Source organism: Mytilus trossulus, chromosome 9, assembly GCF_036588685.1.
Source record: "Mytilus trossulus isolate FHL-02 chromosome 9, PNRI_Mtr1.1.1.hap1, whole genome shotgun sequence".
Lineage (NCBI taxonomy): Eukaryota > Metazoa > Mollusca > Bivalvia > Mytilida > Mytilidae > Mytilus > Mytilus trossulus.
In genome coordinates this window covers 76,237,895-76,373,945 of record NC_086381.1, presented here as the reverse complement: position 1 = coordinate 76,373,945, position 136,051 = coordinate 76,237,895, and the positions used below count along the sequence as shown (strand labels likewise).

At 33.1% G+C, this 136,051-nt stretch overlaps 1 protein-coding gene across 1 annotated transcript; it reads right to left on the bottom strand.

The window, feature by feature from the left end:
* Positions 1 to 66,812: 66,812 nt before the first annotated feature.
* Positions 66,813 to 125,003, bottom strand: LOC134684947 (uncharacterized). The gene is made up of 18 exons (XM_063544268.1): positions 124,986 to 125,003; positions 124,357 to 124,443; positions 120,866 to 120,964; positions 120,134 to 120,235; positions 119,236 to 119,340; positions 118,499 to 118,597; positions 117,231 to 117,332; positions 110,351 to 110,440; positions 107,954 to 107,978; positions 96,055 to 96,285; positions 93,475 to 94,026; positions 92,854 to 92,960; positions 90,066 to 90,519; positions 81,013 to 81,791; positions 78,736 to 78,766; positions 73,587 to 73,858; positions 71,348 to 71,375; positions 66,813 to 69,267 (listed from the first exon to the last, which is right to left on the bottom strand). The coding sequence occupies exons 1-18, from the start codon at positions 125,001 to 125,003 to the stop codon at positions 68,885 to 68,887; spliced, it is 3,564 nt and encodes a 1,187-aa protein (XP_063400338.1). The 3' UTR covers positions 66,813 to 68,884.
* Between the last annotated feature and the right edge of the window lie 11,048 nt (positions 125,004 to 136,051).

Below are 136,051 nucleotides of genomic sequence, written 5' to 3'. Positions count from 1 at the left end.
TTAGACAAACACTATATCAGAGGGTGTGGAAGGGGTATACAGAATAAAAAATAATGGACATAAAATAAAGAAAAGAGTAAAATGGACCCAAAAAAAAAGAGAATAGCCAATAATGAGGTGCTAAAATATAATGAATAACTGCACAATTTCAAGAATTGGACAAAACTATACTGATTACAGACAAGAACAATTTTCCGTCAGAATACAGTTATCAAGTTTTTGCAGAATAGCCATTATGTTCAAAGATGATGCATAACGAGAGAAACCATTAAATAATGCAGAAATGAACCTGGACTCCAATCAACACCCACATATAATGACACCGCTAAACAAATCAAAAACTTCACATTTACTTGACCTGGTTTTAGCACGGGCAAGTAAATTCTAAGGTCTCTATAACAACAGTAAAAAAACATGTCACAAAACAAGGAAACTTTCCATGTAATAAAAAATGTAACTTTCCGCTGTCACAGAAATATATAAGTCAACCCTGTCACATACATCATTTTGTAAATGCACCACGTCACAAACATAGGACGCTACTCTGTAAAAAAAAAACTCTGTAAATTTACCGTGTCACAGAAATATGTAACTGTCCGCTGTCACAGAAATATATAGGTCAACCCTGTCACATACATCATTTTGTAAATGCACCATGTCACAAATATGGGCAGTTACTCTGTACCAAAAAAAAATGAAATTTACCCGGTCACAGAAATATGTAACTTTAAATTTACTCCGTCACTGAAAAAACAGTAAAAAAACATGTCACAAAACAAGGAAACTTTCCATGTAATAAAAAATGTAACTTTCCGCTGTCACTGAAATATATAACTCAACCCTGTCAAAAAGATATGTTACTTCAAATTTACTCCTTCACTGAAATATATAACTCAATCCTGTAACAGAAATGTGTAAATGAACCATATCACAAACATATGTACATGTATCTACTTTGTAAAAAACACCTGTAGATTTACCCGGTATTTGACCCCCCCCCCCTTTTTTTCCATGACAAAAAAAATCAAATCCGCCTCAATTTCCTCCCCCTAGTTTTCATGTTACAAATGACCAGTCCCTTAGTAGTTATTTACAAAAAATTGTCTACACATAATCAATAAGGTACTTGTCTTCTGACTAGTATAGTTGGAAATGATTGGTGAAAGGTTGGTGCCGACTGTGACCACATTACATTTTTTCTTTCTCGTTTTATCAGATGAAGACACATTTGTCAGCCTCTCGATACATGTTTAATTTTAGGGATATGGATGCTAGAGATTAAAAGGTGTGTACAGATGTAGACATTTGTCAGCCTCTCTATACATGTTAAACTTTAGAGATATAGATGCTAGAGAGTAAAAGGTGTGCAAAAGTACCTAATTAAATTGCGAAATTAAATGACAAAACACATCAAAACGAGTGGACAACACCTGTCATATTCCTGACATGAAACAGGCATTTTTGAAATGTACAAAATGGTTGAATAACCTGTTTTTATAGCGCTAAACCTCTCACTTGTATGACAGTCGCATCAAATTCCGTTATTTTTAAAACGATGCGTGAGCAAAACAGACATAATAGGTAATATAGTCAAAATATGGATACAGCTGTCAGCACTGTGTTACAGTCTCAAAACAAACAATCATTTACAAAAAAGGAACAAATAGCATCTATCAAATTAAAAAAAAAACATTCATTGCTTTGCGTGTCTGACATCAGAAAATGTAAACGTCACATAGGAAGAAATTTTTCGTTCAATGCATACTAAAGAAAAATATATATTATAATTTCACATTTGTAATGATGGTATACAGGGTTCAAAAAGGTTATGTTAAAAGAAATTTCAGAAACAGACCGAGATTTAAAATTCTAAGGAAGTTCTTTAGAATTTTAAAGAATCCACAAATGGTTTATCCAATAACGCGAGTGAAATAACTTTGCCGTTTGTCGTTCAAAGTATTTTCAAATTTATAATAGAACAGTAACATAATGACGAGATCTTTTAAAGTAAAGAGTCACATTATAAGAACCAAAGAAACACAACAAGTCGCATTTACAATTAGATGACAGAAAAACAGCTCTTGGCTACTGACTATATACACACACTTACTAACTGACGGGCAATACATACAATTGGAGACCGACATAAGATGGGTATTAATGCGCAAATGATTTGACAGTGTCAGATTATCAGGTAGGTAAGTGAACAAAGGCCTGATATAAACAATTAACATCATCAAAACTCATTTTATTTTACTTCTTGCAGACTGAATATTATGTCTGAATCTTAATCTTGTACAGTGTTGATTATCATACACCTGTGACTTAAGTTTAGTCAGCAACCCTTATATTGTTTTAATTGAAAATTTAATTAAGAATAAACGAAGCAAACACAAAAAAGTATTATCAAAACTATGGGAGTTTCCAAGGTTTGCTTAATTAAAGCAATCATCGGTTTTTGTACAGTTTCTACGACAAGATGCATTTTATTTATGTTATATTAAAAAAAAACCATCTCAAAATGATTTATATCTTTTAAAAGATTTAGACCTTTTACAAAGTAGTAAACATGTATTTAGCCCATGAGGTACGAAATGGTAGATAGTCCATAGTGTACGAAATGATTTTTATCGTGGGTACTAAATGGCAGAGGTACCTCATGGTCAAAGTACGAAAGGACTTGCTACCTGAACATGCAGGAGCATAACTTATCAACTGAGATTATTACACACCATACTACGGGGAAGATGGTATGTTACTGGTGCAAAATTTGAAATTGATAATTTGGGAAGTTGAAATCACCCCGGGTGTCATATATTTTAGTGTGAGATCGTCCTTTTGTGTCAATAATGCAGAAAAGATCAAGATATGAAGCAGTACTTGTAATATCAGTAGTACCCTACATTTCAAGTTCACTAGGATACACAAGGTGTAAGTACTGACATGACTAGGTATAATACACGAGATGTAAGTACTGACATGACTAGGTAGGATACACGAGGTGTAAGTAGTGACATGACTAGGTAGGATACACGAGATGTTAGTACTGACATGACTAGGTAGGATACACGAGATGTAAGTACTGACATGACTAGGTAGGATACACGAGATGTAAATACTGACATGACTTGGTAGGATACACTAGTTGTAAGTACTGACATGACTAGGTAGGATACACGAGATGTAAGTACTGACATAACTAGGTAGGATACAAGAGGTGTAAGTACTGACATGACTAGGTAGAATACACGAGATGTAAGTACTGACATGACTAGGTAGGATCCACGAGATGTAAGTACTGACATGACTAGGTAGGATACACGAGATGTAAGTACTGACATGACTAGGTAGGATACACGAGGTGTTAGTACTGACATGACTAGGTAGGATACACGAGATGTAAGTACTGACATGACTAGGTAGGATACACGAGATGTAAGTAATGACATGACTAGGAAGGATACACGAGATATAAGTATTGACATGACTAGGTAGGATACACGAGATGTAAGTACTGACATGACTAGGTAGGATACACGAAATGTAAGTACTGACATGACTAGGTAGGATACACGAGGTGTAAGTACTGACATGACTAGGTAGGACACACGAGATGTAAGTACTGACATGACTAGGTATAATACACGAGATGTAAGTACTGACATGACTAGGTAGGATACACGAGGTGTAAGTACTGACATGACTAGGTAGGATACACGAGATGTAAGTACTGACATGACGAGGTATGATACACGAGATGTAAGTACTGACATGACTAGGTAGGATACACGAGATGTAAGTAGTGACATGACTAGGTAGGATACACGAGATGTAAGTACTGACATGACTAGGAAGGATACACGAGATGTAAATACTGACATGACTTGGTAGGATACACGAGTTGTAAGTACTGACATGACTAGGTAGGATACACGAGATGTAAGTACTGACATGACTAGGTAGGATACACGAGATGTAAATACTGACATGACTTGGTAGGATACACTAGGTGTAAGTACTGACATGACTAGGTAGGATACACAAGATGTAAGTACTGACATGACTAGGTAGGATACACGAGATGTAAGTAGTGACATGTGGGTTATTAAGTGATAGGACATTATCAATATTAGAAAATGCCTGTACCAAGTCAGGAATATGACAGTTGTTATCCATTCATTTGATGTGTTTGGAGTTTTGATTTTGTCTTTTGATTTTGGACTTTCCTTCTTTAATTTTCCTCGGAGTTCAGTATTTTTGTGTTTTTACTTTCTATCAACATGATCAATATATCTGAAAAAAAAATAAAGAATTTCGCAAGGTGCTTTCGTTTTGTCTTTTAGAAGGGTCTGAAGGAATAATGCTCCATACGAATAAAAACATTAATCGACAATCAGGGGTGCAAAATTATAACCCATTGGATAATATGTTAACATATCAGTCCTCTAAAGTCAACAACTATATTGTCGATCAAAAAGTTAATCTTTTTGATAATATCATTTGCAGTGTATACTAACACACATGAAAACAATTAATGATTCAGACAGAAAGGAAAATCATGTATTCCAAGCTCACTATAGCATCCTTCACATATGAATTTGTGTTGATACATTATAAAACCTTTCATTTACAACTTCTGAACGTCAAAGTTACAAAAAAGACTGTCTAGTTACTATAGAATTGATCACACACACACACACACACCAACACACACACACACTCATTTTATTTAGCGTAGTTCTGATTAAAAAAGATAAATGACTCTTTGTTATATTGTATTCAAAGGAAGTAGAAAGATATAGATAGATATTTTTATTTTAAAGTACATCTTGTTACATACACATTAAACACAATAAATTACAATTTTAAACATGTATATCTATACCAACCAGCCTTTAGAGGCTTAGTATGCACTATCATTAATGTACGAAAAAGGATATGAACAAATTTTAAATCCATTATTTGCCTAGTATATCAGAGTATCGGAAGAATATCGGATGAAATGTTCTAAAGTTCGACAATAAGCATAACTGGAGATGTGAAGTATACGTCATTTGGGCAGACACATAACGACTGTTATATACCTCTATTTAGTATTTCTGGTTATCGGAAATAAAGGACATAATTGAGCCAGTTTATTGTATTTTACGGGACTGTCTACCTTTTTTATGCTTATCAATAGCGAACAGTTAGTGTCGTCTGTCACCCATGTGTTTGATAAAATGGCTGTAGAATAAAATTTATATATCGATATTCAAATGCGTGATTTCAATCTTATTAGTCCCCCAAAGACAACAAAAAGGATTGAGGCCCAAGACAACTTTAGTAAAGTATTACATCATTATGCAGTCTTTTCTAACAGACATATGGTTTTCAATGTGTCAAAGGATTGAGGTCCACGACAACAGTAGTAAAGTATTACAGCATTATACAGTCTTTACTAACAGACATAGGGTGTTCAATGTGTCAAAAGATTGAGGTTCACGACAACAGTAGTAAGGTATTACAGCATTATACAGTCTTTACTAACAGACATATGGTGTTCAATGTGTCAAAAGATTGAGGTCCACGACAACAGTAGTAAAGTATTACAGCATTATACAGTCTTTACTAGCAGACATATGGTGTTCAATGTGTCAAAGGATTGAGGCCCACGACAACAGTATTAAAGTATTACAGCATAATACAGTCTTTACTAGCAGACATATGGTATTCAATGTGTCAAAGGATTGAGGCCCACGACAACAGTAGTAAAGTATTACAGCATTATACAGTCTTTACTAACAGACATATGGTTTTCAATTTGTCAAAGGATTGAGGCCCACGACAACAGTAGTAAAGTATTACAGCATTACACAGTCTTTACTAACAGACATATGGTTTTCAATTTGTCAAAGGATTGAGGCCCACGACAACAGCATTAAAGTATTACAGCATTATACAGTCTTTACTAGCAGACATATGGTTTTCAATGTGTCAAAGGATTGAGGTCCACGACAACAGTAGTAAAGTATTACAGAATTATACAGTCTTTTCTAACAGACATATGGTGTTCAATGTGTCAAAGGATTGAGACCAACACCAACAGTAGTAAAGTATTACAGCATTATACAGTCCTTACTTACAGACATATGGTTTTCAGTGTGTCAAAGGATTGAGGCCCACGACAACAGTAGTAAAGTATTACAGCATTATACAGTCTTTTCTAACAGACATATGGTGTTCAATGTGTAAAAGGATTGAGGCCCACGACAACAGTAGTAAAGTATTACAGCATTATACAGTCTTTACTTCCAGACATATGGTTTTCAATGTGTCAAAGGATTGAGGCCCACGACAACAGTAGTAAAGTATTACAGCATTAAACAGTCTTTACTTACAGACATATGGTTTTCAGTGTGTCAAAGGATTGAGGCCCACGACAACAGTAGTAAAGTATTACAGCATTATACAGTCTTTTCTAACAGACATATGGTGTTCAATGTGTCAAAGGATTGAGGCCAACACCAACAGTAGTAAAGTATTACAGCATTATACAGTCTTTACTTACAGACATATGGTTTTCAGTGTGTCAAAGGATTGAGGCCCACGACAACAGTAGTAAAGTATTACAGCATTATACAGTCTTTTCTAACAGACATATGGTGTTCAATGTGTCAAAAGATTGAGGTCCACGACAACAGTAGTAAAGTATTACAGCATTACAACGACATTACTAACAGACATATGGTGTTCAATGTGTCAAAGGATTGAGGCCCACGACAACAGTAGTAAAGTATTACAGCTTTATACAGTCTTTACTAACAGACATATGGTTTTCAATGTGTCAAAGGATTGAGGCCCACGACAACAGTAGTAAAGTATTACAGCATTATACAGTCTTTACTTACAGACATATGGTGTTCAATGTGTCAAAGGATTGAGGCCCGCGACAACAGTAGTAAAGTATTACAACCTTATACAGTCTTTACTAACAGACATATTGTTATCAATGTGTCAAAGGATTGAGGCCCACGACAACAGTAGTAAAGTATTACAGCATTATACAGTCTTTTCTAACAGACATATGGTGTTCAATGTGTCAAAAGATTGAGGTCCACGACAACAGTAGTAAAGTATTACAGCATTATACAGTCTTTACTAGCAGACATATGGTTTTCAATGTGTCAAAGGATTGAGGTCCACGACAACAGTAGTAAAGTATTACAGCATTATACAGTCTTTTCTAACAGACATATGGTGTTAAATGTGTCAAAAGATTGAGGTCCAGGACAACAGTAGTAAAGTATTACAGCATTATACAGTCTTTACTAGCAGACATATGGTTTTCAATGTGTCAAAGGATTGAGGCCCACGACAACAGTGGTAAAGTATTACAGCCTTATACAGTCTTTATTAACAGACATATGGTTTTCAATGTGTCAAAGGATTGAGGCCCACGACAACAGTAGTAAAGTATTACAGCCTTATACAGTCTTTACTAACAGACATATGGTTTTCAATGTGTCAAAGGATTGAGGCCCACGACAACAGTAGTAAAGTATTACAGCATTATACAGTCTTTACTAACAGACATATGGTGTTCAATGTGTCAAAGGATTGAGGCCCGCGACAACAGTAGTAAAGTATAACAACCTTATACAGTCTTTACTAACAGACATATTGTTATCAATGTGTCAAAGGATTGAGGCCCACGACAACAGTAGTAAAGTATTACAGCATTATACAGTCTTTTCTAACAGACATATGGTGTTCAATGTGTCAAAAGATTGAGGTCCACGACAACAGTAGTAAAGTATTACAGCATTATACAGTCTTAACTAGCAGACATATGGTTTTCAATGTGTCAAAGGATTGAGGTCCACGACAACAGTAGTAAAGTATTACAGCATTATACAGTCTTTTCTAACAGACATATGGTTTTCAATGTGTCAAAGGATTGAGGCCCACGACAACAGTAGTAAAGTATTACAGCCTTATACAGTCTTTACTAACAGACATACGGTTTTCAATGTGTCAAAGGATTGAGGTCCACGACAACAGTAGTAAAGTATTACATCATTATACAGTCTTTTCTAACAGACATATGGTTTTCTATGTGTCAAAGGATTGAGGTCCACGACAACAGTAGTAAAGTATTACAGCATTATACAGTCTTTTCTAACAGACATATGGTGTTCAATGTGTCAAAGGATTGAGGCCAACACCAACAGTAGTAAAGTATTACAGCATTATACAGTCTTTACTTACAGACATATGGTTTTCAGTGTGTCAAAGGATTGAGGCCCACGACAACAGTAGTACAGTATTACAGCATTATACAGTCTTTACTAACAGACATATGGTTTTCAATGTGTCAAAGGATTGAGGTCCACGACAACAGTAGTAAAGTATTACAGCATTATACAGTCTTTTCTAACAGACATATGGTGTTCAATGTGTCAAAGGATTGAGGCCAACACCAACAGTAGTAAAGTATTACAGCATTATACAGTCTTTACTTACAGACATATGGTTTTCAGTGTGTCAAAGGATTGAGGCCCACGACAACAGTAGTAAAGTATTACAGCATTATACAGTCTTTTCTAACAGACATATGGTGTTCAATGTGTCAAAAGATTGAGGTCCACGTCAACAGTAGTAAAGTATTACAGCATTATACAGTCTTTACTAGCAGACATATGGTTTTCAATGTGTCAAAGGATTGAGGTCCACGACAACAGTAGTAAAGTATTACAGCATTATACAGTCTTTTCTAACAGACATATGGTTTTCAATGTGTCAAAGGATTGAGGCCCACGACAACAGTAGTAAAGTATTACAGCCTTATACAGTCTTTACTAACAGACATACGGTTTTCAATGTGTCAAAGGATTGAGGTCCACGACAACAGTAGTAAAGTATTAAATCATTATACAGTCTTTTCTAACAGACTTATGGTTTTCAATGTGTCAAAGGATTGAGGTCCACGACAACAGTAGTAAAGTATTACAGCATTATACAGTCTTTTCTAACAGACATATGGTGTTCAATGTGTCAAAGGATTGAGGCCAACACCAACAGTAGTAAAGTATTACAGCATTATACAGTCTTTACTTACAGACATATGGTTTTCAGTGTGTCAAAGGATTGAGGCCCACGACAACAGTAGTACAGTATTACAGCATTATACAGTCTTTACTAACAGACATATGGTTTTCAATGTGTCAAAGGATTGAGGTCCACGACAACAGTAGTAAAGTATTACAGCATTATACAGTCTTTTCTAACAGACATATGGTGTTCAATGGGTCAACGGATTGAGGCCAACACCAACAGTAGTAAAGTATTACAGCATTATACAGTCTTTACTTACAGACATATGGTTTTCAGTGTGTCAAAGGATTGAGGCCCACGACAACAGTAGTAAAGTATTACAGCATTACACAGTCTTTTCTAACAGACATATGGTGTTCAATGTGTCAAAGGATTGAGGCCCACGACAACAGTAGTAAAGTATTACAGCATTATACATTCTTTACTAACAGACATATGGTGTTCAATGTGTCAAAAGATTGAGGTCCACGACAACAGTAGTAAAGTATTACAACATTATACAGTCTTTACTAACAGACATATGGTGTTCAATACGTCAAAGGATTAAGGCCCACGACAACAGTAGTAAAGTATTACAGCATTATACAGTCTGTACTAACAGACATATGGTGTTCAATGTGTCAAAAGATTGAGGTCCACAACAACAGTAGTAAAGTATTACAGCATTATACAGTCTTTACTAACAGACATATGGTGTTCAATGTGTCAAAAGATTGAGGTCCACGATAACAGTAGTAAAGTATTACAGCATTATACATTCTTTACTAACAGACATATGGTGTTCAATGTGTCAAAAGATTGAGGTCCACGACAACAGTAGTAAAGTATTACAGCATTACACAGTCTTTTCTAACAGACATATGGTATTCAATGTGTCAAAGGATTGAGGCCCACGACAACAGTAGTAAAGTATTACAGCATTATACAGTCTTTACTAACAGACATATGGTGTTCAATGTGTCAAAGGATTGAGGCCCGCGACAACAGTAGTAAAGTATAACAACCTTATACAGTCTTTACTAACAGACATATTGTTATCAATGTGTCAAAGGATTGAGGCCCACGACAACAGTAGTAAAGTATTACAGCATTATACAGTCTTTTCTAACAGACATATGGTGTTCAATGTGTCAAAAGATTGAGGTCCACGACAACAGTAGTAAAGTATTACAGCATTATACAGTCTTTACTAGCAGACATATGGTGTTCAATGTGTCAAAGGATTGAGGCCCACGACAACAGTATTAAAGTATTACAGCATAATACAGTCTTTACTAGCAGACATATGGTATTCAATGTGTCAAAGGATTGAGGCCCACGACAACAGTAGTAAAGTATTACAGCATTATACAGTCTTTACTAACAGACATATGGTTTTCAATTTGTCAAAGGATTGAGGCCCACGACAACAGTAGTAAAGTATTACAGCATTACACAGTCTTTACTAACAGACATATGGTTTTCAATTTGTCAAAGGATTGATGCCCACGACAACAGTATTAAAGTATTACAGCATTATACAGTCTTTACTAGCAGACATATGGTTTTCAATGTGTCAAAGGATTGAGGTCCACGACAACAGTAGTAAAGTATTACAGAATTATACAGTCTTTTCTAACAGACATATGGTGTTCAATGTGTCAAAGGATTGAGACCAACACCAACAGTAGTAAAGTATTACAGCATTATACAGTCCTTACTTACAGACATATGGTTTTCAGTGTGTCAAAGGATTGAGGCCCACGACAACAGTAGTAAAGTATTACAGCATTATACAGTCTTTTCTAACAGACATATGGTGTTCAATGTGTCAAAAGATTGAGGTCCACGACAACAGTAGTAAAGTATTACAGCATTACACCGACATTACTAACAGACATATGGTGTTCAATGTGTCAAAGGATTGAGGCCCACGACAACAGTAGTAAAGTATTACAGCCTTATACAGTCTTTACTAACAGACATATGGTTTTCAATGTGTCAAAGGATTGAGGCCCACGACAACAGTAGTAAAGTATTACAGCATTATACAGTCTTTACTAACAGACATATGGTGTTCAATGTGTCAAAGGATTGAGGCCCGCGACAACAGTAGTAAAGTATTACAACCTTATACAGTCTTTACTAACAGACATATTGTTATCAATGTGTCAAAGGATTGAGGCCCACGACAACAGTAGTAATGTATTACAGCATTATACAGTCTTTTCTAACAGACATATGGTGTTCAATGTGTCAAAAGATTGAGGTCCACGACAACAGTAGTAAAGTATTACAGCATTATACAGTCTTTACTAGCAGACATATGGTTTTCAATGTGTCAAAGGATTGAGGTCCACGACAACAGTAGTAAAGTATTACAGCATTATACAGTCTTTTCTAACAGACATATGGTGTTCAATGTGTCAAAAGATTGAGGTCCAGGACAACAGTAGTAAAGTATTACACCATTATACAGTCTTTTCTAACAGACATATGGTGTTCAATGTGTCAAAAGATTGAGGTCCAGGACAACAGTAGTAAAGTATTACAGCATTATACAGTCTTTACTAGCAGACATATGGTTTTCAATGTGTCAAAGGATTGAGGCCCACGACAACAGTGGTAAAGTATTACAGCCTTATACAGTCTTTATTAACAGACATATGGTTTTCAATGTGTCAAAGGATTGAGGCCCACGACAACAGTAGTAAAGTATTACAGCATTATACAGTCTTTACTAACAGACACATGGTTTTCAATGTGTCAAAGGATTGAGGCCCACGACAACAGTAGTAAAGTATTACAGCCTTATACAGTCTTTACTAACAGACATATGGTTTTCAATGTGTCAAAGGATGGAGGCCCACGACAACAGTAGTAAAGTATTACAGCATTATACAGTCTTTACTAACAGACATATGGTGTTCAATGTGTCAAAGGATTGAGGCCCGCGACAACAGTAGTAAAGTATAACAACCTTATACAGTCTTTACTAACAGACATATTGTTATCAATGTGTCAAAGGATTGAGGCCCACGACAACAGTAGTAAAGTATTACAGCATTATACAGTCTTTTCTAACAGACATATGGTTTTCAATGTGTCAAAAGATTGAGGTCCACGACAACAGTAGTAAAGTATTACATCATTATACAGTCTTTTCTAACAGACATATGGTTTTCAATGTGTCAAAGGATTGAGGTCCACGACAACAGTAGTAAAGTATTACAGCATTATACAGTCTTTTCTAACAGACATATGGTGTTCAATGTGTCAAAGGATTGAGGCCAACACCAACAGTAGTAAAGTATTACAGCATTATACAGTCTGTACTTACAGACATATGGTTTTCAGTGTGTCAAAGGATTGAGGCCCACGACAACAGTAGTACAGTATTACAGCATTATACAGTCTTTACTAACAGACATTTGGTTTTCAATGTGTCAAAGGATTGAGGTCCACGACAACAGTAGTAAAGTATTACAGCATTATACAGTCTTTTCTAACAGACATATGGTGTTCAATGTGTCAAAGGATTGAGGCCAACACCAACAGTAGTAAAGCATTACAGCATTATACAGTCTTTACTTACAGACATATGGTTTTCAGTGTGTCAAAGGATTGAGGCCCACGACAACAGTAGTAAAGTATTACAGCATTACACAGTCTTTTCTAACAGACATATGGTGTTCAATGTGTCAAAGGATTGAGGCCCACGACAACAGTAGTAAAGTATTACAGCATTATACATTCTTTACTAACAGACATATGGTGTTCAATGTGTCAAAAAATTGAGGTCCACGACAACAGTAGTAAAGTATTACAACATTATACAGTCTTTACTAACAGACATATGGTGTTCAATATGTCAAAGGATTAAGGCCCACGACAACAGTAGTAAAGTATTACAGCATTATACAGTCTGTACTAACAGACATATGGTGTTCAATGTGTCAAAAGATTGAGGTCCACAACAACAGTAGTAAAGTATTACAGCATTATACAGTCTTTACTAACAGACATATGGTGTTCAATGTGTCAAAAGATTGAGGTCCACGACAACAGTAGTACAGTATTACAACATTATACAGTCTTTACTAACAGACATATGGTGTTCAATATGTCAAAGGATTAAGGCCCACGACAACAGTAGTAAAGTATTACAGCATTATACATTCTTTACTAACAGACATATGGTGTTCAATGTGTCAAAAGATTGAGGTCCAGGACAACAGTAGTAAAGTATTACAACATTATACAGTCTTTACTAACAGACATATGGTGTTCAATATGTCAAAGGATTAAGGCCCACGACATCAGTAGTAAAGTATCACAGCATTATACAGTCTGTACTAACAGACATATGGTGTTCAATGTGTCAAAAGATTGAGGTCCACGACAACAGTAGTACAGTATTACAACATTATACAGTCTTTACTAACAGACATATGGTGTTCAATATGTCAAAGGATTAAGGCCCACGACAACAGTAGTAAAGTATTACAGCATTATACAGTCTGTACTAACAGACATATGGTGTTCAATGTGTCAAAAGATTGAGGTCAACAACAACAGTAGTAAAGTATTACAGCATTATACAGTCTTTACTAACAGACATATGGTGTTCAATGTGTCAAAAGATTGAGGCCCACGACAACAGTAGTAAAGTATTACAGCATTATACAGTCTTTATTAACAGACATATGGTGTTCAATGTGTCAAAGGATTAAGGCCCACGACAACAGTAGTAAAGTATTACAGCATTATACATTCTTTACTAACAGACATATGGTGTTCAATGTGTCAAAAGATTGAGGTCCACGACAACAGTAGTAAAGTATTACAGCATTATACAGTCTTTTCTAACAGACATAGGGTTTTCAATGTGTCACAGGATTGAGGCCCACGACAACAGTAGTAAAGTATTACAGCATTATACAGTCTTTTCTAACAGACATAGGGTTTTCAATGTGTCACAGGATTGAGGCCCACGACAACAGTAGTAAAGTATTACAGCATTATACAGTCTTTTCTAACAGACATAGGGTATTCAATGTGTCAAAGGATTGAGGCCCACGACAACAGTAGTAAAGTATTACAACATTATACAGTCTTTACTAACAGACATATGGTGTTCAATGTGTCAAAGGATTGAGGCCCGCGACAACAGTAGTAAAGTATAACAACCTTATACAGTCTTTACTAACAGACATATTGTTATCAATGTGTCAAAGGATTGAGGCCCACGACAACAGTAGTAAAGTATTACAGCATTATACAGTCTTTTCTAACAGACATATGGTGTTCAATGTGTCAAAAGATTGAGGTCCACGACAACAGTAGTAAAGTATTACAGCATTATACAGTCTTTACTAGCAGACATATGGTTTTCAATGTGTCAAAGGATTGAGGTCCACGACAACAGTAGTAAAGTATTACAGCATTATACAGTCTTTTCTAACAGACATATGGTTTTCAATGTGTCAAAGGATTGAGGTCCACGACAACAGTAGGAAAGTATTACATCATTATACAGTCTTTTCTAACAGACATATGGTTTTCAATGTGTCAAAGGATTGAGGTCCACGACAACAGTAGTAAAGTATTACAGCATTAAACAGTCTTTTCTAACAGACATATGGTGTTCAATGTGTCAAAGGATTGAGGCCAACACCAACAGTAGTAAAGTATTACAGCATTATACAGTCTTTACTTACAGCAAATGGTTTTCAGTGTGTCAAAGGATTGAGGCCCACGACAACAGTAGTACAGTATTACAGCATTATACAGTCTTTACTAACAGACATATGGTTTTCAATGTGTCAAAGGATTGAGGTCCACGACAACAGTAGTAAAGTATTACAGCATTATACAGTCTTTTCTAACAGACATATGGTGTTCAATGTGTCAAAGGATTGAGGCCAACACCAACAGTAGTAAAGTATTACAGCATTATACAGTCTTTACTTACAGACATATGGTTTTCAGTGTGTCAAAGGATTGAGGCCCACGACAACAGTAGTAAAGTATTACAGCATTACACAGTCTTTTCTAACAGACATATGGTGTTCAATGTGTCAAAGGATTGAGGCCCACGACAACAGTAGTAAAGTATTACAGCATTATACATTCTTTACTAACAGACATATGGTGTTCAATGTGTCAAAAGATTGAGGTCCACGACAACAGTAGTAAAGTATTACAACATTATACAGTCTTTACTAACAGACATATGGTGTTCAATATGTCAAAGGATTAAGGCCCACGACAACAGTAGTAAAGTATTACAGCATTATACAGTCTTTTCTAACAGACATATGGTGTTCAATGTGTCAAAAGATTGAGGTCCACAACAACAGTAGTAAAGTATTACAGCATTAAACAGTCTTTACTTACAGACATATGGTTTTCAGTGTGTCAAAGGATTGAGGCCCACGACAACATTAGTAAAGTATTACAGCATTTTACAGTCTTTTCTAACAGACATATGGTGTTCAATGTGTCAAAGGATTGAGGCCAACACCAACAGTAGTAAAGTATTACAGCATTATACAGTCTTTACTTACAGACATATGGTTTTCAGTGTGTCAAAGGATTGAGGCCCACGACAACAGTAGTAAAGTATTACAGCATTATACAGTCTTTTCTAACAGACATATGGTGTTCAATGTGTCAAAAGATTGAGGTCCACGACAACAGTAGTAAAGTATTACAGCATTACACCGACATTACTAACAGACATATGGTGTTCAATGTGTCAAAGGATTGAGGCCCACGACAACAGTAGTAAAGTATTACAGCCTTATACAGTCTTTACTAACAGACATATGGTTTTCAATGTGTCAAAGGATTGAGGCCCACGACAACAGTAGTAAAGTATTACAGCATTATACAGTCTTTACTAACAGACATATGGTGTTCAATGTGTCAAAGGATTGAGGCCCGCGACAACAGTAGTAAAGTATTACAACCTTATACAGTCTTTACTAACAGACATATTGTTATCAATGTGTCAAAGGATTGAGGCCCACGACAACAGTAGTAAAGTATTACAGCATTATACAGTCTTTTCTAACAGACATATGGTGTTCAATGTGTCAAAAGATTGAGGTCCACGACAACAGTAGTAAAGTATTACAGCATTATACAGTCTTTACTAGCAGACATATGGTTTTCAATGTGTCAAAGGATTGAGGTCCACGACAACAGTAGTAAAGTATTACAGCATTATACAGTCTTTTCTAACAGACATATGGTGTTCAATGTGTCAAAAGATTGAGGTCCAGGACAACAGTAGTAAAGTATTACACCATTATACAGTCTTTTCTAACAGACATATGGTGTTCAATGTGTCAAAAGATTGAGGTCCAGGACAACAGTAGTAAAGTATTACAGCATTATACAGTCTTTACTAGCAGACATATGGTTTTCAATGTGTCAAAGGATTGAGGCCCACGACAACAGTGGTAAAGTATTACAGCCTTATACAGTCTTTATTAACAGACATATGGTTTTCAATGTGTCAAAGGATTGAGGCCCACGACAACAGTAGTAAAGTATTACAGCATTATACAGTCTTTACTAACAGACATATGGTTTTCAATGTGTCAAAGGATTGAGGCCCACGACAACAGTAGTAAAGTATTACAGCCTTATACAGTCTTTACTAACAGACATATGGTTTTCAATGTGTCAAAGGATTGAGGCCCACGACAACAGTAGTAAAGTATTACAGCATTATACAGTCTTTACTAACAGACATATGGTGTTCAATGTGTCAAAGGATTGAGGCCCGCGACAACAGTAGTAAAGTATAACAACCTTATACAGTCTTTACTAACAGACATATTGTTATCAATGTGTCAAAGGATTGAGGCCCACGACAACAGTAGTAAAGTATTACAGCATTATACAGTCTTTTCTAACAGACATATGGTTTTCAATGTGTCAAAAGATTGAGGTCCACGACAACAGTAGTAAAGTATTACATCATTATACAGTCTTTTCTAACAGACATATGGTTTTCAATGTGTCAAAGGATTGAGGTCCACGACAACAGTAGTAAAGTATTACAGCATTATACAGTCTTTTCTAACAGACATATGGTGTTCAATGTGTCAAAGGATTGAGGCCAACACCAACAGTAGTAAAGTATTACAGCATTATACAGTCTGTACTTACAGACATATGGTTTTCAGTGTGTCAAAGGATTGAGGCCCACGACAACAGTAGTACAGTATTACAGCATTATACAGTCTTTTCTAACAGACATATGGTGTTCAATGTGTCAAAGGATTGAGGCCAACACCAACAGTAGTAAAGCATTACAGCATTATACAGTCTTTACTTACAGACATATGGTTTTCAGTGTGTCAAAGGATTGAGGCCCACGACAACAGTAGTAAAGTATTACAGCATTACACAGTCTTTTCTAACAGACATATGGTGTTCAATGTGTCAAAGGATTGAGGCCCACGACAACAGTAGTAAAGTATTACAGCATTATACATTCTTTACTAACAGACATATGGTGTTCAATGTGTCAAAAAATTGAGGTCCACGACAACAGTAGTAAAGTATTACAACATTATACAGTCTTTACTAACAGACATATGGTGTTCAATATGTCAAAGGATTAAGGCCCACGACAACAGTAGTAAAGTATTACAGCATTATACAGTCTGTACTAACAGACATATGGTGTTCAATGTGTCAAAAGATTGAGGTCCACAACAACAGTAGTAAAGTATTACAGCATTATACAGTCTTTACTAACAGACATATGGTGTTCAATGTGTCAAAAGATTGAGGTCCACGACAACAGTAGTACAGTATTACAACATTATACAGTCTTTACTAACAGACATATGGTGTTCAATATGTCAAAGGATTAAGGCCCACGACAACAGTAGTAAAGTATTACAGCATTATACATTCTTTACTAACAGACATATGGTGTTCAATGTGTCAAAAGATTGAGGTCCACGACAACAGTAGTAAAGTATTACAACATTATACAGTCTTTACTAACAGACATATGGTGTTCAATATGTCAAAGGATTAAGGCCCACGACAACAGTAGTAAAGTATTACAGCATTATACAGTCTGTACTAACAGACATATGGTGTTCAATGTGTCAAAAGATTGAGGTCCACGACAACAGTAGTACAGTATTACAACATTATACAGTCTTTACTAACAGACATATGGTGTTCAATATGTCAAAGGATTAAGGCCCACGACAACAGTAGTAAAGTATTACAGCATTATACAGTCTGTACTAACAGACATATGGTGTTCAATGTGTCAAAAGATTGAGGTCAACAACAACAGTAGTAAAGTATTACAGCATTATACAGTCTTTACTAACAGACATATGGTGTTCAATGTGTCAAAAGATTGAGGCCCACGACAACAGTAGTAAAGTATTACAGTATTATACAGTCTTTACTAACAGACATATGGTGTTCAATGTGTCAAAGGATTAAGGCCCACGACAACAGTAGTAAAGTATTACAGCATTATACATTCTTTACTAACAGACATATGGTGTTCAATGTGTCAAAAGATTGAGGTCCACGACAACAGTAGTAAAGTATTACAGCATTATACAGTCTTTTCTAACAGACATAGGGTTTTCAATGTGTCACAGGATTGAGGCCCACGACAACAGTAGTAAAGTATTACAGCATTATACAGTCTTTTCTAACAGACATAGGGTTTTCAATGTGTCACAGGATTGAGGCCCACGACAACAGTAGTAAAGTATTACAGCATTATACAGTCTTTTCTAACAGACATAGGGTATTCAATGTGTCAAAGGATTGAGGCCCACGACAACAGTAGTAAAGTATTACAACATTATACAGTCTTTACTAACAGACATATGGTGTTCAATGTGTCAAAGGATTGAGGCCCGCGACAACAGTAGTAAAGTATAACAACCTTATACAGTCTTTACTAACAGACATATTGTTATCAATGTGTCAAAGGATTGAGGCCCACGACAACAGTAGTAAAGTATTACAGCATTATACAGTCTTTTCTAACAGACATATGGTGTTCAATGTGTCAAAAGATTGAGGTCCACGACAACAGTAGTAAAGTATTACAGCATTATACAGTCTTTACTAGCAGACATATGGTTTTCAATGTGTCAAAGGATTGAGGTCCACGACAACAGTAGTAAAGTATTACAGCATTATACAGTCTTTTCTAACAGACATATGGTTTTCAATGTGTCAAAGGATTGAGGTCCACGACAACAGTAGGAAAGTATTACATCATTATACAGTCTTTTCTAACAGACATATGGTTTTCAATGTGTCAAAGGATTGAGGTCCACGACAACAGTAGTAAAGTATTACAGCATTAAACAGTCTTTTCTAACAGACATATGGTGTTCAATGTGTCAAAGGATTGAGGCCAACACCAACAGTAGTAAAGTATTACAGCATTATACAGTCTTTACTTACAGCAAATGGTTTTCAGTGTGTCAAAGGATTGAGGCCCACGACAACAGTAGTACAGTATTACAGCATTATACAGTCTTTACTAACAGACATATGGTTTTCAATGTGTCAAAGGATTCAGGTCCACGACAACAGTAGTAAAGTATTACAGCATTATACAGTCTTTACTTACAGACATATGGTTTTCAGTGTGTCAAAGGATTGAGGCCCACGACAACAGTAGTAAAGTATTACAGCATTACACTGTCTTTTCTAACAGACATATGGTGTTCAATGTGTCAAAGGATTGAGGCCCACGACAACAGTAGTAAAGTATTACAGCATTATACATTCTTTACTAACAGACATATGGTGTTCAATGTGTCAAAAGATTGAGGTCCACGACAACAGTAGTAAAGTATTACAACATTATACAGTCTTTACTAACAGACATATGGTGTTCAATATGTCAAAGGATTAAGGCCCACGACAACAGTAGTAAAGTATTACAGCATTATACAGTCTTTTCTAACAGACATATGGTGTTCAATGTGTCAAAAGATTGAGGTCCACAACAACAGTAGTAAAGTATTACAGCATTATACAGTCTTTACTAACAGACATATGGTGTTCAATGTGTCAAAAGATTGAGGTCCACGACAACAGTAGTACAGTATTACAACATTATACAGTCTTTACTAACAGACATATGGTGTTCAATATGTCAAAGGATTAAGGCCCACGACAACAGTAGTAAAGTATTACAGCATTATACATTCTTTACTAACAGACATATGGTGTTCAATGTGTCAAAAGATTGAGGTCCACGACAACAGTAGTAAAGTATTACAACATTATACAGTCTTTACTAACAGACATATGGTGTTCAATATGTCAAAGGATTAAGGCCCACGACAACAGTAGTAAAGTATTACAGCATTATACAGTCTGTACTAACAGACATATGGTGTTCAATGTGTCAAAAGATTGAGGTCCACGACAACAGTAGTACAGTATTACAACATTATACAGTATTTACTAACAGACATATGGTGTTCAATATGTCAAAGGATTAAGGCCCACGACAACAGTAGTAAAGTATTACAGCATTATACAGTCTGTACTAACAGACATATGGTGTTCAATGTGTCAAAAGATTGAGATCAACAACAACAGTAGTAAAGTATTACAGCATTATACAGTCTTTACTAACAGACATATGGTGTTCAATGTGTCAAAAGATTGAGGCCCACGACAACAGTAGTAAAGTATTACAGCATTATACAGTCTTTACTAACAGACATATGGTGTTCAATGTGTCAAAGGATTAAGGCCCACGACAACAGTAGTAAAGTATTACAGCATTATACATTCTTTACTAACAGACATATGGTGTTCAATGTGTCAAAAGATTGAGGTCCACGACAACAGTAGTAAAGTATTACAGCATTATACAGTCTTTTCTAACAGACATAGGGTTTTCAATGTGTCACAGGATTGAGGCCCACGACAACAGTAGTAAAGTATTACAGCATTATACAGTCTTTTCTAACAGACATAGGGTTTTCAATGTGTCACAGGATTGAGGCCCACGACAACAGTAGTAAAGTATTACAGCATTATACAGTCTTTTCTAACAGACATAGGGTATTCAATGTGTCAAAGGATTGAGGCCCACGACAACAGTAGTAAAGTATTACCACATTATACATTCTTTACTAACAGACATATGGTGTTCAATGTGTCAAAAGATTGAGGTCCACGACAACAGTAGTAAAGTATTACAGCATTATACAGTCTTTACTAACAGACATATGGTGTTCAATGTGTCAAAAGATTGAGGTCCACGACAACAGTAGTAAAGTATTACAGCATTATACAGTCTTTACTAACAGACATATGGTGTTCAATGTGTCAAAAGATTGAGGCCCACGACAACAGTAGTAAAGTATTACAGCATTATACATTCTTTACTAACAGACATATGGTGTTCAATGTGTCAAAAGATTGAGGTCCACGACAACAGTAGTACAGTATTACAACATTATACAGTCTTTACTAACAGACATATGGTGTTCAATGTGTCAAAGGATTAAGGCCCACGACAACAGTAGTAAAGTATTACAGCATAATACAGTCTTAACTAACAGACGTATGGTGTTCAATGTGTCAAAGGATTAAGGCCCACGACAACTGTAGTAAAGTATTACAGCCTTATACAGTCTTTACTAGCAGACATATGGTTTTCAATGTGTCAAAGGATTGAGGCCCACGACAACAGTAGTAAAGTATTACAGCATTGTACAGTCTTTTCTAACAGACATAGGGTTTTCAATGTGTCAAAGGATTGAGGCCATCGACAACAGTAGTAAAGTATTACAGCATTACACAGTCTTTACTAACAGACAACTGGTTTTCAATTTGGCAAACTTGCAATCATCCCGATTCTTAACAAGTTCTAAAAATCAATCCGAAAGATTTAAAGATATGATATTCCTATTGTCCATTTTGGAAATGTTGAAACAAATCCTGGTCTTAGTTTTCGTAATGAATCGAACGAACCGTCGATGAATGAAACACAACCATAAGAAAATTTTATATCCATTTGTAGTCTCAACATCAGATGCGTGAGAAATAAACTAAAATTTCGAAATAGTTTTTGTGAAGAATTTGATATTATTACGCCAGCGGAAACACACTTAGATCCCAACATTGCTGACGCCGACATAAAACTTGATTCCTTCTCTTTAAATATAGTTCGAAAAGATAGAAATAGATTTGGTGGTGGTTTACTCATTTATGTAAAAGATGGTATCGGACTTAGTCGAATAAATGCACTCGAAACGAAAGAAGACGAATCCCGTTTTGTCAATATCCATGCTAAAGGTCAAAGCTTCTTATTGTGTTACACTTATCGATCGCCTAATTCTGATAATATCTACTGGACACGATTAAATCATGCAATTGGGATGGATATGCAGGTCAATGAGAAGATGGTAATAACGGGCGATTTGAACTCTGACCTACTTACTACGCATAATAACAAACTTATTGACACATTAAATTTGTTCAATTTAACCAATGTTATTGAATTAACTACTAGAGTAACGGACCATAGTAGCACTCTGCTAGATCAGATTATAATAAGTGACTCTATGTCATGTTGCTTCTCAAATGTTCTAAAAACTCCATCTGTAATTAGTGATCATGATGCACCTGTTGCATTTCTCGAATGTCCAATGTCCGATTTTAAATCTTTTAAAAGAGAAGTATGGCTATACGATCGTGCTGATAAAGCCAAATTCGCTGAGAAATTAGACGAAATAGACTGAAATACTATTCTTCCCGAAAGTAAAACCACTAATGAGATGTGTGAATGTTTTACAATATAATTTTTGAAAATAGCTAAAACATGCATTCCTACTAAAATAGTAACTGTACGACATAATGACAAACACTGGTTCAATAATGACATAAGACGTGAAATTCGAATCCGAGACAAATTCAGAAAAAAAGCGTTTAAATAAAATTGTGAAAATAATATTATGAAGTACAAAAAACAACGAAATAAGGTAAATAATATTAAAAAAATCGCCACAGAAAATTTTTAAACAAATTTGGACTGTATAATATCAAAATAACCCTCAAACTCAAAAACGTATTGGATATTAATGAAAACGTTAATTAAATCCAAAAAAGGTTCAGAAACCATATCCCCTCTCCAAAATATTATAAATGATGATGAACTGAATGATACTGTATATGAAGATGAGGAGAAATGTAATTTGTTGAACAAATATTTTAGTATGATTTCAAAACTAGATGCAGATCATGTTGATTTGCCTGAATTTGATACAAAAACTAATAGTAAGTTTTCAGATATCCAAGTAAATATAAAAGATATAATAGATATTATTCAGATATTAGATCCAAACAAAGCATCTGGTCCTGATGTGATCAGTCATAAGATGCTAAAGCTGTGTCCAGAAAAGGTAGCAGTTCCACTCCATATTATATTTAATAAATCCTTAAGAGAGGGAATATACCCAACTAGGTGGAAGATAGCCAATCTGATACCCATTTTCAAAAAGGGAGATTCATCTTTGCCATCAAATTATAGACCGATATCCTTAATTAGTTGTGTAGGAAAAGTTATGGAAAGAGTTGTGTTTAAGCACTTATACAATCATTTAAAAGCTAATAAATTAATTTATGAGTATCAATCAGGATTCCTCCCTAAAAATTCAACTGTTCATCAACTCTAAGAAATATATAATTGCATATTAAACTCCTTGGGAAAAAAGATATAAATTGTTTTGTATTCTGTGACTTCTCTAAAACTTTCGACAAAGTTTGGCATAGGGGTCTTATATATAAAATGAAAGCATATGGTGTTCACGGAAACGTATTGAATTGGTTTCAGGATTATCTACACGACGGAAAACAGAGAGTAATATTGAATAACTCGTCTTCTTCTTTCTGTAATGTCTCAGCTGGTGTCCCTCAGGTATCAGTTCTGGGCCCTCTTCTCTTTGTATTATATATTAATGATATTGCTGATAAGCTTACTTCACTGTGTCGGCTATTTGCTGACGACACATCATTCAACTATTCTTGTAACGATGGAGCACAGATTAGATCTGTTATTGATCACGACTTGAAAGAGCTGGATGTTTGGTCTTCTAAATGGCTTATGTCATTTAACCCAGATAAAACCGAAATTATGATTTTTTCAAATATTGAGACTCCAGACCTTAGCTTTTCCTTAAATGGTAAAACTATACCTTTAAGTTCATCTCATAAGCACCTGGGAGTTAATTTCAGTAGTGACGCAAAATGGAACAATCATATTGAAAGTATAATTACAAGTGTAAAGAAACACTTAAATGTTTTACGTAAACTTAAATATCGATTATCTCAAAATAATTTAAAAAAAAATATACTTAGTTTTTATTAGACCCATTTTCGAATATGCCACGGAAGTGTGGGATAATTGTAGAATAGGCTTTTCAAATAAGTTAGAAAATTTGAGGCCGCAAGAATAGTAACAGGTCTACCAATTTTTACAAAAACTGAAACTTTATATTCTGAGGTTGGCTGGGAATCTCTTTTTGAACGAAGAAGGAGAAGAAAATTACAGATGTTTTATAACATGAACCAAACGCATGCACCAGAATATTTATGTAATCTTGTACCTTCTTGTGTACAAAGTACAACCAACTACCCGTTGCGAAATGGTCATGATATTATTGTTCCATTTTGTAGACTTTCCCTTACTACTGAATCGTTTATTCCCTCTACTATACACTGCTATACGTGAATGGAATAAACTTGATCCAAAAATTCGCAGTGTCGTCTCTGTTTCTAAATTTAAGAAAGAATTAAAAAACGATAGCCTAGTATGTAAAATTGAAACGTTTTATTTGTACGGCCCAAGGCAATTAAATATTATCTTAACGCAATTGCGATGTTCCGCTTCATCCTTAAACAATGACCTATTTAGAGCTAATATTATAAATGATCCTTCTTGTCATTGTGGGTCCGATATTGAGGATGTCTACCATTACTTCTTCGTTTGCCCAAAATACACATTATGTAGGAAAAACTTATTTCATAACCTTAACTGGCTCTCTGAAAACTTTGTTTTAGATACAAAACTATTAATTTGCGGACACTTGGAACTTTTGAACGAACAAAATATTCAAATTTTCAAACATGTTCAAAATTACATAAAAAGGTCAAACAGATTTATTATGCCTTGATAGAGCGTTATTATTGCTGACAGAGGACGTAATCGTTGTCATCAATCCTCAAGTCATCGTCACAGAAGTATACGATTTTTCAAACTTTCTTTTTCCTTTTTTACTTTGTCTCCTTTTTGTTCACCTATGAAAGCTAGTATTATATTGTATAAACTGTTTATTTTATATGCATGTCCATTATAGTATACTATTATTGTAACTTTATATTGTATTATGGAGAAGACTTCATAAGTATGATTTACTTGTGTCTAATCCATTTTGCTTTAATTCAGCAAATAAAATATGTTTAAACTAAACTAAACTATTGTCCAAAACATTGTTTTGGGAAGGTTTACAGTAGATTCTCTCTAACTTCGCGTCCATATACATTGTATAGAAACCATACACAGAGATATCTTAACCCAGAAGCTTACAGCTGGACACATTTAAAAAGGGGTATTTGACGAGAGCGAGCGAATAACAGGTCCCTGTTTATTAATCTAATATTTTAGGAAGCATACTGAATCTTACAAGTCTAATGACCAGTCAATTATATTTCATCAATCGTTAAAACTGGTTTAATTGTGTTTTGCAGAATATAATTGAAAAGAATAGTCTTTTTAAATCATAATGGTTTCTTTTGTTACAAAAAGTGAAAAATATTCATATTGATAAACACAGAGGTCTTATTATTAATTTGTGAATATCAAGTGTTACCCGAGCTTTAAAAGGGAACAGTTGAAGTAACATTTTTTTTCGATATGATAGTGTATTTAGATATAAATTTATAATTGACCAAAATCAATCTCAGGTCAACTTTGCCTTAGGACTCAAAACCTTATTTTCTAAATTCGATATTTACTAACAGACAAATTAAGAAGGATTTCTTATAAATTATGTCAGTATCTAAGTTTTTACTACTCAACTGATGATACCCTTTGGGACTGATAAGCCACCAACAAGATGTATTGACTCAGTGCTGTGAATAATTAAAACACCACGTTATAAATTTCATGTGTCCGAAGCGCTGTTCTTTGTTTTCTTTCATCAGGATTATAAATACACAAGGTGACTGCAATCACCAACTATTAACATTTTTTTTTCTCTCGCGAAAGCAATGTGGAGTGGATATCGTTTATTTTACATGCGAATGCCACTGTAGAAATGAAGTGGAAAATCTCATTTCATATATTAAAAATAAATGCCAAACTAACAAACATCAATAATAAAACGCACGCAAATAACTTCAACACAGCCCCTTTTATAATCTGAGATTGTATTATACTTTATAATATCAACCTTTTAACTTAGTGTAAAACGAGGTGTTTACAGACAGGCAGCAGGTACGTTCAATCTCCTGAAGCCGTTTAGATTATACAAATAAAAGAGACAATCAAATTGGAGCGAGACCACATGCAACGACAAGAAAAGCATTTACGTTCTGTATTTATTTCCCGTCTTACAAATCAAGACTCGTCCAAATTTTGTCTATGTAGAATAGGACATCGTCGATATATTTATAGATCTAAAGACTCTTTCGATATTTTATACCAGAGTAGTCGCTCGTGAATTGAGAAATGACGTTCAAAGAATTCTTGATGATGATCGTAACGCAAAATTACTGCTAGTTTATGGTTTTATCTCATAACACTATTGGGACATTTATTTTCGTTTTATGACAAGACAACCCTTGCTTAAGCAGTTGGTTTATAACGAACATTTCCTAAATTTACGTAAATTAAACGATATACATATAATGGGCAAATGATACAAACAAAAAGGTTTGCTACTGCAAAAAATACTTCATAAAATGTCAAAATTTCCAAGCAATCTGTCATTTCGTTTTTATATTTAAATTATGAGGTTGACAGAAAAATAATCGAAAGAAAACAAAACGAACGTTTTAAAACAATCATATGAAATGTTTTAAGTGTCGAGATAAACTTGTTGCGGTCAAATCCATACGTACTTGTATATATGTTTCTCTTATACACTTATGTACACATTGAATAATGGTATTATTATAAAATAAACTGCATATAAACAGGCCTAACTCAAGTGATGTCCTTTTGACAAATAAAATATCACTGTATAAATAAAAAAGCCGGAATATTAAATATGTAAACGTTGAAAGGTATACAATATTATGAATTGCTTGACAAACTTAAAAATCTCTGAGATTGCATACTCTCTAGTGGGTTCAGTTCAAGAGAAAAACTATTCAAACTTTAAATACAAACTTTAAATACATTCTCAAACCTAATAATTGTCAATAACACATGACTAAATACAAACTATATGAAAAAGAGAGACATACAACTATCTTTGCCATATGCTAAATTAAAACCTTTAAATGACATCCCAATATAAAATGTGAGATTCTAGTGTTATTAGTCATTGAACTATCCATTTCGCTCAAACAATGTGTCTGTTGTATATACAATTAAAATTTCCACACATGGATAAACTTGTATGGATCTTTTTTTTAAATCGCACCTGGTTTATTTTACTGAATTATTGTCGAAAACAACAATGACAAAGACTTTAATATTCGTTCACTCGAAATATTTCCTGTACACTTATAACTTGTAAACTTATTTTGTTGATTTATCTATGCTTCTATCTCATTGGGGTATAAATAAACTTATACATTTTTTTAACTTCGTTACTTCTGTGAGATGCAACACATGGTTTCATTGGGTATTTTTTTACTTTGTACATTTGCATGTTTCAAATGACTATTTTTTGGCGGACACTCATCTTTTGTACAGACTAAATGTAAGTCAAAAACATTTGTTCATAAAATCCTTTAAAATCATGTCTTTTCCAAATAATTTGTTTCGTCAAGGACGTCAGTATTCTTTGATTCAATTTTACGTGACTATTTTTTTTTTATCTAGTTCACATGCTTTACGGTCCGTTTAATTTAAGTCGGGGGTCGTGGAGGCATCGAATAGTCTGAGGTGTAAGTCGATAACAGGGAATTAGAGAAAGCAAAACAAAAATCAGATTTCCCTTAAGAAAAAAAAAATCTAAATTATTCAATAAAAAGGGCAATTGAATTTAAAGAAAACAAACACTTTTGTGCAATTGAAAAGCACTAATTATTCTTTCCTTATGTTCTCATTTTGAAAAAATACCATATTACCGTAACATTCATATCACGTCACTGTTACATATTCAGTAATACATGTATTAAGACAAACTATTTGACGAAGAGGAATAGAAAATATTCTTACCTCAAGCTCTCAATTACATTTTTTATATATGAATATGGGTGTAATACATTATTATATCTTTCATTTGCATTCCATTTAAAAGGTCATTGTAGCCAATGTAGCGTCTAGTTACTAAGCAATCAATGAAAACACGCGATTTGTCTATTCATTTAAAATTTTATTATTAAATAAACAAACAGGATCTTTGATATATTGTACTGAAAGTATTTAAAAGAAGTATATTATGTGTAGTTACAATTGTGTAAACAGACTTGTCATACTATTAATGAACAATTCATTCTGGTTGCATTTCCTAATTATATGCTAGCGATAACAAGTTTTCCCAATTTGAGGAGCTTACTTCTTAACCTTTGCCGGCAATCATTTCCTAAATACTATTTGGCCAGTCATTGGAAATCTCAGTAATTTCGAAATTATGCTTTCGTTATCGATCATATGAATTAGCATTGCAATGCAGCTGTCCACCCTTTATTCAGTTTAACTGTTAAGATTGACATGTAACAAAGCAAGAGTTGAGTGTACATTATTGAGGAACAAAACCGCCGACAGAAGAAGCAACAATATGTCTAGATTAATTAAACATTCTTCAACAATAAATAGATGACAACGCAATATTTTAAACTAATAAGTATCCAAATTCTTAAAAGTTAGGAACTATTCAAAGAGAAAAACAAATATGCCATATGAGATTTACCAAATTATTGTCTTTGGCTAGGTCTGTAGTATCCTCTCTTTGGATTTACGTTAATTAACACTATACAGAGTCTTTATAATGATATACTTCAACCGTGAAGTTTATATTTTGACACAATTGTAAATGTGAAAATAATATATAAAAATAACCCATTAACTGGTCCAGTGTGTTGGAGGTAACTATATCTTATGCTTCTGGTCAGAATTAGTAAACAAAAAAGGGGGGAAAATTATAGTGAAAAGCATGAAGCAAATTTAGCATGCTGTTTAATTAATTGTGATCTTTGATTCACATGAAAAAACACAATAAGGTGAAATAAAAGGTAAGACGCAGAAATAACAACTGTGGGTCACTGTAGGGTCTTCAACAATGAGTAAAGCCAATTCCGCTATGAAAGGCCCCGCAATGACAATAACTAGTAACTAGTAAGTAGACTATTTTACATTTTGTACGAGAAAATTAAAACGTGTCTACTCAACAGTTATTTATATTTCTTGAATTATAACAAGTACTTAATGTGTTATTGTGCAGTAGATAATGCAGATTGATAAAAACCTCAGAAGGGGGCTGGTATAAAAATGTCTCATAAGTGAACCTCGGATCTGAAAGATTAAAAGGTCAAACACAGGGCCCGAAAACCTGAAAGGTTTGTTTTCCAAAAGCAGATAATGTGATATATTCCAGAGGGAAATGAAAGGAAATTACAGTGATTTCATATGTTAGTAACTAAACTGCATTCCATATTTAATTAGAATAAATATCCAAATATCGAAGCTTTTTTGATAATCATTAAACACATTATTTCCTATTATTGTGTTTTTATAATTATAGTAAACACTTTTATAACATATTTCAATAATGAATACGAGAACAAAATATGAAACCTTTCAACAAAACCCAATTTTAAAATAGTATATACTAGCCTAACAATAGTGTCGTTACTAAACTATCGACCATGTACACATTGTGTGCCTTTTGTGATTTTTGTTAAAGGTACCCGCATGAATAAACATAAATGCCTCAGTTATATTGCACCTTAAGTATTTAAAAGAAGTATTGAGTTATGTAAACCTTTCAGAAAACTTTAAATGATTTCAATCGAAATATTTTCTGTACACTTAGAATATTATTTTTTATGATGGTCCCTTTTTAAAAAAGATTTACCCTGTTCTGCGGAATGTTTGAAATCTCGCGCGGTACAGACTAAATGTAAATGATAAATATATTGACAGACCTTTTCCCCTCAAAATAAGGTATTGCTATCTATATTGTAGTGCCACTTTAACTGTCCATGGTACTTGCAAAGTAGGCATACAATAGGGATATAATGGAAAACATACATGTACACTTCTTTTGAACTTTGGAATTATTCCACATATCCTTATTTTCATATATATATTCTTTTGTGTTAGATTTATTTGTAATTGTTTCTGTTGTTTTATTTATCTCATCAATCCGTTTCAACTTCTTACTTCATTTGGCCTTTTTAACATTTTCACTGATGAGTCTTTTGTAGACGAAACGCGCGTCTGGTGCAAATATACAATTAAAATCCTGGTATATATGTTAGTTGATTGACATTGCTTTGTTTATAACTAATATCAACATTTTAGACTATACCATACAGCCTAAAAACCTTCTATACATTTCTCTGCGTTTATATTAATTTGTTAAAACCATTGAGGGTCTGTGAATGCGATACGTTCCTCCGTATACGTATTCTATACTTGAGGGGAAAATAGGGTGTCGTTGTGGAACTGATTTGTTCGACGTAGATAGACATACACAGAGGATGCAACAATGAAACATGCGAGTGTTTAAAATGCGACGTTTTCATAAACCTGACCTTTTACTTTTAGAAACAAAAAATTACATATCTCATTTAAATATAGATGACTTTCAACTGTTAAATATTAAGAAGTTAATTATTAAAAACTAAAAAAACTATTGTATGAAGACAGAAAAAACATGTTCTTACCTTAAACTGTCTTTAATATCCGTCAAATATCAATATGCGAGTTATTCACTATCAAACCGTTCACATATATCCAATTTTAAAATTTAAACTTCATACTACATAAAATTCGCGTGTAGTTACTGAGTAAAGATAAAACACACGCTATTTGTCTTTTAATTTAACATATATCCGCTTGAACAAACATAAAATGTCCTTGGTTATGTTTTACCTTAGGTATTTAAAAAAAATATATATTATGGTTACAGGTGTAAACAGTCTTTGTACGTATTCATCCGTATTGTGCGCACTGTCAAAATATAAAATAATTAAACTACTGAACTCAACACGGAATTTTTTTTTTATCAAATTACAAAATCAAAACCTTTAACACATGAAACGACTGTAACTCAACTGTTATATTCCTTTTTTGGTAAAGACATTTCCTTGTTTAGAAAATTGTTAATTAAACCTGGTTATTTACCCTACTAAACCTTTCATTTGTATGACAGTTGCATATAATTCAACAATATTGACAACAATTTGTGAACAAAACGGTCCGACGAGCGGCCAGTTTTTGAGACAAAGTATTGACTGCTATAACTATTTTTTGACATTTTGCTGGTTAGTCAAAATTTTAATCACTTTGAGTTACTTCCCTTTTAATATATGTGTTTGGGGACATTTATATTATATATGTGTTTGGGGACATTTGAAAATGTATATTACCTCAATCGAAATATATGTTTTCCTCTGAATTTTTGTTTTCTATATTATATATGTATCATAAAATACAGGTACAATTTCTATTTTATCTTATTTCATTTTTTTGCAGGAATAATAGATAAACATATCATACAGTAATGGTATTTCTTATTTATAAAGTTGTTCACAGTAAAACGTTTTCAATATGTTTCAAAAGTTATTACTACTTATGTGTAGCATTTGTGTTAATTTTTATCTGTCACAACATGATAAGCTTGGGTATTGTCACAGGTTCGACATGTAAACCGTTATCAGTCAGCATGCATTTGTCCTGATTGCAAGGTTTACCTTCTTTGATAATAAAACACTTCTATGCTCTAATCAGTGATTGTAGGTGACAACGATGGATTTATGATGATACATTTAATTGATTGTTATTAGATAAATACACAAATTTCGTATATTATCTAGGTTTTAAGGGGTATCCGGTTTTAAAAGAATACAGGACCATTTATTTAAATACAAATCCTCAGGTACTTTTTTATTCGGTAAGATTTTCAAAAAGGTAACATCACAAAAATATTGAATTCCTAGCAAAATTAAAAGCAGAAAGTCCCAAATCAAATGGCTTAATCAAAGACTGAAACACGTTAAACGAACGGATAACAACCACGCTTTATTCTGTATGTTGTGTCCAAAGTCAGAAGGCTGTAATTAGAAGTTGCCGTTTGTTGCTGTTATACATATTTGGAATTCGTTCATTGTTTGTTCGTTAACTAAGCCGTTACTTTTCTTGTTTGCATTGTTTCACATGATTCTTTTTTTGGGCCTTGCATTGCTGACTATACAGGATGGGTTTGTTCTCATTGTTCAAGGCCGTACGGTTAACATCAGTTGTTAATGCATGTGTCATTTAGTATTGATTTTTTTATATTTACACAAGTCTGTCAATTAAACCCAATAGAAATAGATAGATAGATACTTTATTCTCTAAAATAATACAAGTTTACAGAGAAACATATAATATAAATACAAAAACAATAGTTAAGGTAAATAAATACAGTTAGATATTTTATTTAGCTTGGTCATTAAGTGAATGTTATTCTAAATAGTGTAGACTCATTGTTTTTTTCTTGGGAACCATTTTTTTTTTAAATGTGGAATACTTGATTTCATGGTTCTGTCACAGTCAGTATGCATCCATTTACAATTTGAAATCTTTACATTTAATAAACATAAATGAAAAGTATAATGACTTTTACTATCGTACCAATGAAATAATTATATGAACATCATTATATTATACAAACCCTATTTTTTTGAAAAAAAACACTAGTGAGGACAATGTATAAAAAGAAGATGTGGTATGCTTGTCAATGAGACAACTATCAATAAAAGACCAAAATGACACAAACATTACATACTTTATGTCACCGTACGGCCTGCAACAATGAGCAAAGCCCATACCGCAAAGTCAGCTATAAAAGGCCCCGATAAGACAATGTAAAACAATCCAAACGAGAAAACTAAAGGCCTTATGTATGTAAAAAAATGAACGAAAAACAAAAATGTAACACATGAACAAACGACCACCACTAAATTACAGGCTCCTGACTTGGGACAGGCACATACATAAATACTGTGGCGGTGTTTTACATGTTAGAATGTCTCTGTTCTGTTCTCTGCATTCCCTTGTCTAATCTGAGGCTACGTGAATTAAGGGAGCTCGCTTTTCAGTTTCAAAGTAATTAACTCTTCAAAGCACTGGTTTATGTTGATAGGAAATTCATTAAGGAATCCAAAAAGCAAAAAAAATATGTAGGTCACCGTGCTTGTTTTCGAGATATGAGGCATTGACATTTTTTGCGGAAATTATTCTCTCTTCACTTTTCATAGCTTTATCATTGACAAGTTAAAGTTCTCAAAAACCGTTAAAAAGTTATTAAAAAATAAAGACTTTTACAGATGGCTTATCATTATACATGTTGAAGAATTTCAAAAAGAAAAATACCGGGCAAATTTTTTCAAGGCATTTAAAACCAGAGGATTTCCAAAATATGATAAAACAATCCAATTTATCTCTGTCCGCACCCATTGTATAAAACAAAAAAATAATCAACGTGGGGTTCGTTTGATCTCAGTTCTTCATTGGTAAAAATCTGACTATGACGTCGAATTTTCTTGCTTTCCTCTGAATTTCCGACATGAATAAAGGCAACCATGCCTAATGACGTCACATAGAAAGAACACATTTTTTCAGATCATTCGAAAAGAAGGAATACGTTTGCCTAATTATATGATTGGTATGATTGCCAATGAGACAACTATCCACAAAAGACCAAAATGACACAGACATTAACAACTGTAGGTCACCGTACGGCCTTCAACAATGAACAAAGCCCCATACCGCATAGAAAGCTATAAAAAGCCCCTATCCAACAGCTGGACAAAGATACAAGTAGACGTGGCCGGGTACTTATACATCCATACACAAAAAAGACACAATGAACAGATCTGAGAGTACTCGCAGCTATCTGACAGCTAGTTCAAATCCACTAGCAACTAATAGAAAAATCATGCATCTAAGACTAAACTATCAATCCGTACTTCATTGTCTTCATGTTTCAATTCATTCTTGAACATTATTTTCAACATATAAACATGCATGATATTTCTGTTACTTCTGTAATTCTTTGAGGTAATATGTTGATAAAAGTCAATCAAACTAGTACAGGGAGCCATATGATATCATACATGTAGTGAGGTGAGAGTGTTTGCTTTATGTTGAAGTCATCACTCGTTTTGAAATGAGGAATAACAATTAAAACCTTATTCTGCTGCATTTTGTGTTTTGTTATACATCAGTTTTGTGTCGATATATGAAAAAAATGCACTTTTATCAAACTAAGTTCATGTCACTTGATCCACGTTTTTATATATGTCGCTCACACAGCGACAAATAAAAGATCTAGGAGCAAATGATGAGAACGTATTTAAATAACATTTAAGAAGAGATTAAATGACACATATATTAAGATTAAGGTCACTGTCAGCCTTCAACCATGAACAAAATTTATACGGTAAAGTCAGCTAACTATATCCTTTATTTTATTTTTTATTATATCCCATATTAATCTTGACAGCAAATGCCATTTGGTTTGCGGAAAAAATATGTAGAAATATGTTCAACATAAATGCATGATATAAAATGCAATCACATTTGGCACTACTCAAACACATTCAATTGAGGACAGGTGTAATTGTATTTTTCCATATATTTAGATTTAAATTTGTACCGATGTGGTATATGTTGTGATAGTTTATTGTTAAGCCACTGAAAGTCTTCCTTGTCACATAGAAACGTCCTATTAAAACCTTCTTTACATCATTCAGCTTCATTGTTTCCCCTCCAGTCAATACAAACATTTCTGCATCTATCTCTTTTAGTCTAACTTAAAAAAAAGTCATAATTTATGTATATTCAAACTTGCACAATGTTTGAAGGTAAATCTTAATTTCAATTTTGTCTGGGAAAGAAACGTATAAAAATGTAAAATGAATTAAATTTTCCAATCTTTTAGAACCATAATTCATGAACAGCAAAAATGTAAGAAATCCATCTTGAATTTGACATGTTCAACTGTACTACACTTACACCATATACTATAACCTTTAGAACTTGAAATAATATTATCAATTGAACTTTAACAGTACAATTTAATCATCAATTTTTTTTAATATGAAAAACCATTGAATGGAAAAAACACATATTGACCACAAGTCTCAAAAAATAATTTGAACATGTAACCTGTAAGAAAACATCAGTCTGAAAAACATAACTCATCAAAAATGGCTTCAATAACATGTTGTGTTAAATATTTTTTTTGAGTTAAAGCTGTAAAAAGATGTTAAACATATACATGATATATATAAATGCATGCTACCTTACAACTACATAAGATTTTCTAATTCCCAGACTGAGAATTTGCAAGAATACACAAATTACATGTCTTAACTGTTTGCACATTCTTAATCAATCAATAGATTATAATAAAGGAATCGTATTGTAAAGCACAGTTTCCAATTATATTTATGTCATTATTTCATCAAAATTTGATTATTGATTTTGATAGAATTTTTCTTTTTAATTAATTGGTGGTATGGACACTAAAACAGTTACTGCCTTTGTAACGGAATAATTAGATAACAATCCATGAGAAATAATACTTCCAGTCTTCAACCAATTGAAAAAGAAATTAAAATTTAAGAACAAGTCAACCATGCTTACAAAATAAGCAACATAAACTGGATGCACTTCTGGTGTGTTTCCCGGAAAATTTTGGTAATTAAGTCTGGTGAAAAATGCATTAGAGGCAAATTAGTGTATATCCTGGTTGCTGTTTTCTTCTTTGGTTGTTTGTTCTGATATACATATCAAAGTTAGGCCACACCAATTTGATTCCTTGTTCGACGGACCCGCCCGCACCTATTTTTTTCAAAACAGATTTTTTTTATTTTTATTATATTCCCGCTTCCCGCATCCTGAAATGAAATCATGTCCATTTCCCGCACCGTTTTTTTTTGTAAATATTATATAAAGATCTAACATTTGTTTTTTAAGATCACAGTCTAGCCTTCATATAACGATTTTAAACCTATCAGCACCCCACAACACTGTAAATATCTGCGAGAATATTTGTTTCAGCATGAAACCAATAGACAACTTTCGAGTTCATCCGTCACCGTAAAAAACTCGTCAATTATACGCGCCTTTATCATCGTCATTTGTGCGTTTAGGGGCATCGTCACTTCCTTCCAATGTTGAGCGAGTGGTTGGAAAACTACAATTCTATATTGTACGAATTATTCGGCAAATTGAATTCTCAAAATTGACAACCAACACTGCTGTCATTAGAGAAATGTCAGTAAGTACCTACATAGCAACCATTATTTCTAGTTTATCCTGCACAAAGACGATCACTAAGACGCTTGATGAACGTAAATAGTGCAGGGATACAGGCGAGCCCCTCTATCTGGTAAATGACGTTATAAAGGCGTGTATAATTGACGAGTTTTTGCCGGTGACGGATGAACTCGAAAGTGGTCTATTTATTCCAAGCGGGAGTGCTCCGATATAAATAGAAATACCAGTACAGAACAAAACGTTGGTTTCTTTCCCCCTAACTTATATTCCCTTTAAATAAATGTTCGTTGTTAAAATAAAGTACAAAGAACTTCTGAAGGATTTGCCTTCAACTGCAATTATAATGTATGGTTACGGTCATACCCGCTGCAGGTTTGTGCACCTGTCATTGTTGATTCACGGACCTGTCGTTCAGCAGTTATCGTTTGTTGATGTGGTTCATTGGTATTTTCCCGTTTGGAAATATAATTTAGATCGTTGGTTTTCCTGTTCGAATTGTGTACAATACTAAGTTGTGGTCCCTTATAGCTTGCTGGTTGGTCTTGATCAAAGCTCTGTGTAAAAGGCCGTACTTTGACCTATGTTTGTTATTATCAGGTTGGGACCAACCCTCCCTCAGACAAGGGCCTTGAAGGGGTCATTTTACCATGTTTACTGTTGTAGAAAGGAAAATAGAAATACTAAGGATTGTACAGTGATAAGTTAATTCAACTTAGAATTTTTTACTCAAAAAGAGGAGAAATACATTATATTTTAAACAACTTTTCTAAAGGAGGGATGGGTCCACTTATTTTGAATACATGTAATATTAAACTGTTAAAGTAAATGTGTTAACATGGTTAAAGTCCAGGAATATTACAAAATTCTTGGACATGTTTTGACCATTTAATACCAAATATTATAGTTCTTTGGGAAAATATAAGCCCTTTTGTACTTGAAGTGTTTTTACAAAAAAAATATATTATAACTTATTTTGACCCCTCATAAAAGGGATATTCATAACATTAAGGGGTTGTTCTGAACCTGATTATGACTTGGATAGAGAATTGTCTCATTGTCAGTCACACATACATAGACCAGATTTAATTATTCAATTATTTCTTGTTGAACAGGGAAAAAATACTTCATAAATTAAAGAAATGTCAAGGTACAAGTGATAAATCAAGTTTTAATATAGTCAAAACCTACTATTTTATGTTTACAAAAAAAAATTATAATCGCTCGCCTTTACTTTTTAAGCTTCGCCTCAAAAATTTGCAAATTAAATATTTTTTTATTGAAATTTTCAAATCGCTCGCTCGCCCCAATTTTTGGAGTCCAAAAATCCGTAGAACAAGAAATTAAATTGGTGTGGCCTTATCACCAGTAATTTTCATTAAAGGGTTTGTACGAATTGCCTCAACCAGCATATTATGTGAAGCAGCAACAGCCTTATCAATAATTCTTATTTTTCCAGAACAGGAAAGGCTTGACGACATCCTGATCAATCTTCTGATAAACTATGAAATATAATTTAAAATAAAACATGTATAAAAAAGTGCTGTCATTATCAATTATTCTGATGTATTTGTAACTAGGTTAATAATGCACCATCACCAAAAATAGCCGTAAGCACTGTGAGGTCATTCTTATCAATGATAAATGTTTTTGTCCCAATTTGTATATAGTTATCAAAGGTACCAGGATGATAATTTAGTACGCTAAACGCGGTGTAATTGTTGAAAAATCAGAAATTTTGTAAAATATATAATAAAAGCTAATTTTTCATTGAATTCTTTTTTTTAAATAGAATCATAGGAAAAGAATTTTTTAAAATTTTATATTGAATAACATTTCTTTTATACTTCCTGTACCAACATGCTCATAAAAATGCTTTCACAGTTTAAGTGTTAAAATAGCTAGCTAGACTAAGATACATTGGTTTGTCTGCAGTTGAATTTACCATTTTATACAGACTTTCATGTACTGTATTTTGTCAATGTAAACGGAGAGTAATGCTGTTACCTAAATGGAAAGCAAAAGTATCCTGTAAATTCAGAAATGATTATGATTTATGCAACTTGGTAACCATAAATCAAAGAAAAATAACTGTAGTTTTCTAATATCCTGTACATATATCTATAAGTATTAAACTTGAACAGAAATTCCAATAATTGATTTAATTAGACATATATTTGTTATTCATGGGATGAATTTACAGTATACAATAAGTATTGTTTCAGAACTAATTGTATGGAGCTCAGAAGGCACTTTAAATACAATTTGATGGGTAGTGGTTAGCTGCTTTAACATTTAAAGGACATTTTCAATTAAAAATTCATGCATTGAGGGGTCAAATAAAACGTGTCCTCATACATTTATTTTTGGAACAGCCCTAATGGAAAACATAAAACTATTTGTATTCATTGCTTTCATAATTGATAAAATATAAAAACAGATTTTATATTTTGAGATACAGCCAAAAGGGAAAGGTTAGGCACTATGCAGTAATAGTTATAGAAAAAAATATCTAGGTATAGAGTACAATTCCAGTCATAAGATTTTTCAATTCATATGCACTACAATTTATTTCAAAGGTCAAAATACAGGGCTATGGGGCATTTTTTCAACGTTTATATGCCCTGAACTTCTCAGATTTTAAACTAAAACTAATTTTCTAAGCTACCCCGTACCTCAAAAGAAGGGTTACCACAAATTTCAATATAAACAATATGCACATGTATACTTACTGGTAACATTCCAAAGGTATGTCTCTATGAGATGCAACATACAGATCAGAACTGGGAACCCGAGTATGTAAACAGAATTAGTTTTTTTATGAATATTCTAGATCTCCCCAAAAGAAGTGTGGTTTGAGAATAAACTCATCATAGATACCAGGAATAAAATTTAATATTTACGCCGGACGCGCGTTTCGTCTACAAAAGACTCATCAGTGACGCTCGAATCTAAAATGTTATAAAGGCCAAATAAAGTACGCAGTTGAAGAGCATTCAGGACCAAAAATTCCTAAAAGTTTTGCCAAATACAGCTTATGTTATCTATTCCTAAGGTAGAAAAGCCTTAGTTTTACCAAAATTCAAAGGTTTGTTAACAGCTGTATTTTAAAAGTGCAATCTTTAATAACCAAACTCCATAAAAAAAAATGAGCCTCTACCATTAAATAATCATCACTGGGTCTCCTGCTGCAGAAAATGTATCTTATATGACATTTATACAAAATATATTGTACAACATTACTTCGTACCTCATCATTTGCATCTCCTTTTACAGCTAACGGGGAAATACATCTTTCTATACCAGAGTTTTTGTGGTTTTAAGCAAACATTAGAGATTAATATGCAACAGCAACACTGTAAGTTTGCTAAAAGGTAAAGATTATGCTTATTGTTGAAGGTTGTTTGATGACCCTAAGATTGTTTATATCTTAGTCAAATTATCTCTACCAATATAGTAGTCTCATTGACAATCATGCAAAATCTCCATATTTTCATATCAAAAATATTTTGAGAAAATCTGACCTAAAAATGCTTGCAGAAAATTATCATGATCATGGTGATGTTAATTATGTCATTTGAATCACTTGCATTGTGCCTTTTGTTGTTGATATATGAATGATCACTGAAAAAATGAACATTTAATGGTAGTAAAAGTTTTTTCATAGACATTGACTTAGTCTACAAAAATTGTATGAGAGTTGAGGATATTATTTTTAAACTAGTGAGGATGTTTCTGATTCTACTCCTCAATTTAAGTATGAAATTTTTGGCAACTTAAACAGATTCTTCATAAACCACATATTTATCAAAAAAAAAAAAACACTGATGGAAAATTTTGATTAGTATTGTATATAAAATTTTCAAGATACATGTACTCAGCATTTATAAATTATTAAAGCATAAACTATGTTCAAACTCAGAAATAATTTAGTCTATACTTGGTTATCCAACTCTGGACAGAAAGTTATGGATTTGATTTGAAGTTACAAAAAGTTGACCATATGACACAACAGCCTGGGTGGATTTTGCTTTTTCCACTGGCCCACTGTGGAAAGCCCACCCGTGCACACTCTAGAAATAATATTTTTTTTTTGTAAAAATAGTTATTCTAAGGCAATCTTTATGTTACAATTGATTTCATTGGCTAAAAGTTGCCGTCAAATCCACAGTTGATCAGTCGTAACTAAGGAGGGACCAGCCATTTTGAATTCTTAGATCAACACATGTTGAATTACTACAATATTATCGAAATTAAAACAACACCTATCTCGAATTCGCAATTTTAATATGATTTTATCCGAATTTGAATCTTTTGGAAGTTGTAACGTATTATTTTTGTTTAAATACATTAGAATCGGAATAATAGTACTGTAGTTGAAGAGTTGACCCTGTCAATTTTAATTTGACAATCGCAAATAACCGTCGACAGTAAAACTGCATTTGCGACCGTCAAATCTACAATTGACAGTGGCAACTCTTCAACAACAGTACTGTTGTTCCTTAATTACAAATGTCTATCTGGTTTTTTTTTCAATTGATTGTACTTGCAAAACTTGTCTTTTGATTAAACAACAGAAATTACATGCCCATTCATATAGAGATATCATTAGAACAAGCTAGAATTTTGCCCACCCAGGGCCAACTCCCACTGTGGAAGGGTGGACAAAGCAAAATCAACCTGAGCTGTAGTGTAACCTAAACATATAGATGATATATACTCTGTAGAAGATCTTTTTACTCCTGATGATAGTATGCAATCCTCCTCTGTGCCATTAATACTGAAAAAAGTTATATAAATTTGTTGATATGAATATAACCACATGTTTATACTCATAATTTCACATTATGTAAAATAGTACAAAATGATAGGCGATATTCTTTTTTAGATTGACGTCATAAATAAAACTCTACGGAAACACATTGTCAACGTCATAAACAAGGAGATATACGGTCAGTGACTGTATATCACATATGAATATATGGTCAAGGCAATTTGACTGCTCAAATAACACAGCTGCAGTATATACTATAATATTATATTGGTGTTTGAATACCTTTGTTATGTCACAGGATATTGATAAATGGCTTCTGAATGATTTTTTAATTGGGGGAAGCTATCTCATTGACATGAAGCCCACATTTCTTATTCATGTTCATGTTGTATTGTTACACCTCTGTCCCTGGTTACATGTTCAACCCCACCACATTATGTTTGTATGTGCCTGTCCCAAGCCAAGATCCTGTAATTCAGATGTGACTGTGTGTTGCTGTGCTCCATATTTATTTTTCGTCTATGTTTTGGCACTTTTATTAGGCCATACGTTTTATAATTTAAATTGTTTACATTTGTAGTTACTGGGTCTTTGTTATCTGACTAAGCCATAACAGCTTTTCTCATTGTTAAAGGCTTGGCGGTGACCTATAGCTGTGATTTCTTATGTGTCAACTTGTCTCTTGTGGAAAGTTGTCTCATATTGGCAATAAAACAACATCTTCTTTTTATATAAATAAATATGAAATGTGTTGACATTATACTGCAAGCATCCCCTGCTGGACCAACTGTATGTGATAGACCAGGTTCTAGACTTCAAACGTATATGACATTGTATTACTTTTTTAATACATTATATGTTTATTTGTATTGAGCAGTCCTTAACACTTCTCATACAATGTATTTTGTATAGATATTGTTGTGAGCGGCACTGTAAATTCAATTGAAAACTACTCTCTTAATTCATAGTACAACATAAATATAGAATTTATCAAAACTTTCAACCACAGGATATTATGCAAATGCCATTATTAAGAATAATTCCAAGTTTAAATAATAGCCTGTTATAAGTAGAATTTTGTAAGTAGAGCTATCTTACACATAACATATGTAATTAATATACATTCTACAGGTTTCGTTATATGCCTTAGAAATAAACATGACAAAGGTACATTCATTATTTAAAAATGTTTAATAATTTAAATGTCCTATAATGTTTTAACTTTTAAAATGTTGATAAAAATTCTCTTATACCTGTAATATGATTATAAACATTCTCTAATATCTGTAATATGATTATAAACATTCTCTAATACCTGTAATATGATTATAAACATTCTCTGATACCTGTAATATGATTATAAAAATGACTGATCTCCAGCTATGTTGTGTTTAATATTTTAATACTGGTATATAAATAGATTATGTATAAGCTACATCCTTATATTGCCAATATATATGGATGATTTAATTTTGAATATAACGCGTCTTCTGATTGGCTGACGTTAATTTGTAATGAGCCCATAGACATAATTTAGTCATGTGACCGTGACGTCATCGACGTTTTTTCGTGGTTTTCTACGGTTTAAAATGGAATTTATAATTAAGTTATAATTAATGACTGTAATATTTGTCCTGTGTATGAAGAAATAACATAAAAAAGGTAGTGCACACTGTTAAATAACCCGCTAGGCGCGTTATTCAGTGTGCACCAATTTTTTTATGTTATTTTCTTCATAGACAGAAAAAATATTACAGTCATTACTTAAATGCATTTTAAAAGTTAGAACATCTCGCAACATTCACATAAATCTGGCAATTTGATAATTATTATAATCATGATCATGATGATAAGTAAAAAGTTTCAAAACATTCTAATCATAAATTAGTAACAACAGGCAAACGGAAACAGGAAATCTTGCCAATATGAATTTGTCCTCTGTGGAGGTATATAACAGTTCCTGATTTATTTCTATAATAATTCATAGGGCCTTCGAAATAAATTGAAATCATTACCATGATTACTATAGTGTACATGTACTATATACATCTATATATTGATGGGATTTGTAAGAACATTTTTCTATATTGATGTACTTAAATTAGATAGAGATATCATAGATACTGATAAATAACGGTTTTTGGTGGCTAGTTCCCTGGTCAAATTTGGTCCACTGCATGCACTATATTTCTTACCCCTTTTATATTACTTTTTTGCTAAAACTTGTTGAAGAGGAAATCCATAATAAAAAGTGAAATATGTATAAAATACACCGATACAGAAATAAAAATAATCCCTTTGCAGACAACTGTGTTTACATAATTTGACAGGAAATACAATCTATAACAGAAGTGCGACAATCAAATTTTATTAAATAAACATATTTTTTTTTAGTAAATTTCATTAAATTTTTTGTAAATCTTTTAAATTTGAAGATTGATTGATTAAATTTAAAAAAAAAATCATCATAAGCAATTTAATTTTTGTTGAGAGATTGACAAGAAAAAGTACGCAAATAAAAAGGTATGGCAGAGGTCATATTGAGTGAGGTGTAACGTAGTATTGAACGGAACGGATATGTGATTTCTGCATCGGAGATTGCATTTTATAATGAAATCGCAAAAAAAGCAGACGCTAAAAAAACGGATGTACGGTATTAGTTGCTACTGTATATTTTTGGTACAGTGATGTTTGTATTCTTTGCTATGATATTTTTTTGGTACAGTGATGTTTATATACTTTGCTGTGATATTTTTTTGGTACAGTGATGTTTTTATTCTTTGTTATAATTTTTATGGTACAGTGATGTTTATATTCTTTGCTATGGTATTTTTTTGGTACAGTGATTTATATACTTTGCTATGATATTTTTTTGGTACAGTGATGTTTATATTCTTTGCTATGATATTATTTTGGTACAGTGATGTTTATATACTTTGCTATGATATTTTTTTGGTACAGTGATGTTTATATACTTTGCTATGATATGTTTTTGGTACAGTGATGTTTATATTCTTTGCTATGATATTATTTTGGTACAGTGATGTTTATATACTTTGCTATGATATTTTTCTGGTACAGTGATGTTTATATTCGTTGCTATGATATTATTTTGGTACAGTGATGTTTATATTCTTTGCTATGATATTATTTTGGTACAGTGATGTTTATATTCATTACTATGATATTTGTTTTGGTACAGTTGTGTTTATATTCTTTGCTACGATATTTGTTCGATACAGTGATAGTTATATTCTTTGCTATGATATTTTTGTGGTAGAGTGAATTAAACACCTGGAGAATGTAACTAACCTCATCTATTTTTAAAGCTTCACCTGCCTTCTATTGTAAGGCATGTCGTTACTGTTTAATATATATCTGTACACCTCTGGAAAAATACTGTAATCTGAAAAAAACATGCCAAAGAGACACTTAGTCATAGCTTTTTTATCTACACCATTTATCTATTGAAGACTCAATAATTCCTTATCCGTAGTAAGTACAACATTAGTACAAACAGATACAATGTATTCACTAGATCAAAACTCATCAGATTGGAAGTCCGCACATAAGCAACCACAATTAAGAAAAGTTCGCTACTCAGTTTCAAAATAATAAGCTTTTTACAACACTAGTATATATTGATAGGGGTTTATTAAATGAACCAAAAAAGCCAAAAAAATATATTTGCCAATGTGCTAGTTTTCAAGATATGAGCTATTGAACCTTTGGCGGGAAAGTGTTCTATCTTGACTTTGCATAGCTAATTAACTTTTCAAATGAAAGGTGTTTGTGCTACTTGAATAGGTGATTATAAAAGAAAGACAACTCTTACTTTCAACCTTTGTAGACATACTAATACTTGAATCAGTGATTTCGAAAATCATTCATTTAAGTAAGGCAATACAATCTGGCACCATGAGGCGTGCTTCGGCTAAGTCCTGAACAAAAATGGATGTCCTACTCGCACAGTCATGTTCTATGTTTAGTGGCCAAACACATTATAATGTGATAAGAGTATACATAAAACCTTATACCAGACTGACATACTGAGCTTGAATTTTAAAAGTGCTAGTTTGCAAGGTAAAGGCAGGAAGTCATGTCACCTTGCACATACACACTATTCAAACTTCACACCCGTCCATGTTTTGCTCTTACTTCTAAAGCTTGCGTGTTGAGCCGCAAAGCAGCAAATACCAATTTCCAAATATTTGGTTTTAGGTGGTTTAAAGTCACCAACTCTTGCACTCAAGGTGAACACATTACCACCAGAACTCAGACCACTCACGTTGTTGATATGATTTTGGCTGGATCACCATAATCAACTGATATATCATCAATTACAACTAGCTGTAGTTTCTGATCAATCATAATAAAGACCTGCATGCAATTATTGATAGAGATTCAGGCATAAGATATTATTAGATTATCGTTGATCATCTCAACGAGATTAATTTTCTCGCTTAAGCCGGGAGGGCGAAAGAGAGAAAGGCAATATAGTTCAGATGACCAGTGATAATCTGTTTATCGCTAGTTTACTTATGACGACGTTGTCAATGTCATGTCAATTTCGTTAGCAACGCCACGTGCCTGCTTAGTTTCTAGAAATAATTTTCCATCTCAAGCGAGTACCATGATATGAAAATGTTTTACCAAAAAATATCAAAGGAAAATGCAAAAAAAAAGCGATAAATGTAGATATAAAGATATGATGATGTGATATCTTGATTGCCAATGAGACAACTTCCACAAGAGACAAACATGATAATGAATAAGAAATTTACAACTATAGGTCATTTTATGGACTTCAACAATGAGAAATTACCATATCATATAGTAATCTAGAAAAGGCCCTGCACGACAAATGGATGGGAGATAAAGACCCATCTTAGACGCAAAAGTGTGAGTTTTCTGCAGGTATTGTGCACTGGCTAAAAGTTACATATCCAGATAAATTAATCTTCCTGGTAACGTGGTTTACTTTTAAAGTGCAAACACTCTTACGGAATTGAAAGCTTAAATATATACAGGGATAAAACGATGTTATTAGTGGTTTTGTTGTGAACATTGGACATATATGTATCAATGGGAAAAGTGTTTTCTTTTAGAAAAGAGAAGCATTTCCAGCGCATGTTAAACCAAAGTTTCCCTCAGTATTTGATCGTAGAGCAGGATTGATCTGTTTCTTCTGCTCATAGTACTTGCATGGCTGGAATAGGGGAAGACTGTCACGTTGGGGTACTTCTGTTTGCCATATCAGCTGATGTGAAGATATATAGGTACAGACTGAGACTAAGACATATTAGATGTTCGAAGGAGAAAGAAAACTACCTGATTATGTACAAAATACTATGAACAGAATATGATATGTACAGCAACAAATGACAGCTACTGAATTGAAAGCTCCTGACTTGCATACATTTGTGTTTAAATTAGTTTGAACGTGCCAACAATTGGAGGCTCCCAACTGGAGATTTTGAAACAAAACAATCGAATCGGATTGTCAAAGTATGGATAAGCAAATAAACACCATGTGGATATGTTTGAAGACATCTTTATAGGTTCTGTAAGACTATGACAGCCATCTTGAATTCCCATGGTCATTTTGAAATGCTAGTACGTTGGGACAATGGTATAAGCCTTACAGGGCAAACCATGTAAACAATCACATATCTAAAATGCCTGGGTCATGGGTATACAGATAAACGATGACAGGTCTGTAAACATATAATTATAAAGACTACGTAACTATACTAATTGAAAGAATATAAAAAAGAAGATGTGGTATGATTGCCAATGGGACAACTCTCCACAAGAGATCAAAATGACACAGAAATTAGCAACTAAAGGTAACCGTACAGCATAGTCAGCGATAAAAAGCCCCGGAATGACAATGTAAAACGATTCAAACAAGAAAACTAAATGCCTTATTCATATTAAAAAAATTACGAAAAATAAATATGTAACACACAAACAAACGATAACAACTGAATTACAGGCTACTGACTTGAGACAGGCACATAAATACATACTGTTGCGGGGCTTAACATGTTAGCGTGATACCAGCCCTGCCTTCTAACCTGGCACAGTGGTATAACAGTTCAACATAAGAAAGAACTATAGAAATCAGTCAAAAAAAGCCTTAACTCATCATATGGACAAAAATACAAGAGGACGTGTACGGGTTCTCGTACATTCCAACAGTAAAAAGACTAGAAACAGATCTGAGAGTACACGCAGTTAACTGACAGCTAGTTTGAAGCCACCAACAACTGATAAAAAAATCATGCATCTAAGACTAAATTATCAATCAGTACACATCCAGCATCCAATGGATTTAGTGTAAAGACGTCAAAAGCTGTCAGTGAAAAACATGATCTTGTATATGTTGTACAACATGAAGTTTAATTGTTGCATATATAGTAGTTTTTGTAATGTTGTATCAATTTTTTGGGATCATTTCACAGGTACTTGTTTCTATCAATAAGAAGAGCCACTGTCAACGTATATTTACGAGTAATAACCCGGGAAAAATAAACGTTGATATTGGATCATTTTTTACCGACTATTGTTCCCCTTTTTACCAAGTTGTTGACACTACACTATCGATGTGTGTGTTTGTAAAAGTGTTCCTGAACCATACCCTTTGTCATGTTTGTAAATCTGATGTAAGAAGATTTTAACTACTTTTTGTCATGTTTTTCCTATACTATAAAATTGTCCATATGGAAATCGACAGGTTCCAACAGTCTGTTTATCTGGGTAATCTCAGAAGCAGGTAGCATAGTTTTATTAACGATCAATAATGTTATGATGTCACAATGCAAGTTGTTGTGTAGTTGGCAAAACACAGTGCGATCGATATATTCAATTGAAATACGTGAGATGGACATGAATTATCTTATATCGGGTACATAATAAAACATAATTAAATATTCACCCAAATTATAAATATATTTGTTTGTATTTTATAAATACACACAGAAACCAAAGATCTAAACCGTTTACAAAATCTGGCAGAAACTAGACAATTATATTATATTCAACTGTTAAAGTGATAAGGGGAGATGGGGGTCGGTGATGGCTAAATTTACCAAAACTTTAAACATAGACAATTGATATGTGAATTTCAAATTTAAGTTTTAAGCGACTCCATGCAGTTTTTTTAATAGATATTTAAGACTTTCCCGTTCCTCGTCTTTTATAAATACATTATTAGACCTTTGGTTTTCACGTTTGAATGGTTTTAAACAAGTAGTTTTTGGGATCCTTAATAGCTTGCTGTTTGGTGTGAGCCTAGGCTCTGTATTGAAGCTGATACCTAGACCTTTAATGGTTTATTTTTATAAATTGTGACTCGGATGGATAGTTCAGTGTCTCATTGGCACTCATACCACATCTTCCTATATCTGTATATGTATATACATGGTATACACATTGTGTCATATTAGATGAATTGATTTATTCCATTTCTTTGTTCAATGTAAATTAGTGAACAAACAAGAACATAATTATTTACTAATAATTTAAAACTGTCTTTGTTGCATTATAGTTGTCCTTACGTTTGTTGATTGATATATCTTGTTTTGGACTTGCGGTTTAATAGAATATGCTGCGATGGCATTACATTTTTCTTTGTTTTTAAATTTGTGGAACATTTGAAGTCTGGTTGTGTTTTTGTGTTTTTTGCCAGTTTAGCTGTTGAATCATCACTGAAACACTGCTGGTGTTGTGAAGTCTTTGCAGGTATATATCGTGCAGCTCTTCTTTGCACTTGGTCTACTAGATTACTAGCTAGTTAACTTTACTGATCACAGCTCACAACACAACACACTTCTTGAACAAATCATAATGGAATTCTCAGATGAATTCAACGCTTTATTGGCTGCCACGAACATGTCTGGAAAAGAGCCGAACCTGCATGGGAATTTTCGGTAAGTACTGACCAGGTGACAGTTCAGGTAACACGGAACAAGGCTAAGGAAACAGAGGCATCCTCCAGTAAACCCAAAAGTACTGAAAAAGAGCAAACCACTATTCACCAGGAGAAGGGACGCCAGGTTTGTTACGACCAGTGGGTGCAGGCCAAAAGCTCTGCTGTAACCTCTGCTGAAGTAATACCACCCACCGCCAGCCTAGACCAGAACCACCAGACAGAAGCCAGAACATCGCTAGAGGGAATCAGAGAGATAATACCTACAACGTACCAAGGTGAACCTAACGGGATCGTCATTAAAACGGACATTGTTATCAGTCCGTTCAACCCTAGGAAGTCATGCCATCGCCAATATTATCTCCACCCAACCAACCACAGAGGAAACAATGTCGGATTGCCTTTGACGAGGGATTTGATCTAGATGATCCCGAGTTACTCCGTACACCACCACACACATCGCCATTAATAATGCCATCTCCAGAGGCAGTAACTACAGCTATGTCAATCTTGGAACGGCCAGATGCACCATACCAAACTCCTCGATGCAAGATGAAAGCCAGAAATTTGATTAAAACACAACGCTCTATATAAGATATATATGAATCCCCTGGTGGCAAGATTTCTTGCAAGGCGTTGTCAGTTTTTTTTCCGACTAACATATTAGTTTAAATGTCCCTCTGGTACATCAACCTCACAAATAGTACATTATGGTATTGATGTACATATTCTAGGTACGGATGTTGCTTAATATCATCTTAATAACGTGTTATAGTGTTCTTTTTATTTGTCTTTGTATATCTTTCAACTTTACTGTTTAGTCAATTTCCGGTAATATCCTTTTGGCGTGGCGTGGTATTTATGCATCCCGCCATTGCTTTATTGTGCTCTTTTTTTTTTTTGTATTTTTGACTTTCTTCTTGCTTATGTTTTTTTTAATGGGGTGTCTGCCAGCCATTTTGTTTTTCTTTTTTCTAATAATGTTAGCGTCAAGTGCCCCTTTCCAACAGTGTAAATGTCGAACGCCCAATTTTAAATACAGTTAACGTAAATAATAATCAAGCTACTTTTTCTGTCATTCCTCAGATCGTATTTTGAGCTACTGAACTATCTCAGAACAAACAAAACTGTTGAACAATAAAACAAAACTCCAAATTAAGTCTTCTAGAAGAACTTTCAGGTCACATGGTCAATTCTGTTGAAGTGGTGTGTATGACATGACTCAGGTAAATCAATCATTGTTAAATACTTTTATACAGATTAAGTGAAAGTTTTATGAAGGGTTTCAGTATCTATGTACATTGAGCTCTCCTCAAATTGCACGTGCCGTTAGATCAGGACAAAAAATACAACACATTTTGTACAATTTGTTACTGAGTCTACTTTTCTCGAGGCTTTGGCCTCTCCACTGATTAATACGTCTTCAAATTGCACGTGCTTCAAACAGCCCGTTAGAGCAGGACAAAAATATAACACATGTTGTACAATTTGTTACTGAGTCTACTTTTCTCGAGGTTTTGGCCTCTCCTCTGATCAATACGTCTTTAAATTGCACGTGCTTCAAACTTGTCGTTAGAGCAGGACAAAAATATAACACATGTTGTACAATTTGTTACTGAGTCTACTTTTCTCGAGGTTTTGGCCTCTCCATTGATTAATACGTCTTCAAATTGCACGTGCTTCAAACAGCCCGTTAGAGCAGGACGAAAATATAACACATGTTGTACAATTTGTTACTGAGTCTACTTTTATGGAGGTTTTGGCCTCTCCACTGATTAATACGTCTTCAAATTGCACGTGCTTCAAACAGCCCGTTAGAGCAGGACGAAAATATAACACATTTTGTACAATTTGTTACTGAGTCTACTTTTCTCGAGGTTTTGGCCTCTCCACTGATTAATAAATCAAGAAACATCAACACCAAAATATGAACAAATGTCGGATAGAAATTTAGCATACAACTTATGCTTAAAGGTCGTTACATCCTAAAAGGCTACATATTTGGCTTACACTGTCCGCACTATGAAGGGACTATAATATGACTGTGGTCCCTGATCATATACCTGTTGGTCGAACGACAACAAAAATATGAAATTTCGGTAAATCCCTTTTAGAATTGAAAAATATTTCATTTGATATATGCTCTATGATCATTTAAAGCAGAAAAGTCTGGACAAGTAATATAAAGCTTTTATAAGTGATTGATTGTTTGATTAATTGGTGTTAAACGCCACTATTGTGCTATTCGTGGCGGTAAGTTTTTATTAATGGAAAAATTCGGAGTGCCAGGAGAGAATCACCGACCTTCGGTAGTAAGTCAATTAAGATTAGAGTCAAGAGCACCTTGTACGTTTGGGATTCGAACTCACAACTTCAGTGTAGATTGGCTAGTGATACAGTAGTTCCTCTACGTAGACTACTCGCCCAATGAGGTCATTTTTGTAAGTGAAAGGATCGTAATGTCACAATAATATGATATATCAAAATCAACATTATTTCATACTAATCCAATAATCTTACAACCAGGAAACATTCATGTCCCACATTTTTAAAAACGGTCCCAGCGAATAATGCCAGATATTTATCAGGTACATAGAGCATGTGTGACATGAACGGTACACCTAGGGTCAATACTTGGACCAATATGTGTTTTATATCTTATTAATGATTTAATGGCTTTTGTAAAAAAAACACTTTATGTATGATTTAAGACGTAAATAATTGGTCCAAACTGGGAAATGTCCCAAACATTCAATAGTTGTCACCAAAGGCAATTCGTAAATCGTTTATAAAATAGTTAACTTATAGCAAAATACAAGCCAAGTCATATAAATTCTAAGCAATTTATGTTGGTATTTTGTTAACTAGAAGACACCAGCAAAATGTGGACTTTCATTTTATTTGTTTATATGTTACAGTAATTAGGTAAATTTAGGAATTTTGCATTATTACTGAACAATCAGTAAATACCTGTATTTACTAATCAATATTGTTTCAGTGATTACCTGTAATCACTGATTTTTTGTTGTCACTTTTACAGCTATTTACTAAACTGATAATTGTGTTTCAAATTTTTAGACATATTTTAATAAACCGAATAATAAAGTAAAGGGGAAGGGTTTGTAGGTCTTTCTTTAAGGTTAAGGTATTAAATGTTGAATCCGTCTAAAAATGTGCAGAACATTTGTTGCATTCAAGTTCATATTGTAAGCAATGCACCTCATACGAAGTGTGATCTTCTACTGGGTCACTTTGAGCTTGTGGTATCAAGGTTTCAAGTAATGATGCTTTTACATCAGAGGTCTGTTGACTCAGATGTTGGTGGTGTACATTCCACAGGGTATTGTTATGCGTCTAGTGCGTTAGATCTATTTATATGGGTCTTATCGCCGCTGGATAGCATATTTTATGTGAAAAGAGAGCCGAGTGTGTAAGTCTTTCCTGTCAGTATACAGCCTCTACATTACCAAGACTCCAACAGTATCCTCCCCGTTGGTAACACTGGTAACTGACATCTTTCGAAGTCAGGCTGAACTGCTTGGGGATCTCGGAGCAGCAAGGGCCCTAGAGATGCAGTTTGTAGGCCCATCGATGTGTGGACATGCCCTTGCACTCATCAACCTTCCTCAAGCTATGGGTAAATAGTTGGCTAGATAGGAGTCATAAGCCCAGCAAGGCAACCTATCTAAGAGAGACAACTCGAACAAAACCGGACAGATCATGACTCGTAAGCCTTGGTTGACAACTGATCTACAGGACTGGAACCTTAACACGAAATCCACTGGCCCTCCAGGTTGGGGGTTGAGCACAAGACCAACTATCTCGTCTAATAATAGTGCAGCGGCGAAATCTGAAAAGACGCTTAGTTAAGGAGTTTAATGCACTTAAAGAACACACACCTGGATTTTTTTTTAAATGAAAGAATACATGTTAAACTTGTATTTTAAACATGCCGTAAGAAAATCGTATGGTCGAATTTCCGTAAAAATGGCTTTTTAGAGCGTTATGTAGTGTATAAAAAACAAATCACTGATACACTAAAATGTAAATTATTATTACAAATCACAATATTACGGCTATTTTTTTATTTTATAATGTAAGAATATGTAACTGACGATAAAACTAGTCAATAATTGTTTTAAAAATATTTACAATCAACATTTTAAAAACCGTTTTACTTCAGTAGGTGTGGTTAACACGATTTTTACCGGTTTCCGTTAATTACAGGATAATTATAAAACACTTCATTTGTGTTTATTTTGCATAAATATACACTTCGATATTTACTTTATACAAAACAACTTTCGTTTGGAACATTTATTATTCGATTTACAAGAAATTTTTAATTTGAATATAACACATCAATCTTTTACACAATTTATCTAATTCCGGAATTACCGTCCGGGACGTTTATTTTTGTTTAATCCTCACTCCATTCAGTTCTATCACTGTACAAGCCAAATGTCGATTACATTTAACATTGAAATTGTTTAATTAATATCAGTTTAAGGGTTTATATTTGTCGTTACACTAGTTTTATATTTGCTTTGTTGTTGATTTCATTGTTTTGATGTTATTTTGAATACCCAGAGTGGTAATATATTAATTTTTTTTTTATCATTGATTACATTGTGTTAAGTAATCGCTTAAAAAATATTCCGGATCTGTTGTGGAAATTTTCCGGATAATGTCACAGTTCGGTAGTCCTTTAAAACTTACCCCAACAGGTGCCAAGAGAGGGAAGTCTTCCTTAGATTGGCTGGAATGCATTATTTGTCAGATTAAAAGCCCGGAAAAACTATATATTTTCACTGACAAAGGCACAGTTAGTTTCATTGAAGCTACTAAACTACGGAAAGATGAGATATATTTGAAAATTGAAGAAGAGTTGTCTTCTATTAATCAATTTTTTTCGGAAAATGTTGATGTTAAATACCATAGATCTTGTTGTAAATCTTACACCAGTAAGCAGAATCTATCTTGTTATAAACAAGAATTTATGGAAACGGAGGAGAATATAGGTGGTGCTAGCATTTGTTCACCTGCTGCAAGCACATCTAGAATCACAACTCGATCAGAGTGGTATTCCTGTATTTTTTGTAAGAACTAAACTTACAAAAAAAATGCTGAATTGCACAAAGTGGAATCAGAAGACAGAATTAAGAATATACTTGAGGCAGCTGGAAAAAATTCGGATCATGAAATTGAGTCAATGGTTTTACATGAAAATTTTACTGAAAATGCCCTTTATCATTCGGCCTGTATAACTAAATATCTACTGAAAACACCCTAAAAAGCAAAAGCAGAATCTTCTGACCACGATACTGCATTTGTGAAGCTAGTCTCAAAAATTAATTCAGACCTGATGGTAAAGCATAAGACTTTTATGATGTGCACCTTGCTTGAGAAATTTCGTGTCTTGCTTCCACAGGACTATGCCGATAAATACACAACATATAAATTGCAAAATAGGTTAATGAATTATTACGGCGATGCAATTGTCATACAACCACAACAAGACCAGGGTAAATCAAATATCATGTTCAGCAGTTCTATATCTATCGGTTACGCAATCGAAGCTGCAAGTCAGCTAAAATCTGAACTCAAAATAGCACAGTTAGATATGGAAATTGGAAGTTCGAAAAATACAACAAGTGAAGAACAGATTTTACACACCGCTGCCAATATTTTAAGGCGTGATATACATAGCCTTGATCTAAACAATGATTATTACCCAACACCTTCCGAATGTTCTCTGCCGTTGTCAATTCAATCAATGCCCCCTAACCTGACCAAATTTATTTGTTGGTTAATAGATGAAACGTCTTTTCAGGCCGTTACAAACCAAAATCATACTACCGTAGAAAAAATGCGAACATGTATGTCGCTTACAGAAAGCATAGTTTCAATGAGTACTAATGTTATCACTCCATTTCAAATTGGTCTTGCATTACAATTGTATCACGAATTTGGATCAAAACAATTAGTGGAAACATTAAATGCTCATGGGTTTTGCAGTTCGTATGATGAGGTAAGGCGTTACCTAACAAGCTTATCAAGTCATGAAATTGATAGGATCAAATATTGCGTTTATGTTCCAAACGGTATTGTACCACTGTCGTCCAATGGTTGTCTTATCCAGGAAGAATCAGATAACATTGACATAAACACGGAAACGGTGGATGACAAGGATACTTTCCATTCTATGGCTAGAGCTGTTTTCCAACTGCAGATTTAAATGACAGATGCAAGCGCTGTACATGCTGAACAGGTCAAAGTTAAACGAGGACAGGAAAAATCGTTACCAGTCGACGAGCAGACAATGTCTTTGATAAACTGTGTACCATTCAACAAGCCAAAAAAGCGTCATGAGCCTCCCCGTCGTGAGAATGCATATAGTGATATACAATCTTGTTCAGAAAGATGTGAAGCCTCTTAAGACTCCGTTTCTTAGTTCAGGTGAAAACAAGCAATCACTTATAAAGTTTCTTGGTGAAATCACTTTGCGATATATGAAAGAAAATAGTTGTCTAATGGATGGACAAAACTACCTTGCTGGATCATTTCCCAATCCAGAAATAGTGAAAATAATAAGTCCAAAAGGTATATCAGATTGCAGTGAATTGTCAAGTACACAAGAAAAGGCAGATACACATATTATTCTGCATGCATTGAATGCTGACAAACTGTACAGGGAAAACGGTGTAAACGGTCGCATTATTGTAGTCTCCGGATACGGACGTGCTAGTACTTTTAGTACATTATTTCCCACAGATGACTCATATATCTGAATTGTGGTTACAAACAGGAATGATCACTAGCATTCAGGATTGTCGGCGTTATATTCGTGTTCACGAGCTGTGTGGATCGTTAAATTCAGTTTTGTGCAAAATTCTACCAGCTGCACATGCTATTACAGGATGTGATACTACATCGTCTTGATTTCGCATAGGCAAGAAATCCATGCTAAAGGCACTAAAAGAAGCGCCTGTTGATTTCAATTACTTGTTACAGATATCTTTATTAGATATAGAAGATTCAGTAGCCGTCAGTCGGAAACTCGTAACTAGGCTTTATGATCCTAAAGGAAAGTCCAAAGGCTGCCATAATAATCTGAACAGTTTCTGGGTGAAATTAGCCACATGTAAAGATTCTAGCTTGGTCCGATTCCCTCCTTTTGAAGCATCTTTCAAACAGCACGTCCTTAGGTCTTCTTTCCAAACCAAAAATCTGAATGACTACACATATCGCCAAGTCTGCTATTGTTTAACTTCTACAGTTTGGTTGGAAAGAAGGAAAGTGTGGTCTTGAACCTGTCTTGTTTGAAGGTCAAATGTCATCTGACTTGCTTCAAGATTTGGTGTGCACATGCAAAGGAAAATCAGTTTCGGTAAAAGTTGTGTGTGTTTTGAACAGAATTTGTCCTGTACTGAACTTTGTCAATGTCAAGCATCAGACCTCTGTAAAACCATCAATACACACCTGGAAGATATAGATGATGATGATGATGCTTAATTACCTGACCTATTCACGTCTTAATAATGCTAATTCATACATACACTTGTTTTGCTTTTAATTTTGTCCACCTTTTCTGTTGATTTAATATACGTTTAGTTAACTTTGACACTGAAGCTATTTCCGTTTATTATTGAAGGACGATCGTGGCATTCAGAATGTTAAAAAACGTCAAAAAACGTCGATATGATGCGTACATATTTTATAAACCTTATTTGAATACATTTTGATTTTACAGCAAACATATATATGGCAGCCTTTATTTGAAAAAAAAAATGTAAAAAATTTACGAAAATAACCATCATGACCATTGAAACTGAAATGAATGATATTAACTTTTATCCCTCCTTTACCTGACTTTAACCTTTTGTATAGTAGCAAGTCGTCTTCAGACTTCATTTTTATGGAAAAAAATATTACCAAAGTTCAAGGTCATCCTTGTATGGAAACTAAATTAAGTCATAAATAAACAAAATGTATCATATAACGAAAAACGTCAATTTTAACGTTAAAAATGACGTGTTTAGAAAAAAATTGGTATTCACAACAGGTTCCATATATGTTGAATGAAATATTGTCCCCTGATTGTTTAATATGTTTTATGTTCCTAAATTTAGCCCAAAATAGACAGTAAAGACAAAATTTTGTACTATTCAATTGTTGACCTTTGACTTCAATTATGCAAAATTCCGACCACTTCTCATGCTTACGGCATCATTAATATTAAAGTTAACAATTTTATCTTTTCAATGATATATAATTTAGCCGTGTGTTCGGTGGGTGCATTAAACAAAATATTTTTGGATTCTACCGCTGGTCTATAAAAAAATGCAGTTACGGAAAAAGGACAAGAAAAAACTTATCTCATCTCGTATTAAGATCAGAGTACCAACATACATCTGCAAGTATAAATGATGTCAGTGAAAGCCTAACGGAGGCTGACAACATGAAAAATATTTTGAGCACGAGAACAAAACTAAAAATTGGATACTGGAATGTAAGAACAATGTACGAAACAGGAAAACAAGCGCTAGTTATCAGAGAAATGAGAGCATACAAACTCCACATGCTAGATATAAGTGAATGAAGATGGACTGGATGTGGTAAAAAAATTACAAGTACAGGTGAAACAATTGTGTATTCGGGTAGAAACGACGAAAAACATCAAGCAGGAGTAGCAATTATAATAAGCAGCCACGTAACAATTTAGGCCATGATAGAGTATGCTCCTGTAAACGAAATAATAATCAGAGCACGCTTCCAAGCAAGGCAGGGAAAACTAACCATCATTCAATGCTATGCTACAACAAACGAAGCAGAGGATGAAGTACACAAAGAATGGATAACACCTGAAACTTGGAAATTGATAGATGAAAGAAAAGAAGTGAACAACAAAATTTGTCAAACACATTCTGAGAGAATTAAGAAAAAGCTAAGAACAAAGTATACAGAATGCAACAAGAAGGTAAAAACAGCAACAAGAAAGAACAAGAGAGATTTTATGGAAGACCTAGCAAGAGAAGCAGAAAGTGCAGCCTCAAATCAGAGAATGGGACAGATTTATCAAGTAACAAAACAACTAAGTGGTAAAAAAGCTAAGATTAATATGCCAATTAAAGACTTAAACAACAATATGCTAACAACAGAACGAGATCAATATCTGAGATCGAAGGAACATTTTCAAGAGGTTCCTAATCGAAAAGATCCAGATAATCTAGCAAGTATTCCTAAGGCACCATTAGACCTTGAAATAGACACAGATCCACCTTCAAAACAAGAAATACAGAAAGCCATTAAAAGCTTGAAAAACAAAAAGGCACCTGGCATAGACCAACTAAATGCAGAACGTTTTAAGATAGATCCAGTGCTAGCAGCAGATACTTTACATCCAGTATTCCAGAAAATATGGGAACAAGCTGTTATTCCTAAAAGTTGGTCTGAAGGCAACATCATAACAATACCAAAATCAGGAGACTTAACTAACTGCAACAACTGGAGAGGAATCACCTTACTATCCATTCTAAGTAAGGTCTTCTGCATAATTTTAATATCAAGAATTACAGAGGCTGTGGATAAGAAACTAAGACAAGAACAAGCTGGTTTTAGAAAAGATAGAGGCTGCATAGACCACATATTTGTCCTACGTAACATCTTAGAACAGTGTCATGGGTGGCAGAGAAAACTACTAGTAAATTTTGTGGACTTTAAAAAAGCGTTTGACAGCTCACACCGGGGAAGTTTTTGGGAAATTCTGAGAAACTATGGAAAACCAAGTAAGATAGTGCAACTAATAAAGCAGTTCTATACAAATTCCTCATGTACCATAAACTCTGAAGCTGACACTAGTTTCCATGTAAAATCAGGAAGTAGACAAGGATGTGTTATGTCATCTGTGCTGTTCATAATTGCTATGGATTGAGTAATGAGAACCCTAGCAGAAAGTAACACCGGACTGAGATGGACACTTCGTACCACGCTGAGGACACAGACTATGCTGATGATTTAGCACTTGTATCCCATACCGAAGACCATATGCAGGAGAAGACCAAAAAACTAGAAGAAAGAGCTAAAATGATTGGACTTAAGATCAATGACAAAAAGACAAAGTTAATGTACCTCAATACAGAGAGACATCCTGTCATATGTATCGAAGGGAAACAGCTGGAAGCATTAGATTAATTTAATTATCTAGGCAGTTGTATAAAAACATAAGGTGGTACTGAAAGAGATATTAAGATCAAAATAGGAAAAGCTAGACTCGCATTCATTAGATTAGGCAACATCTGGAAAACAACAGCCTTTTCAAAGAAGACCAAGCTCAGACTATATAACAGCTGTGTACTTTCTGTACTCATATATGGCTCAGAGTGCTGGAGAATAACTGAGAAAGATAGCAATATACTCTCCAGTTTCCATAACACATGTCTGAGTAAGATAATGAAAATATTCTGGCCAAACAAAATCTCCAACAAAAACCTACATGAGATAACCAGCACCAAGGACATGGAGACTTTGCTGATACAAAAAAGATGGAGATGGCTTGATCATGTTATACGCAAACCATCTCATGACATGACCAAAGATGGACACCAGAGGGGAAAAGAAAAAGAGGCCGACCTAAAACCACATGGAGACGCACAATAGAAAATGAGATAAAGGAAAGAGGATTTACCTGGGGCACAGTGGAAAGAAAAGCGAACAACCGAGAAGAGTGGATGAAACTTGTCCTTGCCCTATGTGCCATAAGGTATAGCATGGACTAAGTAAGTAATTAAGTCTGTTGACTCATCTTTGTTTCTCGTCGACCATTTCCAAACGAGTCCAGGAAAGGGACCTGGAAGAGGCTTACGATCGGCATATGATGTTGTGCACATGCACTTATCAACCTTCATCATAACTGTACTCTTTAGACAGGACTGTGAAAAAGCTTGTAAGAGTTGAATTATTTGAAAAATACGACAGAAACACATTTAGGGAAGATTGTAGTCATCTCTCGTCATTTTTGTTGTTTCATTTTCAAACAACATTTTGAAATCTGCTGACGATATTGTTCAGCTTCTACTTTTACATTAAGACTCTATCACATGTTTCTTTGTACAATGTGAACAACTCTCCTGTAAATATATTTTCATTCTCATCGGCCATTTTCTACAAATTTGTTTGGGAGAGTTTAACTAGAAGGTATATTTTAGGTTGGTCACTTTTAATAACTTACTAATAACTCACAAATATTTTAATCAGTATTGCCCTTACTTTTGATCAGATTACCATTTTACAACATTGTTTAAACAGTTAGTAAATAGGTGTAAAAATTCATTTAAAAATTAGTAGTTACTGGTAATAACTGGACAGTTTCAGGAATTCCTTGTATTAATTAAGTGCATCAGGAATAACATGTAATTCCTAATTTTAGTGATTACGTGTAATTTCCCAATTTCACCTATTTACTGTAACATACATACATTTTTGTACTTCTCAAATGAATATACAAAAGAAGAATTACAGGGTGTTAGTATAAACCAATCTATTAAAAAAACATGATCACTACTAAGCCATTTTATAAAATCTCTTTAATCTGATAAAAAAAATAGTATGTTTTATGAATAAAATCATCATATATACATTGAATTCAAACTGCGTACGCCAGACACGCGTTTAGTCTACAAATGAACCCATTTGTGACGCTCAATTAAAAAAAGGTTAAAGGGCTGAATAAAGTACGAATGTGAAGAGTATTGAGGACAACAAATTCTGAAAGATATTGTCAAAAACAGCTAAGGTGATATATTCCTTGGTAGAAAATCCTTAATATAACGAAAAATTTTAAGTTTTATAAACAGTAAATTTATGATTATGACCATATCAATGATCACAAACTTAGATTGTAACCATGTTGATATATGTTCAAACATGGGACCAATTAATTTTGATATGTTTCGGCAAATTCTAAGTATCTACACAACTTTTAACAAAAGCTATCACTTGAGTACATATTTAAAGTTGACCTAAGAAGAGTTTGGACATTGTTTAGGATTTGATTTTTTTTGTCATAAAGCTCTTAAACGTTAGGATTCTTATACATTCTCGGCTTTCAAATATTTGGCTTTGAGCGTTCCTGCTGAAGGTTAAACCAGACGCATGAAGTTTTTTTACGTGTTGTTTTCAATTTTAAGTAACATTGAGTAAGAGACGTCCTTTATTATTTTATTCAAACAACATTAAAACTTGTCGAATATAACAGGCATATAGTTTGCTACACCAGACGCACGTATACATTTGAAATAGGACTACCAATACTTTTGACAGGAGAACATTGTTCGGGTCTGAAGAAGCCCGAGTAGAGAAATTACTTTCAAATGAAGTTCATTTTTTGCTAAAAATTGTATAAAGTGTTGTGTATGTTAGGGACACAAATTGATTTTTCAATTGTAATGCATCTTATTCCAAATTCCAACAAGTGCTGCCCTGTTCCTACTTTAATCTTTACTGACGTCGTTTATTTTGGAGAAAAAAAACTAAGATAGTAGACCCTGTTATTATCAGGCAGGTGGGACTAAAGCAAATTCAAGTTACGACCAAAAAGTGAATGTCCTATACTGATAAGATCTGTTAAAACTTATTGTCCTATGACTTGCATACATAACTAAAGTATGTGTTCTAATAATTTATAAACTGCTCAGAGTCTAAAAAGATCATATTTCAACTGGTCGAGCACATATTTGACATGACTTGACTTTATCTTTACTGTACAAAAACTTGGTCGCAACTTTACTTAATAAGTACTTGATGATTTTGATCTCATATGGTATAAATGAATTGCTCGACCAATCAGGACTCAGTCTTGACCAGACTCAACCTGTCTTGACCTTTTAATTTAGTCTCGACTAGTCTGAATCAACCCATCTATCTCCATTATATATTCTTCCTACAATATTTCTAGTGTTTTTGGTAGCTCGGTTCATTACTGTCAAATCAAAGGATTTGAATAATAGGTAAAAAAACTAGAATTTGCAGTTCAGACTAAATCAGAGTGTCACCTTTAAAAAATTCTATATTTTTTTTTCAAATCAGCTTGGATTTTCATAAAACTCTACAGCTATCAAAACTATATTTTGATCTTACAGAATGCCATGTTCTTTGGTAGTTAATGGATCCAATTAATAGGTAAACAAAGCTGGAATTTAATTTTAAGCTTAATGCAGATAGTCAACTTTAAAGATGTGTATAACTGTTCTAAATCATGCAACTTGGATTTTCATAAATCTTTACAGCTATCTTAATCTTATATAGATCTTACAAAATGCCAGGTTATTTTGTTCTTTGGTTCATTGCTGTCAAATTTAAGGATTTAATATTCAATAGGCAAAAAAAGCTAGAATTTTCAGGTCGGACTAAATTCAGATAGTCACCTTTAATTTACAAATGTATATAACTTTTCCAAATCAACTTGGATTTTCATACAAATCTACAGCAATCCTAACTATATATTAATCTTACAAAGTGTCATGTTCTTTGGTATTTTTGTTTCTTGCTGTCAAATTTATGGATTAATTAATAGGTAAAAGAAGTTAAAATTTTCAGTTTAGGCTAAATCCAGCTAGTCACCTTTAAAAATTTGTATAACTTTTCTAAATCAACTTGGATTTTCATAAAACTCTACAGCTATCTCAAGGTTATTTGGTAGTTTGGTTTATTTCTGTCAAATTGTTTGATTTAATTAAAAGGTAAAAAAGCAACATTTTCAGTTTTGAATCATCATAGTCAAAAACATGTCTGCCCTTGCTTTAAAAAGATTGAAATTTATTTCTTGAAAACTAGAAAAAATAAAGTTACATTTATATTTTAAATATGAAATATGAACATGTTCTGTTATTAAGTCAACAATTGGTAGTTCGGCATATGATAATATGCTTAGTAGTCTAACAGTTATTGTCCCTTAACGTCACATTTTGCCTTAGATCTAAATTACTAGGGTATTGTGAAAATTGTATACAAGTACATGTATATTAAAGGTAGATGACCAATGTTAATTGCATATATACAATATCTTGAAGATAAGATATCTTCAGCTATGACCATCATAAGACATATTAAGGAAATTAGATATCAAGTCAAAGCGTTATAAATATTGCCCCAGAATTGTTAAAATCTTTAAAGTTACTATGATAATCATGCAATTTTATAAAATTGTTCAAATTAACCTTGGAAGAGATTTCTTCATTTGATGATACTTACTTGCTTTTTAATGTCCATTTTTATTTTGTCTGTATAATAAATAATCTATTAAAGATGATGATTAACGTTAAAAAAATAAAGAGCCGATATGTCATACTTAATGAAATATGCCAATCAAACAATTGATATAGTAAATATCCTTTCAGTGTGTTACCTATTATAAAGCACATGCATACTGAGAAAACAATGATTAGAAGCATATATTTTTAATATGATATATTTCAATAAACGAAGTATACTTTTAAATATAACAAATACACAGAAGTTTAATATATTTTTTTTATTAAACTCTTTTATTGATTATACATTTTTTTGTTTTGATATTTAGTTAATAATTTTGTTTGTTTGTTAGCAATAGTTTAAATTAATCTTCATGTCCTATGGCCACCAAAGGAAAACAGTGGAGACCATATGTCTGCAGTCGGGGAAAAAGTGTTTGTCCTACTATGGTATTCACCGGCCAGTGTGGTTAGAGAAGACAGTTCGTTTTGCTCAATCTTTAATTTATTTTTTGCATTTTTTTCTGTTGTTTATTTTTCATTTTATATTTGAATTAGAAGTATCTTTTTTCTTCCGAATGACCAGAAACTTCAATTGGTCCCCTTCTTCGGTTGATATTATCAACATGATCAACATATTGTTAATTAAGGTGACTGTTGCATCATTTTGTATAAATCAGGAATAAAATTTGATAATTTGCTCTAAGTTCTTAATGAGTGTGTTATACTCATTGACAATAGTGGACATGGAACTGCTTACCCTTCCTGAGCACCTGTAACCATTCCCGTTTTTCATACTCATTGACAATAGGGTAGAAAGAACTACTTACCGTTCATGAACTCATGTTATCATTCCCATTTTATACTAACTGACGATAGTGGAGCAGAAACTGCTTATCCTTCCTGAGCAACTATAACCATTCCCGTTTTTATACTCATTGACAAAAGAAGAGTAGAAATCACTTACCGTTTATGAACACCTGTGATCATTCCCATTTTATACCAATGGACAATAGTGGAGCAGGAACTACTTACCCCGTCCTGAGTATTTTGACCATACCGATTGCATACGCATTGATAGCAGTCTACCAGGAACTACTACCCCTTCTTAAGCACTTATGATCATTCCCGTTTTATATTCACTGACAAAAGTGGAACAAGAACTACTTACCCCATCCATACCACCTGTGATCATTCCCATTTTATATTCACTGACAAAAGTGAAACAAGAACTACTTACCCCATCCATACAACCTGTGATCATTCCCGTTTTACTTTTATTGACAATAGTGGAACAAAAACTACTTACCCCTTTTGAACACCTGTGATCATTCCCGTTTTATATGCACTGACAATAGTGGAACAAGAACTATGTATCCTTTCTGAACACCTGTGATCATTTCCGTTTTATATGCACTGACAATAGAGAAGCAAGAACTACTTACCCCGTTCAGAGCACCTCATACTTATACTCATTAACAAAAGAAGAGTAGGAATAACTTAACGTTCATGAACACCTGTGATCATTCCCATTTTATACCAATGGACAATAGTGGAGCAGGAACTACTTACCAGTCCTGAGTATCTATGACCATTTCGATTGCATACGCATTAATAATAGTGGACCAGGAACTACTACCCCGTCTTAAGCACTTGTGTTCATTCCCCTGTTATATTCATTGAGAATAGTGGAACAAGAACTACGTATCCTTTCTGAACACATGTGATCATTCCCGTTTTATATGCACTGACAAAAGTGGAACAGAACTATTTACCCCGTCCAGAGCACCTGCGATCATTCCCATTTTAGACTCATTGACAATCGTGGAACAAGAACTACTTACCCTTCCTAAACACCTGTGATAATTCCCGTTGGTATATTTATTGACAATAGTGAAGCAGGAAATACTTACCCTTTCTCAGCACCTGCGATCATTCCTGTTTTATACTTGTTGACAATAATGGAGCAAATACTACTTACCCTTACTAAGCACCTGTGATCATTCCTGTTTTATACTCCTTGACAATAGCGAAGCAGGAACTACTTATTCTTCCTGAGCACCTGTACTCATCACCGTTTTAAACTCATTGACAATGGTGAAGGAAGAACTACTTTCCCATCCTGAGCACCTGCGATCATTCCTGTATTATACTCATTGACAATAATGGAGCAATAACTACTTACACCTCTTGAGCACCAGTACTTATTACCGTTTTAAACTCATTGACAGTGGTTGAGAAAGAACTACTTTCCCTTCTTGATCACCTTTAATCATTCCTGCTTTACATTCACTAACAAAAGTGGAGCAGGAGCCACTCATCTCGTACTGAGCAACTGTGATAATTCCTTTTGCATACTTATTGACAATAGTAAAGCAGGAACTACTTATCCTTCCAAAGCATCTGTGATCATCCCCGTTTTATACTCATTAACAATAGTTGAGCAGGAACTACTTTCCCATCCTGAACATCAGAGATCATTAATGTTTTAAAATTATTGACACTAGTGAAGCAGGAACTACTTTCCCTTCCTGAGCACCTGTGATCAATCCCGTTTTATACTCCTTGACAATAGCGAAGCAGGAACTACGTATTCTTCCTGAGCACCTGCGACCATATCCATTTTTTTAGTGATCGTGTTGCCCTTTTCTTACCAATTTTGCTTAGTGTACGCAGGAACATATATATATTATGTTAAATATACTGTTCCCAGGTGTACGTTGTTAAGACGGTTGCATTTCTTGGGGGTGCTTTTCTTTCTTTTTTTGTTTTTGTATAATCTGGTTTTCTTCAAATTATAAATTTTGATTGCAACTTGTTATCGTCGCCCCATATCTATTTAGTCGTGTTATTTACCAAAATGTAAACTATATAAAAAAAACATCAGTCATGTTTGAGTGGAACAAAATGCTTTTATTTACAAGACACACATTGTAACAATGACACAATCAACATCAATATAGAGCAAAATAAGTGTACAAACAAAACAGAAACAATTCAGCATAGTTTTATTTACACAGTAAAAATTGTAAAACGTATGCAACAAGAGTGCACACGCTGAAATGTCTCGACTTCTTTACTAATCATTGATATTATATTGAAAGTCTTATATATAAAGCTTTATTACAACTGTCACATAAACTTAACATTAACCAAGAAAACTAAACATTGACCAATCAACCATGAAAATGAGGTCAAGGTCAGAAGAACCATACCAGGCAGACATGTACAGCTAACAAATTTTCCATACAACAACAATAGCTTACCTTTTGCTTATAGTTTAAGAAAATCAGACCAAAATACTAAAACTTAACACTGAGCAATGAACCATGAAAATGAGGTCAAGGTCAAATAAAACCTGCCCGACTGACATATAGATCATAAACATTTCCATACACCACATATAGTTGACCTATTGCATATAGTATTAGAAAAAAAGACCAAAACACAAAACTTAACTTTGACAACTGAACCACGAAAATGAGGATACAATCTACAACATTACTGCAGTAAACAAATAAGATATATACACCATTCCTGCTCATTATTTGTATACACCATTCCTGCTCATTATTTGTATACACCATTCCTGCTCATTATTTGTATGACACGTCTTACTTCAAGATTATTTTTATCTTCAGACAACTGATGTTTATTGGTAATAAAAATTTATAAGGGTTCTCAGAACCCAGTGTCTTGCCTATTTTTGCTGTAAATCGCAGGCTCAACGACAATGAGGAAAAAAATCAATAAAAATATTCCTCTTGTTACTATTTTATGATTGTAAGAAAATCTAAGTCCATTTAAAAGTAAATTACAGAAAAAAGGGAGTAATCTTTTTACAAACTTTACTTCTGGATACAATCTTATGATCATAAACAAGCTTCTGTCCAAGTTTGGTACAAACCCAGGATAGTTTAAGAAAGTTATTAAAATTTTAAAAACTTTAACCACAGAGTGAATGTATTGTTTCCCCGCAGAAAAAAACTAAGTCCATTTATAGTAAAATACGGAAAAAATGGAATTTTATTTTTACAAAATTTACTTCTGGATACTATCTTATGATCATAAACAAGCTTCTGTCCAAGTTTGGTTAAAATCCAGTATAGTTTAAGAAAGTTACTAAAGTCGAAGGCTCGACAAAAATCTAAGTACATGTTTAGATTCAGCATATCAAAGAACCCCAAGAATTCAATTTTTGTTAAAATCAAACTAAGTTTAATTTTGGACCCTTTGGACCTTAATGTAGACCAATTTGAAAACGGGAATAAAAATTAAGAATCTAAATACACGGTTAGATTTGGCATATCAAAGAACCCCAATAATTCAATTTTTGATGATATCAAAAAAGTTAAATTTTGGACTCTAATTCCTAAACTGTTAAGACCAAAACTCCTAAAATCAATCCAAACCTTCCTTTTGTGGTCATAAACCTTGTGTTAAAATTTCATAGATTTCTATTTACTTATACTAAAGTTATTGTGCGAAAACCAAGAAAAATGCTTATTTGGGCCCTTTTTGGCCCCCAATTCCTAAACTGTTGGGACCAAAAGTCCCAAAATCAATCCCAACATTCCTTTTGTGGTCATAAACCTTTTGTTAAAATTTCAAAGATTTCTATTCACTTGTACTAAAGTTAGAGTGCGAAAACCAAATGTCTTCGGACGACGATGACAAAGACGATGACAATGACGACGCCACGTCATACCTATATACGACCAAAAATTTTTTAGTTTTTGCGGTCGTATAAAAATTAAAGTTAGATTTTTTTTTCAAAATTTCACTCTTATTATTAACACTTTACAATGCTTCTGTCAAAATTTCACGTTTGACAAATTTATTGGTTACCTTCAAACTTTAATCAAAGACTGACATACTAACATAATACTCTTCATTAACTGTATGCTTTGAATAACTGATGTGGAACCCAATGAAAATTTAATAAACTTATTTTGACTGTGTTGTGCTATTCTGTATAAATCGAACAGTCTAATTAACCATGTTAAGTTATCTTGAATCTGTTGAATGTGGAGCCAACATAAAGAACAATGTCAATGAAATGGTGGTCCATATTTTTTTTTACTAAAACCAAGACAAGGGAATAATGAAAGTAATGCCAACTGAATGTTTTTGTACTGTTTCTGCTATTGAAAAGGATTTAGTTTTTGCAGAAATGTTTTAAATTTTCCTTGTTTCTCCTCTTCAACTTCCTTAAGTGGAATATATTCCTTTACTCCAACTGTTTTAATGATTTCCTCCAAACATCTAGCACCTCTCCCTACATTTACCAAGGCTTGAACCAAAACACTTATAGTGGGCTTCACTTTCTGATCTTCCCTCCATTGGAATAACATTTCCTTACATTCTGCCACTAAATTTAATCCATTTTTGTACTGGATTATATCTAATGATGTTACAGGTAATCCTAATTCTATCCCAAGTTGGAAGGATACTTCACCAATTACTTGTGCCAGCTTATCTAATATTTCATCTGTTGGAATTAAATCCAAGTACTCATCATTGAAATCTGTAAAATAGTCTTATTTTTATTAAGTTATTTACGAACAGTTAATACTATAAACACAAGTTCTTCCAACATATACATCACATAACGTTTCGAAATATAAATATAAATCAATAAACCAGTTTGTCATGTTCTAGCAAAAATACTAACATTATGAAAAACGGTGACGAAAAATAAAGGTTCAATTCAAGGCAATTTCACTTAAAAAGGAGCACTGGTGTTTTGAAGTATTGAAACCATGCATCCTTTAATGATTCTAAAGTGAATTTTGTTCACACAATGCAACTGCACATCCATTGTTGCCCTAATAAAAGGTTGACTTACTTAACAAATAAATTGTGAATGTGTCCATGAGACACAGATGATTCCGCCATTTTCATATAACGTCATAAAGGGACATAATGCAAGAACAATAAAAGTGACGCTTCCCAAATTCATACTTTATCTGAGTTTTGTGGTGATAATCATTTTGTAAAAGATTCATAATATTTAGTTGAGGCAAACTACGTGAGAGAACGGAAACGAAACATTCATTTTTTTTTCCAATTGTAAAAGGGGCTTAACTCTAAAAAAGGTAAAAGTGACGCAACTGAAATTCAACTTGATCTGTCATTTGTGGTAATAAGCCTTGTATTAAAGATTCATAACATTTGGTTGAGGCAAACTAAAGTTAGAGAAAGGAAACAAATTTCAGTACGTACGGACATACTACCGGACGTTAAGACGGACAAGGATAACACATGCTTCTTAGTGTGTGTTTGTGCATAAATCGAAATTATGAATAACTAAATGAGTTTTTTTTATTGGTTATTAGTCAAGATAAGTGTTCACTAGTTATATATCAAACTGATTTATACCTGAAGGAGGATGTGTCACTGGTAATATGTTGAGTCAAGTGTTCACTTGTATTGGATCAAACTTACCAATATCTTAGAGGGTATATCACTGATCATAAATCGAGGCAAGCGTTCACTGGTTATATATTTTGTCTCACAGATCATGTTTACTGTTGACAGTATTAATTTGTGTCCGCGAGTTTTTAAGATAATATCAAAAAGCAAAAAATGTGGGCAAAAATTACTTTTCAAGGGAAATTACTCCTTAAAAAGAAGCTTATTACACCAAAGGCATAGTTAAACTTATAAGTAAAAAAATGAACTGACAGTACCATGACAAAAAATTAAAAACATCAAAAGTCAAACAACAGTGTATATAACAAAACATAGAAAAGTAAAGACTGGGCAACACAAACCCCACCAAAAACTAGGGGTGATCTCAGGTGCTCTTGAAAGAGTTTCAGACTCTGTTCCACATCTAACATCCGTCGTGTTACTCTGGATAAATACGTTGATAAACTGTACCAAATGATTAGGAATCATGCATTAGCAGATTGGTAGTGGACTCTTATTAAACTCTTGTATGTTTTAGACACCAGTATCAGACCCTGTTCCACATCTTACATCCGTCGTGTTACTCTGGATAACTACGTTTATAAATCATGCATTAGCAGATTGGTAGTTGACTCTCATTTAACCCTTATATGTTTTCGACATCACTAAATTCGCAAACCATCAGCCATGTAAGTGTTCTTACCATGAAACATGACCGAATTTGAATTTTTGAAATGTAATTGAACACCATTTTCCATGACTAAGGATAGACAATCCTGTTATTGGTTAAGACAATAAAGAGATTGTAAAAATGAAAAAAAAAAAACACAAAGAAAAAAAATTAAGGAGTTCATTAGCGATTTCTGGCTATAGTCTTTACTTTTGCTGATAGATGATGAAGTGTATCTTCTATAGACTTAAGTTTTTTAATACAAAAAGTTGATAATAAATCCTCTTTCGAAGGAAGAAACTGTGATGAATATTCAATTGACAACAACAGATATGTTTTCTCATTTGATATTGGCATTATGCTGCCCTTTCTTTTCCTCCATCTATTGTATTTGTTGCAACAATGGCTACATCAACCAATAAAACAAACGCCATTAAATACCACAATAAATCTATTGTTTCAGTAGTAAACCTATGTTTTGCTATCATCGAAATTTTAATGAGATCTTATTGAAAAAACATACCACACTGTCTATTTCTGGTTCTTTTAACCTACAAATATATTTTAAAAATAAATATAGATTATATGTGTACTGCGTTTAAAGTTGATGATACTACAACATAACAGTGATCTTCTTTACAAAAACTAAGGATGAATTTAAGTGCTACGGAAGGGGAAGCAGATCCTGCTCTTAAGGTGGTTCCCTTCGTGTTGCTCTTTTATAACAAAACCGGTAAATAGTCTAATTCATTAGGTCAGATAAGTGAAAAGGGAAGGGGATTGTAATTACGACGTAAGGAACATATTCGATATCATCTGTATAACGAATATACGATAACGTTCAACCAACTCGTAATGGCGTCCATTCTATTTACGAAGGTATGGTTTCAACTTCACCATTTGAATCTCTTGGTTTACAAATGAAAAGGTAACACTTGGGAAGCTGATATCATGGTTGTTTTAATCGGGAAGCAGTCTAAATGGCTTAATTTAAAATTATTATTTATAGATCTCTTATCTATAATAATAAAACATTAATATCATAATTCACTGTTGTTATACTGATCATCACAATTGTAGTTATGCTGATCCCAATATGGCGGCACACAAAACAGGTAAAATGCATAGTGCTGGCAGTTCATGCAAGTGGACCATGTACAAAAAAACGAGATTCATAACAAATTAGATACCGTGACCTAAAACATTTCTTTACTTGAAAACGAACGTGATTTAAACATTATAGTTTCCATTAATAATGTGTAAACATGGAAAATGGTTGCCTCACACTGTCTTCATGATGGACATTTACCATATATTATTTCTTGTAAAATACAAAGACCAATATTTGTATAAATGATCATGAAAAATTGCAAACTTCCTTATGTTGAAAAAATATTTCGATCACAAATGTTGTTTACACGTTTGTTGTTATCTTTCAATTTTTTTTTTAATTAAATATTCCATTAGCAGAAAGTTCTGCTTAAACCAGTTACTATGATATATACAGTTGCGATAATCCCTCAAGTTATTTGTCTACAAGTTAGTTACGACTATATTCGTACGATAATCTTCTGTACATTTTCAATAGCTATTATTTCGGTAACAAGGTCAAATATGATATTATAAACATACACATAAAACAATACCGTAAATATCAACCTAGCGGATGGGTTTTTCTTTTTAAAGGATGCGCGTACAGGGAGAAAAGGACGATTTATCCTATTTCGATAATAACAAAACTGTAAAACGATATGACAATAGTAGGGCAGGTAATTTACTGCTGACCATTCAAGAGCAACTGAGTTCAACCCTTATTTGTTTTCGTTCGTGTTGCTTTACATAAAGTTATTTGGACTGTTGTTTGTCTTTTCATCATTTTGTGTATTTGACTATAGTTAAACTATAAGTATGCCTTTAATTCAAAATTGTAATATGTCTAAAAATATGAAGTGGTCACATAGAGCAAGATCGCCTTCCTTGCATAACATTTTTTTTCAAATTGCCACTAAGGTTGAACATATAGTTTAAAATGTATAACAATATTTTTGTCAAATTTTTCTGGACATACTATCATGATCATGGACATGAAGGCTTGAAATCTGGGAGAATTTGCACAATTTAAGAGCATTAAAGCAAAAGGACATAACAATAACAGCCATTTGTCAAGCCAAATGTTCGAATTTGTTTATAGTTTTTTTCTTCTTATTTCTACAATTTATGAATACATCATTTTCTTAAACAGCATGTTGATTCCATTTTAGTTATACAGATAGACATACTATAAAAAGATCATGTTGATTTATAAAATCTCGTTGACGATAGTAAGCCTGAAATGTTTGTACATCATACACGTGTTTCGGTAACATAAGACTTGTCCCTCCTCGAAACCAAGACAGTTGGAAAGCCAAATTAAACACACAGTGGAAGAGTTCTTTTAACTTAAAAGTTAGAAAATTTGTGCCAAATAAGAATAACGCCATCCATGCTGTTAGGAGGGGTAAGGTATGGGGGTGCTTTTAGGGGTGGTGGTGGCAAGAAATGTAAAATTTTATTCGATATTTCAAAATCTATCAACACTATAAATTTATACAGAAAATGAAAGAATCATTGATATTTAATGTCAACAAAGACAAGCTGACGAGGTTTATAACAACCATACCCAGTTTCAACATGCAGATTTATACAGAAAATACGTGATTCTTTACACTTAAGTATTCATTTAAAAACCTAAAATTGAAATAAGAAAATAAAATATAGCTTACTTGGCAGAGCATATGGGTCGTTAATTTCATCTTTGTTAAAGCATTCCACATATTCTTGAAAGTTCCTGAACATTTTTCTCTCCAGTTGACCAGTATTCTATACTTGACAATCTGAACACATCTAGGATTATTACTTTTAAGATCATCCCATTCTTGTAAAGCCATTCCAAGATGTATGGCCAATTCTCGTATTGTGGTTTCGTCAAATCTCGATGAAAATCTCTGTAGTTCAATATCACTTGGAATCTGGATCAATGCATCTTCTTGTAAACCTGTTTAAAAAAACACATACCACTAATACTCTGAATATAACTGATATCGGACTGACAATTCCGATCGACCTTTTGAGGACTTAGATTTACAATATAAGCAAGGCAGGACAACCACAAAATATATTGTTTACATAATTAAGGCCGTTACTTTTCTCGTTTGAATTGTTTTACATTGTCATTTCGGGGCCTTTTATAGCTGACTGCGGTATGGGTTTTGCTCTTTGTTGAAGGCCGTACGGTGACCTATAGTTGTTAATTTCTGTGTCATTTTGGTCTTTTGTGGAGAGGTGTCTCATTGGCAATCACACCACATCTTCTATATGTTCTACTTTAATCTCCAATTGACAATGCTGACACCAGTCTGAAACATATATACATTGACTGGGTTGCTATGTGAAGTTTGGTAGTGAATATTCCCACACCTTTGCTAAATTCATTAATAATGTCACATGATGTTCAACAAGAACATATTATTTATTTTTGACCAACCTTGAGACAGATTAAATTAATTTCCTTTTCTACTAATCAGACCTATATTGGTTTGACCATCCATTCAAGTAAAATCCATACAGCTACCAATATCATGACTATCAGAATTATGATAAAAAACATTATTATTGATGTTTGACCAACGTTGAGACAGATTAAATAATTTCCTTAGTCTACGAATCAGACCTATATTGGTTTGACCATCCAATCAAGTAAAATCCATACAGCTACCAATATCATGACTATCAGAATTATGATAAAAAACATTATTATTGATGTTTGACCAACGTTGAGACAGATTAAATAATTTCCTTAGTCTACGAATCAGACCTATATTGGTTTGACCATCCAATCAAGTAAAATCCATACAGCTACCAATATCATGACTATCAGAATTATGATAAAAAAACATTATTATTGATGTTTGACCAACGTTGAGACAGATTAAATAATTTCCTTAGTCTACGAATCAGACCTATATTAGTTTGACCATCCAATCAAGTAAAATCCATACAGCTACCAATATCATGACTATCAGAATTATGATAAAACACATTATTATTGATTTTTGACCAACCTTGAGACAGATTAAATTAATTTCCTTTTCTACTAATCAGACCTATATTGGTTTGACCATCCAATCAAGTAAAATCCATATAGCTACCAATATCATGACTATCAGAATTATGATAAAAAACATTATTATTGATTTTTGACCAACCTTGAGACAGATTAAATTAATTTCCTTAGTCTACGAATCAGACCTATATTGCTTTGACCATCCAATCAAGTAAAATCCATACAGCTACCAATATCATGACTATCAGAATTAAGATAAAAAACGTTATTATAGATGTTTGATCAACGTTGAGACAGATTAAATAATTTCCTTAGTCTACAAATCAGACCTATATTGGTTTGACCATCCAATCAAGTAAAATTCATACAGCTACCAATATCATGACTATCAGAATTATGATAAAAAACATTATTATTGATGTTTAACCAACGTTGAGACAGATTAAATAATTTCCTTAGTCTACGAATCAGACCTATATTGGTTTGACCATCCAATCAAGTAAAATCCATACAGCTACCAATATCATGACTATCAGAATTATGATGAAAAACATCATTATTGATGTTTGACCAACGTTGAGACAGATTAAATAATTTCCTTAGTCTACGAATCAGACCTATATTGGTTTGACCATCCAATCAAGTTAAAGCGTACAGCTACCAATAGCATGACTATCAGAAATATGATAAAGAACATTTTTTTCTATTGCTTTAATATAGGTTGCACTTTGTAAATACAGCTGTTTCTCATACCACGCCTCTTTTGGGGAGATTTAGAATATTCATAGAAAATTTTGTTTACATACTGGTTCCCAGTTATGCTCTCTGTGTTCCATCTCATAGAGGCATAATTTGGGAATGTTACCAGTAAATATACATGTGCATATATTGTTTACATTGAAATATGTGGTAACCCTTCATTCGAGGTAGGGGTAGTTAAGAAAATTAGTGTCAGTTTAAACTCTGAAAAGTTCAGGGCATACAAACGTTGAAAATATGCCGCTCAGCCCTATAGTTTGACCTTTGAAAAAAATTGTAGTGCATATGAACTTTCAATTCAAGAATAAGATTTTTTTCAAAACTTCATAGTAAAAGTGGTACAGTTTTAGCCGTAAAAGGAAATTGCATTGTCAATATTTACAGAACTGCAACCTTAAAAATTAATCGTCAAGCCATTGTCACTGTTCCAATGAGATTAATTAATGTGCGAAATATCTTCCGCAATTTTTGCGAATCAATCAACAGCATGCTTTAACATTCCCTGAATACGCTTCAATTCAAATTAAGAGATTCTACAACTAAAGTTGAATTGAAAACCTTGATTTTAGTAATTTTCAACAAGCAAAGCTATCTCGCAAATTCTGATAAGCGTTTGGTACAAAGGAAACAAAATCCTGAAAGAACTCTGAGAGCATCAGAACCACCCACATGAGCACTAGAATCATTTAGGCAAATTGTCCATAATTCCTACGTTTGTCTTCTGGACAATGGCAATATGGCAATATACTATGCAGAACCAGATCGATTGCTGTATAATTGAAATCAGAATGTCATTGGAGCATGTGGAGCAAAACGGAGAATTTGTACCAAGGATATGCGGAATTCTAACATGACGTCCTTTAAACGCTTTGAGTACACAACCGTGGTAAAATATAAATATATTGTTTGGGCTGTTCCGATCGTACTCTCGCGTCATATGCTTTTTTATGAATGAGCTACTCGACGTCATAAAACGATAACGTCAGAATATAAGCATTTTATGAGAAAATACACGCTTTGTAAAAAGGAAAATCATCACAACAAGGAAACGCAAACAAACGATGCTAAAATGTGTTATATAAGCCATGTTTTGTATATGTTCCGGACCATATGAGTATTTGGACCATACGCGTATGGTCATGACCATATGGGTATATACTCATATGGTCCGACCATACGCGTATGGTCCGACCGTACGCGTATGGTCGGGGTAATTTACACTATGTTACAGTTTACTTTGAATACTTCTAAACTTTTCATATAGTATGACCGTTCATTAAAAAGACGCTATCATATAGGTAATTTTATTATTATATTATAATAAAAAGATTAGCTAAATAAAAATTAGAAGTTTCATATAGGTAATTCTACTTACTTGTCAAAACTATAATAAACACGTTTATACTGAATGTCACTACCGATGGTCATTACCAATTTTTATTACGACTGAATTGCAATATGTCAACTTAAACAAATAAATCCAAAAAAAATCTTCAGAACTGTTACACAAGAAGTCACTGGAAAGTAACATAGTTTATTTATGGTGTCTTGTGAATATGGTGTTTTGCAGTCATTTTACGATATCTGAGATCTAGAGCTTCATAAAAACACCGTAGACATATCGGAATGACACAAGACCTCGGTATCACTGTACATAGCTGCAAAAAAGGCTAACTTTTCACTCGCAAACAAAAGGTGTAAATGAAAAAGATCCTGCACAACCAAGACTTGCAAATGAAAAAAGCTATGATACCGTGTGGAAGTAAATGTCACCCCAACCCTACATGCAAGAATGTAATTAGCGATGAAAACTAAATATGGCATCAATATTTAATCTTAACGTAGTCTTTGATTTATAAAATTAATACTTTGTCATGTATTAAACAATCATTGTTTTTTTTAGATAAAGTTTTTGTATTACTGAAACGTTTATAATGTAATTTAAAAAAAAATACCTATATGGTCCAAATACTCATATGGTCTGGCCCGTTAATAACCAAACGAGTATTATACTCATATGGTCCGACCATACGCGTACGGTTGGACCATACGCGTATGGTCGGACCATATGAGTATACGCATATGGCCATGACCATACGTGTATGGTCCAAATACTCATATGGTCCGGAACATATACACATAAGACATATAAATACACTTATATAAGTTCCTCCAAACCCATCTAAACATGTTATTGTAAATAGTTTTAGCTGCCACTTATTCAGTTTGCTCCGTTCTTTTACGTCAATGTAATAGTGCGTTCATTTATCAGAACGGCAAATAATGCCTTTACCTAGAGCCCTTCGATCCAAAACAATTGTCGTATTTGTTCTATTAGAATCGAAATAATTCATGGGGGCTTAAATATATCTTGATTTTACCACAGGTTGTCCCTTTATGACAAATATTTTACCCTGAGCGATAGCAGGGGGGTAAAATATCGGCATAAAGTGACAACCCGTGGTAAAATCAAGATATATTCAAGCCCCCATGAATTAGTTCTTAATTGATCTGAATCAATTTCCAAACGTAAGCAGATTGTTGCATGTGTAATGTATTAACTTGCCAAAACCGGAAATGAGATCATTCAAACGTGCAGCATATGATGTTTGAGCGAAAATAAACAAACCAAGCAATACAAAAATGAATAAGAAATGTTCAAAAAAGTATACCGAAGAAATCGTTTATAAGATATCAAAGGTTGGGAGAGGACAAAGAACAAAGATAGTATAATAACAATAGGGCAGTGGATGAAAAGAAGTTGATGCTGTTTTTGATAAAATAAGAAGTAAATATAGGATTCCTGATTTGATATCAATTTGATTGAAATTGCAAACAACCCTAACACAAGCAGTTAATGAACATGTTTTGCTCTGAAGGAATTTCGAAGAAAAATGATATCTGATTTTGATTCCCAGCTCGTTGCTGAGGGTCTGGATCTACAACAAGTAGTTCATCAATGTGATTAGGAGCGAAAGCGTCTTTGGGTTGCAGCAAGGTATAAACTAGTGTAATGAACAGATCAGTAATATCTAATTAAGGTTAATTACCTGGACAGTCCTCTTCACATTGTTCTTTTTCCTGAAACATATAAATAAGGCGGGCTATGTTAAACATGTTAAATTAAAGTTAATAGAAAAACAGTGTTGACATCACATCGTGTATTTCCATTAAGGTTTATGACCCCTTCTGTAGCCATTTTTGTACGAACTTTTCAAACTTCAATTGTTGTATCAAAACTACAGATATAATGAATAATATAGATAGGCCATTTTGTACATATTCCAAGGGGAAACTTGATGCAAGGCATTATTTTTTACAGTTTCATTAAATTTAAATGAAAAAGAGGACTTTGTGGCAAATAAATCAAGATTTAAAAAAAAATCCACAGCCTTTAATACAGAGATTTTTGTTATAAAATTTGAAACATAAATTACTTACTTGATTTTCTATGATTTGCAGTGTTTATTTTTTACAAAAAGATCTAAGCAACCTGTAAATTCCAAAACACCTGGTGCTGAGTCCCTAAAGTCGAGCGCACCCTAAAAGGCGTACTGGATTTTGTCCATATTTAAATTTGTTTCAACCAATAACTACATTTATAAACTTGTTTTAAGAAAATCTATGCTAGCCCTGTATGCAGTAATCCTATTTCTATCAGTCATCAAATTGCCAAACATGAGAGTACAAGGATAAAGGCTGTTGATTTTCTATAAAAATCTTGATTAATTTGCCAAAATTTTTTTTTTTTTCTATTAAATGCAATGAAATATTATTCATTATATATGTAGTTTTGATTCAATTGAAGTTTGAAAAGGTCACACAAAAATGGCTACAGAAGGGCTCATAAACCTTAAAAACTTTAACATGATATTGACTATGGTAGATTACTTTCAAATTACAAAGAACCGGTCAACCTGTACATGAAAATATAGAAAGACGAAGCCAAAAGGGTATACATGTATGTATAGATACAGGGTTTCTGCTGGAAATAATAATAAATGTGGCGATTAAAATTCGTCATTTGCAAAAGAATTTGTTTGAAAGAAATATAATATAACTATTTGTTGTCATCCATCTTAGCTTGTTTATTTACTTTTTTCACGGATTTCTCGGATTTTATCCGATCAGACAATACTCGGAATTCGTCTTGAACTCATTAATATTTTGACAGGAAATCAATAATCAGCTGATTGCATTTGATAGGTATCGACAACAAAGTACTAATTAATAAAGGTGTTAATTGTGTTGTTTGACAAAATAATATGATGAAATGGCGTTCGTCACATGTCACATAAAGGATTTATTAACCCCTTGGCGACGCACGTGTTCGAAGCAAACTTTTGACATCTCCTCTCCTTCTTGTGATGATAGTCCAGAAACTAAAACTGTTGTTATAACGAAAAATGTTCAGAAGCAAGAAAAATCTTCGATTTAAACTTTATCCTTTGGCCATGTTCACTTTGCTATAGATAATTAATTTGAGAGAGTACTTTATAAATGACGTGTTTCAAGCATAGTTTTACGTCTCAACTTTTTCATTTACGATGGTCTAGAAAAGGAAAATGTCGTTATGAAGAAATCTATGCAAAAGGTTGGAAATAACCCCTCGAATGAGAGAAACCATTCACTGTAATGACTACACCTTAAATGAGGGATTGATTTCGAGTGATAAAAAGCTTTTGTTTTGTTGTAAAAACCACTTCTTAGTACAAAAGGGCACATATTTTTCTTTTGAAGAAATTTCCCCAAAGAACTGTACATCTTTCTGGTATTATATGGTCAAAACATGTCCAAGAATTTTGTTATATTCCTGGACTTATATCTTATTTATTAAAAGTTAGTGGCTCCTTTTTTAGAAAAGTTGTTCAAAATATAATGAATTTTCCCCTTTTTAAGTTGAAAAAAGTTCTTCTTTTCAAAAGTAAAGGTTTAGTGTTTATTCATTAAATGTAGACTCTAAGATAAGTTTGAGAAAATAATCCCAGAAAACAATGGAGCAAACTCATCTTATTTAGGAGGGAGGGGGGGTAAAAAAAAAGAAAAAAATAATAAAGTGGCGAAAAATATATTTTTTTGCCGAAAATGGTGGCGAAAAAAATAATTGACCCAGTGGAAACTCTGTAGATATATAAAAAAGTCACTGAAATATAATTCTTATCTTTTCCAACATAAACTATCCATCACTTTATTCTATAAAACCTAGAAACAGATTACAAGATAACATTTTAAAACATCACAATTTGTACTTTAGATGAAAACTAGCAGAACCACAAAGAATTCCAAAACAAATAAACTTATTCTATTAAAGCCATATGATTTATTACCTGATCTTGATTCCAAATATTCCACTTTTCTTTAGTATGTACAATCTTGTGTTTATTACAGATCCATTCATCAGTCGTGAGTGCTGCCTCTTCAGTTATATGGCATTCTAACCTAGAGCATGCATATTCAATGTGGAAGGGTAGTTTTTGGCTGATAGATGTGGCCTGGACTGTGGACTTATAGAATTCTGAGATTCTCTCCAATGTTGTATACATGCATTCCTTGATACCAGTGGCAATATCTGGCACGATCAGTCCATTGGAGGTTTCATGGACTATGTAGAGCAATATCTTGTTACCTTCAACACACACTACAATATCATGTGCTTTATCGAATGATAAACCAACGAATCCTGAAAACAGGAGTTGTTTTTCTTCATATGTCTTCACAGCCCACATGCTGAGACATGCGCTAATGAGACGATTTGGTAAGGCTGGTGGTATTATTGTCCCTTTGAATACAAATGCTAGACTAATGGCTTTCTCTGGTGTGCATTCGTGGGTCATGAATCTTGTGTCATTTCTTTGAGTGAGCATACAGGGAACAAAGAAGTTTTCCACTGGTAACCGACTTCCCGTATTAGTATCATATCTACGCTGCTCTGATAGAATATCAAGGTGGATAAGCATATCAAATATGAACTCTTTGTAGGGTGATATCTTATTGAAGTGCTTTTGTTCCCAAATAAGATAAAGATCTTTTCTTTGTATTATTCCACTTTCTGACATCTTTTCGAAAGTGTTTCTAATAAGGCCTTTCTTTGGCCAGAAGGCAATATCTGTAAAGTAAAATTGAAACAAAGTACAAATTTAAAAAGTTTTAAACAAATCTTATGATAAAAAACTAGCTCAAAACACAAAAAGAAAAAATCATTTGAAGGAAATAATTTTGTGACCTCTAAAAAGAGTTTACTTACGATGTCGGGACATACATGTGACTAATTTGTAAATCTTGTCTTGCTGATTATGTCGGCTTTTTTTGTTTCCATCTTTCTTTTATACTTTTTTTAACTAAATAGGCAAAGATTTAAAACAAAAGACTGTTATCATTTGCCATTTAAGGGCACTCACTCCTATAAAACGACGTCTGACAGTTTTTACAGAATAGCTTATTACAAGATATCAACCTTTTGATAATGTTTGGCACTGTCATATTTTCTCTCTATTCATTTTTTATTACAATAAACAAAGCTTGCATTTCGTCCCTATGTTCAATCTTTGAACCCGTTTAAAAAATATATATACTCTAATAACACTGATAATGACTTTGGTCTAATTTGTTTAAGTTTTGCTAAGAGGTTACAAACATTACGATGATGTTTTGTATAGGTAAACGAACAACAAATAGTGAGAAAAGAGGTGAACAAGGGATACTAAACAGATCTACAAATTAACAAACATAACAGATTGCATTAAAAGTAAAAAGAATACATTGTTGACAATATAATGAAATGTTATGCAACTGTCAGGAATATGACTGTATTCGATTTGTCTGATGTGTTTCAGCTTTTGATTTTGACATTTAATAAAAGACTTTCCGATTTGAATTTTTATTGAAGTTCAGCACTTTTGTTATTTAACTTTTTAGTTCATGATTTATCAATGATTTTTGAGATTCATTTTTTATTTTCGATTTGGGTGGATAATTTTTTTAGTGTTTCTGTACTTTTTGTTATAGCAGAATTGAAACGTTTACAGTCAACAGAAAGACTTGTCAATCTAGCTGGACATCATATTCTGACTCGGAGCGTTCTAGTTATAACGCATACTCTTGATGCGTACTAAGCAGAGAAAATGGCAAATATCAATGTTCATGTATTTAGTTTGACTAAATTTTGGGTTCGAGTCAAACTTGATACTACAATTAACGACTTTATTGAAGTTTTTAATTGTTTTGGTTAAATAAATATATTCGAGATCTTATATTGATAAAAAAAAATGGTATTATGCAATGTTTTCTTTTACAAACTACAGGGATGACCTATACTAGCTGATCATTAAAATAAAGGCAGAAAATAGGAAGATCTTAATGTTCTGATCATGTTTGACCTACTTCTATTTTCCCTATCTATCATACGTAATGATATTGAGACCATTAACACATGTTAACCTTATGTATTATTTTGCAGCCATTTGAATGACTGACAGCAGCGATACAAGCACAAACTCTTTAGAAAAGATACTCCAATGAACATTTGGTTGAATTGTTTTAGTAGTTTCAGAGAAGAACATTTTTGACATCAAGAAATGGCAATTGTCAGGTGATCAAGTCTTTGTTTCACTGCCTTTTGTATCTGTGATTGTTTATATGTAAGGCCTTTTATCTTAAAACTTTCATTTGTACAACTTCAAACATCATATCCAGTATTATAATTGGTTGATTTATGAGTCTGTGTTTGAGAATTTTTCTAGAAAGTTTTAGAACTGCAAATTTTTAGTTTTGAAAGTCTTTTGAATTGTTTTGACAATCATCTAGCCTAATTAAAAAAAAAGAAGATGTGGTATGATTGCCAATGAGACAAATGTCCACAAGAGACCAAAATGACACAGACATTAAGAGGCAATGCCAGAGAAAACCAGGCAGAACTTGGAAATTTTGTTCAACAGCCTTTTTGAGATAAACATGTTTTTGTAATGTATCCACCTTGTTTTGTTGGGAAATGACATTTTAAAAAGTCATATTGGGTTATTATGTATAAAAAAATGAATTTGATTTTTCAGTAAATTTGACTGTATATATAGGGAAATAGGGGTATTAATTTCTCAACAAAAACAGCCTACAATATAACAATTGATATATATTCTAAAAGATGACCATGAATACAGCAGGAAATGATAATAACATATTTGGTATCTGTTGATATGGAAATGTTCTAATGCAGTAAACTGTCAGGAAACTGCAGTTTACTTTCGTCTTTTTGGTGTTTAGACATACCAAAAGTGATGCTCTTCATTTTAAAAACCGATAAAGGTTGTAACCAGCTGGTAATGTTTTGATAGAAAAATGAACTTCTGTTGTTTATTTTTATACATAATTGAACATTTTGATAAGATTTAAGAAAAGTACATAACTTTGTGGTGTTGGGAAACTTATTTCCCTCACCAGGAGATTGTTGCATACATGTACGGGTGATCATTTCCAGACAGAGGCAGTTACAATATCTGTACGGGAATGAGGATTATTTATAAGACTGAAATTATTGTATTATTTGCTGGAAATGTGGAATATGAGGAATTTAAAGCCATCCATGAGTAATTTTTGATGATTCATCTGGACAAATGCTGGAAATATACAGTTTTCTCCCACCTTAAAACAGTACATGGTATATCATGGACACCAAAAGCAAACTATAAAGATCTAAATGCCATACTTTTGTGCATCTTGAAAACTGGAAAGGCGGATCACTTTGAAGCAGATGATAGTGTTTAAAAGAATTCTTTGCGACAGTTATACCAGTTGGAACAGGTAATAGTTTAAATTATGAAAGTTTAAAATTACTTCTCGGATAAATCATGTGGCCCGTTCAATAATTTTAATACATCCCCCCTTTCCCTCATATTTTTAGTTACAATGTGAAATTATTCTCTGCAAATGTATGATCTGTGCTGAAAGCAATTTTATTCATCATGTTCAAACATTTTTTGAATAGGATAATAATTTAAAATAAAAAAAAAAAAAACTACATGTATCAGACTCAAAAGTTACAAAAAAAAAGAAGATTTGGTTATGATCATGATGATTGCCAATGAGAAAATCACATGTACAACTATCCTCCAACTATTAATTTTCTGTAATTTTGATTGCTTCATATACAGTGTACCTATATATCATGACATATGAAAGACACACATACATTTGTATATGGAAAAGTGGTTATCATGATTACATATATATTTATTTATAAAAATAAAACTTGTACAATTACAAGGATTTCAAACTTTTAACATTTAGTTCAAAACTGAAAAAAATATTTTAAAATTAGCACATTTTGAGATCTTGTCATTAGAATTTAGATACATTTGTACATGTACATGTGTGATCCTGAAGCGCATACTATAAAAGTTTAATTTGACTCAAATATATCAAGTAAAGTTGTTTAGTAATTAGTTAATCACAATTTACCTTTCTGCTTTAAAGTGTTCATTTAGATCATTTTATACATTAACCTGTCCATTTAAAAATAGAATTAATCATACAAAAAAGTTTTGTAACTTTGAATGTTTTAATGTAGTAAGATGCTAACAGCTCATTATATATTTTCCAGTGGTTCTTAAGATAAGAAAATAACTAATTTGATTTTAAATACAATTTTCCAAATTCAATTCAAAGAATAATTGATCACCTTATAATCTGTTATTTCTTTAAACAGATAAAAGATACATCAGATGACAGACTTACATATAGAGGAGCCTATAATTAGAGGAATGGATCAACTTGATTTCGAAGTTAACCTACTGCATTAATATGAAAGTTCATAAGTGAGTACCAGTATCTCTTAAAGCACATTTTTTACATGTTTATCTTTATTTTGATAAAGTACCATATGAGATAAAGTATGTGAAATCTTAAATCCTGTAAATATACTAGACATTACATCAGTACATAATGTAAATCAGAATAAGAATGCATAACAAATGAATTGTTAAACATTCTAATATGACCAGTGTCAGCTTAATTTAAGAACAAATTAAAACACAGATGACACACACATAAAAATTAATGAGACCAAGTGTGTATTTTCCAGATATGCAAGAAGGGTTTTTTTTAATCTCTCACTACAAATGTATTTGAAGTCCTGAATGTGAAATCTTCTAAAAAATTATACTAAACTTCAAATATGTGTACTTAAATATATGTATATAATATTAAAATTCATCTTATTTAATATAATTAATTTAAAACATTTTCAAGCAAAAAACTGATGTATAAATGTATAGCTTGACTATTCCTTCATTTGTTTTCAGGTGACTGAGCTTAAAGAAAATCACACATGAAACTGTAACCAGTTTGGGAGACTCATACAACAGAACATTTCAACATTAAGTTTTTTATGTATATGTTTGACTTTTGGTAATATTTTGGAAGTTACTTTAGTAATTGAGAGACCTCAATGTTGAAAATGACAATTTTGATAGAGGACAATTTTTAGAATATCAACTTAGTTGTTTATGGATCTTTATCTTTTAAAATATTACTGGGTGTCTGAATGAATATTTCAATTTTTTCTGAAACTATTTAGATATTTATCATGTTTCATGTGTTTATATAGGCAAATATTTATACATGTCATTTATGTTATGCAAGGGTGTATATGAATTTCTAAAAAGATGTATATATGTGTTGATAAAATAAGTTCCAAATTATTACAGAGTAACAGAAAATGGGATCAATTTATATTAAAACAAATCTGTTAAAAGGAAATGAAAAGTCAAAAATTGTATTTTTTAAAATAATTGTGTTAACATTTTTGTGCTATTTAGAAATATGTACACCAAAAAAAATAAACTTTAATATAAGTATCAATGTAGTATGCCCTTGTTATTTTTTGTTTTGTCATGTTTGTGCAGTACATGCATTTGAATCTTGATCAAATTTTATGGATTGAATTAATAAACAGCCAATTTCAAGGCTACATGTACCTATCACAGTTCTCTTTAGGCCATAATCATTGTGATGTATGGGAATAATTCTCTGTTGTCATATTCCGACTTTTATACAAACCAAGTGATGAAGATAAAGGGTGCTTCTATTTCCAAAGGTTTTGAAGAAACTGCTATGGAACACAATAAAAATCAGAAGATGTAGTATAACAGTGGCGGATCCAGAAATTTTCATAAGAGGGGGCCCACTGACTGACCTAAGGGGGGCCCGCTCCAGTCACGCTTCAGTGATTCCCTATATGAGCCTCCCTGCCCCCCCCCTAAATCCGCCTCTGCATAATTGTAATCAGACAACTCTCCATTAAGAGACCATACAATGTAAAAGTTAATAGTAATAGGTACAGCCTTCAATAAAGAATTAAACCAATCTGCATAATCATATTTGATTTTGCAAAAACAAAGAGCATGCTTATTTATAGATTTTGTCACTATGAATTATATACATGCATGTACTAATGTATTCATGTGGTGTCTGTCCTTGATTTGAAATCCCCCCCCCCCCCAAAAAAAAATAAAATAAATAATTATAAATGGACAAGATCCATGGTCATGATGGTCATGCCAGTTGGGAGTTCAGAATATATAAGGTTGAGAAATGAGGATCTAATCATTTATTACTCGACCGCAAACAATTTTTGGGAATGTATAATGGTATGATGTCGTCATTGTTGTTGTCTGAAGACACATTGGTTTCTGGACAATAACTTTAGTTTAAATTAATGGATATCTATGAAATTTTGTTATAAGGTTCAATTCCCCTAAAGGAAGGTTTGGATAAATTTGGGGATGATGGTCCTTGGAACACAACAGATTGTCTTGAGAGGCTGCACACATGTGCCAAATATCAAAAGATTTTGTCAAAGGGCAAACAGATAATGCTCCTGACACAAAATTGTAAACAAAAGTCATCTTTTTACTTTGAGGTCAAAGGTCAAAGTACAGCAAAAAATTGTATTATAGGTATCTGTGGCATTGACTTATGATCTAGATGCCAATTCAGTGAGAATTTTCTTGCATCTTCCAACTAAGTACTTTCATGGTGAAAATTTGAACAAAAAAAGGCCTACAGGAAAGGAATAGTGTACATGTTATGTTTGCTATGGCAACCAAAGGAACAAAGTGGCGACAAGACTACAACTTTTTTTCTTTATTTTTTTTCATCAAAAACTATCTTAAACATGATAAATACAATAAAGATGCAAAAGTGTATGGTATTTTGCCATTTAATCCATGTAATACCATTTTGCCAAATCATAATTTTCTCAATATTACAATTTTCCTTATTTTTTTGCATTTTTTTACTGAACTGTTTTAAAAAGAGTAAAAAAGATACCAAAAATTGTACTTTCATTATTTGTATGCCCCACCTACGATAGTGCCTCCGTTCGTCTGTCCGTCCGTCCGTCTGTCCCGCTTCAGGTTAAAGTTTTTGGTCAAGGTAGTTTTTGATGAAGATGAAGTCCAATCAACTTGAAACTTAGTAACATGTGCCTTATTATATGTTTTGTTTTCTAATTTAAATGCCTAATTAGAGTTTTGACCCCAATTTTACGGTTCACTGAACATAGAAAATGATAGTGAAAATTTCAGGTTAAAGTTTTTGGTCAAGGTAGTTTTTGATAAAGTAGAAGTTTAATCAACTTGAAACTTAGTGTACATGTTCCCTTTGATAACATCATTATAATTTTAATGCCGAATTAGAGAATTTATTCCAATTTCACGGTCCACTAAACATAGAAAATGATAGTGCGATTGGGGCATCCGTGTACTGTGGACACATTCTTGTTTTAAACCAACATAGTTCTAGACTTCCATATCAGTAGTAAGTCATAAATGTTGTTTTCCTCTTGTGATGGATAATTGAAAACGGTTAGAAACTGGCTTTTCTTAAATTTTCTCAATGTTTCTTATTTTAGCATTTTTTTACCTTATTTTTTTTTTTTAATCAAAAAGATACCAAAAATTTCATTTTCATAATTTTTCACACCGAAATAGTACTAGACTTGCATATAGGTAGTTTATTCATAAGTGTTGTTTTCCGCTGGTGATGGATAATTGAAAACGGTCAGAAAACGGCTTTTCTCAAATTTTCTCAATTTTCCCTATTTTAGCATTTTTTTACCTTATTTCTTGAAAAAAATCAAAAAGATACCAAAAAATTTATTCTCATTATTTTTTACACCAACATAGTACAAGACTTCCATATAGGTAGTTAATTCATAAAGGCTGTTTTTCTCCATTGATTGATCATTGAAAACGGTTAAAACGGTTAGAAACTTGCAGTTCTCAATTTTCCTTATTTTAGCATTTTTTTACCTTATTTTTTTTAAAAAAATCAAAAAGATACCAAAAATTTTATTCCCATTATTTTTTACACCAACATAGTTCTAAACTTCCATATAGGTAGTTTAGTCATAAGGGCTGTTTTTCTTTAATGATGGATCATTGAAAACGGTTAGAAACTGGCATTTGGGTGGAATCAGAAAAAATGAAGATTTTAACATATTGGGGCATATTGTTTGCCCCATTATATTTAGGAAAGTAAATTAAATGTCAAACCAACAAGTTCAATACCAGCTAACTTTCAGCCAAATTTCATTTAGATATCTTGTACCAGCCAAACGTTTTATTAAAAAAACATGTCAAATTTGTCAGGAGTGTGACGCTTTTTGTGTGACAGGATTTTTTTTTAATAATTTACATGTTGAGTAAAAATTATTATGATGAATGCATGTATATGAAGATGGTTTATAATCATTCTTCAATACTAGGTTTTGTAGATTATAGATTGGTGTTATCATTGCACAAATATTATGTAAATAAATATACATTGTGAAAAGGTATGTACCAAAAATTAATATTGGCAAAATTTGATAATTTCTAAATTAAAGTGTTATGGTTGTATTTTAAAGGAGTATTTGTGTGTAAAACTGGTAAGTATTTATTGTATACATGTATAAGCTATCCATAAAAGGCTATACAGACATCCTGAGGTGCACAATTCACATATTGGATTTTTTTTGCCAATATTAATTTTTGGTACATACCTTTTCACAATGTAAACCTAGTATTGATGTCAAATTCACAAAAAATTGAAAAAAAATTATATATTCCCAGTCAGTATGTTATACTGAAAGGGTAAAATATAAGTTGGACCAAATTGATTTTTTTTAGTTGAACAGTCCTGCCTGGTGCTCTCTGACATTGCCTCTTAACAACTATAGGTTACCGTATGGCCTTCAACAATGAGCAAAGCCCATACCGCATAGTCAGCTATAAAAGGCCGCTATATGACAATGTAAAATAATGAGATTATTAGCATATTATATAGACACGTGGCTGCGTTTGATGGCCATGGAGAATATACAAGTGGATAGTATATCATATAATACCTGTAACAAAGGATCTCATCACTTCGACCAGAAGCAGCGGACTGATGATCACATAACCTTTCAACTGTGGGGTATCAAAATAGACTAATTTCCCTAGTGAGTGGTGAAATTGTAGAAATTTTCTCAGCTCTTCATTTGATAAGACAGACACCTTGCTGATGGAATTCAATTCTTCAACTTCTCTCAATGACAGTACTTGTTTCCCCTTAACAACCAGGTTAGCAATCTCAAGTTCAAGGGGAACAGATGCATTGGGCATTTCCTCTCCCCAACAAGGATGTTGAAAGGTAAGGTCTGTGATTGCTTTCTTAAGGACATCGATCTCTGGGTCTGTTTTGTCTGTGGCATTGATAAATATTTGGTTGGCAATCACCAGATGTCCTCGTCCTTCGTGGTCTTTAAATAACTCTTCTACTCCACTATATAACTCTGTACGCCGTGTTTCAATATCTTCCTATTAAGAAATACAGAAGTACAGAATGTAATAAGATTATATGGTGAAACGCAGTGTATGTACTGACATAGTTCATGTAAAACTAATTTATCACTGAATCCATTAATCCAAAATTAAAAGTTGATGATTTTAGACAAGTTTAATTCTCCTAAACAATTAATAGAAAAAACTAAATAAGGGCTTGTAAAATGACAGCAAACCGTTTATTGGTTGTTTATGTAAAACAATTAAGCAATTCATGGGGCCAACTCCTAAATGCCAAAAAAATAGAATATTCAACGAATCAACATATTGAGATTGAAATGTAATTACATTAAACTATGTTAAGTGTTCTTAGTAATTGCACAAATTGATATAAAGTGTTATTTTCCAATGAATCATGGATTAATTCCAAAAAAGCATCAATGGAATTTTGAATATTTAATTTGACCTCCATACTTTCATCACAAACATCATTTTGGAAGCGGATTAGATATAGAAGTTTTTGCACAGAAACGACATTCTGGTACATTTTCAATACAATCACCCGCTAAAATAATCCGCTAAACGGTGTTCTATATGATGCGCTTCTATGGCATTGTACATTAGAGGGTGATAACATTCTATGTGTATATACCAAACCCAGACTACAATAGAAGTAGGAAGATGTGGTATGAGTGACAAAGATACAACTCCCCTTCCATGTCACAAATGTTAAAAGTAAACTATCATAGCATGTTAAGGTCAAAGTACGAACTTCGACACAGAGCCTTCAATGACACCAAACAGCAAGCTATGCAGGGTCTTAACATTGACAACTGTTAAACTATTCAAACAGGAAAACCAACGGTCTAGATATAGGAAGATTTGGTGTGAGTGCCAATGAGACAACTTTCCATCCAAATAACAATTTATAAAAGTAAACCATGATAGGTCAATGATATATATATATATATATATATATATATATTACCCAGATGCTTCGCAGGGCGCAGCTTTATAAAACCACAGGGGTCGAACCCTGAACAGTTGGGAAAAGTATAGACACAACATTGGAGCTTGATACAGCTCTGAATTTGGGTTGTGATTGAAAAGTTGACACAGCTTAGGTTTCTGACACAGAATAAATATGGTCAAATGAAATTATTTTATTTTGCTTTTGAGCAATACACTAGGATGTTGGATATTAATCTCCTTAAAAAAAATAGTTTTTGCACAGAAACGACATTCTGGTACATTTTCAATACAATCAATGATCACTACACGATAACTGTAACAGTGAAATACGTCAATATAGGAATTGATTTCCATTGTGTCATCATTAAAACTTCAGTTATTGAACTGAAAAAAAACTCGGGTTTTTCAATTTGTTGGTAAAAATCCTATCTTCAAAGTCTGTAATAGATTCTTGATTTCAAAATATTTGAACCTTTCGAATTAGTAAAGAGACATTGCAGAAATGTGCATCTGATCTGGTGCAATCAAAATAATGATGTCAGATCTTGTATAGGTATTCTCAATAATCCTAAATTTGCCTTTTTCTGTTATATTCTAACAACAAACATGCCTTAATTTCAATCTGCTGCAGTGATTCTGACCTTTGACAGAAACGATGCTTCATTCTCAATTGATCTAATATTTGTCCAAACATTTATTTACCTTAAGTTTGGATTATTATTAAACAACTTCCCCCGAAAAAAGAAGGAATATTTTGGACATATCAAGCAAATGATAAAGGTTTGACGAATGATTGAAAGATTTTACATATAAGTTGAACTTCATTGTAACTTATGCAACAAAGGTACGACGTGTTTTGCTCATTCGTAGCACTATCTACCAAAGCTAATGAAACTTTATAACAAACAGTATTGACTTCAAAAGTGGTTACCTCCAACTAATTAATTCACAAATGTTAATGCATAAACCACACAACAGTTAGTAATATCACTTCTGCAACCTTGTTACAGTAGGGACAGTAGTAATTATGAATTATCCAATTATAAAACAATAAATTTTTCAAGAAAATGTTATTTGAGTTTCTCCTTACAGCTGGACAACCATTTTGCCAACTTGACCAATTTGCATTATAACACACCAGGTAGTTTCTTTAATATGTTAATTGATTATTTGTACCTCACTTCTTGGTATTAACGGGATGGTATTACAATATATGAACTATTCAGACCACTCGATCACTATAAGGCCCTTCAAATACTAAATGATAGGCATACAATAAATACATGAAATGAATAAGTCCGATTGTATGCTGAATTGTTAGTGAAAATAAGTGATGTAAAGAATACCATATGCCATTATCTGACGTGTCTGTATATCAGTTAACATTAGTTATCTTACCTTTGGTACTTTGTCTTTATGAGTAGCAACAAACAAGATCTTTGGAATACCTGTATATACTGCCTTACAATAGGTAAGGATACAGTTGACCCAGTGTTGTAAAAAAACTGAAAATAAAATATATCAATACAATACATTTCTTACGTCCATTTATATGGATATTCGGCTTAAATAGCTGGCTTGAGTTTGCAATATTGATATGGGTTTTTAGAAATTTCTTGTGTTTTTTGTCTGTAACTAAATACAAAATTGTTCTTTTATTTTTGAAGGTTATTGTCATTCCAAAGTAGGTTCTCTGACTCAATGACACTATGGATTCAATTTTGATCACTGCCCATATCATCAAGTTAACAATACCTTGCGAACATCATTTGATTGAAACATATTGAAGATCGTGATTCCAAACACCAGTTTTTCTCTTGGTAGATTTTGTATTAAAGCTTTCGTCTGTCAGCATGTTTCATCATTGATTTCCCTACTCTTACTTACACCCTCTGGTTCAATCGATGAATTTATAATTTGTATGATCAGTTAACAACATAGTTCATTTTTTGTTGATTTGTAAGTCTTGAAAGTTTTATATGTTTTATATCGATAACATGAATAGTTTTATAACATTACCTGCTGGAGTTGGAGTCAAATGCTGCCCTGGAAAACACAACACATCAGGAACCTGCTCATATAATCCTTGGCTTCCATCAAAAACAACAAGAAACAAAGCTCTGTAGGTCATGAAGGTCTGGTGTGTTGTAAAATACACATACTGTCCACCAAAGTCCCAGAAGATAAGTCGTCCCACTTTCATCTTGTACTTTCCACTCTTTAGGACTTTTTCCATTTTTCTTCTAATTTCATCTATAGTCATCTTTGCTTTCATTTTCTGTTTCAACTGCTGTCGTGATAGAGGCACAATAGAGGACGCCTCAGGTGATAACGTTAGGGCTGCTTGAGGTTGGTTTGAGACATTATCTGATGTGTTTGATGGGAGAGGCAATGCCATAGCTTCTGATTGGTGTAGGACACCTGGATTATCCATGTCATCGTCTTTACTTCTAGAAGGATTAATATCTGATGATTGGTGTTGGTCTAACTTTTCTCTTGCATTTGTTCCTTTTTCTTTTCTTGAAGTCATTAGCACCTTATTGTAAACAACATCCATGGCATTATAAGTTTCTGTAAGAAGAAAAAAAAAACTGCTTATATATCACTTTAACGTATACATAAGGAATTCTTGTATAAAAAGTTAAAATAAATGATTCTTACGACGAACAGAACTAGTTCATTCATTCACCTCTAAGTTTCATCTTCTCCGCAGAAGAACTACCACTAAATTAATAAAATTATGTCTGTCCAATTGCAAACAAAAGCAGGCGTTATTTATTTTTCTAATAAAGTTTTTAATTGAATAGCCTTGATAACATGACTTCAACAACTGTTTAAATTTGTTTGCGGGGCACTATCAATTATGACTGTATACGGTAATTTCCGATAAACAAATTCCGAAGTTTACAATCATGATCATCACCATTACTGATCATCACCTTCATCAACAAAAAAACGTATTATGTTGTGATTACTTCATATAATTAATGTTTTGACCACATCATATAATGTCCCGACAACTGCAAATAATGTTTGGACCACTGAGTATAATGTTTTGAGCACTTCATTTAATGTTGTGACCACTGCATATAATGTTGTGACCACTGTATACAATGTTGTGAACACTGTATATAATGTTGTGAGCACTGCATATAATGGTTTGACAACTGTATATAATAGTGTGAGCAATGCATACCATGCTGTGAGCGCTGCATATAATGTTGTGAGAACTGCATATTATGATGTGAGCACTGCTTATAATGGTTTGACAACTGCATATAATAGTGTGAGCAATGCATACAATGTTGTGAGCACTGCATATAATGTTGTGAGAACTGCATATTATGTTGTGAGCACTGCACATAATGGTTTGACAACTGCATATAATAGTGTGAGCAATGCATACAATGTTGTGAGCACTGCATATAATGTTGTGAGAACTGCATATTATGTTGTGAGCACTGCATATAATGGTTTGACAACTGCATATAATAGTGTGAGCAATGCATACAATGTTGTGAGCACTGCATATAATGTTGTAAGAACTGCATATTATATTGTGAGCACTGCATATAATGGTTTGACAACTGCATATAATAGTGTGAGCAATGCATACAATGTTGTGAGCACTGCATATTATGTTGTGAGCAATGCATATAATGCTGATCAATAACATATGGTAGTCATGACGTTCCATAGTTTTGCTTAAAAGGTTTCTGTATTAGCATATACATCTTTATTCTAACAACAAAACTCAGCATGTCTCTGTGAAGAATTGTCCTTTACTTTTGTAAGAAATCAGTGTTAATGATCGAGACAGTTTAAAGGGAAGCAGGACAATTCTAATTTTGTTTTGTTTTTCCTTAAGAAAAAAAATTATGTGCGGGCAGATCTGTCCAGCAAGGAATGAAATTGTCGCGGCTTAATACACAATAAAAAAAAATCAAATTTTGAAATGCAAATTCATGTTTTAGTAAAACATAGCACATATAAAAACATATTTAAATTTCTAAACTTACTGCAACTATTCATAAAAGCATTTCATGTCTATTTGAAAAGTATGCATGAATTTTATAAAATATGAAAACACATTAGAAATGGTACTGGGTAACATGTAATCGCCATGATCATGTCGAATGCACTTTGAGGACTGAAAGAATAAAACTGACTTAATAAATGTCCTACTACTGTTTGTAAAGGATTGTTTCAATTGTATTAAAGTCCAACATTCAGTATAAACACATATATATCACTATTTGTGAATCTGAAATTGCATCTATTAAATAAATGGAGAATGTGTCCATGGGACATATATTGATGCCCCACTTGCATAGCATGTAATAAAGGTACATGACTCAGGAATAGTGAAAGTGACGCCATTTTAATTCGAAATTGGTCTTAGTTCGGGGGTAATGAGCATTGTGTATAAGTTTCTGACAATTTGGTTGAGGCAAAGTTAAGTCGGAGAACTGACGTCTATACCTCACATAATGTACAGATGGACATATGAACGGACGTATAGACCGACAAGTTTAATAAACACTTAAAACCCACTCAACAGGGACATAAACAAACCAGGTTGTGTATTGCAAGTCTTACCTGGATTTATGAGAACCCATTCTCTGGTCTGGATATCTAGACCACAGCGACCTTCGAGAAGAGAGATTCCATCTGTAGAATGCCTCCCTTCCGGTATCACATCCCCAACTAATAGCTTCACTAATGACGATTTTCCGACCGCGACCTGGCCAGTCACCATACAGCGCATGTCAAAAGATTCGTAGGTACCTTGACCCGTTAAACGATTTAACTGTCGTTTTTTCTTGTATTCTGTAAAAAAAACATGAATGTGTTTTACTTAAATCATATGAATACCAATGGTATCAGGGAGGGGAGATGTTAAATAAATGAGGAATATGTCCATGGGACATAAATGCCCTTGCTTACATATAGCGTTAATATTAAGGGACATAACTCAATAACACTAAAAGTGACGCTCATTCAAATCCAATTTTATACTTTTTCGGAGTTATGTGATAATACGCATGGTGTATATGTAGGCTTCATCACATTTGATTTAGGCAAACTTAAGTTAGAGAACAGAAACGAAAATTTCAGCATTTTTTTTTTCATTTGTATAGAGGTCCATAATTAACTCTAGAATGGGAAGAGTGATGACACTGGAATTCAAACTCGATCTGTTTTGTGGTAATAAGCATTGTGTATAAGTTTTGTTACCATTTGGTTTAGAGATCAACTAAAGTTTTAAAGCGGTATACCAATTAAGGGACGTATGTACGGACCGACTGACAAACAAGGGGAAACCTCAATGTCCCCAGAAAATATACTAAATATACAAATGAACAGTTCAACTTACGGTACCAACTAAAATTAATTATAAATATAACATTGACTGGCAGGGGCATTACTCAAAAAGGTATAAGCTTTCAAATTCATGTTTATTTTCTCAAGTTTATTGATTGATGAAATTGTCAAACGTATATATCAAAATTACGATGTCAAAAAAGAACAATAAGATAATGCCTGGACTCGTTACATTGTATCAGCATTGGTTGTATATTCTACACTAGATGTCACCTAATTATCCATCAAGATAACATCCCAAGACGGCAGAGTCATATAACCCGATTTAAACATAATATAAAATATAAGATAAACACATACAATCATACGAGGAAGATTTTTCGGTGTCTCTTTGTTTTCCTGTTACATACTTGGTTTTCAAATATTCGTTTTTGTGCAATCCTAATGAAGGTAAATCTAGAAAAGCGCTTTGGACAAATGAAATTTATAGCGTGTTGTTTTCATTTTTTACAATTGATGTTTAACAGCTCTTAATTGTACATAGCTTTGGCAAACTATCTTCAAAGTAAGACAACTGTATAGTTTTTTTTTATAACTTCCATCTTTTGCGTGATTTAAATAATGAAACTTTCTCAAAATTAATAAAAAAAAACTACTAAATTGATGAAGACATTCAACAGTCAGAGCTCAGACATTAACAAGTCGATTTTTGTTTTTTGACTCAGCTTGATACGACCGCAGAGGTCGAACCCTAAACAGGTGGGGCAAATATGGACACAACATTCAAGCTTGATACAGCTCTGAATTTGGATTGTGATTAAATATATAAGACACATCATGGGTTTCTAACACAGAATGAATGTGGTCTAAGAACTTAAAACTTTCAAATTGGACATTTAGCTATTATTTTTTTTTTATTATGAATTTACTTTATTGTAACAAATAAACTAGCACAAAATGTATGAACAAAGGTTAACAGAATGGCATATATACACAAAGGAAGTATTAAATAATAAAACAACAATTGAATATATGATGGTGCAACAATAGGTTTAAAAGAAATAATAATCTTATAATATTGGAATCTTATTTGTTCTTGTAATATCTATTAGTGATGTTACAATCAAAATTCGACATTTATTATTTATTCTATAACAGGTGCCCCGGGACTTCAGTATTTGTTATATTCCTCTACAGAGAGGTTTTTATATGAAATTTTTTTTTTTCTAAGTTCAAGTGTACATGTTCCTTTAAATAGTTTTTTTAAAGCATTTAAATTTGGCAAAACTTCTTTTAATTTTGTTCGGAAAATATAGTATTTTGAAAGCAGGATATTCTTATTTTTAACAAAATTCAATTTAACATGTTCGTAGATACCAAAGAGAATAATCATAATATTCAATCACAGTTCAATATTTGTCATTTCAAAAATCCAGATTTTTCGTGAAAGCCAGAGATAGGCGACCATCGGACAGCTACAAAATAAATGTTCTATGGTCTCTGGTCTTTCTTTGCAAAATGTACATATGTTGCAACTATCTAATTTCTACTTGTAAAGTAATGAATTAGTTCCTAAAATTCTATGGATAATTATATATTGGAACCAGCAAAGTTTAGTGCTTCTAGTATATTTTGTACACGAAGTGTGTATTTTTTTCCAGTTAATACCGGTCATATTAAGATGGTTCTCCAATTTTTCCCTTGCAGCAAAAGTAATATATTTCTCGTTCAATACTAATTGTACATGTTCTTTGAACCTTTTTTTTTTATTCAAAGAAGATACTTATGTTAAAAGGTAGTATTACTTCAATAATGATCGTGTTTAACCACTCATTAAAAGAGTGTGGTTTTCCATAGTAATATGTAAAATATTTGGCCTAAATTGATATAGTTGTTGAAAAATTTGAAATGACCTAACCTCCAAATTCCAGCGTTTGCCCAGTTTTTATAGTCGACACTTGAACCACCAATTGTAATGTTTTCTACCCCCCATAATGAAGAAAATATAATTTCATCACTTCATTTTGGTTTCTACAGTGATTAAGGCTTTTCGAAGCATCAAAAGCCTCTTGCAAAAATTTATTTGATGACCTTTTAATAGGCCCAATATAATTTAAATCAATAAAATGTTTTTTGCTCAACAATAGAGACTAGTCTCACCCACTTTGAATTCGAATTATACATCCGTCTTATTCATGTAAGTTTCAGTCCCTGTCTAAATGCTTTTAAATTTAGAATTTTAAACCACCCATATAATAATCTTGACATAAAAGATCTCGTTTGACCTTATCTGGTTTATTATTCCAGATAAAAGCATACATTTTATTTGTTAAATTACATAAAAGAGGGACGAAAGATACCAGAGGGACAGTCAAAATCATAAATTGAAAAAAACTGACAATGCCATGCCTAAAAATGAAAAGGACAAACAGGCAAACAATAGTTCACATGACACAAGATAGAAAACTAAAGAATAAACACGAACCCCACCAAAAACTAGTTGTTCCGGAAGGGTAAGCAGATCCTGCTCCACATGTTGTATCCATCGTGTTGTTTATGAGATAACAAATCAAGTAAATAATCTAATTCGGTAGGTCACATTACATATTCTCATCTGGACTATGGATAGATAGAAACAGATTATTTAATTTAGATATGACCAAAGTTTATAAAAGTTTTTAAAATGGTAATCTTTCCAAAAGGGTGACATACTGTTTTGACAATTTTTTCAAAGTTTTGTTTATATAATCATAAACTGGCAGATAATTTAAATTAATCATTCTGTCTAGTCAACTGAAAAAAGTCATTCCAATGAGCTTAAATGTACTGGAGCCCCATTTCAATCCCCACTTTACACAAATTTGATTCAGGCTATGTTTTTTGCTACCTATCCAAACTACACTTGTTTTTCTATACTAATATTACGACCCGATATTTCAGCATACAATAAGAGAACACAAAGAGATGCATCGACGGATTCAGGGGAGCCATCTAATATCAATGATGTATCATCTGCATATTGAGAAAGTACAAATTCTGTGTCATCTATAGTAATACCCTTTATCTCCCTACTATTTCTTACCAAAATGCCTAATATTTCTGCACATAACAAGAAGACAAAAGATCTTCCTGTCTTCAGCCTCTCTCTACAGTGAAAAATTCTGACAGAAAAGAGTTTTGTGTCACTGCAGCTGTTATATTGTTATAGAAGGTTTTAACCCAGGATATAAGTGATTCACCAAAATCAAAATATCTTAATGTATCATAAAGAAAGAAATGACCACGTTATGGAATCGAATGCTTTCTCAAAATCAATCAGCAAGAGAATTCCTGGAATATTTCTTTCTTCAGTAAAATGTAAAATATCATATATTTAAGAAATAATTCATGGAAGCCATAGATTTGTTGGAAATTTACACATGGCCTGGGCCGTGATATTCGAATTTTATCCTGAGCCTTTGGCTCCATCATACGGTGTTTATATATCACAACTCGTTCTGTTTGCCCGTGTGTGTTCTGATGTCATAGATTTTAACGAACGTAATCAATGCATCACTGGTAAATAGTTGTGTCAGGGATTTCGATACCATAAATTACTGAAAACTCTTACTAAATTCTTTCATAGATACAAAGATTTGATTAGTAAATTTGGCTATACTTGTAGAAAGCATATTAAAAATGGTATTTCACATCCTAAATTTTATGGTAATATTGTACTTAAAGCGAGGAAATCACTATGTGATCCTTGTAAACTCATCGAACCTTTAAACAAACTTATAAGTAAGGGTTATCGTACCAATATTGTAATTAGATCTCTGAATATAGTTCACATAGACACTAATATTGATTTTGTCATTAACAAATTAAAACATAACTAAATTTCATTATCTTTTGAGGCGAGATGTATAGAGACATAGACACGTTAACTTTTATTCCTATAGAAGTCGCTTTTCATTATAATACTACTTGTCAATACATTTATTTTTGGCATTGCACAAGTCATGTCTTCTTTGACTATTAATGACGTTAAAATACTAAATCCCTGTGATGTGTTTTAGTCGATTTTAGTATCTGATGCATGATTTTTTATTATTAATTGGTTTTGGCTTTTAACTAGCTGTCAGTAAAAGAAGAGGGACGAAAGATACCCAAGGGACAGTCAAACTCGTAAATCTAAAACAAACTGACAACGCCATGGCTAAAAATTAAAAAGACAAACAGAAAAACAATAGTACACATGACACAACACAGAAAACTAAAGAATGAACAACACGAACCCCACCAAAAACCTAGGGTGATCTCAGGTGCTCCGGAAGGGTGGGCAGATCCTGCTCCACATGCGCACCCATCGTGTTGCTTATGTGATTACAAATCCGGTAAATAGTCTTATTCGGTAGGTCAAATTCATGACAGGGAAGGGGATTGTAGTTACGACGTAAGGAACATATGCGATATCATTTGTGAAACGGTTATTCCAGAACGGTCAACCAACTCGTGATGGCGTCCGTAAAATTTAAGAAGGGATGATTTCAACTTCACCATTTGGAACTCTTGGTTTAATAGCTTCTTTGTGAGCAGTAACCCTCTATCAAGACAATCATGATAGGAAATGCAAGCATGGGATTATCGTATCAATTGGGAGATATAGCTGTCAGTAACTGCGAGTACTCTCAAATCTTATTTTCTTGTTAATTTGACCTGTTGATACTGTTTATAATGCTTTTTTGTTATTTTTTATTTATATGGATCTTGTCTGTACACCAGCTTTGATTATTTGTAATATCTTCAATTTGTCACTTATTCTTACATCATTTGTATAAACTTCAAGATTATAAAAAACGTTTTTTTTCTAAAGTGAACATTGATTGGTTAAATATTTCTCAGTGATGTCCTGTGTTTGAATTTGTTTGTTAGCTTTTTGGTCATGAATGTTTGTCTCTAATATTTAATTAACTGTGCACTTGTATTCAGATATCGCAGATCAAATTTATTCGTTCATTGTGTAATCATACGTTTTTTGATTGAGTTAAGTCTGCCAATTGATATTTTATCGTATGTTTTTCTCTTTTGTGATGTAATGCTATTGTTTCAGAAAAAGGGAGAAGGTTTGGATCCATTAAAACGTTTAATCCCGCTGCAAATGTTTGCACCTGTCCTAAGTCAGGAATCTGATGTACAGTAGTTGTCGTTTGTTTATGTAATATATATGTGTTTCTCGTTTCTCGTTTTGTTTATATAGATTAGACCGTTGGTTTTCCCGTTTGAATGGTTTTACACTTAGTCTAGTAATTTTGGGGCCCTTTATAGCTTGTTGTTCGGTGTGAGCCAATGCTCCGTGTTGAAGGCCGTACTTTAACCTTTAATGGTTTACTTTTTAAATTGTCATTTGGATGGAGAGTTGTCTCATTGACACTCACACCACATCTTCCTATATCTATTGAAAACATAATTTCTAGTCTCAAGATTTAAAAAAAAAATGGTAAATTTTTCTCCTTCTTCAATCCACTGACTTCTTGGACAAACATATTGTCCCTGAATTTTCTTTTGTCTATGCATTTTAAGTTATGCTTTTTTATGATCAATCTCTTTTAAAATGTCTACTGTTAGTGCATTTTCTTCTAATTGTTTTTTAATTTTAAAATAATCTCATTTTCAGTTTTTATACCCACCGTTTTTTTATAAGAGGCATATGAAATAGTTTTGCCGCGTATTTCTGTGAGTAAAGTTTCGAAAAAAATACTGGTCATCAACAGTAAATTCAATTTCAGAGTTGTCAATATTTTGTAAATTTTCATCTCTATATATCTTGGCGGTATATTGTTCTTTTACTGTACTTTTTTTTATATCTTTAACGTAGTCAGTATCAAGAAGAAGGGAATTGTTAAATTTCGAAAGGCCTCTGCCTTTTATAAATTCATTAATCTTGAAAGAAAAGATCACTGGTGAATGATCACACCTGTAACTATTATCAATTTTAACATCACTAACAAAGTGAAAAATATTATCAGAAATAAGAAAAAAGACTAAACAAGACTGTTTCCCTCCAAGTAAATATTTTCACATTGGGGTATAATTCTCTAAATGGATCAACTAGATTAACGCGCAGTAGTATAGAGTCAGATACACGGTGTTCATGAGCGAAATATTTTGTTTTTATTAAGGTTGTATGTCTATACGATAACACTTAGCAGGGTTTATTTCAGTTTATCATATGTTATGACAAACACAACCATTATTCCTATTTATTATTTTAGGAAGTACACGTAGGGAGCAGTTAATTCTGGCCTACCATGTTGTAGACAATTAACACTGTAACCGCAATAAAAAAAAAAGACTAGAGCGACGGTGATTTTACAAATCAGGATTACGCTCGAGATTAAAAGACATTAAAAAAACATTGCTAATACTCTCATTTTTTTATTAATCAAATTGTCTACATAAAATCACGAGAATCTTACATAATCAAACGATAAATTAACTTTAGTTTTTAAAATTATAACAGTATACTTTATTTCAGTTGTATTTATCCTGCGGCATTATTTTAAATATAGGATACCCCATTTGCTGACCAAATTCATCTTTCAGTCCCGTTGCTGCTTGACATGGTTAAACATATACTGCCACATGTAATGCTCAAAACTACTATAAACTTGAATCGTTCTTTTCTTTCTTTTTCGTTTCATTTCCTTAGTGAGCATGACAAAAGTAAAATCACAAAAATACCGAAGGTACGCACATACCAAATATAGTTATCCAATTACTTATAACACATGTATAATAAGAGAGAATTTAACATTACAAAAAATCTTAACTTTTTTTTCAAGTAGTCACTGAACCATGACAATGAGGTCAAGGACATTGGACATGTGACTGACGGAAAGTTCGTAACATGAGGCATCTATATACAAAGTATGAAGCATCAAGGTCTACCTTTTAAAATATAAAGCTTTTAAGAAGTTTGCTAACGCCGCCACCGTAGCCGCCGCCACCGGATCATTATCCCTATGTCGAGCTTTCTGCAACAAAAGTTGCAGGCTCGAAAAAAAACAGACCAAAAAACAAAAACTTAACTATAACTACTGAACCATGAAAATGAGGTAAAGGTCAGATGACACCGGCTAGTTGAACATGTACACTTTAAAGTCCTTCCATACACCACATACATGTATACTAAACCTAATGCTTATAGTATCTGAGATATGGACTGGACCACCAAAACTTAACCTTGTTCACTTATCAATGAAATCAGGTCGAGGTCAAGTGAAAACTGTCTGACGGGCATGAGGACCTTGCAAGGTACGCACATACCAAATACAGTTATCCTATTGCTTAAAATAAGACAGAATTTAACATTTCAAAAAATCCTAACTTATTTCAAGTAGTCACTGAACCATGAAAATGAGGTCATGGACATTGGACATTTGACTTGACGGACACTTTGTAACATGACGCATCCATATACAAAGTATGAAGCAACCAGGTCTTCTACCTTCTAAAATATAAACTTTTTAAGAAGTTAGCCAACGCCACCGCCGGATCACTATCCTTATGTCGAGCTTTCTACAACAACAGTTGCAGGCTCGACAAAAATGGTTTAATTTTAAAAATGTACTTTCATTTTCAGACTTATTTTAGTCAGAAAATGACAGACTTGTTTAGGTCTATTTATGTTTATGAATTAATTCACCGTGTATCATCGTACAGCGGATATAGGTACTAACGAGCAGGCGTGAGCGATTTTGATCTTACACGGTAACAAAAATCTTTGTTTTGTTCACATAATATCTATGTGTACTTCAATCTAAACATAAGTGCTGAAATGATTTGGTCGTAGGTTGATGATTAGAGATGTCTCATTATTTTCTTAAACAAGAGGGATTACTAAATCATTGTAAAAGCATGTGCAAATACTTGTCAAAGAAGGTGGCCCTCGTCTCATCAGATATAATTCTATATTCATTGCAACTCTTTTTCTGATAAAGGGTCAATGTATGTGTGTAATAAATATAGCTGTTTCAATAATTGGCATTAAAATCTTTTTTTCGATATTTTATCCCCATAGAAGAGTTGTGTACGGTGTTTAGTTGATCACATAAATCCTTATGTACGGTGCATAGTTAAGTTGTTGTACACCGTACACAAAAAACTTTATTTTACTCGTTAATTACCCAAAACGTTTCAAGGAATAAGTAATCACAGGTAGGTTTGTGATTGGTAACTATTACTTTTGCCCAGTATTAAGTTTCTTTCAGATAAAACATGTAAATGTCTCAACAACTGTATCGAAATTGAATGTTGGTGTTGACATTCACAACTATTTGCGCATGTACAAGTTAATTGTTCTTATTAGAATATCAAAGTTGTTTTATGAATAGAAAAAAATCGAAGCGAAAATTATTTGGGAGCAGGAATTTCAAATGTTTAGAAATGTACATTGAATATTGATAAAGCAAAACAAAGATTTTCGTTACCGTGTAAGGTCAAAATTGATCATGCCCGCTTGGTTAGTACCTATATCCGGTGTACTGATGATACACGGTGTTATTTATAATTTTAGTTGGTAGCCAAAGTGAACCACGTATGACAACATAAACCTTCCAGAGAGTTTAAATCTATATCAGTATGTCACATTATTTAATTGAACATTTTTACTTAACATAGATTACTTTCTTTATTATGTTTGGTTACAGATGGTTGCATTGTAAAGTAAATAAACATTATTTCGTTTTTTAGGCTCTCATGCATATTTTTTTCTTACAAGACAAAGCATTGTTTTTCAATGTTCATGTAGATGCTTGACCTTTTTATAAATATGCATGGGTCTTGATGTTGACCAATTTTGGTAACTTATTGACTTGTATCAGTCATCAAAGTTTAATGAAAACTGCTCTAATTAGTTATCCATAGTACCAGGATTATAATTTTAATCGCCAGACGCGCGTTTCGTCTACATAAGACTCATCAGTAAAATCTTATAACTAGGAAACGTAAAATCGAAAATTGGTTAAGCGTTTTTGAGTTAATGTCCGACATGATGACTACGGACGGACGGACAGGCTGACGGTCAAGGGTATACTATAATACATTCCGTAAGCATGTACACGGGCGTATAAACATTATTGTTTCAGGTGCAATTTCTGTAAAATGGGCTGTCCCATTCGTATGAAAAATATTTTCAAAATATCTATATACTGTCTTTTCATCAATAAAAAAAGTTTATTTCCATGTCTCATAAATTCCATGAAGTTCTGACAAAGTTACTAATGATTAAAAAACTTTTAACTACTGACTGAACCTAAATGTGGACACATTCAACATAATTAATGTGAGCTTGTTATGTCTCGCTTCAGCCAAAAATGTCATCAACTCGATATAAAACCAGTACTATGAATTTGGGAGTTCAAATTAAGAAAGTGTTTCTCTCTGCCTTAAAAATACATAAGGGGTTCCGCAGAATCCTGAGTCTCGCCTGTGATTACTGCTATTCGTCAACGTTTGACTTAAAAAGTGACTTCATTTATCAGAAATTCAAACTTTCTCTTCATATGCTATTTCGTGGTCCTGAAGCTTAGTTTCTGTTCAAGTTTCATAAGAATCCATGAAGATTTAAACATTCATCATGTCATAAAAGTTTAATCCTAAACTGTCTGTAAATGTTAACTGTAAAGAGTCAGTCTATCGGAAAAAAAAATCAAAAAAAAATCAAAAGTTTGCTTCAGACATTATCCCTTAATCAGCAAAAATCTTGTACCAAAGTTTCATAAAGTTTTATGAAGATTTGATAAAGTAATTGATGTGTAACAAACTGCAGACTGTATCCATTTGTTAACTGCAAAATAAACTAAGACCATTTATATGTTAAATACATACAAATGAAAATATTTTTTATGAAAATAAGACTCAGTGAATGAAGAACAGATCAGACGAACATAATGGTATCTCAATATTCTCAAAAGCATTTCGCTAGTGGGTAATCATAAAGACACAAACAGGTCGTATATCGGTCAACCAATTTGTTATGATGACTGTAAAACTACATTTTGTAAGGTAGTGTTAATTTGTCAGTTTTCTCATAGCTCTGTTGAAGCAGACAGGTGTAAATATAACTCAAGCTATGAAATCACTGAAATAATTGTAATGTGGACAGTCGTTCCTGGTGCAGAAAAAATTAGTACAGAAGATGTTTTTAAACAAACACAACACAAGATCTGCCATAAAGACAAAATTCTGAAAATAACGAAAAGGTATAGCAATAAGACTCTTTTCAGGATTTCTGATTTGGGACAGCACATGAATATACAGATATATGGAAGTTTTAAATTAGTGTTTTGATATCTCAACCCCCAACCTTCTTTTATTCACGATCAGAAGTTTAACAAAACAGACATCCAATAAAGGGCTGGCTTTAGCGCATGATACGCCCGTTGCTCTTTTAACATTTATAAAAATGGAAAGGGAGCTTATGTTAATAGATATAAACAATTTATCAAAGTTGCATAAAATTTTGTGAAAGTGTTAGTTATTGTCCCAAAATTGGAAAATCACCCCTTTTTTAGGCATAAAAATTCATAACACGGAAATGTAAAATCTGAAATTTATAAAAATTGAAAAGGAGCTTACATCAATAGATAAAAACAATTCACCAAAGTTTCATGGACATTGGTGAAAGCCTTTTTGAGTTATTGTCCGAAGTGTTAAAAATCCCCCTTTTTTATGAATAAAGCCCCATAAATCCAAAACTTAAAATCTGAAATTTATAAAAATTGAAAGGGAGCTTACATCAATAGATATAAACAATTCACCAAAGTTTCATGGACATTGGTGAAAGCCTTTATGAGTTATTGTCCGAAGTGTTGAAAATCCCCCTTTTTTTATGAATAAAGCCCCATAAATCCCAAACTTAAAATCTGAAATTAAAAAAAAACGAAAGGGAGCTTACGTCAATAGATATAAACAATTCACTCAAGTTTCATGGAAATTGGTGAAAGCGTTTTTGAGTTATTGTCCGAAGTGTGGACGAAGGACGGACGGACAACGGTATACCATAATAGGTCCCGTCTAAAAGACAACGGGCGTATAAAAACTAACTATCAATACTAGTACAGGAAAAACACTTTATTCTTAAATAACGGTATGATAGATAAGAATACTGTCAGATCATAACTAGACTTACCTTCTGGAGTCTTTAACATGACAGTCTACAAAAGAATAAACAATCTGATGTTACATAACAATTCATAATCCTGGTGTGTCCACGGTAAAATGTTAAGCCATTAAGACGAGAAAATCAACAGTCTGATATCAAGCAATCAATAATCGAAGTACAAATATATCAGACATGAACCAAAAACAACTGGATGAAGTACAGGCTTCAGACTTGGAACATGCACATACATAAAGTGGTGGTTAAACAGGTTTGTGAGTGCTCAATCCCCCAAAACTTGAGACAGTGGTGCAACAACACAACACAATAACATATCAGTTTGAAAATATCTAACGCATCAGTTTGAAATGGACGAAAAGTGATGACAAAAACTGTTTTGGCCCTTCAGGACAGTTGAGCTAAAAACCATGAAAAAATGTAAACATGACTATACACAATACTAGATATGGACAATGCCCCCAACTCCCTTTTCTGCTCTACCACATGCACAAGTATAGTTCCACATATTTTAGATTTGACAAACAGTGATGTTGGCATACAACTTGAAATTGTTACGCTGTCTGCAAGACACAAATGATGCCTCCGCCTGACCATAGGAAATTATAAATTTAACACTATGTATGATGATGTGACTGTAGGAGGAGATAGCAAGACAAACCATGATCTCTTTATGCAGCTAGTACTAAAAACATGACTAAGTCCAACTACCTGTCATTCTCAGAATATTTGAAAAAAATCTAAATCCTGTGGCCATGCACACCTTTATTATGTTTATGAACATCCTACAAAACATTAAAGTTGTACCTCCAACTGTAGGAGGAGATAGCCGGACGAACAATGTATCCTACTCCGGACGGACGAACATAAAAAACATAAAAACATAAAAACAATCAACAACATCTTTAAAATCTTTTACAAACCACAAAAAAGTCTATTTACATTATTAGGGTTATGCATCTTCTTGTTATAATACTGTTATATTTTATTAGCATACAAATAAATCAAAAAGGACAAGATTCATGATGTATTCAAATTGTAAATAACTTGCTTTATTTGTGTAACAGGTTCAAACTGAAAATACCTCACTGTATCTGCATATGTATGTATATAAATTACTGTACACGGTTTACTTTTTTTTTTTAATTAAACGTGGAAAAATTAATCAAAATATTAAAATTGAGGTTACATTTATAACTAATATAAATTTTGAGAGCATCATTACTATAGCTACAAATAATGTCTCAAATATTTGTATTTGCACACACTGAGAAAAAATCATTATCCTTTACTAGTCATGATAATTTGTTTTTCTTACATGCAATACAACATGATGGTAGATTACCTTCGCCTTATTTGGTATAACTTTTTGGAATTTTCGATCCTCAATCCTCTTCAACTTGTTATTGTTTGGCTTTTTAAAACTTTTGATGAGCGTCACTGATGAGTCTTATGTAGACGAAACGCGCGTCTGGCGTACTAAATTATAATCCTGGTACCTTTGATAACTATTAGAATATTTAATAATGTTGTGATTAACTTGTAATTGTATTTATATTAGATTCTAAAAGATTTTACACAGGTTTTTCTACAATTGTAAAAAATGATGTAAAGAAGTGCATTTATATATATGTTTATCACATACTTACATACATATAGATTCGTACATAGATAACAGTGGATTATCTGATATATCCAATCGAGAAAGTTAAATTATCAATTTTAAAGTCAGAGCCTCAGTTATAACTTAACTATCGAGATTGGATAAACACAATGATACACAAGTAACTATGTAAGAATCTGTTTCTCTAATGATTAAAAATAAATTTTCTTTTTTTGTTAAACGAAAATCCCCTTCGTGTGCCTTTCACATTCCACGAAGTTGTAAATTTCATTAACACCTGTTAGCATATTTTGATTCATCCAGTTAGCTAGAAAGGTTATGACCCTTAAAATCATCCAATGATCTTTTGAGATCACCGGCAACCACACGTTGATTAAATTTTTTTATACAATGGGTTCGGAAAGGGATAAATTTCCATAGAATTAAAGAAACATTTAAATCAATCTTTTCATACACTGATACATAATGCACATATTATGCTTAAATAAAAGGAGATGTGATTTATCAACCAAGAAGACAGCAACCCGACAAAAGAAATACCAAAAAGATATCCAAACAGATGAGTACACAGTTTTCAAACATTTTTCTTTCACATATGCCAACATCTACATTCTGACATTAGGTAACAAGCTTGTCATCTTACATTGTTAAATGACAACAAATACCACATAGACAACTAAAGGCAAATGTTTTATTGAAACTTCTTTGTACCAAGTTTGTTGTGACTCTAACATATCTGTGACATATTTGTGAATATCTCTTTTTTATTGAGATAAAATATTTACCTTAAGGAAGTCCATCACTTCTTTCTTTTTCTTTTTCTTTTCAGAATCATCATAGCTTTCCATTGTTACCATATCATAAGGAGTCTGACCCTGAAATACAATCAAATAATCTTTCATCAATCATACACATATACATCTTCTTTTATTTCATAAACTGTAAAACGATAAATAATAGGTAACTGTTGCATTAATTTTACCTATATAATGTAAAACAATAAATAATAGGTAATTGTTGAATAAAGGAGTAAGTTCGGTAAGGGCCATATTTGACCTCAATTATAAAGTTCATAGTTACAAGACAATACATATTTTAAGTTGCCTTAAAGACATGTCAGAAGGTTAAACAGAACTGTTTTTGTCAAAAGTTTAATTCTAACATGTTGATTTTTACATCCAAAAAGGTCAAGATAAGGGATTTTGGTGAAATTTGACAAAATCATCTAGATTTCAACCAAATAAAGGACCAGGAAACATAGAGCGCAGGCGTCGACAAGCTTAAGATTAAAAAAAGACATGTGAAATGTCTTCAGAAACATTATTTTAAAAGATCTTTGTTGTCGATGTATGCGCTCTATGTTTCCTGTCCAATAATCTATGGAAATTCACCTATTTTCATTGATTTTTTCGTGAAAAATCAATATGAGAACAACTTGTGACGTCATAATGAAACGCAGAAACGTAAAATTTTCAACAAAATGATTTATTTCCTAGCTAGTCAATGTATTAGCTATAATATATCGTGATATTGGGCGATAAATCCGAATTTGAAATTTAGGCTAAAAAAGTGGGCCATTTTAGGACCTTATCGAACACACTTCTAAAAAAATCTAAAATTATGGAGAATGTATACATGTATTGCCAATGGGAGAAATGTAAAGTAAGATAAGATGGTAGTTTTGTGGGTAAAGTAAGATAAGATGGTAGGTGTGTGGGTAAAGTATGATTACATTATATGATTGGTTTAAGGTGTGTTGACAGTGTATGATTGGTGAACGGTGTTATGATGGAGTATGATTAGATTTTAGTTGTGTTCTTCATTGTGATATTGATTTACGGCATGTTGATATTATGTGTGTTAGTTGAAGTATGATTATATTGTTGTTGTGTTGATAGTGTATGATTAGTGGAAGGTGTGTCTGTAGTGTATGATTGGTGGAAGGTGTGTTGGTAGTGTATGATTGGTGGAAGGTATGTTGGTAGTGTATGATTGGTGGAAGGTGTGTTGGCAGTGTATGATTGGTGGAAGGTATGTTGGTAGTGTATGATTGGTGGAAGGTGTGTTGGCAGTGTATGATTGGTGGAAGGTATGTTGGTAGTGTATGATTGGTGGAAGGTGTGTTCGCAGTGTATGATTGGTGGAAGGTATGTTGGTAGTGTATGATTGGTGGAAGATGTGTCAGTATTGTATGATTGGTAGACGGTGGCGTTGGTAGTGTATGATTAATGGAAGGTGTGTTGGCAGTGTATAAATGGTGGAAGGTATTTTGGAAGTGTATGATAGGTAGAAGGTGTGTTTATAGTGTATGATTGGTGGAAAGTGTGTTGGTAGTGTATGATTGGTGGAAGGTATGTTGGTAGTGTATGATTGATGGAAGGTATGTTTGTAGTGAATGATTTGCAGGAAGGTATGTAGGTAGTGTATGATTGGTGGCAGGTATGTTGGTAGTGTATGCTTGGTGGAAGGTATGTTGGAAGTGTATGATTGGTGGAAGGTGTGTTTGTAATGTATGATTGGTGGAAGGTATGTTGGTAATGTATGATTGATGGAAGTTATGTTGGTAGTGTATGATTGGTGAAAAGTATGTTGGTAGTGTATGATTGATGGAAAGTATGTTGGTAGTGTATGATTGGTGGAAGTTATGTTGGTAGTGTATGATTGGTGGATGTTGTGTTTGTAATGTATGATTGGTGGAAGTTGCGTTTGTAATGTATGATTGGTGGAAGGTATGTTGGTAGTGTATGATTGGTGGAAGGTATGTTGATAGTGTATGATTGGTGGAAGGTATGTTAGAAGTGTATGATTGGTGGAGGTTATGTTGGTAGTGTATGATTGGTGGAAGGTGTGTTGGTAGTGTATGATTGGTGGAAGTTGTGTTTGTAATGTATGATTGATGGAAGGTATGTTGATAGTGTATGATTGATGGAAGATATGTTAGAAGTGTATGATTGGTGGAAGTTATGTTGGTAGTTTATGATTGGTGGAAGGTGTGTTGGTAGTGTATGATTGGTGGAAGTTGTGTTTGTAGTGTATGATTGGTGGGAGGTGTGTTGGTAGTGTATGATTGATGGAAGGTATGTTAGAAGTGTATGATTTGTGGAAGTTATGTTGGTAGTGTATGATTGGTGGAAGGTGTGTTGGTAGTGTATGATTGGTGGAAGTTGTGTTTGTAATATATGATTGATGGAAGGTATGTCGATAGTGTATGATTGATAGAAGGTGTGTTGGTAGTGTATGATTGGTGGAAGGTGTGTTGGTAGTGTATGATTGGTGGAAGGTGTGTTGGTAGTGTATGATTGGTGGAAGGTATGTTGATAGTGTATGATTGATGGAAGGTGTGTTGGTAATGTATGATTGGTGGAAGGTGTGTTGGTAGTGTATGATTGTTGGAAGGTATGTTGGTAGTGTATGATTGGTGGAAGGTGTGTTGGTAGTGTATGACTGGTGGAAGGTTTGTTGGTAGTGTATGATTGGTGAAAGTTATGTTGGTAGTGTATGATTGGTGGAAGGTGTGTTGGAAGGTATGTTAGTAGTTTATGATTGGTGGAAGGTGTGTTGGAAGTGTATGATTGTTGGAAGGTATGTTGTAGTGTATGATTGTTGGAAGGTATGTTTGTAATGTATGATTGATGGAAGTTATGTTGGTAGTGTATGATTGGTGGAAGGTGTGTTTGGTAGTGTATGATTGGTGGAAGGTATGTTGTTAGTGTATGATTGGTGGAAGTTGTGTTTGTAATGTATGATTGGTGGAAGGTATGTTGGTAGTGTATGATTGGTGGAAGGTATGTTGATCGTGTAAGATTGGTGGAAGGTATGTTGTTAGTGTATTATTGGTGGAAGGTGTGTTGGTAGTGTATGATTGGTGGAAGGTGTGTTGGTAGTGTATGATTGGTGGAAGGTGTGTTTGGTAGTGTATGATTGGTGGAAGGTATGTTGGTAGTGTATGATTGGTGGAAGGTATTTTGATAGTGTATGATTGGTGGAAGGTATGTTGTTAGTGTATGATTGGTGGATGTTGTGTTTGTAATGTATGATTGGTGGAAGGTGTGTTGGTAGTGTATGATTGGTGGAAGGTGTGTTTGGTAGTGTATGATTGGTGGAAGGTATGTTGGTAGTGTATGATTGGTGGAAGGTATTTTGATAGTGTATGATTGGTGGAAGGTATGTTGTTAGTGTATGATTGGTGGAAGTTGTGTTTGTAGTGTATGATTGGTGGAAGGTGTGTTTGGTAGTGTATGATTGGTGGAAGGTGTGTTTGGTAGTGTATGATTGGTGGAAGGTATGTTGTTAGTGTATGATTGGTGGAAAGTATGTTGGTAGTGTATGATTGGTTGAAGGTGTGATGACAGTGTAAGATTGGTGGAAGGTTTATTGACAGTTTATGATTGGTTGAAGGTGTGATGGCAGTGTAAGATTGGTGGAAGGTATGTTGTAGTGTATGATTGGTGGAATTATGTTGGTAGTGTATAATTGGTGGAAGGTATGATGGAAGTGTATGATTGGTGGAAGGTATGTTTGTAGTGTATGATTGGTGGAAGGTATGTTGTAGTGTATGATTGGTGGAAGGTATGTTGGTAGTGTATGATTGGTGGAAGGTATGTTGATAGTATATGATTGGTGGAAGGTATGTTGGTAGTGTATGATTGGTGGAAGGTATGTTGGTAGTGTATGATTGGTGGAAGTTGTGTTTGTAATGTATGATTGGTGGAAGGTGTGTTTGTAGTGTATGTTTGGTGGAAGTTGTGTCTGTAATGTATGATTGGTGAAAGGTATGTTGGTAGTGTATGATTGGTGGAAGGTATGTTGTAGTGTATGATTGGTGGAAGTTTTGTTGGCAGTGTATGATTGGTGGAAGGAATGTTGTAGTGTATGATTGGTGGAAGGTATGTTGGTAGTGTATGATTGGTGGAAGGTGTGTTGGTAGTTTATGTTTGGTGGAAGTTGTGTTTGTAATGTACGATTGGTGAAAGGTATGTTGGTAGTGTATGATTGGTGGAAGGTATGTTGTAGTGTATGATTGGTGGAAGTTTTGTTGGCAGTGTATGATTAGTGGAAGGAATGTTGTAGTGTATGATTGGTGGAAGGTATGTTGGTAGTGTATGATTGGTGGAAGGTGTGTTGGTAGTGTATGATTGGTGAAAGTTGTGTTTGTAATGTATGATTGGTGGAAGGTGTTTGTAGTGTATGATTGGTGGAAGGTATGTTGGTAGTGTATGATTTGTGGAAGGTGTGTTGGTAGTGTATGATTGGTGGAAGTTGTGTTTGTAATGTATTATTGGTGGAAGGTGTGTTTGTAGTGTATGTTTGGTGGAAGATGTGTTTGTAATGTATGATTGGTGGAAGGTGTGTTTGTAGTGTATGATTAGTGGAAGGTGTGTTTGTAATGTATGATTGGTGGAAGGTGTGTTTGTAATGTATGATTGGTGGAAGGTGTGTTAGTAGTGTATGATTGGTGGTAGTTGTGTTTGTGATGTATGATTGGTGGAAGGTATGTTGGAAGTGTATGATTGGTGGAAGGTATGTTTGTAATGTATGATTGCTGGAAGATGTGTTTGCAATGTATGATTGCTGGAAGATGTGTTTGCAATGTATGATTGCTGGAAGATGTGTTTGCAATGTATGATTGGTGGAAGGTGTATTTGTAATGTATGATTGGTGGGAGGTGTGTTTGTAGTGTATGATTGGTGGAAGGTGTATTAGTAGTGTATGATTGTGAAAGTTGTGTTTGTAATGTATGATTGGTGGAAGGTGTTTGTAGTGTATGATTGGTGGAAGGTATGTTTGTAGTGTATGATTGGTGGAAGGTATGTCAGTAATGTATGATTGGTGGAAGGTGTGTTTGTAATGTATGATTGGTGGAAGGTGTGTTTGTAATGTATGATTGGTGGGAGGTGTATTTGTAATGTATGATTGGTGGAAGGTGTGTTTGTAATGTATGATTGGTGGAAGGTATGTCAGTAATGTATGATTGGTGGAAGGTGTGTTTGTAATGTATGATTGGTGGAAGGTGTGTTTGTAATGTATGATTGGTGGGAGGTGTATTTGTAATGTATGATTGGTGGAAGGTGTGTTTGTAATGTACGATTGGTGGAAGGTGTGTTTGTAATGTATGATTGGTGGACGGTGTGTTTGTAATATATGATTGCTGGAAGATGTGTTTGTAATGTATGATTGGTGGAAGGTATGTTTGTAGTGAATGCTTGGTGATCATTGTATTGACATGCTTTGATTGGTTATCCCTTAGTTGACATTGTTTGAATTATGGTATATCGGTTTTTATGACTCATGTTAATTATTGTTAATCAAGTGACTTCACCATGTTAATTACTTTGATTGGTTGTCATTGTGTTAACATTTGATTGGTGATCAGTGTGTTGACATCAGTTTAAGTGTGGTCTGTGGGTTTGTATAATTAATGTTTGTAAATCAAGTGACTGTACCATGTTAAATACTTTGATTATTTGTCCGTGTTGATTAGTGATTTGAAGTGTGGTCTGTGGGTTGGTTCGATCAGTGTGTTGACATCATATGAAGTGTGGTCTGTGGGTTGGTTTGATCAGTGTGTTGACATCATATGAAGTGTGGTCTGTGGGTTGGTTTGATCAGTGTGTTGACATCATATGAAGTGTGGTCTGTGGGTTGGTTTGATCAGTGTGTTGACATCATTTGAAGTGTGGTCTGTGGGTTGGTTTGATCAGTGTGTTGACATCATATGAAGTGTGGTTTTTGGGTTGGTTTGATCAGTGTGTTGACATCATATGAAGTGTGGTCTGTGGGTTGGTTTGATCAGTGTGTTGACATTATATGAAGTGTGGTTTGTTGGTTGGTATGATCAGTGTGTTGACATCATATGAAGTGTGGTCTGTGGGTTGGTATGATCAGTGTGTTGACATCATATGAAGTGTGGTCTGTGGGTTGGTTTGATCAGTGTGTTGACATTATATGAAGTGTGGTATGTGGGTTGGTATGATCAGTGTGTTGACATCATTTGAAGTGTGGTCTGTGGGTTGGTTTGATCAGTGTGTTGACATCATATGAAGTGTGGTTTGTGGGTTGGTTTGATCAGTGTGTTGACATCATATGAAGTGTGGTTTGTGGGTTGGTTTGATCAGTGTGTTGACATTATATGAAGTGTGGTATGTGGGTTGGTATGATCAGTGTGTTGACATCATTTGAAGTGTGGTCTGTGGGTTGGTGTGATCAGTGTGTTGACATCATATGAAGTGTGGTCTGTGGGTTGGTTTGATCAGTGTGTTGACATCATTTGAAGTGTGGTTTGTTGGTTGGTATGATCAGTGTGTTGACATCATTTGAAGTGTGGTTTGTGGGTTGGTTTGATCAGTGTGTTGTCATCATTTGAAGTGTGGTTTGTGGGTTGGTTTGATCAGTGTGTTGACATTATATGAAGTGTGGTTTGTGGGTTGGTTTGATCAGTGTGTTGTCATCATTTGAAGTGTGGTTTGTGGGTTGGTATGATCAGTGTGTTGACATCATTTGAAGTGTGGTTTGTGGGTTGGTTTGATTAATGTTTGTAAATCAAGTGGCTGCACCATGTTAAATACTTGGTTCACATAATTTCAAGTGAGTTTTTCTAATATCAATTTAAAGTGCATACATTTTTAGTTAATAAAGATAGTGAATAAGAATAAAAATGAATATTACCTTTTTTGTTTTAACCCAAGGACTGCATCCTTGATCTATTAACCATTTTGTTGTATCAATCCCTCCATTCTGAGCAGCATAATGTAAAGCTGTTTCTCCATCCTATAACAATATAAATATAAACATGTTAATGGTGTGTGATAATAAATCAAGAGAGGAGTCAAACAATTTATCAAAATGTAAGAAATATAACATTTGGTAAGAAAATATCCAATTATACTTGTGTATAAACTGATGAATGGTTGATTAATATATATACACTAAAAATATATTTTCTTATTCAGTTCTAAGAAACAGGAAAAAATAATAACAAACCCCATTTTATATAATTCTAACAAATATTTGTTGTCCATTTAACCTGTCTGATTAACAACATGATTTTATGTTGATTCTGTATAATGATTTAAGTTGGAAAAAAAATAATTTCAAGAAACATTGAAACGAGTTATATTTTCTGATTCAATACGAAGAGACAAGAAAAATAAGACCCCACTTTATATAATTCTATCAAATATTTGTTGTCCATTACATCTGTCTGATTAACAATGATTCAGTAGAATAATCAAAGTTAAAAAAATACTTTTTTCAAGAAACATAAAAATGAGTAATATTTTCTGATTCAGTACGAAGAGACAGGAAAAATAAGACTGTAATATCAACATATAACAGACATCAAAACTTGTGTCATAAACTGGACAATGTTGTGTAATAAATATAAACAAAATATATATCACATGAATCAGTGATCAAAACTGAATAAAATGACCAGTCACACTTGTATTTATATTTTACAAGAAATAAACAACATGTTTTATTGTGAGATGTCAGAACTTCCATCAGAACTGTCAGGTTAAAAAACTATTTTTCAAGAAACCTAAAAACAAGTGATATTTTCTGATTCAGTACGAAAAGACAAGAAAAATAAGACCCAACTTTATATAATTCTGTCAAGTATTTGTTATTTTTAAAAGATGTTTTTTATTAGATCTGTAGAATTAACATTATCTGACTAAAGATGTAAGCACAACTCTTTCTTATCAACTTTTTATTAAAATCAGATGTTAACAAAATAATTTTTCGTCAGGAAACAAAATAAAACCTTTACTATCTGATTCAGTTCTGTGTTACGAATAAAATGAGACCCCACTTTATATAATTCTAACAAATATTTGTTGTCCATTAAATCTGTCTGATTAACAACATGATTTTGTGTAGATTCTGTATAAAGTTGTGTTTGGTCAGAGTAAGGTGATTATATCTATCATTACCAGGTCTGTAGCGTCTAACTGACTGCCGCGACTGACGAGGAACGTCACCACCTCCAAGTGTCCTCCCACAGCGGCCGACATTAATGGTGTCATTCCATCCTGTAATATCAACATATAACAGACATCAAAACTTGTGTCATAAACTGGACAATGTTGTGTAATAAATATAAACAAAATATATATCACATGAATCAGTGGTCAAAACTGAATAAAATGACCAGTCACACTTGTATTTATATTCTACATAAACAACAAATAAACAACATGTTTTATTGTGAGATGTCAGAACTTCCATCTGAACTGTCAGGTTAAAAAAAAACTTTTTTTATTTAACGTTAAAACAAGTTATATTTTCTGATTCAGTACGAAGAGACAAGAAAAATAAGACCCCACTTTATATAATTCTGTCAAATATTTGTTATTTTTAAAAGGTGTTTTACATTACATCTGTAGAATTAACATTATCTGACTAAAGATGTTAACACAACTTGCTCTCATCAACATGATCAACTTCTTATTAAAATCAGATGTTTACAAAATAATTTTTCGTCAGGAAACAAAATAAAACCTTTACTATCTGATTCAGTTCTGTGTTACGAATAAAATGAGACCAAACTTTATATAATTCTAACAAATATTTGTTGTCCATTAAATCTGTCTGATTAACAACATGATTTTGTGTAGATTCTGTATAAAGTGATGTTTGGTCTGAGTAAGGTGATTATATCTATCCTTACCACGGTGTCTCTGGCCTCTAACTGACTGCCGTGAGTGACGAGGTACGTCACTACCTCCAGGTGTCCTCCCTGAGCCGCCCACATTAATGGTGTCCTTCCTCCATACTGTAATATCAACATATAACAGACATCAAAACTTGTGTCATAAACTGGACAATGTTGTGTAATAAATATAAACAAAATATATATCACATGAATCAGTGGTCAAAACTGATTAAAATGACCAGTCACACTTGTATTTATATTCTACATAAACAACAAATAAACAACATGTTTTATTGTGAGATGTCAGAACTTCCATCAGAACTGTCAGGTTAAAAAAAAAACTTTTATCAAGAAACATAAACAATATTTATATCAATGGACTCAGCTGGACAAGACAATTAAAATGAGACCCCACTTTATATAATTCTGTCAAATATTTGTTGTCCATTAAATCTGTCTGATTAACAATGATTTAAAAGTAGAATGATGAAAGTTAAAAAAATACTTTTTTCAAGAAACATTAAAACAAGTTATATTTTCTGATTCAGTACAAAGAGACAAGAAAAATAAGACCCCACTTTATATAATTCTGTCAAGTATTTGTTATTCTTAAAAGATATTTTACATTAGATCTGTAGAATTAACATTATCTGACTAAAGATGTTAACACAACTTGTTCTCATCAACTTCTCATTAAAATCAAATGTTTACAAAATAATTTTTCGTCAGGAAACAAAATAAAACCTTTACTATCTGATTCAGTTCTGTGTTATGAATAAAATGAGACCCCACTTTATATAATTCTAACAAATATTTGTTGTCCATTAAATCTGTCTGATTAACAACATGATTTTGTGTAGATTCTGTATAAAGTGATGTTTGGTCAGAGTAAGGTGGTTATATCTATCATTACCAAGGTGTTTGTGGCCTCTAATTGACTGCCGTGACTGATGAGGTAGGTCACCACCTCCAGGTGTCCTCCCTCAGCGGCCAACATTAATGGTGTCATTCCATCCTGTAATATCAACATATAACAGACATCAAAACTTGTGTCATAAACTGGACAATGTTGTGTAATAAATATAAACAAAATATATATCACATGAATCAGTGGTCAAAACTGAATAAAATGACCAGTCACACTTGTATTTATATTCTACATAAACAACAAATAAACAACATGTTTTATTGTGGGATGTCGGAACTTCCATCAGAACTGTCAGGTTAAAAAAAAAACTTTTTTCAAGAAACATTAAAACGAGTTATATTTTCTGATTCAGTACGAAAAGACAAGAAAAATTAGACCCCACTTTATATAATTCTGTCAAGTATTTGTTATTCTTAAAAGATATTTTACATTAGATCTGTAGAATTAACATTATCTGACTAAAGATGTTAACACAACTTGTTCTCATCAACTTCTCATTAAAATCAGATGTTTACAAAATGATTTTTCGTCAGGAAACAAAATAAAACCTTTACTATCTGATTCTGTTCTGTGTTACAAATAAAATAAGACCCCACTTTATATAATTCTAACAAATATTTGTTGTCCATTAAACCTGTCTGATTAACAACATAATTTTGTGTAGATTCTGTATAAAGTTTTGTTTGGTCAGAGTAAGGTGATTATATCTATCATTACCCCGTCTCTGGCCTCTAATTGACTGCCGTGACTGATGAGGTACGTCACCACCTCCAGGTGTCCTCCCTCAGCGGCCAACATTAATGGTGTCATTCCATACTGTAATATCAACATATAACAGACATCAAAACTTGTGTCATAAACTGGACAATGTTGTGTAATAAATATAAACAAAATATATATCACATAAATCAGTGGTCAAAACTGAATAAAATGACCAGTCACACTTGTATTTATATTCTACATAAACAACAAATAAACAACATGTTTTATTGTGAGATGTCAGAACTTCCATCAGAACTGTCAGGTTAAAAAATTTTTTTTTTTTTTCAAGAAACGTAAACAATATTTATATCAATGGACTCAGCTGGACAAGACAATTAAAATGAGACCCCACTTCATATAATTCTGTCAAATATGTGTTGTCCATTAAATCTGTCTGATTAACAATGATTAAGTAGAATGATCAAAGTGGAAAAAAAAACTTTTTTTTCAAGAAACATTAAAACGAGTTATATTTTCTGATTCAGTACGAAAAGACAAGAAAAATAAGACCCCACTTTATATAATTCTGTCAAGTATTTGTTATTTTTAAAAGATGTTTTACATTAGATCTGTAGAATTAACATTATCTGACTAAAGATGTTTTAAAACACAACTTGTTCTCATCAACTTTCCATTAAAATCAGATATTTATAAAATAGTTTTTTGTCAGGAAACAAAATAAAACCTTTACTTTCTGATTCAGTTCTGTGTTACGAATAAAATGAGACCCCACTTTATATAATTCTAACAAATATTTGTTTTTAAATCTGTCTGATTAACAATGATGAATGACATGAATGAGCAAAATTAAAAAAAAATCATTTCAAGAAAAATAAAAACGAGTTATATTTTCTAAGTGAGATTAATGAGACAGGAAAAATAAGACCCCACTTTATATAATTCTAACAAGTATTTAATGTCCATGACACCTGTCGATTAACAGTATTTTGTGTTGATTCAGAATAAAAGCTTAAAAAGAATTCAGTGGTATTTCCATGTAAAATGTTTGTGTGGAGTATAAGTGAAGAACTTCAATAAGCTGTGTTTTTACTTTTTGTTTGCGTTGCCAATAAATGTGATATGTCACATGTTTGTGAGCAGTATAAGAGTGTCATTGCTATGTCACTTGTTGGTGTTGAGTATAAGAGTGTCATTGCTATGTCACATGTTGATGTTGAGTATAAGAGTGTCAGTGATATGTCACATATTGGTGTTGAGTATAAGTGTGTCATTGCTACAATATGCTATGTCACAGGTTTCTGTTAAATATAAGAGTGGTATGGTTACATGTTTGTGAGCAGTATAAGAGTGCCATTGCTATGTCACATGTTGGTGTTGAGTATAAGAGTGTTATTGTTATGTCACATGTTGTTGTTGAGTATAAGAGTGTCATTGCTATGTCACATGTTGATGCTGAGTATAAGAGTGTTATTGTTATGTCACATGTTGTTGTTGAGTATAAGAGTGTCATTGCTATGTCACATGTTGATGTTGAGTATAAGAGTGTTATTGTTATGTCACATGTTGTTGTTGAGTATAAGAGTGTCATTGCTATGTCACATGTTGGTGTTGACTATAAGTGTGTCATTGCTATGTCACTTGTTGATGTTGAGTATAAGAGTGTCAGTGATTTGTCACATGTTGGTGTTGAGTATAAGTTTCATTGTGAGCAGTACAAGAGTGCCATTGCTATGTCACATGTTTGTGAGCAGTATAAGAGTGTCATTGCTATGTCACATGTTGGTGTTGAGTATAAGAGTGTCATTGCTATGTCACATGTAGGAGCTGAGTATAAGAGTGTCCTTGCTACAATGTCCTATGTCACATGTTTCTGTTAAATATAAGAGTGGTATGGTAACATGATGGTGTAGAGTTTAAGAGTGTCATTGATATGTCACATATTGGTGTTGAGTATAAAAGTGTTATCACTATGTCACATGATGGTGTAGAGTATAAGAGTGTCATTGCTATGTCACATGTTGGTGTTGAGTATAAGAGTGTTATTGCTATGTCACATGTTGGAGCTGAGTATAAGAGTGTCAATTGTATGGTATATGATTGTGTTGAGTATAAGTATCATTGCTTTGTGACATGTTGGTGTAGAGTATAAGAGTGTCATTGCTTTGTCACATATAAGGGTTGAGTTTAGAGTGTCAGTGATATGTCACATGTTGGTGTTGAGTATAAGAGTGTCAGTGATATGTCACATATAAGTGTTGAGAATAAGAGTGTCAGTGATATGTCACATATTAGTGTTGAGTTTAGAGTGTCAGTGATATGTCACATGTTGGTGTTGAGTATAAGAGTGTCAGTGATATGTCACATATTAGTGTTGAGTATAAGAGTGTCAGTGATATGTCACATGTAGGTGGTAGAAAAATAGTGTCATGGCTAGGTCAAATGATGATGTTTAGTAAAACAGTGTCAGTGCTATGTAGATGTTGGTGCTGAGGATAAGCATGTCATGGTTTTGTCACATGTTGGTGTTGAGTATAAGATTGTCATTGCTATGTCACATGTTTGAGTTGAGTATAAGAGTGTCATTGCTATGTCACATGTTGGAGTTGGGTATAAGAGTGTTATTGCTATGTCACATGTTGGAGTTGAGTATAAGAGTGTTATTGCTATGTCAGGTTGGTGTAAGTATGTCATTACTATGTCACATGTTACCAGGTTACCCATGTCAAGTTTAGTATAAGAGTGGTTAATGTATGTTGTTCAGTACAGGAGTGGTAAATGAATGTTGTATGATCAGGTGTCACATGTCATGTTCAGTACAAGAGTGGTGAATGAATGTTGTATGATCAGGTGTCACATGTCATGTTCAGTATAAGAGTAGTAAATGAATAATGTATGATCAGGTGTCACATGTCAACTTCAGTACAAGAGTGGTGAATGAATGTTGTATGATCAGGTGTCACATGTCATGTTCAGTACAAGAGTGGTGAATGAATGTTGTATGATCAGGTGTCACATGTCAACTTCAGTACAAGAGTAGTGAATGAATGTTGTATGATCAGGTGTCACATGTCATGTTCAGTACAGGAGTGGTGAATGAATGTTGTATGATCAGGTGTCACATGTCATGTTCAGTACAAGAGTGGTGAATGAATGCTGTATGATCAGGTGTCACATGTCAACTTCAGTACAAGAGTAGTGAATGAATGTTGTATGATCAGGTGTTACATGTCATGTTCAGTACAGGAGTGGTGAATGAATGTTGTATGATCAGGTGTCACATGTCATGTTCAGTACAGGAGTGGTTAATGAATGTTATATGATGTGTAATCATGTTTCTTAATATTTTGAAGACTATTTGCAATAACCAGAAATTAAAATTGAATCACTGACCAATCACTGAAAAATTGAAAAGAGCAATTTTTAACTGATTCATATTGTGTGTACTATATATCATGTATATAATAAATACATTTTACTTCACTTACTAAATCTCTACATTCCAAATTAGCTCTGTTCTTTACACATGACTCTACTTCTTTTATATTCCCCTTCTCTGCAGCTGTAAGAAGTTTCTGTAAGCAAAACAAAGTTTTTACAATTTCCTCTAAAATATACCAATGTATTATAAATGTAATAATTGAATTTAATAAGCTACATGTTTACAGTTTCAATAGCTTATATTAAATACAATGACTATGAAGAGGGAATGAAATTGTCTATAATTTCACAGTTTTTTTTAGAAAAATCTTTAGACAATTGTATAATGCATCAGTTTTGAGATGGAGCCTCAGTTTTTGTTGGAGTTAGTATTGTAGGGTCTTTAATTTTCTATGTAATGTTTTGAAGAATGTTTATTTATTTGATTGTTTTTCATTTTTTGCCACGACGTCGTCAGTTTCTCTTCGACTTAAAAGAGTTGTGAATGTCCTTTGATATTTAATGTCTCTTTTTTTGAGTCCTGGAATTTTGAACTAGTATATTGAAATTCTTTTCACTGTAGTCATTTTGATTTCTCCTGTTCTCCCCCTAAGAATACTGCACGCCTGTACCTTTCTGTACATTTAATAAACAACATAGGTCACATGAACACTGACTTTTAAGAAGTAAAACTTACCTCATCCCAACTTGCCATTATATGCTATAAAAGAAAGATAAATCATTGTATGTTTATAACAATAAGGAGATACAGTATGATTACCAATGAGACAACTATCCACTTATGTTCAAATAAAGTGGATGTAAGCAATTATAGGCAACGGTAAGGCCTTCAACAATGAGAAAAACCCATACCGTATAGTCAGCTATAAAGGCCCCAACATGAAAAATATGAAGCAATTGAATTGAGAAAACTTACGGCCTAATTTATAACAATTTAACCAATTTACGAAAGACATACAGTGTTCTCCCAAGAAATTTTGGATAGCATCACATTTTGCGTAAAAAAAATTAACTGTATTTTTTTTAATGTCGTTTGTCGCGTCGCATTGATGCTCTATTTCCTTTATATGTTTTAGTTTATATTGTTCAATTCATAACTGAGAATACAATTAAACTATAACCACAAAAACAGTTGTTTCAGTTTATGTTTTCTTTATTCATTTATAGTTACAGAATTTGTTTTTCCTCTTGTGCCAAATAAAAATAAATATGTGGTTTCAGTTACCCAACAATAAGTCAAATGAATGAATGGTTCATTATAGATCAACCTGTATATATACAAAACTAAATATATAGTACACAAAATTAACTATTTTTTATATTATATCAAGTAAAGATAAAGTAACAAAAAAAAAAATCAATTTACAATTTTTTTTTTATCATGTTTATGAAATTCATTGTTTCATGGCACTCAATGAATTAGTCCCAGTTGTTTCTTATCTTTACATCAAAATGATATGTATTTTTAACAAAGTTATCTAACAAATAGTCTGTTAATGCGTAGTTTTCTCTCTTGGTATATTTTTTCTGTCTACTGTCCATCTGTTGTCATTATCGTGTAAATGCGTTTTTTTGTCATATCTGTTCCGGTTCCGATCCGTAGTTTACACAAAAATATGCAATGGCGGCCGTAGAAAAATTTACAAAAATGAGTCCGAGAATAAACATTGTTTGACAAGAGATTGTGAATGAATAAGACGCTTTTAATGCATTAAATGGATTAAACATAAAATTAAGCCAATTATGATAACTTTTTAAAGAAGTATTAAACTTATTTTAGCTCTAAACCAAAATTCTTGCTCTCGTATTACCGGAAGAGAAAGAAAGTAATTTTTGGAGAGTTGCACAAATAAACAACCTTTTTTTAAAAGAAAAAAAATCGTTTCAATCAGGGCTTCCAAAATTTCCTGACGACAGCCGGACATTTTACAAAGAAATATTTTTGATGGTCAATGATCAGCTGGATTCTTAAATGTAACTTGAAGGATGCATAAGCTATATGTGTCTAAGTAATTAGAAGTGTTATATGCAATAAATTATTTATAACTGTTTTGTTGTCTTTATTTTCAAAATGAATAAAATATTTTCCTCGTTTTTGTGTCATTTGTCTGTGTATCGGGAACCAGCATTGCACAAGTCAGCTTCAGTACCTGACTTTTCTCATGTTTTTGTTTTTGTTTAAATAATCTATCTTCTCTCTGTGGGTACTTTAGTTACACTTGTTAATTAAGGCCATATTATTTAAAACTGTTGATGACAACTGACTTTATTATTGTAGTACTGCTTGATACACGTGATACTTTTCTTTTTTGTGTATTGATTACCAGACCACGTGACCTTTACAACTTGCGGTATTTATAGATAACATTGAAGAGGCCCAATGAAGGATCTTGTTTTAAACCGTGTACAATCTACTGAACAGTGATAAACTTTTTTTTGTTGTACAATTTTCGGATTTAGAAAATCAAGAATAAATAAAAACATACTCTGTTGATTAATAATTTAATGAATAACAACATGATATATTATGTAAGCATATAACAACAATAATAGCACAATGTTAACAAACACAAGCAATAAATATTACAATGAGTTCATTGAAAAGAAGCACAGATCATAGCACAAGATTACACTTAGTCCAATTTAAGATCTAATATTCATCAGCTTGCTGAATGCATTGTTCTGATACACATGGCGGTTACGAACGGATTGCCATTTGCGGATTGCAGGAACTCGTCGATCATAATTCCCACGGCGGGACTTAACTTTACATCGGACATCACCTCTTGCTCTATACTATCAGAAATTGTCTGAATAAATTCGGAACAGGCATTGTTTTCTTGGTATAATTTAAGTGATCACGGCACCGTTACACTTATCTAACTTATTTAATGACTGAAATTTGTCCATTGGTAAGTTTTCTTTAGCAATATAGTAAGCATTACGGAACAAGGTGCACATAGCATTGTCAGTCTTTTCGTGAACTTTCTCAAATACTGATACGATTGGATTACTTTTTGAAGCTGTCTCTAATTTAAGAGCTTGAACGTGGTCATTGCTATTAGCATGTTCTACAACGGCTGACTTTCGAAAATTTGTCGAACCAGGCTTTACAAAGTTATTTTTCAGTTTATGTTTTTGACAAATATCACAAAACATAGCATTTAGCAAACTGTCAAATCTTAACCATAAAAACAGTTGTAACCATTTTTGACTAAAGCTTCTAGCATTTTTAGCAGATTTCGAATTTTGATCGGAATCGTCACATTTACGTTTGCCCATGACTGGCAGATTTATAAAGTTCAATTTCAGACAAAGTCTTTATAAGAGTCAGAGATTGTCATGATTGGATATTATTCTTTATGATTTCAATTGTAAAAACATTTTTTTAAATATGAAAACAAGAATAAAGACCGCCCTCTTATTCATTGGACAAGTCAGCTTGGTATAACACAAGCGAAGCTTTTCTTGGTGTTTTTAATATATATTTCAATTAATTTTCCCCTTTGTAGTACCCCAGTATTTAACACGATGTACAGTGTCAAATAAAATTTATATTTCTGATATCATACTTATTCATTTAAAAATATACTTATTTGAATTATCACTTTTAAATATCAGGAAACTTTGTTAAACTGAATGCTAATTTAAAATAATATCTATAAAGCGTCATTAAATATGATGTTGTTCAGTACACGCTTACATATTTGACCTCGTTACCTGATCATCTTTGTGTACCTTGTTATGCATCATTAGTTCTATTGATAAAGAGACAAGCTAAGGACACCTCGTCAAAGGTAACAAACCTGTAATCAGTGAATGATTTATGGCTTCAATATAACTTATTGAAGGGATAATTGTTTGACAGCTTGTTGTTATTTAAATAAAAGAAAACATGTTTTTTCTACTTTTTATTAATAATCTAAAATGGCCGCCACAGTGAGTGGACACGCTAAATCAGGCAGGTGAAAAAAGTTGAATTCTGGTGGATTCCAAGCTGTTTAAGACTTAATAAGCTTGTTATAAAACAAACCAATCACAAATTCTAACTACATATCACAAGAACTTTCGTTAATAATTGTAAAAAAGTCATTTACATGAACCAAATTAATAACATGGCAGACGACACCGGTATCCAACAAAAAAGAGATCAACGCCAGATTACCTTTGAGCTTAATAAAAAGTCAGTCGGGTATTGGAGAAGAACTTTATTAATACGTTATTTCACTGATGCAGGTAAAGACCCTCAAACTAATATTGTATGGTCTGATTATGATAAAAAATCAAGACTTCTCACGTTGAACGATGAAAGCAAACCGTTCTCGGAGAAGATTTTGGACCCAAATCTCTTCAAGTCGGTGGTTCAAATCCATTACAAAGGGAATAAACTTTTAACCATTACACTGTTTTACACTACGTACAAATGTTTAGTTCAAGGAATTCAGTGCCAAGGTTGGATTAAACGGGAATTCGATAACATTAAGAAAATGATTAACATGTGTTTAAAGGGAGATAATCCAAAAATTCTAGATGGGAAAATCAAAAACATGAGGCCCCCGAACTTTACAATTATTGATAATAAAAACTCAGAAACAGAAATATCAGTTACCAATCATAGTAGTGATGACAATGAGGACTTTGAGGAAACAAATCCCAAAACTTTACTTGATGTTCATGATAAAGATACTGACAACACAGAAAAGAACAGTGAAGTAGAGGATGAACACATTACTAGAAGTAATTATACATGTATCCCAAATGATACAAACAGTAAGGAAGACGAATCAACTCGTGACCAAAGAAATTGTGAATGTAAAAAAGATATTGATAAAATCAAAGAAACACTACATAAAATGGAACTGCTCTTTATTGAAAAATTTCAAACAATTGACAAAGTAAATGAACTTGCGAATAAATTGATATCTCTAGAAATGTCTAATAACAACATGTGTCATAACATTACAGAAATGTCAACAATAACAAAAGGAATTAAATCTGAAATGATTATAATTTCTGAAAAAGTTGAAAAGGAACACAAAGAAACAAGAAAACTTACAGAAAAGAATATTTCTAAAGCTGTTGACAATATTACCGTGGAAACTCAAAAATGTATCAAAGAAAAGTGTGAAAAAATATTGACCACACAGGATAAAAATACAGCCAAAATTCTACATTCAACTGAAAAAATTGATGAAACATGCTTAAAAGAAATAATTGATAAATTGGAAAAAAGTGATAAATCTAAAACAAAAGAAAAAACTGAACTGTCAGAACATAAAATTGAGAGGATTGAAAATATCAACAGATTGAATTCATCAAAATCAAACGAACCACAAAGAAATATAGACGTGTTGATTATAGGAACATCAGTGGTAAAAGATCTAGAGCCAAGAAAAATATACAGAAATAAACAAGTTAAAATTAATACACTGAAAGAAAAAAACAATAAAAGGGGCTATAAGCTTTATTCAATCACAAAGCAACAAAACGCCTATCAACAATGTTGTTATACAAGTGGGTTCTAATGATTTAGATTTTGAGGACAGTATAGACCAAGTTATTCCTCCTTTTATTGAATTATTGAAAGAAACAAAAGAGAGTATGCCCCCTGACTGCAACATCTTTGTAGGAGAAATTTTGCCTAGATTCTACCAAAATAGAACAGAAACACGAAAATTTGATGAAAAAAGGCTAGACTTTAATAAAATCCTTGAAAATCACACTGAAGAATATGGATTTACAATCATTAGACAGAAAAACATGACACGAAATGACTTCAGGGATGGAATACATCTGTCATTGGAAAAGGGGGTCCCTACGTATGTCAGAAATTTAAAGGAAATTTTGAACCCAATATTAGGAATCAGTTCCGGGAACAATTAACAAAGGAGAGAAAGAGTCCAGTACAACCGAGGATATAATCACCAATATGGAATACAAAACCGTCATCAGTCATACTCTAATGGACACCAATATGCAAACTATAATGATAACCAATATCAAAATGGGAGGGAATACCCAAGTTACCAAAATGAGAGGGAACATCTGAGACAAGAATATCAAAGATACCCAAATGAGAGGGAATACCAAAATAGACACATTCAAACGGATCAAAACTACCCGTACCAATCAGAGGAGAGAAACAATGTGAATCATGAAAATGACAACATGGAAATACTGATGAAACAATTATTAAGAAAATTGTCTTTTAATTAGATATTTTTGCAAAATCATAAACAACATGAATAACTCTGAAAATTAAATTTGCTTAATGCCACTTTATATAACATACCCAGTCAATCAAAATCTGAAAAAAGTTTTAAAATTTAAAACATGTAAACGGATTAAACAGAATAGAGAATGGAAACAAGGAATGTGTCAAAGAGACAACAACCAAAACCAGAGAGCAGATAACAGCCAAAGGCCAACAATGGGTCATAAACACAGCCAGAAAGTTCCACACCCAGAGGCACACTTCATCTGCCCTCCCCCCACCCTTTAGTTATTACAGACATACATGTACTTTTTCTGTAATAACATAGGTGTACTATGCATGATTGCTGTAATAACATAGGTGTACTATGCATGATTGGCAAACTATGAACTGTTATATCTTTCTATAGTTGAGTATACATGTACATAAAGACAATAGTAATATCAATAAAACTTGTATACATTTTAACAAAACTAATGATGTATATTGTTCCTTTGAAACATGTAAAATACATATGTTATCACAGTTCTTTGATTTTTTACTATACAAATCCTTGTATTTTCTCATGGCTGACGTGTTACTATAGGGCCCCAAGATTTTTGTTTCCCAATAACCCTAATAATTCAGTCCCTCCCTGTGATCGACTCTCCCACTCGTGAGGGCCTGAACTCTTAATACGAGTTAAAACTTTTGCATGAATACGACAATCTTTCGTTTATCGGAGAAAAGCTGTCAATAAAAAAAAACAGCTACATTTTTGGCCAAAGCGTGGGAGGCAAAACATGACAAAAATGCCCCTAAATGAACAAAAATAAATTTCAGAAAAAAATGAACGCCTTACCTCTTGAATCCACCCCTGAATTATGTACTCATTGTCCATGCCAAGTTGGCAAAACATATATTTTGTTTTTGAATTTCTTAAATACTTCCTGGGTACAGCAATTAGTTTTTCACAGAAGGGTACTTGGAAGATATTGCCAATATATAAGATAATTTTTATTAACCCCAATCATGGTGCCCAAAATTTGAGCTATACAATCAAATGAATGAATTACAAAATAAAGCACAGAAAATGATTAGAATGATTAAAGTACATTTAGACAACAAAAAACAAAAACAACACATGAATACACATTTACACTAATTAACCTGATACAAACCAAGTTATTGACAAAACATAGTTGTTATGGGTGCCACTGTGACCTGGAGAAATAACATAATTCTTTATAGTACTACGTCTATGGGAGACAACTCCTGATCAATTTTATTTCCTATAATTATATATCTATCTATATTTTTCTTCTGTTTATTTCTTTTTCTTTTTTTTTTAAACAACAATATTTTCTATAATTTTCTTTCGTTCTTCAAAAAGGGAGTGCAATAAATTAGATAAGTTTGAAGTTACAAACAAATCTTCAGATGAAAGAATCCAAACAAATTTCATTTCATCAGATAATCTTGAAAAAATTTGGAATTTGGAATTTAAATTAGATAGATGTTGAGATCGAGTATCTTTTAGAACAGGACATTTTAAAAGAAAATGTAGTTCGTCTTCAACTGCGTTCTTACATAGCTTACACTTTCTGTCTAGATCTTCAGCTTTAATCCCAAAATACCTCCCTCTTTTGATTTCAAGATCATGACAGCTAGTTCTAAATCTTGTGATTATTTGCCTGTCTTTTTTTTTAATTCATTTTTAAATATGGTTCAAACATAAAAATATTTTAAAATTTTCTGTAAGTTCTTAATTTATTGCCAGATTGTAAATTAGTACACTTCCCAGAATTGCTTTCTAAACTAGCTAACCAGCTTTCCTCAAATTTAATAGTTAAAGATGTTTTTACCTTTTTCAGAATATGGTTTTGTTTAAAGTTTGACTGGTTAACAAATAGATATTCTAAGTCTAGAAATTTAAATATATGTTTAATACTTCCTATCCAAGATTCCTGGTTATGTTTGTCCATAGAATGAGACAGATTTATGGCTTCCCTTAGAATAATATTTTGTTATATATTTAGATATATATGTTTTATATATGTGTAATTCAGTTTTATATGTTTTACGGAATTGTACAAGTGATGTCCGGAAACGCCTTTTTGTTTTACTCTCTCTTATTAAAAGTCGTTGACGTAAGATGTGTTTTTGTTCATGAGCTAGTGGCAACCCCAACACTTATATTATTAAGACGAGGCGATATCGTTACATGGTGGAGTGACCCTAAAAAAGAATATATAGAGTCGTTTTACTGAGTTTTTAAGAACATCTATGCAGTTTTCGACACATATTTAATTATTTTCTGAAAATGTGACATCCGTGTATATCATACATGTAGACCCCACACACGAGGACGACACACGTGGTTGATTCGTCAATACAGATACATTATGAGAGCATTTAGACCAGTGAATTATTCGAACAAATATTAATTTTAAAACTATATATACTAACAAACATAGAGATATTTATTTTAATACATTGGATCGCCATTTATACATAGATGATTCTTCCCCGTGTCAGAAAACATCATGGACATCCGTGGGTATATTCAAAATATGGTCTTGTATAGACGGAATTACTTGGAATAATATAAGATTGCAAAAATAAAGATTTATTATAGTGTATGTATTGCCTGTATTTATTTCCATTTATGTAGAATGTGAAATTTATCTCATTTCTGCTCGTCTACGTACAGCTGAGCGTACAGTACGTGAGATTTTTCTCATTACTGATTTTTGCGTGTGATATATATATAAAACTGTTTTAAACATTGTATTTTTATTTGGTAAATGTCGGAATCTGACAACGAGTCTGTATTTACAGACGATTTTCTATTATATAACCAAATAACAGATGACTTAGAACCCAATATTGGCTCTTTATTGCAACCACCGGCTTCTCCACTACAGTTAAATACTTCGTTCAGTTTTCTAAATGTAGAGACGCCAGCTACCCCTGTCTGGACAGCATTTGATCAATTTCATACCTCAGAATTTACCAATTCTAGTACGCCAAATACCGTAGTTTCTTCAACACTTGACGACGACGTTCAACCTTCCACATTAAATTTCAAACATAATTCTTTTCACAAAATGGAAAAGTTAGCCAATTGCCGTAAATTTGGGGGATACCCACATGAAAATGAATTTCAGTTTTTGAGTGAGTTTGAGTCCTATACCGTGTTACATCATATAGTACCGGAGGAGGATGCTAGAAAAATTGCCGCTTTTCATTTACACCTTTGTGGCCCAGCTCTTACTTGGTTCAATACTCTTCCAACCGACAATAAGCAAGTATGGCAAACTTTTGAACAGGTTTACAAGAAGCAGTATATTGATATTAAGTCCAACTATACTTCTTGAAGGTGAAATATTTGAAACATTAACACTTTCAAAAGGTCAATCAATTGATGATTTTTACGCTCAACTACTTGAAAAAGCAACAATTTTGCACAAAAGTGATCACGAAATATTGATTAAATTTATAAAGGGTTTGCCTGATCAACTCGCCTTTTTTGTTAGGGCAGGTCAACATAGTGATAGCGCGAATTGCCTAGCAGCTGCCAAAATGGGCGAAGCTTACGGTTATCGAAAGGACGATGCACTACATGTAGCTGCTGTTAGTAAATCTGCCAATAGGATACCCACTGTGGCGAAAGATGTAAACAATTATAACACTGATGTGGTGAGTGAATTACAAGGTCAAATAAACAGTCTAACTCAAGCCGTATCAAAACTTGCAACCAATTTTTTTTCAGCAAAAAGACAATACTCGTGATGTACAAGGAAATGATAATTTTTCTCGTTCACGAAATCGAGATCGTCAGGTATATCAATCTGACCGTGGTTTGTGCCGTAAATGTCATGCGCCTGGACACTTTGCGTGTGCTTGCAATTGGAATGAACAGGGTAATATAGATTTCTCTTTTATATGTCATATTTGTGGACAAACGGGCCATAAGAGTCCACAGTGTGTAAACAGTTCGGGAAACCGGATGAACCCGGGGTTCACAGGGCAGGACCCCGGGGTGGCATGTAGATAAAATTTCTGTACACGAGTCTGCCTATGTTAACATTTCTGATAAATCGGTAAATTATTCTGAATCAACTGAATCAACAAGTGACGACGATTCAACATTTGTTAGTAAATTTTTGTATATGCCTGTGCGAATTGCAAATCTGGAAATTTCAGCATTAATTGATACAGGTAGTTCAATAAATGTCATGTCTTCGCAACTTTTTAATTCAATACCAGATTCAATGAAGTCCGAGTTCAGTGCTACGAGTGACAAAATTACTTTAGCGAATAATCAGACAGTGCAAATTTATGGAACTGCTAAGGTTAAGATTTCTGTGCCTCAAGGAAAGCACTGGATTCATGTATATATTTTAGTGCAAACATCGCATCCTTTAATTTTAGGAACGAATTATTTATATTCCAAGAAAATCGTTCTTGACTTTAGTGATTGTCGCATAAGATCTAAACATTTCAAGATTTTAACTCAAAGTCCTGCTTCTATACCTCCGAATTCAGAAGTCCTTATTTTGGGACACGGAAATGGAAAAGTGCAATATGGAATGCAAGGTATATGTACTTCCAAAATATCTAAAGTCCGAGGAGTCATAATATCAAAAGCTGTAGTGACAGTAAATCGAAAGAAACAAGTCCCGATTAAAATTTTGAATTTTACTAATGAAACTGTACATTTGAATAAAGGACAGATTTTAGCGGAGCTTGAACCATTTTCTAAGGATCATGTATGTATGCCTTTGAGTGAAAATAATGACACTCATTTTGTTCAAAATATTCAATTGTCGACTGAACCGGTGAATAAAGATACTGAGATCGACTCTAAATTTATGTCTTATTTTAATATTCCCGAATACTTAACTGAAGTACAGAAATCGACATTGATTGAATTTTTACATTCTAATAAAGAATTATTTGTAACCGAGGAAACCCCTGACTTAGGCTTTACCAATGTTGTTCAACACCAAATATGTTTGAAGCCCGACTTTAAACCGAAACACCAACGTTCATATCGTTTAACACCGGAAAAGAAGGATATTCTAAGACATCATTTAGATGAACTTTTGCGACAAGGTGTAATTGCACCAGTAGAGGAAACGGAAGATGTTCCTATTACAAGTCCGGTGGTACTTGTGTCGAAAAGAACGTATCAAAAAGACAAAGCAAACGCTTCATCGAAAGAGACTAGTTTGTCAAAATTTCGTTTCTGTTGTGACTTTAGGTATTTAAATTCCATGACTCAACACTTTTCTTATTCAATTCCTGATTTACAAGATCTCACTGAATCGTTTTCTACAAAAACACTGAATTTTCTGACTTCAATAGACTTATCATCTGGATTTTTTCAGTTACCGATTTCAAAAGACAGTCAACGTTACACAGCCTTTAATACCTGTTTTGGTACTTTCAAATTTTTAAGATTACCGATGGGACTGAGCTCATCCCCAGCATCTTTTCAACTGTTGATGGATAAAGTACTTAAAGGATTAACTTTTAAATCA

Bases quoted from the DNA above. Each gene is read 5' to 3' on its own strand.
- LOC134684947 (XM_063544268.1), bottom strand. The intron at 120,236-120,865 runs GTAATGATAGAT...TTGATATTACAG, and splicing joins AATTAGAGGCCAGAGACGGG to GATGGAATGACACCATTAAT. The intron at 110,441-117,230 runs GTAATATTCATT...ATTGTATTTCAG, and splicing joins CTTGGGTTAAAACAAAAAAG to GGTCAGACTCCTTATGATAT.